The sequence below is a fragment of the Canis lupus genome, chromosome 6 (genome assembly GCF_048164855.1).
Source record: "Canis lupus baileyi chromosome 6, mCanLup2.hap1, whole genome shotgun sequence".
In the NCBI taxonomy this organism is placed as follows: domain Eukaryota; kingdom Metazoa; phylum Chordata; class Mammalia; order Carnivora; family Canidae; genus Canis; species Canis lupus.
The window spans coordinates 55,484,660-55,628,838 of NC_132843.1; the positions used below are offsets into that span (position 1 = coordinate 55,484,660).

Genomic DNA, 144,179 nt, shown 5'->3' on the forward strand with positions numbered 1-144,179 from the left:
TTATATGTACAATAAATTTTAAAAGATATACAGAGAGTTCTTGTATCAATCTCCACATCATTCTAAGAAACTAAAAACTCCTAATCAGGATGGTCTAAGAAATAGTTGAAATTCCTTTTTTTTTAAAGATTTTTGCTTATTTATTTATTCATGAGAGACAGAGAGAGAGAGGCAGAGACATAGGCAGAGGCAGGAGAAGCAGGCTCCATGCAGGGAGCCCGATGTGGGGCTCAATCCTGGGACTCCAGGATTACACCCTGAGCGGAAGGCAGATGCTCAACCACTGAGCCACCCAGGCATCCCAGAAATAGTTGAAATTCAAATTATGTTTTCCTTTTTCACTATTTGCAGATGACATGATACTATACAGAGAAAATCCCAAAGACTCCAAAAACTGCTGGAACTGATAAATGAATTCAGTAAAGTCGCAGGATACAAATTCAATGTACAGAAATCTATTGCATTCCTAAACACTAATAATGAAGCAGCAGAAAGTGAAATTAAGAAAACACAGCATATTTCAAAGATCTAGACTAAACAGTCCTAAAATTTGTATGGAATCACAAAAGACTCCAAAGAGCCAAATTTTGGAAAGGAAAACCAAAACAGGATATACCACAATTCCAGACTTCCAATTGTATTTTTACAAACTGTAATCAAACTGTATGGTACTGGCCCAAAAATAGACACATAGATCAATAGAACAGAATACAAAGCCTAGAAATAAACCCACAAACATATGGTCAACTAATCTTTGACAAAGAAGGAATGAATATACAATAGGAAAAAGTATCTTCAACACATGGTGTTAGGAAAACTGGACAGTATATGCAAAAGAGTAAAACTGGACTACTTTCTTACACCCTACACAAATTCAATATGGACTAAAGACCTAAATCTGAGACCTGAAATGATAAAAATCTAGAAGTAAGCACAGGCAGTAATTTCTCTGACACTGGCAGTAGCAGCATTTTTCTAGATATGTCTCCTGAGGTAAGGGACATAAAAGCAAAAATAAACTATTGGGATTACATCAAAATAAAAATCTTATGCACAGTGAAGAAAAGAATCAACAAAACTAAATGGCAACATACTAAATGGAAGAAGATATTTGCAAATGACATATCCAATAAAAGGTTAGTATCCAAAATATATAAAGAACTAATAAAACTCAACACCCAAAAAACAGATAATCCAATTTAAAAATGGGCAGAAGATACGAAAGATATTTCTCCAAAGAAAATGGACAGATAGCCTACAGACACATGAAAAGATATTCAACATCACTGATCATCAGGGAAAGCAAATCCAAACTACAATGAAATATCACCTCACACCTGTCAGAATGGTTAAAATAAAAAACACAAGAAACAACTGTTGGTGAGGATGTGGAGAAAGAGGAATCCTTGTGCACTGTTGATGAGAATGAAGACTGGTATGGCCACTGTGGAAATACTTGTTCATCAACGTTCAAGTCCTTAGCATTGTACTTAGTACGTAGAAGACATTCAATAATGTTTTCTAAATTAACAAGGGGAACAACGTGTACTTTTACTGTATTTTGAGATCATTTTACATAGGAAAGCCACAAACTTTCTTTATTTACTTAGGTTCCTAGTGTCAAAACCAAAAAATCTAGCCATGAGCCAGAATATTTAAATTTAATCATGTGAGATCAATGCTAAAAATGGAAAACCAAAAGATAAAATCTCATAGATTTCTGTATGAACACATGTCACAATTGTGTGTTGAATGGAGTAAATATGATGACCATTCTCCACTGGTGGAGCTGGTATGTAATAGTTTGTCAAATGGGGAGACCAAATAGAAAGGGAGAATGTCATATATGTCATCTTTGAAAGGACTGCCTAAGGAAATCTGGGAAATTTGGGTAATACTTAGTCCCAGGAATATTAAGACCCTCTTAGTTCAGTTATATTGATAGGTAGGTGAAATTCCTACCTCTTTGGTGACTTATGTGATACTGGGCAAGGTATAATTTAACAGCAATGCTCATTTATTATGGCTCTAAGATGACATTTGATGGTTTTAAATAGGAGGTGATGTGCCATTATGCATAATAGAATATTTATGTTCAGTGCAGATTCCAAACAGGAATTTGTACTGTTTTTTTGTTTGTTTGATTGGATTTGTTTTTTATAGATGGCTTGGGAAAGAGAAAAATATACAAGGCCATTCCAGAAAAAAGTGTGGGAACAGGATGAGAACTAAATACCTGACCTCATTCAGGGGAAGGGGAAGTTTTATAAAGGAGGCGATATTTAGGCTGAGGTACACATCTAAAGAGAGATTAGTCATATGAAAAAGCCTCAAAATGTACCATTTCCCTAACCTAATCAATTGCAATTCAGTAAATGTATTATATAATATGTATGTTATATATTCATATTTTTGAAAGAGCATATTATATATATATATAAATATGCATTACTTACGGTACAATGTATAAATACGTACTTAATATGTGTCCAAGCATGTCTATGTGGATTGTAGTCTTACAGCTTCTTGGGTACTTTACTTAATAATGGAGAAATCAGAAGAAATAAGGCAGGGTCTCTGATCTTAAGCAATGCCTTGCTGGTAATTGCTGATTTTTTTTTTTTTTTTTTTTTACATTTGATCATTCCAAACTTACACTGAAAATGTTTTAATTTCAAGATAAGTTTCACTTATTTTTTTATATGATTTTATGTAACTTTCCCAGAGTTACTAGCTAATTCAATTCAGATGAGAATTGGCAAAGTATTTAGAGTTGTTCAGGCCAAGGTACTCGTCTATCCAGTTTGATGACTCTAGCCATGAATATAGTAGGATGTTCCACCATAAAGAGGAAATCTCAGGGTGGTGTGCCAATGGAAAAAACACTGAATCACAAGCAACATTGTAAAATGTTGTTTTATGGAAAGGCGCCAATGAAAGGTAGCAGGCAGTTTCTATTTGCTAAATAAAGAACAAACAACTTTAAGGAGTTAGCTATGAATATTATACTAAGATAAGGCCCAAATTATTTCAGCGTTTTTATCACTCAACAAGCCTAAAGGAAATATTTTTGGCTGAAAATAAAAATATTCTCCTCCCCACACGTACACAGCCTCTTAGATCCTCTTCTGGTCCCTCATCCTGTGAATTCATAGATCATGTCAAACACCAGCCCCACTGATGGCAATATCACTGAATGCTGATTTCAAATGTAAACCATACAACAAGAGGACAGAAAATTATAGAGTGAAAACAAGGAAACATATATATATTAAAAATCAGGCACTGTGCTTAAAGTTTAAATTCTCACATGCATTGTTAGGTTTTTTTAATCCTCATGAAAACATTAGATAGGAGCCCATGTTAGTCACATTCTACAGATGAGAACACTGAGTTGAGAAATGTTTAACAATTTAACCAAAGCCACAAAACTACAAATTCAAATCCAGATTTGCTTAACTCTAACATATATTCGTTGTGTCTTGATACATAAAAATAAGTACCTGAATTTGGCTTTTGTAAGAGAACGGCTTTAAAATGAGAAAACAATGTCCAATATTAAGGATCCTAAAGTGCTCCACTTCTTTTACACCTTTTTGGGGGGGGGGGGCGGGGAGGGTTGATTTTTGGTTTTTGTCTTTGAGGTAGGTTCATGCCCTGCATGAAAACACAAATTCTGAGATCAAGACCTGAGCTGAGATCAAGAGTTGAATAGGCCTAACTGACTGAGTGATATAGGCACCCCTGCTCCACTTCTGAATATAATATCTACTAATATATCTTTTGAAGGGAAAGCTCTTAGTAAATAATAGTATATTTTTAAAACAGACATAATTTTTGCTCTGTTTTCAAATTCATATTCATATATATATATATAAATATTTTATTGGAGTTCAATTTGCCAACATATAGCATAACACCCAGTGCTCATCCTGTTAAGTGCCCCCCTCAGTGCCCGTCACCCAGTCACCCCAACCCTCCACCCACCTCCCCTTCCACTGCCCCTTGTTCGTTTCCCAGAGTTAGGAGTCTCTCATTTTTCCCACTCATTTTCTCTCCTTTCCCCTTTTGTCCTTTTCACTGTTTTTTATATTCCCCAAATGAATGAGACCATATGTTTGTCCTTCTCCGATTGACTTATTTCACTCAGCATAATACCCTCCTGATCCTTCCACGTCGAAGCAAATGGTGGGTATTTGTAGTTTCTAATGGCTGAGTAATATTCCATTGTATACGTAAACCACATTTTCTTTATCCATTCATCTTTCGATGGACACCGAGGCTCCTTCCACAGTTTAGCTATTGTGGACATTGCTGCTAGAAACATCGGGGTGCAGGTGTCCCGGCGTTTCACTGTATCTGTATCTTTGGGATAAACCCCCAGCAGTGCAATTGCTGGGTCGTAGGGCAGGTCTATTTTTAACTCTTTGAGGAACCTCCACACAGTTTTCCAGAGTGGCTGCACCAGTTCACATTCCCACCAACAGTGTAAGAGGGTTCCCCTTTCTCCGCATCCTCTCCAACATTTGTGGTTTCCTGCCTTGTTAATTTTCCCCATTCTCACTGGGGTGAGGTGGTATCTCATTGTGGTTTTGACTTGTATTTCCCTGATGGCAAGTGATGCAGAGCATTTTCTCATGCGCATGTTGGCCACGTCTGTGTCTTCCTCTGTGAAATTTCTGTTCATGTCTTTTGCCCATTTCACGATTAGATTGTTTTGTTTCTTTGCTGTTGAGTTTAATAAGTTCTTTATAGATCTTCAATACTAGCCCTTTGTCTGATACGTCGTTTGCAAATATCTTCTCCCATTCTGTAGGTTGTCTTTTAGTTTTGTTGACGGTTTCTTTTGCTGTGCGGAAGCTTTTTATCTTGATGAAGTCCCAATAGTTCATTTTTGCTTTTGTTTCCCTTGCCTTCAAAGATGTATCTTGCAAGAAGTTACTGTGGCCAAGTTCAAAAAGGGTGTTGCCTGTGTTCTCCTCTAGGATTTTGATGGATTCTTGTCTCACATTTAGATCTTTCATCCATTTTGAGTTTATCTTTGTGTATGGTGTAAGAGAGTGGTCTAGTTTTGTTTTGTTTTTTTTTCTAGTTTCATTCTTCTGCACGTGGCTGTCCAATTTTCCCAGCACCATTTATTGAAGAGACTGTTCTTTTTCCTGCTTTGTTGAATATTAGTTGACCATAGAGTTGAGGGCCCACTTCTGGATTCTCTATTCTGTTCCACTGATCTATGTGTCTGTTTTTGTGCCAGTACCACACTGTCTTGATGATCACAGCTTTGTAGCACAACCTGAAATCTGGCATTGTGATGCCCCCAGATATGGTTTTCTTTTATAATATTCCCCTGGCTATTCGGGGTCTTTTCTGATTCCACACAAATCTTAAGATGATTTGTTCCAACTCTCTGAAGAAAGTCCATGGTATTTTGACAGGGATTGTATTAAATGTATAAATTTCCCTGCGTAACATTGACATTTTCACAATATTAATTCTTCCAATCCATGAGCATGGAATATTTTTCCATCTCTTTGTGTCTTCCTCAATTTCTTTCAGAAGTGTTCTGTAGTTTTTAGGGTATAGATCCTTTATCTCTTTGGTTAGGTTATTTCCTAGGTATCTTATGCTTTTGGGTGCAATTGTAAATGGGATTGACTCCTTAATTTCTCTTTCCTCAGTGTCATTGTTAGTGTATAGAAATGCCACTGATTTCTGGGCATTTATTCTGTATCCTGCCATGTTGCTGAATTGCTGTATGAGTTCTAGCAATCTTGGGGTGGAGCCTTTTGGGCTTTCTATATACAGTATCATGTAATCTGCAGAGGGAGAGTTTGACTTCTTCTTTGCCAATTTGAATGCCTTTTATTTCTTTTTGTTGCCTGATTGCTGAGGCTAGGACTTCTATCCTTGTCATGTTCCTAATCTTAGGGGAAAGGCTCCCAGTGTTTCCCCATTGAGAATGATATTTGCTGTGGGACTTTCGTAGGTGGCTTTTAAGATACTGAGGAATGTTCCCTCTATCCCTACGCTCTGAAAAGTTTTGATCAGGAATAAATGCCATACTTTGTCAAATGCTTTTTCTGCATCTATTGAGAGGATCATATGGTTCTTGTTTTTTCTCTTGTTATGATCTAGCACATTGATTGCTCTATGAGTGTTAAACCAGCCTTGCATCCCGGGGATAAATCCCACTTGGTCATGGTGAATAATCTTCTTAATGTCCTGTTGGATCCTATTGGCTCGTATCTTGTTGAGAATTTTTGCATCTGTGTTCTTCAGGGATATTGGTCTATAATTCTCCTTTTTGGTGGGGTCTTTGGTTTTGGAATTAGGGTGATGCTGGCCTCATAGAACAAGTTTGGAAGTATTTCATCCCTTTCTATCTTTTGTAACAGCTTTGGTAGAATAAGCATTGTTTCTTCTTTAAGTGTTTGATAGAATTCCCCTCGGAGGCCATATGGCCCTGGACTTTTGTGTCTTGGGAGATTTTCCATGACTGCTTCAATTTCATCCCCGGTTATCAGCCTATTCAGGTTTTCTATTTCTTCCCGTTCCAGTTTTGGTAGTTTGTGGTTTTCCAGAAATGTGTCCATTTCTTCTAGATTGCCTAATTTATTGGCATATAGCTGCTCATAATATGTTTTTAAAGTCGTTTGTATTTCCTTGGTATTGGTTGTGATCTCTCCTTTTTCATTCATGATTTTGTTAATTAGTCTTTTCTCTTTTGTTTTTAATAAGGCTGGCAAATGATTTATCTATCTTATTAATTCTTTCAAAGAACCAACCCCTGGTTTTGTTGATCTTTTCTAGTTCTTCTGGTCTCTATTTCATTGAGTTCTGCTCGGATCTTTATTAACTCTCTTCTTCTGTTGGGTGTAGGTTTTATTTGCTGTTCTTCCTCCAGTTTCTTTAGGTGCAAGTTTAGCTTGTGTATTTGAGTTTTTTCCAGTTTTTTGAGGGATGCTTGTATTGCAATGTATTTCCCTCTCAGGACTGCTTTTGCTGTATCCCAAAGATTTTGAATGGTTGTATCTTCATTCTCATTAGTTTCCATGAATCTTTTTAATTCTTCTCTAATTTCCTGGTTGACTCTTTCATCTTTAGGTGGTCTTTAACCTCCACATGTTTGAATTTCTTCCAAATTTCTTCTTGTGACTAAGTTCTAGTTTCAAAGCATTATGGTCTGAAAATATGCAGGGGACAATCCCAATCTTTTGGTATTGGTTAAGACCTGATTTGTGACCCAGTATGTGGTCTATTCTGGAGAAAGTTCCATGTACACTTGAGAAGAATGTGTATTCAGTTGTGTTTGGATGTAAAGTTCTGTAAATATCTGTGAAATCCGTCTGGTCCAGTGTATCATTTAAAGCTCTTGTTTCTTTGGAGATATTGTGCTTAGAATATCTGTCATTTGCAGAAAGCGCCGTGTTGAAGTTTCCCAGTATAAGTGTATTATTATCTAAGTATGTCTTAACTTTGGTTATTAATTGATTGATATACTTGGCAGCTCCCACATTAGGGGCATAAATATTCATGATTGTTAAGGCCTCTTGTTGGATAGATCCTTTAAGTATGATTTGGTGTCCCTCTTCAACTCTTACTACAGTCTTTGGGATAAACTTTAATTAATCTGATATGAAGATTGCTACCCCTGCTTTCTTTTGAGGACCATTTGAATGGTAAATGGTTCTCCAACCTTTCATTTTCAGGCTGTAGGTGTCCTTAAGTCTAAAATGAGTCTCTTGTAGACAACAAATAGATGGGTCTTGCTTTTTTATCCAGTCTGAAATCCTGCATCTTTTGATGGGATCATTAAGCCCATTCATGTTCAGAGTTACTATTGAAAGATATGAATTTAGTTTCATCATAATACCTATTCAGTCCCTGTTTTTGTGGATTATTTCTTTGGACTTCCTCTTTCTTTTACAGAGTCCCCCTTAATATTTCTTGCAGAGCTGGTTTGGTGGTCACATATTCTTTCAGTTTCTGCCTATCTTGGAAGCTCTTTATCTCTCCTTCTATTCTGAATGAGAGCCTTGCTGGTAAAGTATTCTTGGCTGCATGTTCTTCTCATTTAGGACCCTGAGTATATCCTGCCAGCCCTTTCTGGCCTGCCAGGTCTCTGTGAAGAGGTCTGCTGTTAATCTAATATTTTTCCCCATATAAGTTAGGGATCTCTTGTCTCTTGCTGCTTTAAGGATTTTCTCTTTATCTTTGGAATGTTCAAGTTTCACAACTAAATGTCGAGGTGCTAAATGTTTTTTATTGATTTTAGGAGGGGAATCTCTATCTCCTGGATCTGAATGCCTGTTTCCCTCCCCAGTTAGGGAAGTTCTCAGCTATGATTTGTTCAAATACACTTTCTGGTCCTTTGTCCCTTGTGGTGCCCTCTGGAACCCCAATTAAATGTAGATTTTTCCCTTCCGAGGCTGTCATTTATTTCCCTTAACCTTTTAATTGTTTTTCTCTTTTTTCCTCAGCTTCCTACCTTGCCATCAACTTGTCCTCTATGTCACTCACTCTTTCTTCTACATCATTAACCCTCATCATTAGGACCTCCAGTTTGGATTGCATCTCATTTAATTGATTTAAAATTTTGGCCTGATTAGATATAAATTCTGCAGTCATGAAGTCTCTTGAATCCTTTATGCTTTTTTCCAGTCACCAGTAGCTTTATAATTGTGCTTCTGAATTGGCTTTCTGACATCGAATTGTAATCCAAATTCTGTAACTCTATGGGAGAGAGTACTGTTTCTGATTCTTTTGTGGTGAGTTCTTTCTAGTCATTTTGCTCAGTACACAGTGGCTAAAAATGAGTTGTACTGGAAAAAAGAAGAAAAAAAAAGAGAAAAAAAAAAGAACCCCCCCCCCCCCAAAAAGAAACAAAAACAAGGAGGGATATCCTCTGGTTCTATATATTGTAAATCCCTTGACTTCTCCTGCAGCTTTCCAGCGCTGCTCTGTTAGAACTTGCTCTTCCCCTGTCCTTCCAGCTGGTCTTCTCGGGGAGGGGCCTGCTGGCTGATTCTCAGGTGTGTGTACATGGGGGAGCTGCCCACCCCCTGCCAGGTGCCAGGCTCAGTGGGAGCTGTTTATCCTGTGAGGCCCCTGTTCCCTGGTGGCCCCGCTCCGACCCAGGCACAGGGTGACACAGGGAGGAACAACAAGACTGGAGGTGGCCAGGTCTCCAGCTCTGGAGTCAGCTCCCGCGGTAACTACTACAGCTCCCAATCCACACTGTCCTGGATGCTCTGGGGGCAGGGGACGCTCATCTGCACAGCTCGGGGGCACCCGGCAGCAGGAGCATCCTCTCTGTCCTGTGCCCTCCTCACTTCCGCCTGTGTTCCCCAGCACCCTGGGACCCAGGGCCTGCACCACTGGAATCACACTCCCAGGGCTGCGCAGCCCCTCCGTGCGGAGCCGCAGTCTGAGCTTCTCCCAAGGCCCTGCGGGGCACGGGCTCCAGCCCTTTTCCAGCTAGGCCCACCGTGTGTGGTGCGCTCTCCCCCGGCCGCACCCCCTCTGTTAGTGACCCTGGGAACCTGGAGGCTCCACTGCCCTTCCTGGGATCCCGCCTGAGTTCCCTGCCAGCGCCTTTCCCTCTGGGAAGAATCTGGTGTGGATTTTTAAAGTTCCTGCTTCTCTGGGGCTGGGCTTTCCTGTCCTGGAGGCTTTTGCTGCCCAGCCTTAGCCCGGCTCCTCACAGGGGCTCTTCCCCCACTTGATTCTTTTTTATTTATCTATTTTTTTCCATCTTCCTACCTTTGTTAGAAGCGCAGACTCTTCTCTCTGTAGCGTTCCAACTGTTCTCTCTTTAAATCTCAGGCCGAATTCACCGGTTTTCAGGATGATTTGAAAGTTATGTAGGTAAGTTGGTGGGGACAGGTGACTTGGGGACCCTACTCTTCTGCCATCTTGCCCCGCCCCCGCCCCATTACATATTCTTTCTTTTATTCCTACTTATCTCAAAATGACTCAGGTTTCCAGATGGAGCCAGATGTGAAATCAAATTTTAAATTAGGATAAAGATACTGTGATGGGAATGTCAAAACTATTTCCAATCACGTAATTTCCCCATGGTATTCAATTTTTCTTAGCAGAAAATGTCAACTGAAAAAAAAAATCCCTTTATATTCCAACACCATATGTATACAGCATATACATACTATACTATATAGCTATATAGTATATATAGCATGCATCTATTTTTAATTTTATCCTTCATTTATTTTAAAGAGGAGAGTAATAGGGCACCTAGATGGCTCAGCCAGTTAAGTCGCTGCCTTCAGCTCAGGTCATGATCCCAGGATCCTGGGATTAAGGTCCTGTGTTGGTCTCCCTGCTCAGCAGGGAGCCTGCTTCTCCCTCTGCCCTTCCCCCTGCTTGTGCTCTCTCTCACTGGCTCTCTCTTTCTCTCTAACACATAAATAAAAAATCTTTAAAGATTAAAAAATGTTGAGAGCAATGATAGTAAAATTTATGGGCAAACACAGAGTCAGTGGGAGTATTAATTATTTTTTAATATTTTATTTATTTATTCTTGAGAGACACACAGAGAAAATCAGAGACACAGGCAAAGGGAGAAGCATGAGGGATTCCATCCCAGGATCCTGGGACCACGACATGAGACAAAGGCAGACACTCAATTGCTGAGCCACCCAGGTGTCCCAGTGAGTATTAATTAAAAGAGAGATTTAGAACTAAGTAGAGTTATGGGAACCAAATATAGGGGTTAGTTGTGGAAGTTTCAATGTAGAAGAAAATAGAGGCCCCAGAAGGTTCACAGGGAAGACAGACAGTATAGTAATTGTAGCTAGGATGACAGATTATTTCAACAGCTGTTAGAGTCATTCATGAATGTCTGGAAGCACAAAGACTCATGAGAAAATTCTACTGACAGTAACAATATTGCAACAATCATGGCAACAATGACAGCTAATGTTTATTGATCACTTTCTGTCTTTTAAGTAGGAGTTGAGTAGCCCATAAAAAGGACTTGACCATGCAGATATGAAGTCATCCAATGGGCAAGGCTATTTTAAGTTCAAGATGAGAAATATGTAAACTCACCACCAGTTGTATTTCTATGAACATGTAAAGCATGTGGTTTGCCAGTGGATGGATGGACAAGAAAATTAAATGGCATGGATTTCTGAAATTAATGAGCCAAGGAAAGGGGAAATGGCTCTGACTCCATCATTTCTCTTTTCTAAGTCCAGCCTGCAATTTGTCCACCTCAATGTTGCATGGTGGCTTGGGGAGGTGGACGTGGGGAGGTCTTACTTTCCCAGCTAGTATTGCTCTGCTGTGTTATAAAATAGGAGAAGGAGCTTCAGGAAAGCACCTTGATAAGATATAAAGAGCCTAGCCAAGGGGCCAGGCATTCTAGATTCAGAGTCTGAAAACTCTAAAGCCCTTCATAAATTGAGATGTTTAGGATGCTTTCCTGTCTTTGCAGTTGGATTCACCAGGCCACTTCATACTTCTCTTTTTTTTTTTTTATTTTATTCTCTGTTACAAAGAGTTTTCTGTGTTTCCCTATGGAATCCCCCCCCCCCAGGCACATTCATATGTATACACCACACATGTAATTTTGTGATGGGAAATGAATAAATTATAAAGTAGCCAAATTTGTAAAGTGTTTATTTAGTTGCTATGTTTACATATCTAAGTGAAATGGCAGAGAATTTGGATATTTTTGAGTCTAATATGTGAGTGTACAGATGGGATCCTTAGGATATTCTTTTATCATCTTTATAAATCTAGAATATAAAGCTGAAAACAATTATTTTAACTCCCGCATTTTTCCAATAAAGGAACTGAGGACGCTACTTAAAACTCTTGGTGAGCTACTAGTATTTCTCTAAGTAATAAATACTTCCTTAGAAAGCGTTGCAGTGCCAGTTCTGGTACAAGATGATGATATAGGAGACTTCTAAACTCACTTCCTCCCATGGACACATCCAGTGCATAGCTACACATAAAGCAATTCCCTCTGAAAGAAATCTGGAAACTATCTGAGCAACTTCTACATATTGGGTGAATGAGGAAAAAAAAAAAAAAACATATTGAATCTGATAGGAAAGGCTGAGACACACTCTCATCATAAACCCCACCCCAATCATAGCACTATACAATTGGGAGAGAACCCCCAACTCTCACTTTCTCCGTGAGGAACGAAGGATTTGGACTCTACAACTAGCACCCCAAATTTGAATACTCCCATCTGAGGGGTGGTTCTTCAAAATACCTCACTTTGAAGCCAGTGGGGCTCTCTAGCTTCATCCATGTTGTTGCAAATGGCAAGGATCTTCAAAAAAGCACCTCGATAAGGTATAAAGAACCCAGCCAAGGAGTCAAACATTCCAGAATCTAGGTCTGAAGACTCTAAAGCCCTATGCAAATATGAGATGACCACAAGACCAATATGAAAAAAAAGACACAACTATTAATAGCCTCTAGATATTAAATGGACTAAATTCTCCAACCAAAATACATAGACTGGCTGAATAGATTAAAAAACAAGATTCTTTTCATATTGGTGAGCATGGGGAGAAATGCAGCTCTTCTGGAAAATAGTATGGAGATTTCTCAAAAAATATGATCCAGTAATTCCACTACTGAGTATTTACTCAAAGAATACAAAAACACTAATTCAAAACAATATATTCACATCTATGTTTTCTACAATAGCCAAATTATGGAAGCAGCCTAAGTGTCTATACATAGATGAATAGGTAAAGAAGATGTAGTATATGTACACAATGGAATATTACTCAGCCAAAAAGAAGAATGAAATCTTGCCATTTGCAACAACATAGATGGACCCAGAAACTATAATGTTAAGCAAAATAAAATAATCAGTTAGAGAAAGACAAGTACCACATGATTTTGCTTATATATGGAATTTAAGAAACAAATGAACAAAGAAAAAAATGAGACAAACAAAAAACAGACTCTTAGCTATAGAGAACAGATAGTTACCAGAGGGGAGATGGGTAGGGCATGGGTGAAATAGATGAAGAGGATTAAGAGTACACTTATCACTTGACATGATGAGCACTGGGTGTTATGCTATATGTTGACAAATCGAACTCCAATAAAAATATATACAAAAAAAGTACACTTATCATGATTAACACTAAATAATGTAATATCAATCATTCTCAAACTCCTTTAAAAAATACATGAAGAAAAAAAAAATACATGAAGAGAAAACACTTCCAAACTCATTTTAAATCCAGCATTACCCTGATACCAAAATTAGACAATAACACTACAAAAAAAGAGTAATTTTAGCCAATATTCCTGGTAATACAGATGAAAAAAAAACCCTCAAAAATATTAGCAAACCTAATTCACTGGTACATTAAAAGGATCACACACCATGATCACATAGGATTTATTCCTGGGATACAAGGATAGTTTGAAATCTATAAATCAATTAATATGATTTATCCCATTAACAAAATGAAGAATAAAATGATCATCTCAATTCATGCAGAAAAAGCATTTGACAAAATTCAACATTCTTTCATAATAAAAAAAAATACTCAACAAAACTGAGTCAGAGGCCTTTACCTCAACATGGTAAAAGCCGTACATTCCAAGCTCACAGATAACATTATATTCAATGGTAAAAAGCTTAAAGCTTTTCTTCTAAAATCATAAACAAGAAAAATATGTCCACTTTTATTACCTTTATTCAAGATAGTACTAGAAGTCTTAGCCAGAGCAATTAGGTACACATATATACACACATAAGTGGCATCCAAATTGGAAAGAAATAAGTAAAATTGTGTGTACTTGGAGATGACATGATATTTTATATAGAAAATACTAAAGACTCCATCAGAAAAACTCTTAGAACTAATAAGTGAGTTCAGTAAAGTTGCAGGATACAAAATCAATATGCAAAAATCAATTGTGTTTCTAAACACCAACAATGAACTATCAGAAAAGAAATTAAGAAAACAATCATATTTACAATTGCATCAAAAAGAATAAAACACTTAGGAATAATTTTAACCAAGGTGATGAAAGATCTGTATGCTGAAAAGCATAAGACATTGATGAAGAAAATTGAAGAAGACACAAATAAATGGAAAAATACCCCATGCTCATGGTTTGAAAGTATTAATATTGTTAAAATGTCCAAACTGCTCAAAGTAATCTACAGATTCAATAATTCCTATAAAAATTCCATGAATTTTTCACAGAAATTTTTTTTTAAATCCTAAAATTTGTATAGAACCACAAAAGACCACAAATAGCCTGAGCAATCTTAAGAAAGAACAACAAAGCTAGAGGCATCACATTTTCTGAACTAAAACTATATTTCAAAGCTTTAGCAATCACAGCAGTATGATATTGGCACAAAAACAGACACATAAAACCATGGAACACAATAGTGATCCCATAAATTTATAGCCACATGCAAAAATAAATAAAAAAAATAATAAAACCGGACCACTATCTTACACTATATGCAAAAATAAACTCAAAATGGATTAAAGTGGTGAATGTAAGACCTGAAGCTATAAAACTTTTAGAAGAAAGGATTAGAGGGTAAGCTATTTAACAACAATATTGGAAATGATTTTTTTTTGGATTTGACAACAAAAGAAAATGCAACAAAAGCAAAATAACAAGTGGAACTAAATCAAATAAAAAGCTCTGCACAGCAAAGGAAGCCATCAACACAATTAAAAGACAACTTATGGAATAGTAGAAAATATTTAAATCATATATCTGATATAATGTTAATACCCTAAATACATAAATTACACAGAACTCAATAGCAAAAATTCTGATTAAAGAATAGGCAGAGGAACCAAATAGACATTTTTCCAAAGAAGACTTACAAGTGGCCAACAGGTTCATGAAAAAGGTGCTGACATCACTATTCATCAAGGAAATGAAAATCAAAACCACAATGAGATTCACCTCAAACCTGTTAGAATGACTATCATCAAAAAGACAGAATGGTTCTTGATATGCTTCTTCTCCCTGTTCCCTCAGGGGAAAATCTTATTCCAAATAGGCTAATAGACTAATAAATGTCTTAGCTCATGGCAGAAGTCTGCTTTCTAGAAGTACCAATATCACAGAGGCCAGTATTACACAAACTCTTCAGTTTTTTCTCATCCTAATCTTCTCCTGACCAATTCTTACCATCCTCTAAAATTCCATGAAGCACTACTTTCCAGAGAAACCATCCCTTGACCTTTTCATTTTCCATCTGCTCTCAAACCTCATTATATTTATCCATTATAGCACTTACCATCCCACAGTATAATCATCTGCTTACTTATACATCTAGTGGTGATATTTTTTTCTAATCTTTTTATACCCAAAACTTACCTAAGGCCTGCTCCATGGATGATTCTCAATGAAAACTGGACGGAGGGAGGGATGGTTTGGTGAATGAATGGCTTTACTAACATTAGATTATCACACAGAAGCACCAGACCAGATTTAGCTCCTAAAGCTTGAGTTTATAAGTTCATTCCATTTCTCTCCCACTAGTCAGAATCAGCTATCACCAAAGCCAAGTCTATGCTGAAATTTTTGTTTCACATTGAAGTTCATGATTGTTTTCCCCCAAAGCATTGTAGCACTAATAATAAAAACTTTTTAAAATGTACAGGTGAGATCTGGTGGTCTCATAGCTGGCTAGATTGCTCCAGCCTTTCTCTTTTATGTGATTCTGACTGCTGAGGGCTTTGAGATGACACTGAAGAAAGCAAGCAGATCAGTGTTTGTGCTTATCCCATTGCCTAAACCCTGTAGTATAAATAGCATGACTCATTGGTCTTGTCTAAACTGGAGGCCCAATAGCACCCTGCCTGTGATTTGTAATTACCAGGATCTTACTGGACACCCTGTAGGCACTGAATGATTACTCTGTATGCTTGTTTCCTGATGTATATCAAACGAAGCTGTAATGTAAACCTTGCCACAAAACCACATCCTGTTAAAGGAGTAAATACAGTGAGTAGATTCTTACCAAGAGGGATAATCGTTATCAGCTCATCTAAAATGGTCTGCCCCCCGAGCAACTCTTGTTTGTTGTCAGTCTAGTTTTGTTCACTCTTTCACTTACTTTGGTGCATTGTACCTATCCCCATAATGGTATCTTCATCTGTATATCAAATTGCAAGGCCCTGAAGGGCTGGGACTGTGTTTGTCTCTATATCTATAGTACCTCACATAGTATGAGTGTTCAATAAACATGTATGGGAAGAGTAAATGAATAAATGAAAGAATATATTGATCCTTTTTAAGTCAAATGTTACATATAATTTGTATTATCTTTCCAAGTAGGAATGGGCTCACCCATCACTTTTCACGCATTTGTCCTATATTTTATAGTAGTCAAAAACATACATTGAAGAGGCTAAGTTCAGTCTCTGGCCTTGGATCAAAACAAAATTAACTGGTTCCTACTATTCAGACTCAATGTCTTGATCTTGTTAGGATCATTTCTTTGCTTGTTTCTTTCAATTGTGACTGATACGATATGTAAAGATAAATTTGCCATTTGGGTTTAGATAAGAAATCTGAAAATATTACATTATCCAAGTAGAAATTCCTAATGCCCTTAAGGTGCAAGATGGTATGCAAAAGGAATTTCAGAAAATAAAAATTGTTAAATGAAATTGATATTATGAAGAAAGGGGGACTTTTATTTTCAAATTTTTAGCCATAAAAACACCACGTGAAATAGGAGCAGTAAATGAGGGGTGACACATGATCAGAATACATACATTCTAAGAAATGGAGAAAGTCAAACGAAGACAACATTTTGACTGGAATTACTTTGGTTGAACAGTTTGCTGTTCAGCTATGCAAATATGTTTTCATGAAACCTTAATGTTTTAGCCCTTTGCTAAAGATTCTTTGGTGAAATATCATTCAAGTTTCACTTTTTTTGATACCCATGATGATTATTCTATGCAACTTCTCTGTTTAGAGAGCCTCATTTGTCTCCATTTCTGCATACCTATTGTTTCTACCTCCATCATTCTACAGTTCCAAGTCCAATTGCCTTGTCTCAGTCATTATTTTATTTGAACTTTTTGTACGTCTTAAAATTATTGATCAAACACCTCTTGAAAACTTTTCTCAGCTTAGTTTCTAGCCTACCATCCTCTTTTGGTTCTCTCTATGCCTTTTTTTGTCTTATATTCATGCATTTCTATGAATTATTTCTTGATTTCTCTTCCATAATATGTCTGTTAGAGTTCAGTCTTTAGTTCTCTTTTCAGATTACAAAATATCTCTGGAAAAGTGATGTCAGCAAAATGGTAAACTAGAAAACTCTAGCCCCCCATTTCTCTCTAGAAACACTAAGTAGTCAACAATACATTGACCAAAATAATTATGTGGGGGCCCTAGAAACTAGTCAAAGGAGCTAAAAACTTATATCCACACATAAACGTGTTCGCAGATACTTATAATAGTTTTATTCATAATTGCCAAAACTAGAAGTAACCAAGATATCCTTCAGTAGGTGAATGGACAAACTGTGGTACATCTAGACAACGGAATTTTATTCATTACTAAAAAGAAATGGATAAAACTTAAATGCATATTACTAAGCGAAAGAAGTCCATCTAAAAAGGCTACGTACTATATAATGTCAATAAAATGACATTCTGGAAAAGGCAAACTTATGGAATCAGTGGTTGCCAGGGGTACAGTGCAGAGGAAAGATAAATAGGTAGAGCACAGAGGGTTTTTAGGTCAGTGAAAATAAAGTATATTACAATGATGAATATATGCCATTATACATTTGTCCAAACCTATACAATGTACAAAACTAAGAGTAACTCTAAAATAAGCTATAAACTTTGAGTGACTACTGTGTCAGTGTAGATTCATCCTTTGTATAAATTAATTAATTAATTAATTAATTAATTGATTATTTCATTCTGGTGAGTGACATTGATAATGGGAGAAGTTGTGTTTGGGTGCAGGAGGCATATGGAAAATATCTGTACCTTCTTTTTAATTTCATTGTAAACCTAAAAATGTTATTTAAAAAGTTTTTTAAAGTATTTATTCTGTGGAGAAAAAAGAATAAAGTAAAGAGAGCCTAGGATACTTATGAAACACCAAGTGGATAAATACATGCATTATGGGAGAAGATGGGGGAAAGGGAAGTGGAGAAGAAGGAGGACAAATGAAGAAAGGGAAAGGGTCAGAGAGCTAATTTGAAGAAATAATGGTGCATAACTTCCTAAATTTGAGGAAGACATTGATATACAAATAAAAGAAGCTCAGTACAATCCTAGTAGGATAAACTCAGACCTATACCAAAACATGTTATAATAAAATTGTTGAAAGTAAAAGACAAAAAGAGAATATTGAAATCTGCAAGAGAAAAATAACTCATTTTACAATGGATCCTTAATAAGATTATCAGTGAGTTTCTCAGGACAAACATTGTATGACAAAAGGCACTGAGATGATAGTTAAAATACTGAAAAAAGCTGTCAACAAAGAATTTTGTATCTAGTGAAACTGTCCTTTAAAAAATAAGGAAGAAATTAAGTCATTCCTCGATAAGCGAAAACTGAGAGAGTTTATTACTACTACATCTTCCCTACATGAAATGCTAAAAGGAGTTCTTCAATTTGAAAGAGAAAGATTCTAGATAGTAAATTGAAACCATATGAAAAATAAAGTTGTCCCATAAAGATAAATACACGAACAAACATAAAAACCTGTTGTAATTTTATGTTTAAAATTTTATGTAATTTTATGTTTAAAATTATGTTGCAATTTTACCTCATAATCCCCACTTTTAATTCCCTTATAGAATTTAAAAAATAAAGCATTAAAAATAATTATAAATCTATGTTAATGGGTAGCACAATATATGAATATACTGTGTGACATCAATAACATAAAGTGGTAGGGCTATATGAGTAGAATTTTTGTATGTAATTGAAGTTAAGTTGTTTATCAGTTTTAAATTGTTATAACTTTAGAATGTGTTATGTGATCCCCATTAAAACCACAAAGAACATATCTATAGCATACACACAATGAAATGAGAAGGGAACCAAAATATGTTATTGCCAACTAAACACAAAGGAAGGCAGTAAGGGAGGAAATAAGGGACATATAAGCTATAAGACATACAGATTAACAGGTAACAAAATGGCAATAGTAAGTTCTCTTCTATCAGTAATTATTTTAATTATAATGGCTTAATTCCCTAATCAAAAGACATAGATTAGAAGAATGGTTATAGAAATAAGATCCAACTATATGCTGTGTACAGCAGACTCAATTTAAACCTAAGGACACACATAGGTTGAAAGTGAAAGAATGGAAAAATACATTCCATGCACATGGTCACCAAAAGAGAGCAGGGGTAGCTATATTAACATTAGACAAAATAGACTTTAAGTTAAAAACTGTTACAAGGGGCAAAGATGGGTAGTATGTAATAATAAAAAGGCTACTTCACCAAGAAGAATATTTATAAACATATTTGCACCAAACATCAGAGCTTCTGAATATATCAAGCAAACATTGACAGAATTAAATGGAGAAATAGACAGCTTAACAATAGGAGTACAAGACTTCAATGCCCCACTTTCATTAATGGCAGATCAACTAGATAGAAGATCAAAAAGGAAATAGAGGATTTGAACAACACTATAGACCAATTGGACCTAACAAACATACACAGAACAATTCCACCCAACAAAGGTATAATACATATTTCTCTCAAGCGCACATAAAGGAGATCATATATTAGGCCACAAAATGAGTCAGTAAATTTTAAAAGATTGAAATCATGTAAAATATTTTTTTGTAAAATATTTTTTGTAATCACAATGGAATGAAATTGGAAAGCAATAGCAGAAGGAAAACTAGAAAATTCACTGATCTGTGGAAATTAAACAATATATTCAAACAACCAATAAGCCAAAGAAGAAATCACAAGGGAAACTAGAAGATATCTTGAGAAAAAATAAAATGAGGTTACAACATGCAGAAAAAGCAGTCCTAAGGGAACACTTACCAGCTGTAAATAATTACATTAAAAAAGAAAAAAGATTCCCAAGTCAACCACTTAAATGTACACCTTAAAGAAATATAAAAAGAACAAATTAAGCCCAAAACTGATAATAATAATAATAATAATAATAATAATAATAATAATAATAATAAAATTAGAGCAGAGATTAGGCAAAATAAAGAATAAAAAGTAATAGAGAAAATCAGTGAAATCAAGAGTTGGTTTAGTTTTTAAAAAATCAACCAAATTGTCAAAACTTTATCTAAATTGACTAAGAAAAAAAACAGAGAAGATTCAAATAACTAAGATTAGAAATGAAAGAGGAAATATTACCAACTTTACAGAAATAAAAAGGACTATAAGAATACTCTGAATAACTGTACACAAATAAATTGAATAAACTAGATAAAATGGACAAATTTCTAGAAACACATAGCCTACAAAATTTAAATCATAAAAAAAGAGAAAATCTAAACAGACCTATAACTAGTAAGGAGATTGATTCAGTGATCACAAACCTTCCAAAAAAGAAAAGCTAAAGCCAAATGATTTTGCTTTAACAAATGACGTTGGGAACATTAAATATCAACATGCAAAAAAAGAAAAAAGGATTCCTACCTTATATTATATATGAAAATTAACTCAAAGAGGGCTGAAACTAAACATAAGAGCTAAAAATATAAAACTCTTAAAAGGGACGCCTGGGTGGCTCAGCAGTTGAACATCTGCCTTTGGCTCAGGGCGTGATCCTGGAGTCTGGGATCAAGTCCAATATAGGGCTCCCTGCAAGGAACCTACTTCTCCCTTTGCCTGTGTCTCTGCCTCTCTCTGTGTGTCTCTCATGAATAAATAAATAAAATCTAAACAAACAAACAAACAAAAAACCTTTTAAAAGAAAACACAAGGGAGAATAATCATGACATTGAATTTGGCAGTGATTTGTGGGTTTGACATCAAAAGCCCAAGGGAAGGAAAAAAATAGAAAAACTGAATTCATCAAAATTAAAAACTTGTGTATCAAAGGACACTATTCACAGAATTAAAAGTTAACTTCAGTATGGAAGAAAATATTTGCAAATCATATATCTGATAAAGGATTGATATCTACCATATGTAAGGAACTCCTACAGTTCAACAACAGAACAAAAAACCCAATTCAAAAACAAGCAAAGGACTTGTATACACATTTTTCTAAAGATATACAGATGGCCAATAAGCACATGAAAAGATGAGAAGTGCAAATCACAACCACAATGACACATGATGTTCTCTCCATTAAGATGGCTATTTAGCTTATTGATTTGTTTATAAAATAACAAGTGTTGGTGAGGATGTGGAGAAATTGGAACCATTCATAGCAGTATTATTCACAATATCCAAAAATATGGAAGCAACCCAAATATCCATTGACAAATGAATGGATAGACAAAATATGTATAATGAACTGTATATGTCCCCCCCCCCCCCCGCCAAAATTCATGTTGAACTCCAGTGAGGAGGCCTCTGAGGAAGTAATTAAGTCTAAATGAAGTTATAAGAGTGGAGCTGCTGATATGATAAGATTAGTATCCTTATAAAAGGAAAAAAAAACACCAGGGGTAAGCTCCTTCATATTGGTCCTGGCAATGACTTTTTGGATTTGATTCATAAACAAAGTGAACAAAAGCAAAATAATCAAGAATGATTACATCAAATTTAAAAGCTTCTACACAGAAAAAGAAACCCTTAACAAAATGAGAAGACAACCTATGGAATGGGGGGAAATATTTCCAAATCACATAACCAGTAAGGATTTAATATCCAAAACATACAAGGAATTCATACAACTCAATAACAAAAAACAAATTCCCAATTAAAAAATGGGCAAAGGGGGATCCCTGGTTGGCGCAGCAGTTTGGCGCCTGCCTTTGGCCCAGGGCGCGATTCCGGAGACCCGGGATCGAATCCCACGTCGGGCTCCCGGTGCATGGAGCCTGCTTCTCCCTCTGCCTGTGTCTCTGCCTCTCTCTCTCTCTGTGACTATCATAAATAAATAAAAAATTAGAAAAAAAAAAAAAGAACTAGAGGGTCCCCCCTTTAAAAAAAAAAAATGGGCAAAGGACCTGAATAGACATTTCTCCAAAGAAGACATACAATTGGCCAACAGGTATTGAAAAGGTGCTCAACGTTACTAACTATCAGGGAAGTGTAAATCAAAACCATAATGGCTATGTTAGAATGGCTATTATCAAAAAGACAAGAAATAGCAAATGCTGGCAAGGATGTAAAGAAAGCTTCCATCATCTTAGAGTGTATTCAGATACATAAACACACACATCTTCAAGAACAGAATGTTGGTAGAAATATGGATTTTAAAGGTCATTCTGGTGAAGACCCTAACATAAATGAGAAAGAGATCATTGGAAACTGGAGGAAAGATGATCCTCATCACAAAGCAACAAAGAACTTGCATGAATTGTGTTCTAGTGTTTTGTAGAAAGCAGCACTTGCAAGAGGTAAAATTGGATATTTAGCTGAGGAGATTTCCAAGCAAAGTACTGAAAGAGTGGCTTGGTTTCTTCTTACTGCTTATAGTAGAATACAGGAGAGAGACAAATAGAAGAAATTGTTGAGCAAAAGGAACCAGAACGTGAAGATTTGGAAAGTTCTCAGCCTGTCCACATTACAAAAAATGAGAAAGTTCTCTGAAGAGAAAATTTTCTGGAGTGTCTGAACTATCACTTCATACAATAATTATGGGACTAAATGAGCAGAAGCACTACCAGTTTTCACTGAAGGGGATAGAGTCAGGGTACAATGAAGGAAGGCTATCAGACTTCTTAGATTCCACAGGAAGGGACAGTAAATCTATATAGCTCTAAACAAGTGCTATTCTTTAAAAAAAAAAATTTTAAAAATTAAAAAAAAAAAAATGGAGGAGAGGGAAGAGAAGGAAGGGGAGGAGAAAAGGAGAAGAGGAAGAGGAATGACCCCAAAGGCTACTCAGAGATCATCAGAGCTGCCTCTTTGGTTTCAAAAGCTGGGGCCTGGGGCCACTGCCTTGTTTTCAACAGGCTAGGGCCTCTACCTACTCTGCCTAGAGCCATGGGGTAGAGCATGAGGTGCTCTTGCTGAGCCTAAAATTCATACAAAATTTCTAAGGAGCCTAAATAGCCAAAACAATCTTTCTGAAGATTCCAAATTCCAAAACATTACAAAACTACAGTAATCAAAACAGTATGAGTATACTAACATAAAAATAGACATGTAGACCACTAGAATAGAATAAAAGTCAGAAATAAACCTTCCCAAATATGGCCAAATAATCTTTGATTCAGATTCCAAGGCTATACAATAGATAAAGCATAGTCTCTTCAACCAGTGGTTTTGAAGAAACTGGATATTCACATGCAAAAGAATGAATATGGACTCTAACCTAACATCATATACAAAAAATTAACTCAAACTGGATCAAAGACTTAAACATAAGAGCTAAAACTATAAAACTCTTAGAAGAAAACCGTGGACAGAAGCTTCAAATATTGGATTTGGCAATGATTTCTTGGATACAAGCAAGCATACAAACTACAACATACATACAAACTGCATACAAACTACAGAAGAAAAAATAGACAAATTGGAATTTATAAAATTTAAAAAATATATATGAATCAAAGGACACTATCAACAGAGTGAAAAAGCAAGCAACAGATGGGAAGAAATATTTGCATATTATATATCTGATAAGGAGGAAAATTTATTGGTAGAAATAAAGAGCTGTGTCAGGATAACAGCCCTAGATAACTTTCTTAATAACTACCCTTAAGGTTTAGTACCTGCAAAGTTTATCCATTTATAAAACATAGGCCCTTAAACGACCTTCTGAAGGAGAGGAACTGTATTCTAGTTATATATGTAGCACCATTGCCTGGCATAATGTTTGGCCCATGATAGGCACTCAATCAGTGTGGAAAAAAGGAAGAGAAGGGAGGGAAGGAAAAAGAGAAGAAGGGAGGTCTGAAGGAATGAAATTTGTGGACTCTATCTCTAGAATCTATATTCTACGCAACCAGACTGGTTCAAATGCCTAACTATCATGGAATTAAGATTTGCCTTAAAGGGAGAGTCCACACATTTTCCTGGCGGACTATTCCAACCTTTTATAAGATTTATTGCCAGGGGGCATCCGGATGGCTCAGTGGTTGAGTGTATGCCTTTGGCTCAAGTAGCAGTCTCGGGGTCCTGGGATCAAGTCCCGCATCAGGCTCCCCACGGGGAGCCTGCTTCTCCCTCTGCCTATGTCTCTGCCTCTCTGTCTCTCTCATGAATAAATAAAATCTTAAAAAAAAAAAAAAAAGATTTATTACCAGGAAAATCTTCCTGTTGACTAATCCACATCCTTCGTGCTATGCATGTAATCCCCTTCTACCTTTCCATTTTTAAGTGAATGCTAAATAATTACATTTTTTTAAGATTTTATTTATTTATTCATGAGAGACAGAGAGAGAGAGAGAGAGGCAGAGACATAGGCAGAGAGAGAAGCAGCCTCCATGCAGGGAGCCCAATGCGGGGCTTGATTTCGAGACTCCAGGGTCACGTCCTGGGCAGAAGGCAGACGCATTACCTCTGAGCCACCCAGGCATCCCATAATGACTTTTCTAATATGCTCTCCTCCCATGTTTCAGAACTATATTAGGTTATTAGCACAGGTTAGCTCAAACCCTCACAGTAGTTCTGCAAAGTGACTATTTAGTTTATTCTTCAGATGGGAAAAGTGATTGGCCCAAGCCTTCAATATCAGGAAGGAGTAGAGTCAAGCTTTAACCTGTCTGTCTCCAAAGACTATGTTCATCTTCCATACAACCTGCCTATACATCTATCCATGCTTCCTTCATTGCTGACCAGCCTGTAATTATTTAGTTAACAAATGCTGATAGGAACTTACTGCATGCTAGGCACTAAGCGCTCTGCATGTATTGAATCCTCATAACAATCCTATGATTGTTAAGTATCATTACTGTTTATATCTTACAGATGAAGAAACTGAAACACAGAGAAATTAAGTTCTCATTTTACAGATAATAAGACTGAAACACAGAGAATTTAAGTGGTTTTTCCAGGCTATTAGTCTTTAGCAGGACCTAAATGCCAGTAATTTGGACTCAGAGTCTGTGCTTTGAGCCTCTACACTAAACTTCCTTTATTTTTAGTTTTAAAAAATAATTTATTAGTGAATTATTTTGCTAAAAGTTGCAACTCAAGAAATTGATAACAAAATAGAGATTATAACTTAAGGTTAATTTCCCTACTTGCTTTGAGTCTTTGACATATCTAAAACAATTTGTTCCATGACCAGAGACAATCTTGATTTTCTCAATAGTCATTTTGAAAAGATTTTTGTAATTATAGTATAAAACAGAGATGACAGTGTGCAGAGAGTCCATGTGAATTACTCTCTTATTCTAGAAGAGAGCTTTATAAAGGCATGACTAGGTTTTTAGGGGTGAACTTACTTCTCTCATCCTAACTCTGGTCAGTCAGTAGTAGTTTCTTGGAGGAGTACATTGAACAGCTTTCAAAAACCATGTTCTACTACAAATAAGTTCAAATAAAGATCAATCTTCAAATTATGCAGAAGACTATGAACAACTTTCTGGCTTCCTACAGGCTTTCTTCCTTTTTATACGAAGTGTCGTTCAGCTATAAATGCAACGATGCACTACTCTTTCCAGTCAGCAACCTACCATGAACAGATTTAAACTCAGCAAAGTAAGAATAAAACTCATGGTGGCCCATTTTCAAAAACTAAACTAACTTTTCTTTAGTTCTTACCAAAGGCTACAACACAGATTTTCATTTAACTCTCACAAATAATTTGATGAAAGGAGGATCCATTTTGCAAACCAAGGAAACAGGCTCACAGAGTTCAAATGGCTTTCCAAGAGTTTAAGTGGCTTCATGCAAGTAGCAAGAGGCAGAGCTGAGATTCAAACTCTGGTATGACTATGAACAAAAGCCATCCTATTTCCAGTATAGGAGACATTAGGATACCAAGCAAAAAGGATGGGCATTATTACATAAAGGACCAATTAGCTTATGATATTTTAGCAAAATACTTGGCTCTGAAGTCTCTGACAGCTATTACAAAAGGGAAGCAAATGTGGTAAGTGATAAAATTTTATTTTTTTAAAGCGCCAAATTACCTGCAGAAAAAAAAAGTAAAGTATTTTCTGGAAATGGTATATCTCCGTGAGTAGATAAGATCTGATAATATTACTTTTAGGTCTTATATAAAACCACATTAGAAAATATTATAATAGATTTTATTCTTCTTGTCCCTGAAAAACAATGAGTTAAGGAAACAAATATAGTATAGTCTTGTGATCATTTCTAGCTTTTATTCAAGGTTGGATTTATCAGCACAACTAGAAAATGAATGGATTATATCCATTTGAAGCCAGACTTTGAGCCAATTCACTATGGTATTATAGCTACCATCTTCTAGAGAACCCAACCAGCTGGGATCTATTTTTTCTTGAGAGGTGGGGAGTATAAGTATGGCTGCCCAAAACCACACGTTTTCTGATTGGCTTTCAAGTGTCTTTCCAGATGAAAAGTAGCTCAAATGGAAAATAAAAAAAAGAAGTAGATAATTTCCAAGCACTCACAAGCCTCAGCAAGTAAATTTCACATTAACTAAAGGAAGTGAAACCTTTTTTATTCCTGTTTTTAACTACAAAAGTATTTTCCCAACGTATTTTTCCTTTCTGAGTGGTTGACGGGTACCTAATTTCCAGAACTGTAGTAAGATTTGTTAAAGTCAGCTGATTCAAAGTGCTACTGAGTCCAAGTGGAAACTGCTCTATGGGACACAGAATCAAGCATTCATGAATTCTTAGCACCAGCTCTGGCAAATTGTGGCACCAGTCATCCTTTGCTGTATATAACCTGAGAGATATATGCCTTAGGACACACACCAGTGCCTAATTTCCATATTTATTAACAAATAATAAATTAGTTAAGTGTTCAATTGCCTGAGGGAATAAAAGGTTTCATCAACAGACCCTAGTGAGGAGTAAAAGAAAAAGAAAAGTCACCTTTTTCTAAATCATATATTATTGTTTTCCATGTAATGAGATGACATACCAAAAAAATAGTTGCTGCCGTATTTATCTGTACAGAGAACTCAGATTCAGATTTTCTGAAGTATTTATTAAGAGAGTAGTTTTCTTCACAAAGTAAAACAATGTGCTATCTGGAGAGAATGGACCTGCAATATTTTGGTAGTATTCAGAGGAGAGACACGTGCTGCCAGTAAAGAAATTCCACACTCAACAACAGCTTATAATCAAAATAGAGAAACAACTCATAGTAGCATCATTTCCAGACTACATCTCTGAGCTTTGACATGAAGGAGTTCTTTAAATACTCCTTTCCTTGGTTTCTCTGTCCTAGTTCCCATTTCTCTATTCCCCCCTTTAGTCTTTATGGTGGAGTCCTCTTTCCTGGTTGATTCCTAAAATATTGGTATTCATTGACATTTGGTCCATGGTCTTTTTCTCATGTGGCCACTCTAAGTAGGTATGTTATCCACTCCAAGAGCATTAATTACCACCATATCTGATGATAAATTCCAACTCTCTACCTCAAGAGATATCATTGGAGATCCAAATGTACATTTTTACCAGTCAAATCCATCTGGAAATCTTATCATTCAACATGTCCAAGATTTAATTCATCAGATGCCCTTTTAACTATTTCCTTCCTTTTGGATTGCCTATTGTGAATCCATCACTCTACCCATAATCCATCCAATTCTTTATGCCTCTTTTTTCCTCACTTCCTCCCCCTGCTTCATCCAAATCTTGAACAACTCTTGAATCTATCCCATTTTTCTCTGGATCCACAGCCAAATTACCACAACACTCTTGCTGTCCTCCAATTCACTCTTTACAATGCTGGCCCCATGATCTTTCAGAAAGAGGGAGAGAGAGAAAGAAAGAGAGAAGGAGTGAGAGAAAAGGAAATGATAGCAAACTGGAGCTAAGCGTTCCTTAGGCCTACAAAATCAGCAGATAGCCTTTTGAAACAATAACATCTAACATTTGGCTAAGTTATGCTTGCACTGAGATGTTCTGCAGACTCCATTTCCCATCAATTCCCAAGCCTTTAGTAAAATTCTGGTGCAGATATATTTTATAAATAGTCCTGAGGAAGGGGTTTGGGGCAAGGGGATTGTAGGGAGCAAAAGACACTATTTAATGCCAAAATTGAAACCAGTATATCAAAAGACAGTTATGTCCAGAATTAGGTTTAGAGTAAGGAAAATTCGCTGCAGTACTGACTGACCAAGAAAATATACATTTGTGGGATGCCTGGGTGGCTCAGCAGTTGAGCACCTGCCTTTGGCTCAGGGCATGATCCTGGAGTCCCAGGATCGAGTCCCACATCAGGCTCCCTGCATGTAGCCTGCTTCTCCCTCTGCCTGTGTCTCTGCCTCTCTCTTTCTCTCTCTCTCAAGAATAAATAAATGAAGTCTTTAAAAAATGAAAAAGAAAATATACATTTGCCTATTTCCTCTTACTCCCAAATATTTTTTTTTTGGATTTGCCTTTTACTGAATATAGAAAGTACCAGTAAGGCTGATTTAGAAGCAAAATAATGAGAGAAATGTGCAAAGCTATAGAATTGCCAACTCCCCTACTCACACGTCTCTCTTCTCTCATTTTCACCTAAACTCAGCAGAAGCAGGTCTGTTTTGCTCCACTCAGCAAGTTTCCATTTTACTTCTCTCTTCTCTCTGAATTCCAGCTTAAAAAAAAAAAAAAAAAAAAAAAAAAGGAAAGAAGAAAGAACAAAACTTGTCCTCATTTTCCCCTCAGTCCTGATTGCATTTCCTGCCAAAAGATGGTCCAGTCTTCCCAGACATTTTAATTGTAGGAAGTACACCAAATATCCTACAGTATCTGGGTTGGAAATTAAACCAGTCCCTCCAGTAATAGAAAGGTAACTGGAGAAAGCTGGAGAACTTGGAGTATTTGCATGACATTAGCACTTATCCTCACATACAACTATTGCCTATTTGTTATAAGCAAGTAAAAGGAGTGATTAAGTCTATGGTCTTGTGGACTCCAGAGTCATACTGCTGGTATTCCAACTCTGGTTGTGTGGCCCTGGGCAAGTTATTTAACCTCTATTCACCTTGACTTTATCATTATCTAAGCTGAGGATAATAGCACTTATCCCACTATCAAAGAGTTACTGTGAAATCTTTATTATATACATCATATGCTTTGCACAGTTCCTGGCAAATTTTGGGTTGACATCTACCTTGTGTGGTATCATACCCCTAACGCCTAGCATTGTGGTGAGCACATAGTAGGTGCTTTGTGGAAATGGATTAAGTTCATTAATAAATGAATAAATTGTATATCATTCCCTCTGACTAATATGTATTCTCCTACCTCTTCTCCTCACATGAGAAAATCCTTCCCCATCTTTTGTTTTGGGCTTCATATATATTACCACTAGTCCATGAAAAGCCCTCTTTCTCTCTCTCTTTTTTAAATTGCTGTCCCTATTCCAATCCCCTTTATCCCCACAAGGGCTCATTGTAATATGTACAAAATATGTGTGTGTGTGTGTGTGTGTGTGTGTGTCTATTTTTCAAAGGTTTATATATATAAAATTTGTATTTGCATATTTACAAAATATATGCATTATAAATATAATGAACACATTTATATAAATACACATATTTGAAAAATATAGTGTTGCTTCAAGTATGTTTATGTTTTCTGTTTGGGGTTTTTTTTGGTTTGTTTGTTCGGGGTTTTAGAGTGTGGAGGAGCAGAAGGAGAGGAAAAGAGAAAATCTTAAGCAGGTTCCATGCCCAGCTTGGAGCCCCAAGACCCTGAGATCATGACCTGAGCCAAAATCGAGAGTTGGTCCCTTAACAGACTGAGCTACTCAGGTGCCCCCAATTTTAAAAAAAATTTTAAATGGGCTCTATATTCAGTGTGGAACCGAACTCAGAGCTTGAACTCAGAACCCTGAGATCAAGACTTGAGCTGAAATTAAGAATCAGACCCTTAACTGATTGAGCCACCCTGGTCCCCCGTCAGGTATCTATGCATTTAAAATTTACTTACATAAATCTCCATCCAAATTTCTCTCTTCTACAATTAGGGTAAAGCATGCAGTATCTCCCAAGATAGACAAATTTGTAAGACTGTGGCAGAATGTCAAATTCCCAATTAGGAAGGCAAGAAGAGGTATTTTGTGAAGATGTTCAAAGGATATGGATGGTGCAGCCAAGCCACTATCCTAGGTTGGAGAGAGACCATAAAGCATAGCGGGATACTTTTTGAGAAGACTAAAGCTCTAAAAAACATGTGTGGATATATACTTAGACATAAAATGTTCTTTTGTTTTTACTTAAGTTCAATTTGCCAACATATAGTATAACACCCAGTGCTCATCCCATCAAGTGCCCCCCTCAGTGTCCATCACCCAGTTACCCCATCCCACAGCTCACCTCCCCTTCCACAACCCTTTGTTCATTTCCCAGAGTTACTAGTCTTTCATGATTTGTCTCCCTTTCTAATTTTTCCCACTCATTTCCCCTCCTTTCCCTTATAATCCCTTTCACTAAAACGTTCTACTCAAAGTGTTAAACACTGCTCTCAACTTCTCTGATATTCAGGGCTTGCAAACAGGAACTAAATAATACAAGAATCTACCTGGAGTAGACTCAGCACAGACAAATTGCTCCTTCCTTTTAAATAAAGCCTTGGAGATTCCACATTATTACTTCTTGTTTTTGTTTCACAAGAAAAAATTTGCAAGTCAGAAGGCCCTTTTACTCTTGAAGTAGAGTTTTGTAACACATATGCCTCTTTGGAATGTTCACATCAGCTCTAAAGATGTTGCTATGGGTATTATTTCATGGAATATTCTCATTTATAGACCAGGAGTCAGACCACACACACACAAACTAATATAAAACCTTGCTCTGCCCATTGCCTATGTTCCTCTCCTGCTGGAGCACCAAGCCTTCTGCCACAGCTTTCCATCCAAAATGAATTTTGAGGTTCCATATAATAGGATATCTCCCACTCAAACAGTTGGTAACAGACTTTAAGGCCACCAAGCCAATCTATAAGCCCCATGGTCTAAGGCTGGATTACCATAAACTCTAAATTATGTTCTATTAACTTTACCAATCCCTCTTAAAAGAATTATCAATCACTAATTTGGGATTTATAAAGTTTTGCCTTCAGATTCATTTCTCAGAATCTGAGGATATGAATCAATTAATGATGCTATAGGGCTCTGGACTTTTGGAAAAATAACCAACTCCACAAGAAATGTATAGAGGTGAATCCCAGAAAAGGGACCAAGGCTTTAGGCATTAAAAGAAAAACATGGGGGTCTTAAATACTTCAAATATACTGATGTAACTGAAAATTCCTGAAAAGAAGTATGACTAACAGATGGATCAGGCAAGACTATGACTCAAAGTACTGCTGTGTCTAAACAAGAGGACATTTTAGAATTAGGCTTCCTACACTGAAGGAAGCATGAAAAGGTTACATGAGAGTAGAAGGGTGGAGGGAAGAGGCTGCTCATAACTCCAGAAGGAGAGTCAGAGAAGGAGAGAAAACAAGATTTCTCAATAATAAGGCCACACTAGCTGTGTTGTATGACTCTGTGCATATGATAGCATCTTTGGGTATGATTTGGCCTGGAATCCTTTTGTGAAAAATTTTGCAGATACCATATTTCTTGCAATATAATGAGGGCAAAAAGCTATTTCTGATTAAGAATGGCAAATGGTCATGGCTTTAAAAAAAATACCTCCCCTTTTTTATTAACCACTCAGGTGAAGTCTGTGGAACATGACAAAGCTGGGAAAAGAAAGAGATATTAGTCCCTCTAGATTCAGAGAGTATGTGGGGAGAGAATCTGGTGTCCCTTAGCCTGACAAGGGAACAAAAATCCATGGAACAAAAAGACAGGGCAAGGAAGGACAACCCTACTTGCTCCTATCTTTTGTTTTGTTTTGTTTTGTTTTCTGAAGCACAAATTTTTCTCTGAAAGCCATGAGAAAGAGGCAAGAACTGAAATTTTCTGCAAACAAAGAAATGGTTTTATTTAGATCCAGAATTTCATTTCTAGTGTGATGCTTTCTTGGTGAATGAGCATTCTCTGGGCCAGTTTACCACAACACACATTTATCATCACTCTCTTATGTGGCAGGTGCTGGAAATACAACAGAAAATATGAGGACTTCATCTTTTTGAAGTCTGCAGTCTACTAGGAATGCTGTCTGATAAAAGTTGGTGAGTAAGACCAGTTTTGTGTTTCTCAGAACAATCCAAAATGTAATAGGTTCCTGGGGAGTTTTTTTCTCAAGGAACCCTCAGCTGGCTGTTGGGATTACTGCAATCCAACCCCAGGAATTACTTAACTATTCAGATAGTTTATTAGTTGAGGCTGTTGGGGGAGGGTGGGGAGGTTCTTTGTGTTTAGTTTAGTTTTGTTTTTGGCAATGCTATAGGTCTCTGCAATGCTATTAGTTCATAGTCCAAAAAGCAGAAGCAAATTCTAAATCAACTCAAATGTGGTGATGGCCTAACCTCATGAAATGCTTCTTTCTTGAACCTGTGACCTTTTGATTGCTTTATTATTATTGTCATTATTATTGTTACCATTCTTCTCATGAATGGAAATGAGTTGCCTCATTCTACAGGTGTGACTTTATCTTATCAAGTGACTGAGAGAAATGTAAACTCACACAGAAGCTAAAAACAAAATCTGAAGGAGTACCAAAGAGGTCTGTGGGTGTGAAAGTGAATCTATTGGAAGTTTGCTCATCCTGCTGCTTTCTTAGTTCTTCCTTCCCCAGAGTCTAAGGAGCTCTAAACTCAGGGAAAGGAACATCTACTGCTTCATTTTTAAGACTGCTATGTTCTCTAAGGCACTCTAGAAGTCCCCTCATTTGTCCACGGTTAGCCCACCAGTGTTTTTCCAGACTCATTTCAAATGCCCTCCCAAAAACTTTGTGGAAGAACCAGTCATTCCAGCATACCAGTTGTTCATACCATTACCATACCACTTGTCATGCTGAATTGGAATTGCTTATGTTCCTATCTCTTCTATTGAAGTGTGAGCACTTCTAGAGAAAAAGATTTATCTTATTCCCCTTCTTCCCTACAGAGCATAACAGAAGTTTGGTTCATTATGTGGAATAAATTAATAAATGAATAATAATGTTTTACTTAGGTTCAAGGAAGCATTCTGAAATCTGTCCAATCAAAATAATAAATGCTCATCTTGGAAAAAAAGGAAATAGTAAGAGAAATTAAGAAAAAGAAGCAGTTCAGCCCTACAGATGCATAGTTGACCAAATATACTGACCAGAGGTTTTTTTTGTTTTATTTATTTATTTTTTTCAAGGAGAATCTCATAAGGATCAGCTTTAAGAGAAAACACTTTACTACTTTATGGATAGTAAAGCCATTGCCTAGAATGAGTAGTTTAAGTTAGTAAAATACACAAAAAGTTGCCCTCCTTTCTTTTAGTAGTATAACAATAACACATTTCAACTAACTATGGGAATTTGAGACTTGAAATTTGAAATGTTTTAGATCAGGAAAAGTCCCTATCCTTCTCAGAAAGGGTAGTGGTAGAACCTTTCCTAAATCAGTTACTCTAATGCTGGACAGATGGACGAATGCTTACATCCTCTGAAGTCTCTACCACTTCTTCTACCACAAAATCTATTAAATTTAACTTGAATAAGAGAGGATGCATAGGCTGCATGGTTTAGGCCAGATGATTTTGTACATTACTTTCAGTCTAGGAGTCTGTTTTATCAAAGGACAGTTGCTTATGATATTTACAGCCTGGAATAGCTTTCATGATTGATTTAGGATTTTTTTAAAAGGGCAATGAGACAATTCGGCAAGGAAAAGGAAATAAAAGGCATCCATGCTGGAAAGAAAAAGTAAAGTGCTCTCTGTTGACAGATGAGATGATCTTCTATGTAGAAAATTCTAAAGATAGCACACACATGCACACACACACACACACACACACACACCTGTTAATGCTAACAAAGGAATTAAGGAAATTTCCAGGTTATAAAACCAACACACAAAAATCAATTGTATTTCTATGCACTAACAATGACTAATCCAAAAAGGAGGTAAACAGTTCCATTTAAGATAGTATCAAAATGAATAAAATAGTTACAGATGAATTTAAACAAGGAAGCAAAAGATTTGTGCATGAAAAGTTATAAAACTTACTGAAAGAATTTAAAGAATACATAAATAAATGGAAAAACATCCCACGTTTATGGATTGGAAGATTTAATTCTGCTAAGATGACAATACTACTTAAAGTGACCTATAGATTTAATCCAATCCCTATCAAAATCCCAATTTTTTTTTTTTGCAGAAATAGAAAAAACAATCTTAAAATGTATATGAAATCTCAAGGGACTCAGAATAGCTAAAACAATCTTGAAAATAAAGAGCAAAAGTGGAAGAACTCCCTTCTTGATCTCAAAACTTACTACAAAACATAGTCCTCAAAATTGTATGGTACTGGCATAAGGACAGAAATATAGACAAATGGAACAGAATAGAGAATCCAAAATAAGCTTGAATATATAGTCTTGATTTTTTTTTAATTTTTATTTATTTATGATAGTCACACAGAGAGAGAGAGAGAGAGAGAGAGGCAGAGACATAGGCAGAGGGAGAAGCAGGCTCCATGCACCAGGAGCCCGATGTGGGATTCGATCCCAGGTCTCCAGGATCGCGCCCTGGGCCAAAGGCAGGCGCCAAACCGCTGCGCCACCCAGGGATCCCCTATAGTCTTGATTTTTAACAAGGATGCCAAAATCATTCAATGGGGAAAGGACAGTCTTTTTAATGACTGGTGCTGGGAAAACTGGATATCCATGTGTAAAACAGTGAAATTGTATGCTTCCTTATACCATATACAAAAATTACCACAATTGGATCAAACACTTAAACCTAAGAAATAAGACTCTTAGAAGAAAACACAGGAAAAAATCTCATAACACTGCATTTGGCAATGATTTCTTGTATATGACACCAAAGGCCTAGACAAGAAAAGAGTAGATAAGTCAGACTTCATCAAAATTATAAACTGTTGTATATCAAAGGTTGCTGTCAACAGAATGAAGAGGTAACCCATGGAATAGGAGAAAATATTTGCAAAGCACATATCTAATAAGGGACTAATATCCAGAATATTTAAAGAGCTCCTACTACGTAACAACAAAAAACAAAGAATTGAAACATGAGCAAAAGACTTGAACAGACATTTCTCTAAAGAAGATATACAAATGGCCAATAAAACACACGAAAACATGTTCAACATCACTAGCCATAGGGAAACGAAAATCAAGACAACAATGAAATACCACTTGACACCTATTAAAATAACTATTATCCTAAAAAAAAAAGGAAAAAATAAAAAGTATTGGTAAAGATGTGGAGATATTGAAACATTTGTGCATTGCTGGTGGGGATATAAAATGATATAGCTACCATGGGAAACACGGTGGCATTTTTCTCAAAAAGCTAAACAGAATTACCGTATGTTTCAGCAATTTCACTCTTTGATATATGCTCAAAAGAGTTGAAAGCAGGTAGTCAAACAGGTACTTGTGTACCAGTTTTCATGGCAGCAGTATTCACATAAAACCAGAAAGTAGAAACCACCCAAGTGTTCATCAACAGATGAATGCATAAACAAAATGTGGTATATACATGCAATGGAATATTATCCAGCCTTAAAAAGGAATGAAAATCTAATATATGCTAAATATAATATATTGAAGATGATTTGTTTCTTTTAAAATTTGCTCTGACCTTAGTTCTATCCAGACATACTGGTGTGCCAAAATTCCTAGTAGTTTACTGTCACTTGAAATAAATTTTTTAAAGAGGGGATTTATAATTCCTTTATAATCTTCTAGTAGTTAAAAGAGGGAATTTACAATCCCTTATACTCAAATATCTCAGATGGTATCTTAATTTAGTATATATATCCCATATATTACCCTAGTTAATTGCATTGGACTTTTGTCAACTTGTACATAACTGCAAAGATTTGGAAAATTGAATCATCTAAAATATGTTCACAAATATTTTGCTGGTCACAACTTAATGTTTTCTTTCCAATCCTCACTTTTAATAAAACCATCACATCCTGTTTCTTAAAGATTCAATTCCAAAGTGGCTTTTGATTACACCAAAGACTAAAAATAGTTTGGTATGATTCACGATGTGTTTTTTTGTTGTTGTTGAGATTTTTCATTCATGTATTTATTCCACAATCAAAAAAATCATAATTTAAAGCCATAACATTTTGAAAAGATAAAGGAGACTTTGTGTCACAGTTGCATTAATAAAACACACTGGTCTAATGTGCAACACTAAACAGGTGTTGTCTGTTCCCGAGGTGGAATAAATACATAACAATTACACATAAAGTTTCACTAAAGATCTGAGATGATCTTGAAACCTTGAAACTCTCCAACGAACAGAGGCAGATTGCACGTAATTTTTCTTAACATTTTACCACAAGAAGGAAAAATTCTCAGGGTGTCGACTAGTGCAAACCCCTCTTTCATGCTCCTGGCCTTGGCTTCTCTCTTCCTCGGGAGCATCCAAATCCAGGAAAGCCTCTGTCCACCCTTCCCCCCCATATTCAAAAACACAACTGTGGGTCCCTAAGGACTTCAGCATAGACTGCTGCCAATAAGCCTAAATGTGCAACCTTCCTCTAGAACCTCCAGGGAAGTCAGGAGCCCAAGGAGCAGCAGCATTGCTTTACACAATAGTTTTAACTGTCCAATGAGCTCTGATGGACCATGTGTATTTCATAAACAAACCAAAATATTGCCTTAATATCTTTCTACTTTTCTAGAAAAATATTAAGTAAACCATTCAAGTAAAAAAGAAAAATATTTACAGAACAGTGAAAAATGAAAATTCAAAGGGTTTATGCCAGAAAGCAAATCAGTCCTCTGCAGCCTAAGTCATTTGTTTCTGCGCTGCAAAGCCAGGTAGAGAGCGATCAGACAGCAGATGGTCCCCCCACAATGTCAGTGCCATGGTGGTCCGGTAAAGCATTTGGTCAGGTAGGCCTCGTTTCAGGTGGATGGGCACACCATCAGACTTCTGGAAAAACTTCTGCAAAGTTCCAGAGGGAACTTTGTTTTTCCCAGCATAATCATATACAGTAAAATCAGAACTCCAGTTTGGTTGGTGTGGCAAATGTGGTAGGTGGTGCTTCTGGGGAAACCACAGGCCTTAATCCCTGCGGGCTATTATAGGCTTCGAAGCCCACGTTCCAATCAACTTCTGCGTGAAGCCGCTAAACCGGTGATACAGGAGGCGGGTGCCCGGGAACCCCGCAGCCGGGCCTGCACGACTGCCTCAGAGAAGGCGATTCACGAGGTTTGTCTATATATGCTGCTTCCCCTCCCTAACCCTGACTGCTGACCATCTTTTAGCATTTCTATGAGAATGTCGACACATAGAAAGATAGATCCCTATTTGACAAAATATTCTCATAATCTTAATGGAAAAAAGTTACTCTGTGATCAAATAAGTTGAGAAATAATTAATAGAATAGAGTTGGTATAAGAGTCTTTTTCTGATTTAGAGAGACAAATTCAGTTTTTTACCCTAAAATTTGAAATTAGAAATGGAATTTTTGTAGCTTCTCTACAAGGAAGCTTCCTTGTTTCTACTGTGTCAATTTTTTTAAAGATTTATTTATTTATTTATTTGTTTGTTTGTTTGTTTATTTATTTATTCATGAGAGACAGAGAGAGAGAGAGAGAGAGAGAGAGGCAGAGACACAGGCAGAGGGAGAAGCAGGCTCCATGCCCGGACCCCGACTCAATCCCGGGACTTCAGGATCACACCCTGGGCCAAAGGCAGGTGCTAAACCGCTGAGCCACCCAGGGATCCCCAAGTTTTTTTTTTTTTTAATCGTGAAAGAGTATTGGAGTTTGTCCAGTGCTTTTTTGTATTAATTGATCATATGCTTTGTTTTATTAATAGTATATTACTTTTATCGATTTTCACATGTTAATGTAACATTGCATTCCTGGGATAAATTTCTCTTGGTCACGGTGTATAATCCTTCTTATGTGTTGTTAGATTCATTTTGCTAGTATTTTTTTTTTTTTTAGGATTTTATTTATTTATCCATGAGAGATACAGAGAGAGAGAGAGAGAGGCAGAGAGAGAGAGAGAGAGAGAGAGAGGCAGAGAAGCAGGCTCCACACAGGGAGCCCGATATGGGACTCGATGCCAGGTCTCCAGGATCATGCCCTGGGCTAAAGGCGGTGCTAAACCGATGAGCCACCCGGGCTGCCCCGCATTTTGCTAGTATTTTTTGAAGATTTTTAGATTTACATCCATCAGAGATATTGGTCTGTCATTTTCTTTGTGATATCCTTGTCTGATTTTCAAAACAGGAAAATGCTGGCCTCATAGAATGATTGTAAAGTGTTTCTTTCTCTCTTCCCTCCCCTGCAGCCACTTCAAATAGTCTAGTCAGTATTAATTCTTTTTTAAATGTTTGGTGGAATTCACCAATGGAATCATCTGAACTTGGATTTTTATTTATGAAGTTTTTAAATTACTAATTCAGTCTCTTAATATGTATGGGTCTATTCAGATTTCTTATTTCTGCTTGAGGCTATTTTGATAGTTTGTGTCCTAGGAATTTGTCCATTTCACCTAAAGTTTTAAGACTTGTCATACAGTTTTTCATATTCCCTTATAATCGTCTCTAATATGCTAGTAAAGTCCCTCTTATATCCTTGTTAGTCTAGCAAATTGAGTATTCTCTCTTTTTATCTTGCTAGCATGGCTAAAGACTTCTCAATTTTGTTGTATTTTTCAAAAAACTAACTTTTAGATTTTTTTTCTATTATTTTTCTATTCTCTATTTCAGTTATTTCTACTCTAATCTTTGTTATTTTCTTCATTCTGTTTGCTTTCAGTTTGGTTTTTGCTTTTTTCTGAATTTATTAAGGTAAAAGTTTATCAATTTGAGATCTTTCTCTTTTTTAAATATAGGCACTTATTTGCACCTATAAATTTCTTTTTAGGAACTACTTTAGCTGCATTCCATAATTTAGTATACTTTCTTTTTTTATTTGAATACTTGTCATTGTATTTTCTAATTTCCCTCATGATTTCTTCTTTGATCCATTAGTTATAAATTTCTACATATTTGTGAATTTCCCAAATTTCCTTCTCATTCTTGATACCTAATATAATTCCAGTGGTGTCAAAGAAAATAACTGGTATAGGTGTGAGTCAATGAAATTTACTGATGCCTGTTTTACAGTTTAGCATATAATTTATCCTGACAAATTTTTATATGCACTGAAGAAAAATGTATATTCTGCTATTGTTGAGTGGAACATTTTGTAGATGTTAGATTTAGTTGATTAGTTTTGTTCTTCTAATTCTTTGTTGAATTTTTGGGATTGAACTCTTTTACTTTTTTTCTTTTTTTTTTTACTTTTTTGGGGGATTGAACTCTTACTTTCAACCTATTTGTGTCTTTGAATTTAAAGCATGTTTCTTGTACACAAAATATAAATGGATTGTATTATGTTTTCATATATTCTGCAAACCTATACCTTTTGATAGGAGTGTTTAATTCACTTATCTTTATTATAATTGCTGATAGATATGATTTATATATGGCATTTTGCTCTTGTTTTTAATATATGGCTTATGTCTTTTCGCTCCTTTGTTTTTCTGTTACTTTATTTTTTTGTGTTAAATACATATTTTCTACTGTACCCATTTGATTTCCTTGTTGTTTCTCTTATTATATTTTTTATTTTAATAGTTGTTGCCTTAGAGATTCAATTAGCATTTTAACTTAAAACAGTCTAGTTCGGGTTAATATTAACTTTATTCAATAGTATATAAAACCTTTGCTTTGATATACCTCTGCTCTCTCTCCCTTTTTAGTATTATTATTTTCATACAGATTATATATTTATACATTCCAAGTACAACAGTTTTATAGTTATTGCTTTATGCAGTTATCTTTTAAATCAGATAAAAGAATAAAAGAGAAACAAAAATATGTTTATACTGTCTTATATTTATCTACCTACTTACCTTTTCTAGTGCTCTTTATTTATTCATGTGGATTTGAGTTACCATCTGGTGTCTTTTCTTTTTAGCCTGACGGGCTTCTTTTAGTATTTCTTATTGGATAACTACGCTAATAACAAAGTGTCTCAGAATTTGTTTATCTGGGAATATCTTAATTTCCCCTTCATTTGTGAAGGATAGTTTTACTGGATATATCATTCTTGGCTGACAGTCTCTTTCTTTAGTATTTTGAATATGTCATCCCACTTCCTTCTGGCTTCTATGGTTTCTGATGAGTATCCTTTATATGTGATTAGTCACTTTTCTTCTTGCTTTCAAGATTCTATCTTTGTCTTTCAAATGTTTGTTTATGAAGTATCTTTGCGTAGATCTCTCTGAGTTTATCTTATAGTTTATGGAGGTTTTGGGATATGTTGATTTATTAATGCTTTTCATCAAATTTTGGAAGTTTGTGGTTATTATTTCTTCAAGTATTCTTTCTGCCCCATTCTCTTTTCTTTCCTTCTTAGACACTAATTTTTCATATGTTTATATGCTTGAGTGTGTTTGCAGGTCTCTGAGGTACCACTCTTTTTTTTTTTGTTCATTCTTTTTCTTTCTGTTTCTAAGGACTGGACAATCTTAATTGGCCTATCTTCAAACTCATTGATTCTTTCTTCTGCAAGCTCAATTATTTTAGCACCTCTAGTGAACTTTTTAATTTCAATTTTGTACTTTTCAACTCTAGAATGTCTGAGTTATTTTTTAAATTCCTTTTTATTGCTATTCTCCAATTGATAAGATATTATTGTCATACTTTCTTTTAATTATATTATTATCTTAATATTTTATAATAACTGATTTAAAGCCTTGTCTACTAAGTCCATGATTGGTTTTCCTTCAGGGGCATTTTCCCTTAGCTCTCCTTTATTCCTGTGTATGTGTCATATTTTCATTTTTTTGCATGTCTCATAATTTTTGTTGAAAGTGGATACTTTAGATACTATATTTTATATTATAATAACTACGGTATCAGATCCTCATCCCCTCCAAAGTTTGTTATTGTTGCTGATATTCTGTAATATGTGGCCACTGAGTTCTCTGATAGGTTTCTTTTTTTTAAGTTCTCATTTTTAATCTGGACTTCTAAGGGTCATCCTTGAACCAGTATTGTTTAGTGACAGCCAACAATCTTGCATAAGATTTTCCTAAAAGCTTTACTTGTATGTCACCTTTCGCCAATGGGATCTGTGTGTGAAGACATGTCTTCAAACCTCGAGCAATTTATTAAACAGTCTTAGCTTTCATTTCCTGCCTATGCAGGAACTCAATGTCAGCCAAACATGGACTGGAATGACTAGAGCCTTCTTTTTTTCCCAGGTCAAGTCTTGCATACACGCTGTCTTCTAGATCTCTAGCAATATATCAGGGCTTTTTAAAGTTCCCCAGTTCTAGTTGTGGAAGGGTCTCAGTGGAAACATCCAGATGCACATACCTGGGGATCCTGAAGGATGGTACTCAGGTGATTCTGAAGTTCTTTCCTTATTTCCCAAGGCCTGTCCTTGGTACTCAAACATGTGGCCAAATGTTTAGGTGTTGTTAGGAACAGTAGACTGGTTAAGACCCAGTATCTGGATGAAGTAGTTGCCACATTTAAAATATCATATAAATGCCATATACTGTGGATTCTAGCCACAGATGCTTACATGTCCTCCAAAAGGTTAAGTGAAGCCAGTTGTACCTGACAGGTCACCAATGCAAGAAATATATCTGAGTGGCTTTCCACTGAGAATGAGAATAAGGTTTTAGAGAATGCCGCATGCATTCCAATCACTTGTCTTAACTGTTGCCATGAGGTTACACTTGGCAAAGAGAGGGGGGCAGGAGTAGAGATGGGGAGATGAAATCTGAGAAGCATTTACCCAAAAGAGACTAAATCATTCAAAATACATTATTCAAACTGGAAGAGCCTGTGTTGCAAGAAATAGGGAATCTTTGTATAAGAAGAAACATGACTATGCTTTCATTGAGATAGAAGACTCCACTGCTTCTGTTTCCTGAGTCTTGAATGCCCTCCATCTCTACCCCTTTTCCACCTGACTGGCTACCTGTCCCTAATGAATTAACTTGAACATCTGTTTCTTATTCCCCAGTCTGAGTTGAAGACTGGTTCTCTGGCTCCCGCAGTACCTTACCCATCTCTATCTTCCTCCCACCAATACTGCATGTATTCACTTTTCTGTTTCTCCCACTGAACTGTGAGCTCCTGGATGCCTTTTGTCAGTGTTTAATCTAGTACCTGGGAAAAAGAAGTTATTCATTTCAGTATGTATGACTGAAGTATGTAGTACTGACTGTTAATTACTTTTTATTCTGTTTCTTAAATTTTACCACTTTGTACTTTTTATTCACTCGAATTATTGAGCACCTACCATAGATTTAGTACTAAATAAAATTCAGTCCTTAAAGCTGAAGAGCTTATAATTCTTTGGGGCAGATAAATGCAACTTCAAAATCCAATGTATTAAATACTTTAAGAAAAAAAGTTGTGGGATCAGAATAGACAAAACTCTAACTTTCATGTGGTATCAAGATAGATTTAATATAGAAGGATATGTTTTATTTGAACCTCAAAGAATAAGTTAAATTTCACAAAAAAATATGGATGTGGTGGAGAGAATCACTGAACAGTATGTGAATAGCAAGACAAGATTATTCAAGTTTACATGTTTATTTTTTTTTCAAGTTTACGTGTTTAACATTTATTATTCCATCCAAGACTTGAAAAGATGGAGATAGATTGACTAAAAGCCTCAACTATATTTACTAGGTGGAGTCTAGAAGATACTTGAATTATAACTTTATGTCATAATAACTATGGTATCAGATCCCCATCCCCTCCAAAGTCTGTTATTGTTACATATTCTGTAATATGTGGCCACTGAGTTTTCTGAGAGGTTTCTTTTTTGTTTTTTTAGTTCTCATTTTTATTTTTAATCTGGGTTTCTAAGGGTCATCCTTGAACTACTGAGTTTCAATGTCAAGGTAATTTCTAAATAAAAATGCAGACTTAATCATCGTATCATTCCATCATTAAGTGGGAAAGGATTTTCAGTGTAACCTCTTCCAATTACATTGGAATGAAATGTAACTTCATTTCATTTCATTTCATCCATTTCAGGGATGAAAATGTAAAATTCTTCCTGAAGTATCCATGTCAGGAGTTCATCCCGTAGTCTGGCCCATATTCTGGCCATGCTTTCTCTAGAGTGAAATGCTGAAGAGAGACATGTACTACTTGGGCCTAAATGCCATCTTTATCCAAAACCAGAGACATTAAAGTGCATGAAGATTAAATCAGATGCATATCTGGAATTCCTAACATTTATTATGGTGTGAAGAAGTGAATAATAAAGAAGGACATTGAGATTTTCAGTGTGTGAAACTCTTGAATATTCATGTACACTACCTCGAACAATATCTTGCTTCTCTCTCTCTCTCTCTCTCTCTCTCTCTCTCTCTTTGTGTAGATTATATTCTATTTCCCTTTCTCTGGCTGAGTAAATTTCTGCCTACTACTTGCTCTATTATGTTTGCCTTTCACTCAGTCACTAGTTACCCAAAAATAAACATTGAGTATCTATAATGAGATTTTAACTATAAAGGTAAAACATACACAATAATATAGAGAATACATAGCATACTACAGCATACATACAGAATCACAATGTCACACAGCTGAAACTAACATAACACTGTGTGTCAACTATACTCAAATAAAAAATTTTTAAAATAAAATAAGAAGAATAAGCATCAAAAAATTTTAAAGATCAGAGCGGGCACTTGATGGGATAAGCACTAGGTGTTATGCTATATGTTGGCAAATTGAATTTAAATTTAAAAATCTAAAAAATAAATAAAGATCAGAGAGAGAAAGAGGGGTATATGAGGTCAGAAGAAAGATAATCGGAAAGGACAAACATTATATGGCCTCATTCATCTGGGGAATACAAAAATTAATAAAAGGGAATAAAGGGAAAAGAGAGAAAATGAGTGAAAATATCAGTGAGGGTGACAAAATATGAGAGACACCTAACTCTGGGAAATGAACAAAGGGTAGTAGAAGGGGAAGTGAGCAGGGGGTTGGGGTGACTGGGTGATGGGCACTGAAGGGGGAGCACTGGGTGTTATGCTATATGTTGGCAAATTGAACTCCAATAAAATAAAAAAGTAAAAAAATAAAAAGAAGAAAGATAACAGAGATGAGGTGGAATGTGGGGATGGTGGCTTGAGCTAAGAATAGATGAAAAGATGGGGGGTGAGTGTTTACCTTTGAAGAGGAGACAAGAGGATGCAATTAAGGGAATGCAGAGGGCTTCTGATGAGCCAGCAAATTCTAGTTTTTTAATTTGATAATAAATATATGAATGTTCTTTTCACAATATCTTATTAAGCCATTCATTTGTTTTATGAAATTTTCTGTATGTGCTAAATTTTATAATAAAATAGTTTAGAAAAGAGATTGATGGGTGGGAAAAGGCTGAGTTAATTCAAAATAAGGTGTCCTTAAATCCTCTAACACTGGGAAGTCAAAGCTAAGTAAGACAAAATTGAGTTTCATGGCTATCCAGAGGCTCCCATTGTATACACCGGAAGGAGAGATGGTAACTGGAGATAAGTCTGGAAAGGTGAACCTAGACAAGATCACAAACACTGTACACATGTTGCTAAAGCACTTCACTTTCTTCCAATAAGTAATACAGAACCATAAAGGGCTTTAAGCATATTTATGTGATGAGATTTTCATTATAGAGAGATAACTCTGGTCATAATATAGAATATGGATTGGGGAAATGAGGTAAAACTGAGGGTACAATATCTGATAAAGACTTATATTGTTCTAACTGCTCAGTTACATGTTTTCCTTCCCTAGTAGTTTTGTGACCTGTTGTATCACAATCTTATATTGTCCAGAATAGTGTACACAATCCTTGTGAGTGAACACCAGCTGCTTTAATCCTTTTTGTTAGTGTAGAAAAAAAGAAACAGAAATATTAGTTGAATGAATGAATGGACTGCTGAATTATCTTAATGTCTTGATACTTTTAAAACCTGTTGAGAAAAAGAAAAAAAAATAAAAATAAAACCTGTTGAGTTATGCCCAAATTTATCAACATTATTTGGTTAGCTTCTAAATTTTGATATACTCTTAATTGCATTTATCCCATCTCTATCTCCTTCAATCCCTTTCACCATACCAGGAAAATTTAAAAAGCAATTTATAGAACATAAGACCCTATGAGTATATATGTATATAAAAATATAAGTGCAATATAAATAAAGGAGGACATCGCGCTAAGCTTTTCTTGTAGGCATCGTAGGGTTTTTGTTTACAAGGTCACAGAGTCACTGACCAGAACCTAGGCTTGAGAAAACATTGATAGGAAAGAAGAAGAGCAAAGAACCAGAAATCATGTTATTAGTGTCAGCAGTTCCTTAACTGTATAATGCTTGCATCATGTCTGTAGGGAAATATGAGAATATGAGTTATTTTTGAATTTTCTTTTCCATGTTCTGACAATAACCCTTCCCTTTTTTTTGTCTTAATGGTGTTTTTTTGTTTCTTTGTTTTCTTTTAAGTAAAATGCCCTAGCATTAATAGGAGGAAAGAAGTTCCAGAAAACATCAGTGATATTTTTTCTAGTTTTTTTTTCCAGTTTTTATAGGAATCTTGTGTGGCTCTGTACATATGTGTATAGGTGTTTTTGAGGTTGGAGTGAAAAAAAATGAGTGGAGTGCAGAGGACTTTATTCTTTTCTGCTAATTCTCAACATACCCGGATACAGGAAAACTTCAGGAAGGACCTAAGATAATACAGAATCAATACAAACTAAGGCCCATTTTGAAAAGCTATATAAGACCTCTTACCTTAAACCAGCAAGATAGTAAAGATCAGCCAGTGGTCTATTTGGAAATCTCTAACTACCTCAGACAGTAGACTTTAGGATGGAAACTTCACCAGGTATTACCCAGAAAGAAAAGAAGCCTATCTTATGGGGGAAACATCCTTCTAAGCAGATCTACTTCTAATATTCTCAGGTCTGGGTGTGGAAAAATAAATGAAGAGCCATGTACTATATTCTAAATATTGGAAAGTTCTAAGTCAAACTAAGAGGCTGTTAAATTAAATATGTTTTATCATCTTACATAGATTGTAATAGTTTGGAAGACCAAGTTCAAGTTCAGAATTTGTAGACTCTTCTCAGAGTTCTGTACTTGAATATGGTAGGATGAGAGAGCTAGTCCTCACACCCTCAGCCCAAAGCTTCCTCCCTATTTCCACCTCTGGCTGTGTTCCATAATACAATGAGCTATGAAGACATGCTTAGGCAATCCAGCCTACCCATCCAAGCTCTGTCAGTATCCCCTGGGCCTACCCTTGGGTCATCTTTTGGATGAGTTTTAGAAAAAGTGTGAGTTCATGGACCACAGCATAAGTTACTGGTGTCTGAGAAGAGAAGAGCCAGGGGAGACTGAAGGCCCAAAACAAACTGTACTTTAACTTAATTGAGAATAAGAATTCTTTCTCTGATTCAACCTTAGATTTCACACTTGACCAGCAGGGGAAAACAGGAAGAAATCTAGTAGAAGTGGTTGTTTTTAGTAAGGGTTTGCTGAGCTCATTAAAAGAGTTGAAAGAAATGGCACCTGGGTGGCTCAGTCAGTTCAACATCCATCTCTTGATTTTGGTGCAGGTCATGATTTCAAGGCTGTGATATTGGGCCCCGTGTTGGGCTCTGTGCTGAGTGTGGAACATGGTTAAGACATTCTCTCACTCTCTCCCTTTCCCTCTGCAGCTACCCCAAAGGGGGCGGGGGAGAATTGAGAGAACTTTGACAAAGAAGCAAAGAATATTGAATTTTGGTCCCAGATCTATCACTCACCAACAGGTCTACCCCCAAAATTTGTGGATCCATAGGTAGAGGACAAAGGGAGGTCCTACACTGTATACCTAGCTGTGTAAAAGTTAAAATCAAGTATCAAGCTGTTAAATAAAATATGTTCTGCCCTCTTACTTTGACAAATATGCCCTCATAATGATTTGAAAGGCTGTTACAAATTTGAAATTCTTGGCCTTTTCAAAGTTAGTATGGAAAATGATGGTGCCAAAAGTCTGCTCCTGACCTGACCCTCAACCCTACCCTTGGTTCCTCCTACATATTGAAGGATCTCACCTGAATGTGTGTCAACACCTTAACTTACACATCCAAACAATATTCAGAGCCATCCCCTCTCCCAACCTTTCCTATCCTTGAGGCAAACTGCTGCTCTGACCACTCTGAGGCCTAAGGATGTGCACACCACAAGCATGGTTCACTCTCTTGTGGATGGACATAGGGAAAAAACCCAAATAGGTAAGCCTAGAAGCAGGTAAATGAAGTAGTCCTCATACTCCAGGTAGGCATAACCACTTGGCTGTATAAATCCTCACCAATGAAGAGCACAGCCAAGGAAAGGCTAGCATGTGGTTCATGTGCTACAAGTACTACCTACACATGTACCTGGCTCCTGGGGACAAACTGCCCCTGGAGGCCATCATCAAGCATCTTTGAAAGCCACTGGGATTCAGGCTTCATGGCCTCCTCACCCTGAAGACTAGTCCAATGGGGGCAAGAAACTGGGAGCTAAAAAGCCTGACCAGTTCAGACTACCTGCTGAGGTCATAGCTGCCAGACACTGGGGAAATAGTTCTTCTAGGTCTCAGGGCCGGAGGTGTCTGAGGTTGATCCTGGACAAGAAGTTGTAGCTGTGGCATTTAATAACAAATAGTGAAGTTCTTTTTTTAAAAATTTCCCAGCTATGGTTAATAAAAAGCAAATTTTATGTTGGTGAAAGACTAGACAAATAGGTCAGTGGGGGGATCCCTGGGTGGCTCAGCAGTTTAGCCCCTGCCTTCGGCCCAGGTTGTGATCCTGGACTCCCGGGATCGAGTCCCGCATCAGTCTCTCTGCATGGAGCCTGCTTCTCTCTCTGTCTGTGTCTCTGCCTCTCTCTCTCTCTCTATGTCTCTCATGAATAACTAAATAAAAATATTTAAACAACAACAACAACAACAAACCAAATAGGCCAATGGAACAAAATAGAGAACTCAGGGATAGACCCACATGTCGACCAATCTTTGACAAAGGGACAAAGGCAATACAATAGAACAAAAATGGTCTTTTCAAAAAATGGTGCTGGAACAACTTGATACCTACATGTAAAAAAACAAAATTTAAACATAAACATTATATGTTTTACAAAAATTAACTCCAAATGTAAAAGACAAAAGTATAAACTTCCTAGAAGATAATATAGGAGAAAATCTGGATGACCTTGGGTTCAGTGATGACTTTTTATTTAAAAAAATTTTTTTAGATTTATTTATTATTTGAGAGGGAGAGAGACAGACTGTGTGGGTGGGGAGGAGCAGAGGGAGAGGGAGAAAAGAATCTCAAGTGGACTCACTGCTGAGCGAGGAGCCTGACACAGGGCTCAATCTCCCAGTCCTGATATCATGATCTGAGTTGAAACCAAGTTGGACACTTAAATGACTGAGCCACTACGATGCCCCATCATGATGATTTTTTAGATACCACAACAAAAGCATGATCCATGAAAGAATTGATAAACTGGATTTCATTCAAATTAAAATTTTCTGCTCTGCAAAAGACACTGTCAAGAGAATGAAAACACAAGTCACAGATTAGTAGAAAATAATTTGCAAAACGTATGTCCGATGAAGAACTGTGACCCAAAATATACAAAGAACTCTTAAAACTTAATGATAAGAAAACAAACAATCCAATTAAAAAATAGACCAAACAGCTTATCAAATAACTCACCAAAAAAGACATACAAATGACAAATAAGCATATGAAAAGATGTTCCACGTCATATGTCATCAGGGAAATACATATTAAAACATAATGACTTACCACTACACACCTACTAGAATGGCCAAAATCCAGAACACCAACATCAAATGCTGGTGAGAATGTGAAGTAAGGGGAACTCTCATTCATTGCTGGTGTTACGGCCACTTTGGAAAACAGTTTGATAGTTTCTTACAGAACTAAACATATTCTTACCATATAATCCAAAATTGTACTCTTTAGCATTTACTCACTGAAGCTTAAAACTTATATCCACACAAAAACCTACACATATAAGTTCATATCAGCTGTATTCATAATTTCCCAAACCACGAAGCAACTAAGATGTTCTTCAGTAGGGGAGTGGATAAACTGAGGGATATATCCAGACAATGGAATGTCATCCAGCACTAAAGAGATGAATGGGAGGAAGTGGGGCAGAAGGAGAGGGAGAGGGAGAATTCCAAGAAGGATCCATGCCCAGTGCAGAGCCCAACACAGGGCACAATCCCACGATCCTGACTTCATGATGACCCAAGCTGCAATCAAGAGTCGGACACTTAACCAACTAAGCCAGCCAGGTGCCCTTGAATTTTATTTTTAAAAAGATATTGCTGTAGTCTGATTTGTGTCCCCTCAAAATTCATATATTGAAATTTTCATCACTAATGTCATTGGTATTAGGAGGTGGGGTTTGGGGGAGATTATTAGGCCATGAGAGGAGAGCCCTCCTGAATGGAATTAATGCCCTTATAAACACATACACACACACAAAACAGAGAGCTCCCTCACCCCTTCCACCATGTGAAGACACAGTTAGAAGATGGCTATCTATGCTTCAGGAAGTCCTCACCAGACACCAAATCTGCCAGAACCTTGATTTTGAACTTCCCAGACTCCAGAACTCTGAGAAATTAATCTCTGTTGTTACAAACCAGCCTGTCTATGGTTTTCTGTTACAGCAGGCTGAACAGACTAAGACAGAAATCTAGGAAGAAAAAAACAAAAACCACAACACAGTTGGTGGTCAACCTACTCCCACCAGTTTCTGTAAAATACTTGTTAATCGTTTTTTATTTTATATAGCTTATCTCATGTAATTTACTTTATCCTCATTTCAGTGATGGGGCATGAAGAGGTTAAAGAATGTGGCAGAAAGCACACAGATAGATAGTACTTGGTGGGACCAGGACTGAACCCTTGTCTGATTTTCTAGAACACACTCTTTAAGCCCTGGGCCTCGCTATCTTCTGGACTTGAAAAACCTGCATCCTACCTAACCCAACAACTAGCCTTGCCATCTTGGGCTGATGTATTTAATCTTTCTGTATTCTTTTGTAAAATAGAGAAAATTATGTCACTTTCCTAGGACTGTTCTAGGGCTGGAGGATTCAAGCTATGAAAAGCACCTATGAAAACAGAATGCTAGGTATGCTGTAAGTGTTGCTTCCTCCTTTCCCTCTTTCCTTCCTTCCTTCTTTCTTTGGCTTGTTGGCTATTTTCTCTGACTACTTTCTTTTGACTCTGAATGTGCAATTCACAGTAATGATACTGATTTTCCTTTTGGCATACTTATTAGCCAAACACTTCCCTCTACCTGTCTTAAGTCTTCATTTCGACTGTGATCACTTTGTTGCTCATTTTGTTTTTGTAATAGGCCACCACAAGTCTTTTGTTCTATGGGGAAGAGAAGAAGACAGGGTGTAATTTACAAATTATGAGAGTAGGAGGCTCTCATAACCCTGTCATCACTCCTGGAAATGATCTTGTAAGGCACATACCCTTTCACTGAAGTCAGCAGTTCTGTTTTGACGCAGAGGGACAGAAAAGCCTCCTGAGGACGTCTGTTCTTCAGTTCCTGCACATACAAGTTAGGGGCTGGCACTTACTTGGTTTGGGCTGTCTTCTACTTTCTACAATTATGAGCCCCTTGAGAACTGCATCCTCTTGACTTTACAGGTGAATCACAAATACCGTATGTGAAATTAAGTTGCTGGCACAGATCTGGAGGATCAATCTCCTTTCCTGAGGAGAACAAGCTATTTTATTCTCTGCTTAATGTGGTCTAAAGCAAGATCGGTCTATAGAAGGAGAGAAAAAAAAAATCAACTTAAAATCAGAGGAGCTGAGTGATTGGGAACAGACTTCATCCCCAAAGCGGTGTCTCCATTCATTGGGTGGATTGGAGAAAGCAAAAGTCTGAGTTGCTTGCTCCTCCCACTGGACAGGGATGCCAATTTTTATCCTAACTGAAAGAAAATCCCCTCTGACTGTTCCGCCCACCAGAGATTCCTCCTGGGCGGGCCCAGGCTGTTTGCATCACTCCTGCTTGCACAGGACCGGTTGCATCACTGAGAAGCGGAAGCCCTGGAGGGATCTGTCTCTGCCAGTTTCTCTAAGTTGTTATTACTTTTAAAAGTGAAACCAAATATCTGCTTCCTCCATTTAGCACATTCCTGAGGAGCTGCAGCCACATGCTAGATTCGCCAGGCAAGGGAGGGAGCCCTGGGCTCAGAAGTAAAGGCCAGCTTCCTTCTTTTGTGATTCAGAGCCTAGTTACAGCTCAAACCTCTGCCAACTTGCCTTTAATTCCCCCCAACTGCCAGGTTTTTTAAGTCATCGAAGAGGTCCTGCCTTCCTAATACCCAAATAAGGAGATTCAGGTGGGGTCCTGCTCTCAGAGAGACTGAAGGGCTTGGAGTAGACTGGGCCTGGGGTTCAGTGCCAAGATGACCCTGGGACCCAAGGATTTGGAATAATGATTCTTTTTGAAATCATGCAAAATAGGCCCATGAGACACTGGCTGGTACCTAATTAAGGCAGCTTTGCAAGTACCAAGTTTATTCCCTTCCTTGTTTTTGAGCTCCTTGTTATGTAAAGCCTAAGAAGGTTTTTTTGAATAAAGAAAGGCTAGAGAGGAAAACCCAACATGTTCTCCTTTGTCTTTGGTGTACCTATAGGTTGAGGGGGATTCCAGTTTGAAGACCTGGCTATAAACATCCCATGGTATTCATCTTGTGCCCCAGCTCCTCGCCTCTACCTTTACCTACTTCTCTGACTTTGAATTTGCTGAACCAGGGGCACCCTTTTCAGCTGCTGTGTGGTGCTACGTCATGGGCTTCCTCTGTTCGCTGGCATCGTGCAGACTGCTCAGTCACTGCCTGCCCAGAAGTGGAAAGAGCTGAGCCAGCTTCTTATGAATGAAAAGGAAGGAATCATCATAGTCACACCCCACTGCTTTTCCCAAGCAGCTTCCCGGGTATTAACTTGTGCTAACAAATGAAGGGGAAATTTCTTAGGTATAAATTTCCACACCTCAACTCCAAACAGCACAAACTTGCTCCATCCTGAAGCCTAAAAGGAATGTTTTGCAGATAATCAGTGTGTTCTAACTTAATTCTTTAGATTCTTTCTTGCATTCCATTGCTGGCCTGGATTTGTACCCAAGAGGCAGTTTGCAGAAGGATAAATACTGAACAAGGCATATGTTTTTCCACTGAATCTTCCAAACATATTACCATTATAAAATTCAGACTATCAGATGTTTTCTAAAGCTCAGGACTCCATCTTAATTGCTGAGACTTAGCCTGGAAAAATGTTTTATAAATAAAAGCCTCAAAAAAAAAAAAAAAAAAAAGAAAGAAAGAAAAGACTTTCTTTAGGCACTTTTTTAAAGGACAAAGCTAGAAATAACTGGATGCCACCTGTCCTTCACAGTCACATGCTATTCCAAGCAGGCAAACTGAAGGGAGTGCTCTGGGTGGCATGCTCTAAATGGCACTTTCACTGGAGACCAGAAAGTCATTGCCTTATTTTTGTGTAATGTCTCACACACAACTCTTAAGGATAAGGAGGAGTTAGCCAGGTTAGCAATGTAACAAACCCCGGCTGGAACTGGAAATTCAATGGTGCCAAGACTCTCTTTCAGTCTTTTTCTGATTTATCTGCATGTGGACCTCATCCTCTCTCACTGCTGAGTAGTTTTCTACACATTTGGGTAAAACATGCTCACCAACTCTTGAGTTTGACCTCTTGCAACTTCTACCAGCTGAGATGGTATCTCTTCCTCAACCTTCAATTTTTTTCTCTCTCTTCTCAAGCCCAAAAGTCCTTTGGCAGATAGTTCATTGACTCAGTTTGGAAGACCCAGAGAATGGTTGAATCTGACCAGAGATTTGAAACAATGAGATATGTTCATGGAAAACCAAAATGTTTTGAATGGCTCAAGTGAGTAAGTCGCTAGTGGCCAAGATCATGAATGGTCTTCTAGAACGTATTTGAGTTTTACTTTGAAGATAATGAAGGAGTCATCGGCAGATTTTAAACAGAGTAGCAGCAGGATAAGAGTATATTTTAGTAAGCACACATTCACGTGGAAGACAAGACTTGCAAGGTATTGAGTCGGTGCAGCCATGCATCAACACCTGCGAACTACCGTGTCGTCTCCTTTCTGCACATCTGTGCCTCAGGTGAGATGCAGTGCCAGAGTGGCAATGACCTGGGCTCCACCTTTAGCCTTTAGCTAGACCAAGAGCCACAAGGCCTTGCCCCTTTTAATTGGATCAGCAGAATCTAGTGGAATACACTTAGTCCTGACCCAGGGTAAAGAGAGAATATTTGTGGGTCCTGATTCCAAAGAAGCTTTTTCACCACACTCTCTCTGCCCTGCTTGCCATAAGAGAATGCATCTGAGGGATTATGTTAATAGAAACAGCTTTCATTACTTTCTAGAGTCATTATGGCCCTCAAGAAAGAGGGGGGAAAGTTCATTTTAATTGCATGTTTGGGAACTACATTAGAAGTGTCTCTACTTAAGTGTAGGAGAGCAAAAAAATTTTCTTAAATCTCTTAGAGTTCCTAGCTGGGCCTGAAAATTAAACTGACAAAGACAGCACAAAAACAGATACATAAATAAACGGAACAGAAAAAAAAAAAAAGCCCAGAAATAAATTCTAATTATATGGTCAATTAATCTATGACAAAAGAGGCAAAAATATGCAATTGGAAAAAGTTTCTCCAGCAAATGGTACTGAAAAAAACTGGACGAATACAAGCAAAAGAATGAAACTGGATGACTTTTTACACTATACACAAAAATACACTCAAAATGGATGAAAGATCTGCATGTGGGACTTGCAACCATAAAAATCCCAGAAAAGAGCACAGGCAGAAATCAATGGAAAGAAAGAAAGCAATGATGAATCTTCAGAGGTCAAAAACCAAGAGAAAGTAGGCACCCAAAGAAGACAGGCAACATTTGGGTGCATAATGGCTGAAAAATTTCCAGAATTGCTAAAATTTTACTATCAGGTTCAGGACATCTCAAACAAGGTAAATGAAAGGAGACTTACACTCATTGTACTAAATATACTCATCTGCACTTGACATCAATTTCCACTCCCCTTCTATGGGTTTGGTTTGATTTGGATCCATTCAGTTCTGTTGTTCATTGGGAACGCTACAGACTACATTTCCTAGATTCCACAGCTGAGGTTCTGGATGTGATTTAGCTTCTGCTTGTACTCTCCTGTGCAACTTGGAAGACAAAAGGGAAGCAAGGCTGTCTCCCTGCTACAGCTCTGTCTGATATGAGTACAGTCCTAAGATATGACTGTTTCAAGATAACGGTGACAACTGCACTCAATGATGCAGAACCTGACAGGCACAAGCATGGCAATTCCACAGGTATTTGAGGCATTTAGGCTGCTGGACACAGCATTTCTCCATTGGGTCACCCACTCATAGAGCTTCCTGATTTCTAAACTGCAGCTGCATCGGTAAGTTCTGCACCCAGGAGTGAGGACAGACCCCGCCTACCTTCCCCCATGTTAAATGTCACTTGTTCCCTGTATTAAGTCTCAATCTCCTTCCTCCTAACCCTGAGGAAGCTAGCAGAGAAGAAATGAAAAATATATAGAAAATCATCACTCCCAAATGCTCTGTGTTCACTCTGAGGAGCAGCTGCCACTCCTCTGCCTCTGTCTCTGTCTCAGTATTAGATGGAACTCCTTATTCCAGGTGCCTGCCTGGAAGGGGAGGGTCCCTGAATGGCTGGAGGGAAGAAGCTTTGCTTCAGCCGCTGCCACCTCTGATTGCCTGGATCATCTGCTGCAATGCTGCACCTCTGACATCTGGCCCTCTGACAGGTTTCTGCTCTCTTTTTTCATAGAACTCTTGCAACAGTCCCTTCTATAGTGATTTTTCCTCCTTTTCATTTCCATTTGTTTTTTCCTTGATAAGTTGCAGCCTTATAAGAATAATGATAGCTCTTGGGATGTGTTAGTTCTGCTGTAACATTTTTTGCTTACCAATTTATTTTTTTCAGATTTTGTTTTTTTCATTTCCACCAATTTCCTTAGGACTTAGGCCTTTTCCTCCTACATAATCAAATTAAGTATTTTATTTGTTTATTGTCTCATTATTTTTAGCAGATAAAGCATTGAAGATAAGAATTGACCTCTGAGTATTTCTGTGACTTCATCCCAAAGGTTTTCTGTATTCTGAGGAGCTCTAATTTTGAATTTATCCAAGGTCTGTTATTAAGTCATTGGCTTATGTATTTTTTAGTGGTTATACTGGGGAGTTTTAAAACTTTTTTCATATGAATTTTGTCATTATTTATTTGAATTCTTGCAATAATAATAGTAATAACAATGAAGTATTACCGATAACTATTTCTTGTTGTATTGCAATGTGACCAGAGAACACAACCTGGAGAATTTCTTCTGTTGTTCATTTATTTGGATCCAAGAAAAGTGATTTTATTATTAGAAATTCCTGAACTTGTCTTACTGATATTCACTGATGTTCTCAAACAATGTGTGTAGGCACTAAAGCCAAACAAAGTGTGCAGATGTCTGAAGCCATGAGCCTCCCAGATGTCACTTGAGGTGTATTCACAGGATAAGATATCACAATCTAAAACTGCTTTGTAACAAATTGAAAGGAAACTCCCCCCTCAATAAGCCAAATTCCTAGCCTAATCTGCTCTCTTAATTTGAAAATTTCCCACATTTTCTTGTCAATCTGGTACATGCAGACATTTTTCCATTGAGTTAATGTAGTTTAGTTCCTCTTAAAAATATCATTACTCATTCTACTCCTGTGGCCACATCACTTTAGCAGACTGGTTGACACCATCATTTCTCTCTGACACATGCCATTCTGCAATTATTGGTTTGCAATGATAAATCTGCCACACAGGGAGCAAGTACCATTTTTGGTTTATTTTTGCATCTCTAGAGCCTAACTCACTATGTACTACATACATGCTTGCTGAGTTCAGTTAATCAAATTTTGAAAGCATTTTGTTTTTTAAAAAAACATGTACCTGTCCTTTATTTCTATAATAAGATGTTAGGAAGAGATGCTTGCCCCTTCATCTCACTCGTAGGAGTATGGCTTTCCATTAGGCTACTGAAAAAAAGCTTAATTTGTGATCACTGTGTGTTATAAAGGTTTGAGGTTTAATGTTCACCCAAAGATGGTTTCTGGGTGGTGCTGGATGGTGCTGAGTGGCTCAGTCAGTTAAAGCATCCAACTCTTAGCATCTGCGCTCAGTGTGGAGTCTCCTTCAGATTCTCTCTCCCTTTCCCTCTGTCCCCCAATCATGCTCTCACTCTCTCATGCATGTTCTCTCTCTCCCTCAAAAAGAAAATAATTACAATAAAATAAAATATTCATCCAAAGAACCTCAACTTGAATATGAGCTAACTGCTCTGGTGGTAAGGAAACAGAACATACTATTATATTGAGATTGGCCAACACTACTAGAGTTCGTCAAGGCAAAGATGTTGATGGGAACCAGGTGTGAGAGCTCACCTTGGGTGTTTGTCCTATACAGTCACCTAAAGAGGCAGTGGAACCCCAGCAGCAAAAACCTGGAAATGAATGCCTACAGAAAGCACAGAAACTACAGAAAGCTCAAGTGACCATCTAGATTAGAGAAGTACCTGCTCAGGATAAGGGAACTGAACTCTGAGAGACTTGAACCAACTTTCAAAGAGCCACAAAAGTGCTTCATGAAAGACTCTGCTTTAAACACTTGCCATATTTAAACTGACTTTATTCGGTTAGTTCAATTGATGCTTTTTCTATTCTTTTACATTCCCACACCAGCAAGGAAAGAAAGGATGAAAAGAGAGTTAGGAAAGAAGTTAACCATGCCCTTCTTTCCTACTAGAAGCTTCCAGGCTGAAAGAGGCTGATCCATAGGTAGGAGGAAATGAGCCATTGGATCACATTGGATCACATTTTGAGAGCTCCTAGATACTGTAATTACTGAACATATTACTGTGTTCCTTACTTAAAATGACCATATGTTCTGAATAGAAAAGTCCTGGGTCTACCAGAATCTTCAGAATAGGGAAAGCTTGCTTCTGAATAAACATTAAAGGGATGAAGGGAGACAATGGACCTGCACTCTGCTTATATCATGAGTTATATAAGGTCACTCTACTGCTTAGACTTCATGTGGTCCATCCCCAGTGACAGATACAGGGCAGTTCTAAAGCCAAGAGTTACAAAAGCTATAAAGAGCCAATATAATGTCAGCAGGTCTCCTAGTTCCAAAAAGAGAATTTACTCTGGCAACTTTAAGCAGAAAAGGAATTTGTTACAGGATATTAAATAGCCCAAGGGGATGGAGAAATAAACTTATGGTTGGGTTTCCAGAAACTCCTCTCAGAACCTCACTACAGAATGGTGCTTCTACATTGACTCTGACCTCAGAACCAAGCCACAGCCGTCTACGCATAGCATTTTCCTCACATAGCTCACTCTGAAGTTGCATGTCTACTTGATAGAATCTAGATGACCTGCCAGCATCATTCTACTCAATAAAGGTGGAAATCATAATAGAACAATCAAAGTATAGACTCTGTTCAAAAGACATTGGAGGGACACCTGGGTTACTCATCAGTTAAGCATCTGACTCTTGGTTTCAGCTCAGGTCATGATCTCAGGTTCCTGAGATTGAGCCCCACATTGGGCTCCATGCTCAGCGTAGAGTCTGCTTATTCCTCTCCCTCTGCTCCTCCCTTTCCACTCTCTCTCTCATAAATAAAGTTTTTTTAAAAAAAAGACCTTGGACAGCCATACATGACAACGTCTTTAACTCACAGCAAAAATACTTAGTATGCCCTTTATTCTGATTTCCCATCCTGTTCATTGCACCGTAGAGCTTTTTTCTTGGCTTTTTTCCAAAGCCTGGAGGAATGTCTAGGTTTCATAGCTCTTTTTGATTATAGGAGGCTTGTGCCTGTTTAGGATCCACAAAGTTGGATCCTAGTTGCTGCGCTAACTGCCTTAACAGTTTTATTTTTTCTGCTATTCAGTCTTAACACTCAGCTATGGACCATCGTGTCCATGCAAACTTCTCAGGGAACTACAACTCACGAGGACTTCTTTTTCGGACAATAGCAGTCCGTATCTGTCTCATTCATCTGCACTTGTAACATCTTTCACTGTGTTGTTATTTAACTATTATCTTGTTTGTAAAGGCGGCTAGAATGGAGTGAAGAGAACTCTCTCAAAAGTTACTTCTCTTAGACATTCATACATGAACATGACAAGCATTCAGAAACTATTTGTATAACTGTCACATTTAGAAGGCAGGACACCACTGGATAGTAAGCTTCTGAAAAACAATCCAAAGTCACGTGATCAAAGTTTTGCTACTTTTTCAGTGTGTACCCACCTTTCCCATGGCTTATAGGGAGCCTGCCCACACAAAGTATCTAACTCAGTGCTTATTTGCCATTCCCACGTTTCAGTGTCTCTGTCCACTTCAGTATCAATCCCAAAAGCATGGCTAGCTTCCAAATTATTTTTCACAATTCTCTAAAGAAAGCTTCTGTAATACCAGTGTGAGCTGTGAGGACATGTCATAAGCAAGCTATGTGACTTGTGACATATGCTGTAGGTCAGTGGCTCCTGAAGAGCTTCTGGGGCATAAGTGAACCTTCACAAACAACTTGGTCTGGACTAGCATCAAATGACTCCCTCCTATGAAAACCAATCTCTTCTTCCTCATAAGAATTTCTTTTTACACTGTTTTCTAAGAGGGAATAGTTCGGTTTGTTACCTTTGGTGCCTCTTTTTCATGGTATAGGCTTTCTTTAATGGTTTGGGCATTTTTGTACTGAGGATCCTGGTTTTAGGTCTGTCTATTCTGGTTACCTGCCTCTGGTCATTGTGAGAGGGGACAAGGGCATGAAGCTGGACCTTAGTCTTACTCTCTGCTTTCAGAACGTACATATACCACTGCCCACTGCATCACACAACAGCCAAATTACTTCAGATATACTGACTCAATTCATCACCATGATGAAGGCTCCAAGGTTCCTCCCACTTCTTGTATCTGTGGACTCTAGGCTTGGGAGCCACTCAATCACTTCTACCTCCACCATTATTTTTTCCTGCTTGTGATTTGGTTTATAATTTTGGAGGATTTATTTCCTTGTAGATTAGCTCTAGTGTGATTTTTATCCATTTGGTATCCTCAAAATCTCTCATTCACTGACATAGTAACTATCTAGGGTCTATCTGGCTAGTGTTTATTACAACTGATATCCCCTTAATAGTAGATTGTCATAACAGTTTATAATTTACAAAACTCTTATGATTATCTCATTTAACTCTCTATTAGTTTTAAAACTAATAGTCCCTTAATAGTATGTTGTCATAACAGTTTATAATTTACAAAACTCTTATGATTATCTCACAAAATTCTCACAATTTTGTCATGAAATATTACAAATAAAGAGAGAGCAATTTGAGAGTTTGGTGACTTGTGCAAAGTCACACAATCATAAATGAAGGAAATGAGATCCATGTACTCTATGCAATATAAGTAGGTCACAGGAAGCCCAGTTTTCCTGCAAAGTGTCAAAAGTTCCATTCACATCTTCTTCCCCCATTGGAACAACTGTCTTACCTGTAGGACTCACATTCCAACTCAATCCCTTTATTATGTTGACTAGAACTTTTGATAACGTTCATCTCCATGGTTAGTCATGGTCAATTTTTCACCAAGTTTTAAGCATTTTCAGTACTTACATTTTTAATACTTTAGTTACAAAGAACCCTTCTTTATCTTACTAATGTCAATCAATTTTAGCATCTACCTGGAACACTTAGCTTAACAAAAACAATGAAGTTAGCTCAGGCATGACAGAAGAGAATGTCCAGATCAATAAGCAATGTCTGCCATGAGGTGGAGGGGATGGTGACAGCTTTGAGACACTTAAACCTACAGTTCTCCACTTATTCTGCCTGCATTTCTCTTCACAATGACCTGTCTTTCCTGCTGGCTAAGTTTCCTTTAGTGGGTATGAGACTCAAGTATATTATTATATACTTACATCAAAATATTTCTAGTTTGTCAAGACTATCTATCTGTTCCACAGTGACTTTTAAAGGATTTGGCTGACTTTGACCGAATTTGCTACAGTTACAAAAAGAATCCAGATATGCAGCAAGTTTTATTTATATTTCAATCTATTTTGACATTGACCAGGAAGGTAGGAGTAGGTGACTATTGATAAAATTTTTCAATATGTGAGTAATTTCATTAGGTAATTTTTAAACAAACACAAACAAAAGTTGATATATAAGTCTCAGAATGCAGCGTCTCTGGTCCTTGGTCCCAAATCTTTAGAATTCCAGAACTCCATTTGAATACCTTAAAAGGAGAAAGTTCAGAAAGTACTCCTTTATTCGGTGATAGAACCTAAAGCCAAGGGAAACAAAGAACTGATTTTTTAAACTCTTGAAACTCAGCTACTTTCTTTGGTCAGTCTTTGAGGGTGGATGTTTTATTACTTGCCCAAATCATTGGAATTTTTGGAAATCCCAGGTAAGTCCTCTATTTTAAGTAACAATTTTATGTTATCTTACACTCACAGACTCATCCACGTAAATCACAAGCAGTATAATTCACTCCACCAATAAGTATCTCCAACCAGTTTTCAATCTCTCCCTAGACACAGACCCCAAGATAAACTAACTTCTGACAATTTATTTTTTCAGAAAGAGAACAAAGAACAAGAAAGTGTGAGTAATAATAAAAACTGGAAAATAAATTCAAACTTACGCAAAGAGTTGATGGTATCAGTACTGCATCTGGCACAAGGAGACATATTCCTCCAAACTCATTACTTAACCTCAAAAGAGCCAAACTGACTTCTTGGATTTTGTTTGGTTTAAATTACAGATGATGTTTTCTTTGAAAAAATATTCATTCTTGAATGAATTTTCCTCTAAACCATGGAGTGTGGAAAGGGAGGAGAACAAGGAAGAGGAAGAGTGAAGAGTACCTATTGATAATGGCAGATCATAGACAAAAGTGGAAATCTGCCATCTCTTCTTCCTCCTGTGGAACAGGAGTCTATGTCATGTAATATCAGAAAAACAAAAAGGACCACCCATCTCTTTCAGAGAAGCTACATTCAGAACTCCTTTTATAAGACAAAATAGCCTAGTTAGTAGCTCATTTGAATAAATTCATAATTTTTACTTTGGTGTGAATTTGTCCACTAATTTATTCATTTTCATTCACTTGTCACCGTACATTTATTAACTGGCTCTGAAATGCCTGAATTGCTGCTAGATGTTAGAGATAAAACTGTAGACATGACATAGCTATTGCTTTCACTGAACCTAAGTTCCAGTAAAAAGAGCATAGAAGCAATTTATCAATTACGGTGGATAAGAGTCAAGATAGAAAGTATAGGATTGAATGAATGAAAAGGAAGTCTTCCTGGAATAAATAATAATTAAGACTAGAGAGAAAACAAACATTAAACTAATTATAGAGAAGGGAAGGGAAGGGAAAGGAAGACAATATTTTATGTAGAATATAGCAACCAGTTTAAGGGATCAAAAGGAATTTATGTTTGAGATGTAGGTCTTTGAGGGTTGATGGCAAAAGTAGGTAGGCAAACTATATAGGGCTGAAGAGATAGGTAGACATCAGACCTTAAATTCACATATGTCATTTAGAAATTGTGTAAGGATGTAAGAGAAGTCACCAAACAGTGGTTTAAATACGACACAGGGTTATTTTTCTCTCATGTACAACAAATCCAGGAATAGGCAGTCCAAATTATCTCCATCATGGAGGAACCATCAAAGATCTCAGCTCATTCTTGCTTTCAGTTCTTCCATCTTTAGTGTGGGACTTCTCTCCTTCAGACCATTTTAAGGTCCCAAGATGGCCACTTCAGCTTCAGCCACTATTTCCTCCAGTCAAGGAGATGGAAGAAGATAAAAAGAACAACAGATTACATTCCTCCCTAGTCAGTTCCTTTTTGATGAAACTTTTCTAGATGCTACACTTGAAATTTTGGCTTCTATTCCATTGACTAGAACTTAGTCATACAACCGTTCCTATCTATATGCATGGAGTACTAGAACATATGGTTTCTTAGCTAAGCACAATTGCTCTCTTTAACAAAAGTAGGCTCTGTTAGTAAGGAAGAAAGAAAAAAAATATATTAAAGGCAAGTCATAATCTTTGCTTTACCACACCATTTTAACTCTACCCTAAAGACTATGAAGTCTTCCAAGAATCTCAAGTTAAGAAATGACATGGTCAAATTTGTATTTTCAAATGGATCACTTTAAAAAATATGTTTATTTATTTAAGAGAAGGAGAGAAAGAACATAAACGGGGAGCAGCAGAGGCAAGGGAGAAGTAAGCTCCCCACTGAGCTAGGAGCTCAATGTGGGGCTCTATCCCAGAACCCTGGGATTATGACCCAAGCCAAAGGCAGACTTTTAGCCAATGGAACCACCCAGGTACCCCTCAAAAGGACCTCTGAATGCAGGGTAGAGACATGATTGGAGGGGACATGATTATTGGCCAAGGAAACCTGTTAGGAAGATGCTAAATAAAACCAGGCAATAGGTGATGGTGGCCAAAAAGTGTGATTTGGTAAGGACAGAAGGTGAGACCAGAAGGAAACCTAGAGGATGAAGGAGTAAAGACAAGAATCTTGTTGGCATCAAAGACAAATCTCGTCCACTTACCATTGTATCTAATATGACTTATCTCCACGTAGCCTCATTCTTCTTGGCAAAGCAAGCCAACATTGCATTTAACTCAGCTCTTTGAGTTGTTACGCTACAACTGGGATAATCAGAGTGCTTATACCATGATTTTTAAAATATTACAAATTCATTCCTTTTTTCTATTTGAAATAGTTTTATGAATTTTAATCATAGCAAATGTGTTTTAATAGTAGTCATAAAATCAATATTGCCTGTGGAATCATGACAATGGTGATGATCGTGGTGTTGGTGGCAGTGCTGATGATATCTTTTCCCTTAAATATGGCTGCTTCTCTACTAGAATGTTAGTGTAGTCTCTAAAATTTTACCTGTCTCTAGCATTCTCAACTGATTCCTTGATGCTCTGAGGTTCTAAACTTGGCTTTGTGAGTGGTTCTATATATAATTAATTTCTTATTTTCTCCAATTATTTTAGTTAAGCAATCCTACTTACTGTAAAAGAAAAATCCCCAAACCTCAATGACATAAAATACAGGAAATTTCTTGCCTTGTAGATGAAATAGGTGTTTTCTGATTAAGACAAAAGAGGGAAAACTGGCTTTATTCCATGCAGTTGGTTGCAGATGCAGACTGCAGAAGGCTTCACAGTTTCCCTGCAGGAATTTTCTTGAAGGTGAGCCTTGATGATTATCAGACACTTAGTTCATTCCACACCATACACAACAGTTTTAGAATAGCAATTCTAATATATAACTAACATCAATACAATTAGTAAGAACAGCTTAAACATATTTTAATATATCTTCCTCATTCTCCCCTACCCATTTTAAAGTTATAATATACCTACATTGTCAGAGGATATAGTCATTATATACTATAATTTCTTCCTTTAAAGCCTTATTTTTATAAAAATCAGATGTTTTGTGATCACCACAAGTCCTTAGATCAATGTCTGTGTAGTTATTGTAGTTGTCTGGAGATCATTTTCTAATAAAATTTTTATGAAGGGCTCATGGAAACAATATTTTCTGAGTTCTTAAAAGTTGAAAATAATTTATCTGTGCCCACTATACTTGAATGTCAGTTTTGCTGGATATAAAATCCTTAGCTCATATTATTTTTTCTTTTGGATATTTTAAATGTTTTCTGTTTTCTTCTGGTTTAAAGTGTTTGTGGTAGGCTGCATAATGCTCCCTTCCCCAAAGATATTCATATCCTAATACCTGGAACCTGTGAATGTTACCTTATATGGCAAAAGGGATGGTGCAGATGTGATTAAGTTACAGATCCTCAGATAGGGACATTATCCTGGATTATCCAAATAAATCCTAAATGTAATCACAAGTATCCTTATGAGAGGAAGGCAGAGGAAGACTATAGAAAAGAAAGAAAACAATGTGAGTGTTGAAGCAAGGGGAGAAAAGGTGAGGTGATATGGGGCTATTAACCAAGGAATGAGAATAGCCTCTAGTAGCTGGCAAATAAATCGATTCTCCCTGAGAGCTTCCAGAAGGATCTAGCCCTTTTTATATTTTTATTTTAGCTCTGTAAGACTTTTTACAGACTTCTGGTCTCTCAAACTATAAGAATGAATTTCTGTTGTTTTAAGCCAATTAGTTTGTGGCAATTTGTTATAGCAGACAAAATAATAGTGTTAATAAGTCCGCTGATATTTTTGCCAAGACATTTATTGAATTCTTTACCATTTTTAAGTTCAGTAATTTTTTAAATTCAGTCATTCAGTGTCAATATTCCCAAGGTTAGGCATTATGCATTTTAATATGCGGTTTCAAATACTTTTTTTATTTCAGAAAGGTTCTTTTAATTATATTTTTGGCATTTCTTCTGTTTTCTGTATTAGCTTTCTTCTTCAAGAACTACTGTTATTTTACATGTTGGATCTTCTTTGCCTAGTCTCATTACTGTCACTTTCTCTTGAACACTGAACCCATTAAAACAAGCTGGAACACACATCTGTCTCTAGGCACCATTGAATTTGAGGACACTGGTGACCTGCAGGGGAAACTAGATCCCTTTAACACAGAGCTACATTATGCCTGGTTCAGGACTTGGAGAAGCTTAGAAGATCCGGAAGGAGCTATATTAGCTGTGGGTTCTAGTGTTGCCCCACAGCAACACAGTGAGCTGACAGATCCACAGCAATGACTGTGAGTTGCCACAGTACCTGGCACTGTACACCAGGCTTTGGAGTATAGAAATGGCTGCACCTTCATTTTCACCTTATAAATCACATGCAGACTTCTTGTAACTCTAGGGAGAAAAGAATTCTAGGAATTATGCTTCTATCTTAGCTTACTTGTACTAGTACAAACCCCACCACAATTCACTCCTTGGCCACATGACATCCTTTAATCATAATTTACTTCCAAATAAAGATGATATCAAAATGATACTTCCACACAATGATGCAGCTGTTACCTTGTACAACATGCTTGTTCTCCCTCAAATAAGATACAAAATTCATTCATCCATCTATGAATGATGTTCTTTGCTTTTCAGCTAAGTTACACCTTCTCTTTGATATTCTGTTACTTAAAATATAAGATGTAAAGTTAACTATCATTAACAGATGGCACAGGAATGGAGAATGGAAGGAAAACATTGGTTAATATATACATTAATATAGTCATATCAAAATAAGGAAGAAATATAACTATTATATTCCTCATTTCTGAAACTGGTCACGTGGCCATGGATGGTATTTTTAACTTCCTTTTCCCACTATTCACCCCCACTCATTGGCTCTCCCAACATTTCTGGTTTCAAACAGGTGGTTTCTTCCAATTTTCAGATCTTGAATTAAACATATTTCTCATGAATCTCTTCCCAATTTAAAGTGGATAGGCCTTTTTTTTCTCTTAATATTCTGATTTGTTCTTTTCTTGTTTTTGTTTGTTGTTTCTTCCTAACTCTCAAAACAACAATATTTTTAATGAATGAACAAATTAATTTCTCCCTTTATCTATGACCCACAACTTACCAATTAATCAGGTCTGATTAATTTTTTATTATTTATCAGATCCGTTTTTTCCTTTACAGTCATCAACTCTTAGTTTCTTACCTGATATCTTGGCTTCTAGCCTCTCCCAATTCCAGTAAATACCACACACTATATTCGATACTTAGTGGAAAGAAACTATTGCATATTTGTATTTATATTTCTAATACCTAGCACAGTGGGCACGTGGTAACACACAGTAGGAATTCAATACTTATCTGTGGATGAATGGTTAAAATTTATTCATTATATAAGGGATGTTATAAAAGAAATCTACTGATTCAACACTGGTCTCCTTATGAATTCAATACTCCAAGAATGAAAATTCATAGGCAAAATTATTTTGGACTTGCAAATGTCTGCTTTTTAAAAAAATAGCTGTGTATTGGACCTCTAATAAAAATGAAATTTGACTGTAAATGTAAGGAGAATTGCTTATTACTCACCTGAAAAAAAGTGCTTTTACATCAATTTTTAAGAGTCTAAAATAGTAGGAACATGATTAAAGGGACAGAAATAGTATTAATGAAAAATGTAAAAATAATGTGGCACACTTTCTCAGTGCCTTTCATTAATTAAATAGGTTTTTGAAGTACATATGGGTAATACATATCTGTTAGGGGCAGAATGGATGATAGACATGATAACAGCAAGTATGGGGGTTTAAGAGTAAAAGAAGATCAAGAATAACAGTTCATTTTCATTTCTAATGAGGAAGAAAGTATCACTAAATACCTAGTGGAATGCCTGGAATAGAGTAGGAGTAGAACAAATTTAGGTTGTCTGTTTGACTATTACTTGATTTATAATAGTGAAGAGATTTTTATGAATTGAAAGGTTCAAGTTGCCTTAAGGAATGATCATAGATTATAGAATATTACCTCTTAAAAGTCATTATGAGTTGAAGATATAGATTATCACATCCTAAAAATCTCTAAGGTGAAATATGTTCTTGGTAATAAATAGTGCACCCTAAATAAAAGTAGATAGCTGGACTAAAATGACCTTTTAGAGATTACTTCCTGCTTGTATTTCTACAATATCAAGTCTTCCTGCCGAAACTTTGTTATTGTTCTTCTTTTAACCTCAAACCTCAAAAGCCAAAGGTCAAGACAGCATAATCAGGAAGAAAATGAAAGGTCTTTTGTATACATCAGCAATAAATAGTGTATATGAAAGTAAAAGCATTTTCTAAGCTTTGATATGACTCCAAGAAACCCAAATGCTAAAATTCTGTTTCACCCCTTGCTCCCTCTGTTTACTCCCACAGATGGGTCCTAAAAAGATGAACAAAATCAATCCATTCTGTTAACCAAAATGATGGTCACAACCACGTTTAACTGTGCCCCATGCACAATAGCTTCAGATTTCTCAAGGACTATAGCAGAATGCTAGAATACTCTGGATGCTTAGCATTGTCTTCTTAAGTCAACTCCCAGCCTACTTCTGGATGGAATGCTACCTTAATTGTCCCCCAGTTACCAGTCAGAACTAAAAAGCCTAACATCTCATGCTTTCAAGATTGAATGAGCCGTCGACCAGCTTTTATTGGATGGGGGAGGGGAGTAGTGGTGGTAAAAAAAATTAATAGGCTTCATGTGTCAACCCTCCTAAGTAATAATTACTTTAAAATTTTACCAATATCCTTTTATGTCTTGGTCCCATGGATCATGGATTGAATCAGCCACCATGACTAAGTTACTAGGGATGTTAGGGAGAGATTCCAGGCCCCCCACACACTCCATGAATGAGGCTACTGCCAGGGAAAAAATGTAGTCAGATAGATAGATAGATAGATAGATAGATAGATAGATAGATAGACAGGTGATAGATAAAGGCAATTCCAAAGCACTGCCAAAAATTTGAGAAATGGGATATATTTAAGACACATACAAAGAAAGAAATATGTCAGAATGACTGAAATCCTCATCAGTTATTTTTTAGTGCTCATAGCATTTCAGGTTGATATCTTAAAATACTACATTTTAGAAAATATTTAAAAATAAAACCACCCAGTGTAGACTTTATTAAATATTGACTTTGAATTTAATAAGAAACTCTCTATGTCTTTTCCCAAAAGTATTAAAAGTGTGGTTCTTATAATGTTTCTTTTTCTCATTTTCTTCTGGTAAAAGTAATTTGAAGCTTTTGTAAGAAAGTAAGGTACTCATATGAATTAGGTCAAAATTAAAAGTGATGTTGACAAAAACTTAAACTTTTCCCAAACCATGATAAATTCTTCTTACTCAAAAACCTTCAATGTTTCCCTTTGTAGGACATGATCCAAAATTCTTAGCTTTGTCTTTATGCTTTCAGTATTTAATCCTCAAGCTACTCATTAATCCTATCTACAACCATGGCCAAACACAAATTCCTATCTTGGAAAAATTGAATGTCCTCAAATAAAAAAATGAGTGAATGAGAGCCATATCCATAGTGGTAGCTCCTTGTCCTCAGAAAACACCATGAGAATTCCTACACCTATGCCTTTGCACATACTGCTCTTCTTCGGCTATGTTCCCCTTCCCTCTTTTCCAGTGATCTCTCCATTCTAAGCCCTCATAATTCTTTTATTCATTTGGCACTTACTTTTTGCCTTGCGGAGTAAGTGACTTTTGCAAATTAATAATTATTAGGTATTGAGACCAACCATGTCTCAGACAATATACTAGATACTCTCGTGTTCACGATAACCCGGAGAGTGTATATTAATATCCCCACTTTACGGATAAGGAGAGTAAAGTTTAGGATATAATTACTACTAAGGACAGGGGACATAATACTCAAAGAGATCATCCCAGGTTTAGAAATGAAACAAGAGTTCCTGAGGAAAAGAACAGTGAATAGTAGAATTGTATTGAATACATCTTTTGAACTATGAGGAGGAGCTCTGAGGACTTGTAGTAAATGTCTTTTCAAAAGCAGAGATGGAGTTTGGCAGCTTGACTACCCCCTGGGCATAGTTCTAATGGCTAAAATTGAAGGCAGATTGGAAACCAGAATACTTGCTCCATCCTTCCCTCATCAGGGAATCAGCTGATCAGAGCAATGAAAGGAAGGGATGCCTTCCATGTGTGTATGACCCTTGATTTTGGCTCATGTCAGGATCTCAGGGTCATGAGTTTGAGCCTCACAATGGACTCTGAGCTTAGTGGGGAGTCTGCTTGAGATTCTTTCCCTCTGAACTCCGCCACCCCCTGCTTGCTCACCCTCTTTCTCTAAAAATAAAAAATAAGTCTTAAAAAAAAAGGGAAGGAAGACAGTATAAATAAAAACTCTAGCACTTTAACAAGTAGTAAATTTTGAAACCTTTTATTTTTTCCATGTAAATATCAATATTATTATTAGCTATATTATTAATATCAATATTAATACTTCCTGAGAGCCAGAATAAGCACTAACTACAAAATCATGGCTTAAAATAGGGGACCTGCCCAGTAAGCTTAAGAACAAATTATGATTTGGATAAAGATCAGACTCCCTTATGTTATCCTCTAAATAGAAAGTTACTAAGTAACAATTGGAACTGCTTTTGAAGGAACCATCCAGAAGGCTAAGGCAAGATGTTTATCTAAGAAAAAAATTCCACGCAGTATGAGAGAAAGCTATACATCTTGACTCAGAGCAACTGGCAACCAGCAACACAGACATTTATTATGTACATTCACAGCACTATGAGCATAAGATTCTAAAATCTCTTAACAAGAGAGGAAAGCAGGATTCAAAAATGGGAAATTACTTGCCTAAGGTCACTTAGCAAGTTACTGACTGAATCAAATTAGATTTTCAATTTTCTGACTTCTCATTCAGTTCTTTTTCTACAAAACTTTGTTGTGTCTGGAGAATGTTTAATTATCTTTCTGGAGGAATGACTTAAAAGGGACATGTATATTTTGATGGATGGAAGTGGGGGGTGGGAAGTGAAGCTGGTGCATAACAACAACAACAACAAAATCCCTGCATGGCCAAAAGAGGCAAGCATGGGAAGAGCAAACCATGTGTACCCAAAAGGAGTAGGCATCTGTGAAGAAGGATCATAACAACAAAAACAGACAACCCACAGAACAACTATGCATACATAGGCCTGGAATGTACATGTTCGGGAGAAGTATAATTAGAAATTCCAAAGTTTAAAAAGTAAATACATATTTTCTTAAATATTATCTATAGTCACAAACATTTACTTATTAGATATCACCCATTGAATAGCTTCAACTTTGCAGACCATAGTCAATAACAAAGAAATACACACACACACACACACACACACACACACACAATTTAAATCCTCTGAATGGTCAAGACAAATATCACAAAATATCTTGCTCAGAACAATTCATGTAAAGCATTTAGCCCAAAGCCTGGCCCAAAGCAGACCCTCCATTAATGTTTATCTATGATTATGATCATGATCATGATTATTATTATGTGAGTGCCTTGCCAGCCACTCAGAGCTTGTCACTCTTTTGCACAATTTCTCCTATTTAGCTTCTTTTCATGATGAATCTTTGTTTAGCTTCTTTCCATAAGAGATGAAAATAAAGGGGCAGGAATATAGTTGGAGATAAATAAACACTTAAGAGGAAGTGGAAACTGTGTTAAATACATAGAAAAAAAAATCCAAACGTAATTGAGACCATTTAGTGCAGGGGCAAACTATTTACCCCCTTTCTGGAGATCCTGAAGGTATCACTATACTGCAGCACAATACATCACTGTGATAACACAGAATTATCCATAAATAGTCTATGTTATGTTATGCACTCTATTTAGAATGGGAGGAAATCCATTTGCCGTTAAAAAATTTATCAAAAATTTGAGAATTTACAAATCATCTGGAAATTTGTCTACAGTGCCATAAGCCTGATGCATCAAGAGGGATATTTAAACTAAAAATAAAGGGATATTTTTTTCTCATTGGTATTGCTAATTATTGGTCATTCTAGTCTTTATCAGTATTAAATCATATGCAATATTACAGTGTTTCTAGACAGATGTCATTTTTCATATAATATAATAACTTCTCAGTGTCTCAACATAAAGTTGCATTCAAGAACAGAATTGCTTCATTTTTTAAACTAGCAATGTGGTATACATGTACAAGAAATAGGGCTGTGTGTGTATCTCAGCATTAAGTGAGAAAATGCACACATGTGCATGTGTTGCTTTGCCTAACGGTGGCAAAAACGTGTTTTCCTTCCCAGACTATTTAAATTCTTACTGACTTTTACCCTGAGATGTCTAGTTTTACTGCTCTCCTATGCGATAAAGATAACCCTCATGATAAATTATCTCACTTTCCCAACTTGGAAAAATCTCTCTCAGTTTTTCTAAAATGACTGATTAGATTTTTCACAGCATCACATCCCCAGAATGATTCTTTGAAGGGAAATTTCTGTTAAGAACATTAGAGGCTGGGAAAGCAAGCAAAGTAGTAAAGAAAAAAAGCCCAGAGCACAGAGTACTCCTTAGCTTGCTGTCTTCAAGTCCTGACAGCTATTTTCAAGATTTTCCTCCACCAAATGAGAGAGGTATTTAGGCACTATGCAAACAGCAACTAATTTCATCTTGGAGAGACAGCTTTGGCTGCCAAGGGTTAGTCCACACCACCTTTGGCAGATTCATAGCCCCTTCCTTGGTCCTCTTCATTTTGACAAAGCCAGATGTCAAATTTCCAGCAAATGGTAGTCAAGTGTCTTTTTCAAAAGAAAGGTTATTCTGACAATTTCCTGACTAATAGAAATAATGTGCTTTAAGGAAGAAGCACCTATTTTCTCATTTTTGTAGAGGTGTCTAGTAGGCTTGAGGCAACCATGAGGGATGAGGGATAGGTGACTTAGAAGACATGAGGATAAATAAAATTAATTGGTGTAAAATAAGTTTTAAATATCCCTGAGTTGGGGGATCTGCTTCTGGTCACATCCCGTGTGGCCATATGTGGGGGCTAGTTAGGACAACTTCTCCACTCCCAAGGAAGAATCAGAGTCCTGTCCAAGCCCAGTTCAGTGTTCATGCTGGTGCTTGGCTTAGGTGCAGCCCTCAGGTCCTCAGTAGGCACAGAAGCCACCAGGATTTTGATGAATGAGAATCAATTCCCCACCATTCACCTGGATGTCTTTGTAGGAGGTACTGTGAGTGGTCACATTAAAGTAGACTTTGTCCTTGAAAGCCAGATAGGCCACTCCAATGGAGTCAACAGATGTGACCTTGCTCAGAGAGAAGAGGGGTCCCCGACCCTTTCGGTAATAAAGGCTGAGGCTGAGCTCCTCAGAGAAGTAACCCTTCAGGGAGATGAGATAAAACCCATCACAGTTAATGATGATTGAGTTGTCTTGCACCTTCATAGTTTCATCCTTGCTTGGGGATGTGATGATGCAACCTTTCTCATTCTCACACCCTAAAGGAGACGAGGGCAAGAAGAAAAAAAAGTGATTCCTTAGGACGGCATTCGGCAACCTTCCAATATATCTAAAAATATGTGAAGAGAAAGGGATAGGGAGAGATTTAGAAAAGAATGAAAGAGAAAGTTGCATTTCTACATGAGGGTTGGAGTCTGCTTTACCTGTGGAATGGAAGAAGAGGCAAAGCCAATACTAGTGGCCAAGAGAGTTTCAGATGGGGTTGGGATTCAAAAACAGAAGTTTTAGCAATTTGCAGTTGTCACAACAGACCAGGGGCAGGAAATGGAACTTTGAGCTTTCCCTGATTTTTCAAAATCAGGAGGGATTGGTAACTTCAGTGCTTCCTTTCTTTTTTAATGGATAGATTAGGGCAAAGGATAGCAGGAGTGCCCCTTGCCAGGGTCACACCATACCACCTTCACACAAAGCAATTGCTTATTAATGCTTCCCTAGCCTCTCACCACCTGACCGTGAAATGCAAATTTTTCATATGCCCTGGACACTGGACTTCTCAACAGCATTTACTACTAGCCTTTGCCTTTAGCAAAGTCACATAAATTTAATAATGCTGTTATACACAGAATGTCTATGTGCTTGGTTCTGCTCAGTAAGATGCAGGTGGGAGAGCTCAAGAACACAGACCTGCTTCTCCATTTTACCTTCTTACTGCTAGTTTTTCTTGAAAAAATGCCTTGGGAAGAGTTGCTACTACAGGAGGAAAAAATTGAGGAATGGAGGAGGACACAGATTGATGTCTTTGGTAGCTTTGTGTAGGGCAATTGCAGGTGTAAGGCAAAAAGACTAAATTTCTTTTATTTCTGCCTCAGCCACAGTATCATTCTGAATGGCCAAGGAACCACATCTCAGATTCCCCACTCTGGCCCGTATCCCTTAGTGATAGGAAAGAACAGGTCCTCACTACTGGGTATAATTAAGTTAATTCTTACTTTGCACCAGACCCAGGGGAATTGAAAATGAGGGCCATTTATGGAAGGTACGATAAACTTCCTTTCAGGCTCAGAAGAATTTGATAAACAAATGAATATCCATATAGAAACTATTGGTGATCATCCTAATATTAATAATGTATCTGAATAACACTATCCTGGTAGTTAGAGGATCACCGTGCCTTCATATTTGGGACCCTCTCAACTCTCGTTAAGACAAAATCTTGTTCTATAACTGATTTAGTGGGAAATGATGTGTCATACAGTCAGACAGCCTTGTAGAAAAAAGTAAAGCCTTAGTTTTCTTAGCAAAAAAAAAAAAAAAGTGAGAATAATTCTTACTCAGGGTTCCTGGGAGTGTTAAGAAAGGGTTAAGAAAGTGATTAATACAGTGACAAGCACATATTTGGTAACTAACTACTCCCTTTTCTTCTTTATACACCTTCTTTGTACTTAATGAAAACAGCATGGAATTGCAGGATTTGCTTCCCAAATGGTAGGGAGTGATTCTGTTTTCTGGAAGAAATTAAGAAACAAGAACAAAGATTCTTTTAAAAACATGAATCAATTGAGCAATACTTACTGGTAAATTGTACTCTGATACTTTGAATTGGAGGATACTGAGGCGGCACCTGAAGGAGGAAAAAGGATATATTTTTAGGAAAAAAAACTGAGCAAATGAAATTGACAAGTCATATTTTATGAAGCAGAAATGCAGGAGTATAGGAGGAATAGCTTGACAAAAGACCTCATGTTTTCTATGAAGATTAGATCCAAACTTCTTAACCGCCTCCTTGATTTTCTGGAACATCTCCTAAGATAAGCTAAGAGTATTCTACTCTGTCATGCCAGCATCTAAGATCTGTCCTCACTTCTGCCAAACTCTTCCCGGCATATTGCTTTGGTTCTCTGAGCCCCACTTTCCATTTTGGATGACGGAGCATTTAATAGTGATCTTAAGAAATCCATTCAGTCACAGAGATCCCCTCATGAAGAAGGCTATAACCAATCAATCCATCATGGTCACAAACTCTCAGAATGAACTAGAGGTGAATCCTGGAAGCTTCCTGGCTGCTTGTTCTTTCACTGCAATGCAGGAGTAAGATTGTACCATTATCAGGTCATATGCTCAAGAGAAACTGGTCTAATCCTTCAGAGTTCTGTAGATTTGAGTGTATATATTTCTAACACTGTTTCTTTCTCTTTTGTTTAATGACTTCAAAAACCTACCTTGGATCAAGGAAGTACTCAACAGCAAGAGAGAAGTAAAACAATGAAGAAAGGAAGCCTGATAAAATATTGGTAGAAATTTGATGGGTAAAAGAACAAAGCAGTTCAATATGGAGCAAACTCCAAAATATATAAAGTGGGAAAAAAAACAACAAAGAGAAAAATCACGTATAAAGTATATTACCATTTAAAAAACATGCATGGGCATTGAATATATCTGAAGGAATACTCAGAAAACAGGTCAAAACGTTGCCTCTGGAAAATGGAATCCGAAGCCTGAGCCCAGAATTGGGGATACTTTCTTTTCATGGTTTACTTTTTCATATTTTATTTTATTTTATTTTTTTAAGATTTTATTTATTTATTCATGAGAGACACAGAGAGAGAGAGAGAGAGAGACATTGAGAGAGAGAGGCAGAGACACAGGCAGAGGGAGAAGCAGGCTCTATGCAGGGAGCCCCACGTGGGACTCGATCCCAGGGGTCCAGGATCACACCCCGGGCTGCAGGCAACACTAAACCACTGCGCCACCAGGGCTGCCCTACTTTTTCATATTTTAAAAATTTCTTACCATATGCTCATGTTACCCATTAAAAAAGGAATTTAGAATCAAAAACCAAAACAAAAAGCACCACCGATTGCTCCTGCCAAGAACAAAATTTTTCTCACAGGTTATTTTTAGTGAGACATCCTGATCAAAGATTTGGAGAAGGATTTATTTTCATACCCTGGGGTGTGGAATCCCTGCTTCCTACTCTCCTGGCACACTCAGCTGCAGTCAAGTGGATTCCACTGGGGACTGCCCACACAGATGAGGAATCCCCTACTTCTCTTCTAAGTCAAATCACTAGCCTTACCAATCTGAAAAGAACAGGCAGCAGAGGAAGGAAGAGTCTTTTGGCCTGACAGTGGGTAGACCTCAGAGGCAATATTACCTCAGTGGTGAGTACATGGTAGAGGTGTTGACTTGGATGACTTGAGAGTCTTTGGTTCTCTCCCCTATATGAACTGTTTGTGAGGGCTGAATTAGTGTCCTTTGTGCTTAAGGAAGAGGGCCTCAGAGGGCATGTTACACTATCACTATAATCCCCTAGGTGAATAAATGCCCCCACTGCTCTCCATTCGGTTGGTGCCAGCATGAGTGGCCATGTTATTAAAATCACAAAAAGCCTGTGCAGTAGCATAAACAGCATAGGGCTCAGCACATGGCCACCTTCGTTTTAATGTCATGTTCAACATCAGGCAGGTTCAACATCATCTTGGGCAAGTTTCATAACTTCCCTAGAAATCAGTTTAATCATCTTTAAAAATTACCAGAAAATCAAGATGCCTGGGTGCCTCAGTGGTTGAGCATCTGCCTTTGGCTCAGGTTGTGATCTCAGGGTCCTGGGATTGAGTCCTGTATTAGGTTCCCTGTGGGGGAGACTGCTTCTCCCTCTGCCTATGTTTCTGCCTCTCTCTGTGTATCTCTCATGAAGAAATAAATAAAATCTAAAAAATAATTACTAGAAGATCACAGGCATCCCTTCCAGCATTAACTGTCCAAGATTTGGGTTTTAAAAGTTGGAATTTTAAGTCCATTTTAATAAAAGAGAAAAACACAAAGCCTCTTTATCCAAAGTTCCATCTCACTCTCAAATCTAAAAGCTCTCATGATTTAATTTGACTGACTGCAGAATCTCTAAAAGTTCTGTACAAATCAAAGAAATTTCTGAATGTTTTCAGGTACTCTGGTGAAGTAGGGGTGGTAGTAACCAAGAGGACATTCTCTGAGACTGCAGTGCTGAGAGGCAGCAAAGAAAGCAACATATGACTTTCTCTCTAGGGCCGATCTAACAGAACTCCAGACTTAGGCTTCCTGTTCCTACTCCTAAAGAGTGCTCAGTATTAGACTTTTACATATTCTCAGAAGTCTCTTACTAGCATCAATACCATCAAATCCACACAATGTTGTGAAATAAAATAAGATATTCCTTCCTTTTTCTTGCTTCCTGCCCTTGCATAACTTTTCCCTTCATCCTCCATATTTGATTACTTCATGCTCACTACCCCACCCCACACACACTACCACAGTGTCCAATTCAAGACCTTCCATAGCTTGGCTCCAACCTCCCGGTCAAGTTTTATTGCCACATATATCCTGTCTGTGTCTTATGCTAGCTAACTGTTTTCTCTAATCTTTTTGCCCTTGACTAATGCTTGGAAGACAAGACAGAGATCATAGACTTGGGAGTCAGATTCAGTTCAAACTATGACTTGTGCAGCTTGAAAACATTGTATATTATTTATTTTTTTAATATACAAAACAGTACTATGTAAGATCTTTTTTTAAAATTCAAATTAGTTAACATATAGTGTAGTATTGATTTCAGTAGAATTTAGTGATTCATCACTTACATATAATACCCAGTTGCTTATCCCAGTAAGCACCCTCCTTAATGCCCATCACCCACTTAATCCATCCTCCTACCTAGCTTCCCTCCAGTAACCCTCAGTTTGTTCCCTATAATTAAGAGTCTCTTATGGTTTGCCTCCCTCTCTGTCTTTATCTTATTTTATTTTTCCTTCCCTTCCCCCATGTCCATCTGTTTGGTTTCTTAAATTCCACATATGACTAAAATCAGATGATATTTGTCTTTCTCTCACTGACTTATTTCACTTAGTATAATACCCTCTGGTTCCATCCACATTGTTGCAAATGGCAAGATTCATTCATTTTGATGGCTGAGTAATATTCCATATATATATATATGTATATATATATACATATATATATATATCACATCTTTATTCATTGGTTGATGGACATTTGGACTCTTCCCATAATTTGGCTATACTGTTGATAGTGCTGCTATAAACATTGGGGTGCATGTGCCCCTTTGAATCAGCATTTTTTTATCCTGTAGGTAAATACCTAGTAGTGCAATTGCTGGGTCATAGAGTAGTTCTATTTTTAACTTTTTGAGGAACCTCCCTATTGTTTTCCAGAGTGGCTGTACCAGTTTGCATTCCCACCATCTGTGGAAAAGAATTCCTCTTTCTCTGCATCCTCCCCAACATCTGTTGTTTTCTGAGTTGTTCATTTTTAGCCATTCTGACAGGTGTGGGGTGATAAATCATCATGGTTTTGATTTTATTTGCGTGATGATAAGTAATGTTGAGCATTTTTTAATGTATCTGTTGGCCATTTGTATGTCTTTGGAGAAATGTCTGTTCATGTCTTCTACCCATTTCTTGACTGGATTATTTATTTTTGGGGTGTTGATTTTGATGAGTTCTTTATAGATTCTGGATACTAGCTTTTTATCCAATATGCCATTTGCAAATATCTTCTCCCATTCCATAGGTTGCCTTTTAGTTTTGTAGATTGTTTCCTTCACTGTACAGAAGATTTTATCCTAATGAAGTACCAATAGTTCATTTTTGCCTTTGTTTCCCTTGCCTTTGGAGACATGTCTAGTAAGAAGTTGCTGTGGTTGAGGTCAAAGAGGTTGCTGCCTGTTTTCTCCTCTAGATTTTGATGCTTTCCTGTCTTACATTTAGGTCTTCCATCCATTTTGAATTTATTTTTATGTATGGTGTAACAGAGTGGTCCTGTTTCATTCTTGTTTATGTCACTGTCCAGTTTACCCAACACCATTTGTTGAAGATCCTTTTTTCCATTGGATATTTTTCACACTTTGTCTAAGATTAGTTGACCTTTTAGTTGTGGGTCCATTTCTGGGTTCTATATTCTTTTCCATTGATCTATGTATCTGTTTTTGTGTCAGTGCCATACTGTCTTGATGATTACAGTTTTCTAATACAACTTGAAGTCTAAAATTGTGATGCCTCCTGCTTTGGTTTTCTTTTTCAACATTACTTTGGATATTTGGGATCTTTTCTTGTTCCATACAAATTTTAGAATTGTTTATTATAGCTCTGTGAAAAATGCTGGTGTTATTTTGATAAAGTTTGCATTGAATGTGTAGATTGTTTTGGGCAATATAGACATTTTAACAATATTTGTTCTTCCAACCCAAGAGCATGGAATGTTTTTCCATTTCTTTGTGTTTTCCTCAATTTATTTCATAAGTGTCCTATTGTTTTCAGTATACAGATGTTTTATCTCCTTGGTTAGGTTCATTCCTATCATCCCTAGGTATCTTACAATTTTTGATGCAATTGAAAATGGGATGGGTTCCTTGATTTCTCTTTCTATTGCTTCATTATTGGTGTATAGAAATGCAACAGATTTCTGTGCATTGATTTTATATTCTGCAATTTTGCTGAATTCCTGTATCAGTTGTAGCAATTTTTTTGATGGAGTCTTTTAGGTTTTCTACATAGAGTATCATGTCATCTGTGAAGAGTGAAAGTTTGACTTTCTTCTTGCTGATTTGGATATCTTTTAGTTCTTTTTGTTGTCTGACTGCTGAAGCTAGGATTTCTAGTACTACATTGAACAACAGTGGTGAGAGCAAACATCCTTATCATCTTCCTGACCTTAGGAGAAAAGCTCTTGGTTTTTCCTCATTGAGGGTGATATTAACTGTGGGTCTTTTGTATATATTTATGATGTTGAGGTATGTTCCTTCTATTCCTTCTTTCTTGAGGGTTTTTATCAAGAAAGCATTCTGTATTCTGTCTAATGCTTTTTCTGCATTTATTGAGAGGATTATATGGTTTGTATCCTTTCTTTTATTAATGTGGTGTATCATGTTGATTGATTTGTGGATATTGAACCATCTCTACAGTCCAGGAATAAATCCCACTTGATAACAGTAAATAATCCTTTTAACGTACTGTTGGATTTAACTAGCTAGTATCTTGAGAACTTTTGCATCCATGTTCATCAGAAATATTGATCTGTAATTCTCCATTTTTAGTAGGGTCTTTTCTGATTCTGGAATCAAGGTAAAACTGTCCTCATAAATGAGTTTGGAAGATTTCCTTCCACTTTTGTTTTTGGAACAGCTTTAGAATAATAGGTAAGAATTCTTCTTTAAATAGGTAGAAGTCCCCTGGGAAGCCATCTAGCTCTGGACTCTTGTTTGTCTAGGAAGATTTCCAATTACTTATTCAATTTATTGGTTAATGGTCTGTTCACATATTCTATCTTCCTGTCTCAGTTTTGTTAGTTTATATGTTTCTAGGAATTTTTATATTTCTTCCAGATTGCCCAATTTGTTGGCATATAATTGCTCATAATATTCTCTTATAATTGTCTTTTTTTCTTTGGTGTTGTTATGATCTCTCCTCTTTCATTAATGATTTTATTTACTTGGGTCCTTTCTCTTTTCTTTTTGAGAAGTCTGGCTGGGGGTTATCAATTTTGTTAATTCTTTCAAAGAACAAACTCCTACTTTTGTTGATCTGTTCTACAGTTTTTAAGTTTTCCATATCATTTATTTCTACTCTAATCTTAATTATTTCCCTTCTTCTGCTGGTTTTAGGCTTTATTTGCTGTTCTTTTTCCAGCTCCTTTTCGTGTAAGGGTAGGTTGTATATTTGAGACTTTTCTTCCTTCTTGTGGAAGGTCTGTATTGGTATATACTTCCCTTTTAGGACTGCCTTTGCTGCATCCCAAAGGTTTGGCCTGTCATATTTTCAATTTCATTTGCTTCCTTTTATTTTTTTATTTCTTCTTTAATTTCCTGGTTAACCCATTCATTCTTTGTAGGATGTTCTTTAACCTCCATGTATTGGTGGTCTTTCCAATTTTTCCTTGCAGTTGACCTCAAGTTTCAGTGTTGTGGTCTGAAAATATGCATGGAATGATCTCAATTTTTTTGTAATGGTTGAAGCTTGATTTGTGACCTGGTATGTGATCTATTCTGGACAATGTTCCATATGCACTTGAAAAGAATGTGTTTCTGCTGCTTTAGGATGAAATGCTCTAAATATATCTGTTAAGTCCATCTGATCCACTGTGTCATTCAAAGCCATTGTTTCTTTGTTGATATTCTGCTTAGATAATCTGTCTATTACAGTGAATAGGGTGTTAAAGTCCCCTATTATTGTATTATTTTCAATGAGTTACTTTAAGCTTGTTATTAATTGATTTACATATTTAGCTGCTCCCAAGTGGGGTCATAAATATTTACAGTTGTTAGATCTCCTTTTTAGATAAATCCTTCTATTGTAATACAATACCCTTCTTCATCTCTCATTACAGTCTTTGTTTTAAAATCTAGTTTGTCTAAGTATTGCTACTCTAGCTTTCTTTTGACGTGGTAGATGGTTCTCTACCACCACCCCCACTTTCAATCTTGAGGCATCTTTGGGTATAAAATGAGTCTCTTGTAAGCAGAGTATTGATGGGTCTTTTTTTATCCTTCTGATACCCTATGTCTTTTGATTAGAGCAGATGGTCTGAACAGACTCAATTTTACATTCAGAGTAATTATTGATATGAATTTAGTGCCACTGTATTACCTGTAAAGTCATTATTCATATAGATTGTCTCTGTTCCTTTCCAGTTTTTGGTCTCTCTTTTCCATGCAAAGGGTCCTCTTTTAATAAAAAGAAAATAAAGGTAAAGAACCTATTCCTATTTCCACCAGAACTGAAGCTGATGCTTTGGAGCACTCTATAACCGGAAGACTTGGTACACGTGGGGGTGGGTGAGGGTCTTCTGAGGGAGAAACTTGCTGTGCTGGCTCACAGTCAGACCTGCTTTAATAAAGATGCCGTTATGAGGCACAGGGGAATGGAGTTTGATATGACTCCAGCCCCCGCCAGTAGAGGTGATATTTCATGTTAAAGTCCAACCATGCTGGAGGGTGGTGGGGGGTGGAAAATGGCATCACTCCACTCTCTCATCCCCAGGGAGGGGAACTAATGGCCACTGTTCAGGAGGTCCTAACAGAAAAGTGAGCAATCTCCTTTTCTCTGTCTGTCCTTGGTTTTCATCAGATCTTTACTTTCAACCATCTGTGCCTGACCATTAGCATGCCCTATTCCTCAGTTCTCCTGTGTTTTATCTCTGGCCAGCACCCGGGATTCAAAAAAAGAAATCTTAAAGTACGTGGCAGTGTGTGGACTCACTCCCCTCCTCTGGAGGAGAGCCTCCAAGAGCTGTACCCAGCACCTTTATGTCCCAGAAAAAACAATCTAGAAATATTACATACTGTTGCTGAGCATTAGTTTTCATCTCTATGAAAATAAGGCATAATATTACTATTGGGATATTCCAGACGACTGTGAAGGTTAAGTAAGATAGCATGTGAACACACCCAGCAGTTAGCCAGGCAAGCATTTGAAAAATACTTGCTTCTTTTGTTCTCTTTGCCGAGAGTGTCCCTCTATCTGTGTCTACTCATCATAAAATCACCACCTTCAAGACCTAAATCAAATCTCTGATTTTTGGCTTCTGCACTCCCATAGCAAGTATTTAAAGTCACTTTATTCACATGGATGTTTATAGCAGTTTTGTTCATTATTGCCAAAACTTGGAAGCAGCTAAGATGCTCTTCAGTAAGTGAATGGATAAACAAACTGTGATACATCTAGCCATTAAACTATCACTCAGTGCCAAAAAGAAATGAAGCTATCAAGCCATGAAAAAAGATGGAAGAATCTTAATTGCATATTACTAAGTGATACAATATGAAGAGGCTACATACTATATGATTCTAAATATGTAACTCTGAAAAAGACAAAACCACAGAGATAGCTGAAGATCAGCGATTACCAGGAGTTAGGGAGGAGGGAGAGTTGAATAGGTAGAGTACAAAAGTTTTAGAGTAGTGAGACTATTCTTCATGATACTGTAATGATGGGTACATGCCACTATTCAGTTGTTAAAACTCATAAAATGTACAACACCAAGAATGGATCCTAATGTAAAAAAATAAAAACAAAAACACTCTATTGACTTCCATTCTACCACCATTGGATATAAGTCTCACCTGCTCTACAAGACTATTTAGGTGTGTGACCCTGGTAAATGATATACTACTTTGATGATTTTCAGTTTTTTCATCTGTAAAATGGAAATAGTAAAATTTATATCTTAAGAGGGTTGTTGTGAAGATTTAATGAGATAATGTTTTGTGAATTTTCAGCATTTGGCCTGGAACAGTGTATTTGACAAATGTCAACTATTATTTTTGGATGCACATGGGAAGACAAGATCCATATCATGTTCTTAATTTATTCTGTGCAACATTACTCAATCTTCATATATGACTACAGAATGAGGGAACTAACAAAATAATGAATAAGACTACCAAAGTCCCTGAAATATTCACTCTCTGGCTCTCTGTAGCCCAAGGAAGCAGTACAAAAGGATCTGGGCTTCATGAGAAAGATTATCAGAAAACAACCAGGAAATATTTATTTTACCCACATGCAAATAAACATGGTTTTTTTTAGTATCAAGAAAACCAAAATCCTCAGATCCTCTCCAAGTACTCAAAGAAAAGGGAAAATATAAAAGGTCCCAAAGAGTTTCCATATAAGAACAAGCTATAGAATAAAGTTTCTTCAATCTGGGTAGTCTGAAGAACCCACATAATTCTCAAAGGTAAAATGCAAAATCCTGTAGGTCAAGCACATCAGAAAAAGTATAGTCCTGATTGAAGGAAGTGGTTTCAAAAGCATGAGTATAAAAGAAATCATTTCTTTGATGCGAACAAGAAATGTTTTTCCTACTGAATTATTCGATAATTGATTGAATAATATGATGGTCATATTATTTGGTGGTTGAAAACAGCATCAACAATTACTGTGTATCTGTTGTACGGCAAGCATTAGATTCAACTCTGGGAAGACAAAGAAATAGGACAGATGATTCTATTTTGACAAACTTATATGCCAGTTGAGGAAATAAAACCCTCCCTCTACATAAAAACTTTGTTGTAAATGTCAGTAGACAGTGTATGCCATAAGGTTCCAGAGAACAGAAAAAATGACTGCAGGCTTTGGCAGATCAAGGAAGAAAGACTTGGACAGAGGCCTTGAAAGAGAGAAAGGAGTCAGATAAGTAAAAGACATTCTGTGGAAGAAAGGTCTAGAAATGAGACCATTCTTGGTATTCACGAAAAAGAATAAAAATTCATTAAGAACTTACAACATGCCATGCACTAAGTTATTCTTTCTCAGATTCATTACCTAATTTGCTGCTCAAAATAATCCTAGTAAGTGTGAATAATGATTACCCATGTTTTGCAGATAGGAAAATGAGAATCAGTGCTGTTAAGAACTTGCTCACGAATAAACAGGTATTAACTTGAGTTTGGCTGAACTCCAAGTTCCTGATAATACCCCTTCTCTTATCCTATATTATCTTAAGAGGGGGGAAAAAGACCTATGAAAACATTTGTCTGATGGTCCAAGATTAATTTGAATTATTTCCGTCAATACTGATCAGGATTAACATATTAGGTTTTAGATAGTTGTCAAAATGTTCAGCTATATCTCAAAATATCCTAAAGCTCTCCAGGAAGAAAAAGCTCTTCAGCCAACTCTACAAGGTTGTCTGTGTAGTACAGTTTGGCAAAACTTTTAGCTGGGCTCTGGTTGGGTACAATTGTCCTGGCAAGGAGCAGCAGGCCCATGAACAAGTACAAAGTAGGCAGCAAGAAGGTGCTACAATGAAGAGTCAGAATTAGGTCCTTTCCTGGCCTCTCTTAGGATCTCGGGCACTAATCTGTCCAAGAACATGGATGGGAAATATCTGATGTCTAGTGTTTACCTAGCAGTCTGTACCATGTCCTCAAAAAGGTGAGGCTTATTTCAAGAGGTCATCTTTGGAGAGTGTGAGTTTCTAATTCTGACTCATTGGGATGTGCCATGAGCCTGCCAACTGTATGCTCATTTGGCATCTGTCCTAGAGAAGGGCATCTGTGGCAGGAAGGAATGACATTCATCAAATATGAAAGCAAAAAGTGGGCTCTTCATTCACTGTGTGGGCCTTGCCCTTCCTCACTTGATTTCAGCCCACAGTGTCAAGATCCTACATGGGAGTAAGCTGGGTTGTGAATCAGTGTTGGATGGTGGGGAAACAGATCTGTGTTGGAGACTCCCCAGTTCACCATGCTACCTTCACTGGGATGTGAACCACTCCTTCCCCCCGCCTTGGGCTTCGTGTCAATAGGGGAGAGATGAGAGATCATGAAAGCACAACCTCACAAGCTGTCAGGATATGTTTCAAGGGGCCTCTGAAAAGAAAGATGGAATTTTTCATCCTTAACTCAGAACAGTAGGCTGGGAAAGTAGACTCTCATTCTGGGACACTTAATGTGTACTCAGTGGAAACAGCCTCTTTGCAAAGGGCCTACCTGTGATCAGGGAAGTTCACAAGCCCACTCAGAGAAAAAAAAAAATGGGAAGAATGGGCAAAACCTGGTTATTTGGCCCCGGGGGAGGGGGGGGGGGTCTCTTCTATTCAGAAAACCTCATCCCAAAAGGTACATTTCTTACAGATGTATATGTGTGGCTTTGAAAACCTCTTTGAATAGTCATTTGTGATTTAATGAACACAAATCAAAGCCATTTTAATTGTCATCCAAACTTTCTCTTTCTCCATTCCCACCCTTCACCATGGCTGCCACCACCTTTTTGCTGTAATCTCTCTCTTAATGTTTATTCTCCTATCTACTACACAGCCCATGTGGTATCCTAAATGCAGCCTGCTCTCTCTAACCACTTCCACTCTTCCTACCAAATTTACTTAGTAATGGATATTCCTCAGAAAAGATACTGGCCCTCTCCTCTCTATCTCAGAGAATAAGAACTGTGGTTTCATTGTCCTGAATGCTTAGTAACTAACAGATTCCTAAAAGGAAACTAAATGAAGGAACAAAAGCATCCATATGACATGAGCACACCCTTCAAAATTATATGATTGACCTAATGCAACCAATTATTTATATCCTCCAGGGAAGGGTTTTCTTACATCTGGGTTTCCCTTTCCACATTAACTGTCCTCAAAGTACCCTGACAGAGGAATCTGCCAAATCATTTTCAAGAATTCCTTTTCTCATTTCAGTGATTTAGTTAAGTCTCCATCATAATATCCTCATAGCAGCTTAGTGTCTAAGCAACTGGAAGGGTCAGTTTACAATATACCCACTGCATTATCACACATTTTACAATGCCTCAAACATAATGGCATAGTAAATAAATGTTTGCTGAGCTAAGGCGAAACTTAGCCCCTTAGATTGTGCCCAGATCTTAGCTAGTGGCTCCATAATCACATATCTGACACTGGCTCTAGCCAACACAATACATTACTCAAGGCTTTTTGAAATTGCCTTGTTCATCCTTGAGTACAAAGAGAATAGCAAAATTATTACAATCGATATCTTTCTATTTGAAGTCACTCATTCCCCATCTCACTTGCTATACAAAAAGGAAGGACTATTGATTTGGGAGGGCAACTCAGTAGGGCAAACAAGGTACTGGTGTAGGAATAGGAACACCTAGGTCTGGTCTTAAGCCAGAACAAGTCCTTTCCCTTCCTCAGTTTCTAATTTCTTCATCTTGATGTCTAACTTCAGTTAAGTTGGTGGAATATGCAGTATGGAATAAGAAGTTCTTATTCACACTGTGGTGTAAGCAATGCCTATAAACTCTTCCATGTCAGAGATTAGGCAAATCACAACATTCAAAAGAGAAATCTCAAGAGATTGATATGAAGAACTTTTGAACAGAGATCTTTTCAACACAATAAATCCTCTACTGTAATAAAAGCAGCAAGCCTCCTCCCCAAATGGCTCCCTCAAAAATATCTCTAGTGTTGTCTGTGCAGTGAAGCTCTTAGTCTCATTTGCATAAACCTAAATAATCCTCAACCTGTACTCTGGGCCTAAGTAATCCTTGACCTGTATTCTGATGGGTACTGAGATTGATGATGGGTAAAAAGCATCAGTAGGATGATGATGGTGGTGACAATGACACTGAAATTTTAAAGTAAAGCCTTCCTAAGGTGTAAAAGATAGATGAGAGACAGAGAGAGAGAGAGGCATAAGCATGGACATAGGGATAGATGTAGATAGTGGAATATTATGCAGCCATAAAAAAGGATGAGATCTTGCCATTTGCAACAACATGGATGAACTTAGAGGGTATTATGCTAAGTGAAATAAGTCAGAGAAAGACAAATACCATATAATTTTACTCATAAGTAGAATATAAAAAAACAAAACAAATGAATAAAAAAAGACAGAGTCAGATCTACAAATACAGAGAACAAATTGATGGATGTGGGAGGATAGAAAAAAATGAGTGAAGGATTGTGGGAAGCACAGGCTTCTAGTTACAAAATGAATAAGTCATGGGAATAAAAAGCATATCACAGGTAATATGGTCAATGATACTGTAATAGTAATATATGGGGATAGGCAGTAAGCATAGCAAATTGAATCACTATGTTGGACACCTGAAACTAATGTAACATTGTATGTCAACTCTAGTCAAATTAAAAAAAAAAAAAGGCTAACTGAAGCATTTCTGATAATGAATGGAAGAGAAACAAAGCACCTAATGTAAAAGTATGCTTGCTTTAAAATCCCAGTCAAGAAACTAGGTATTGAAGCTTTCTGTGAAACTTCTTACTGAAATTTCTTACTATACCCTACTTGGTTATCCATTACTTCTCACACAGTGTGTTATTGCTTCTTTAACTGTCTTGTTTCCCCACTCGGTTGGAAACTCTGGGAGGGCAAGGGAGAGCATATGCTGCCCACTGCTTCTCAGTGTCTGACAGGTAACCGGTACTCCATAGATATTATTTTATTTTTTATATGATTTTATTTATTTATTTGAGAGTAAGAAAGAGAAAGAGAGAGAGAGAGAGCACAAGTGGGGGGTAGGGGCACAGACAGGTAGGGAAAAGCAGGCTTTCCATTGAGCAGGGACTCCAGGATCATGACCTGAGTCAAATGCAGACACTTGACCAACTGAGTCACCCAGGCACCCCTCCGTAGATATTGTTAAACAAGTAAGTGAATACAAGTAAGTTTGTAGTGTGTTAAATAAGTGCCACCCTGCCCCATTCATGTCTACCTCAAACCTCAGAAAGTGACTTCATTTGGGTCTTTACAGATGTAATTAGTTGAGTTAACATGAGACAAACTAGATTAGGGTGGGAGCTAAATCTGATATGACTGGTGTCCTTAAAGCAAGAAGAGAGGACACAATGATATACATAGGGAGATGATCAGGCAAAGATGGAGGCAGAGCTTGGAGTAATGCAACTATGAGCCAAGGAACTGGCTGGAGGCCACCAAAAGCCAGAAAAAGGACAGGAATAATTTTTCTCTAGAGCCTTCAGAGGGATCTATCCTCCAGAACTGTGAGAGAACAAATTTCTGTTGTTTTAAAACACGTAGTTTTAGGTAATTTATTATGGCAGCCCTAAATAGCTAATACATAGTTGAATAGCCATTTCCAAAGAGTGGGCAAATCATGGTATCACATTAAAGTAAGTCTTTGAATCAGAGTGTGATGGAATGAGAAAGGCCCAGGGAGATTATGTAGTCTAATCTCCTTATTATTTACAACAAATAAAAATAAAAGAGAGAAAATAGGCTCAGAGAAAAGAAATAATGAGATAGTGCTCAATTTGAGGTCCTTTCTTGTCTATAAATATACAACACATAATAATCCATCTTATAAAAATAATCTATAAGGTATTATGCAACTATTAATTCATTGATTAACATTCATTATGTCATCAATATTTGCATAAGTAGATTTAACTCTCTTCTGAAAAAGAATATTCCTCCTCAATACCAGGTCATAAATCTTTCCTTCAATTTTTCTTCATAAACAACTAATGTCAAAAATGGAAATAAATTTTATAACAGCCATACAAAATTTTTAAAGCTTAGGGTCATAGAGTCAAGGCCAAGGGTAACAGAAAAAGACAGGACTAGAATTTAGACCCAGTCTTAATTTCTAACCCTGACTTTTCTACATAAACCTAGGTAAGTCTCTCATGCCTCAAATTTCAGTTGCGAAACTGAACAAATCTCCATCTAATTTCCTCTAAAGTTGTAGTGAATTACAAAGGACAAAAGTAGGGAAAAGATCTGCAAAAAGGAGGGGCTGTTATTGCAAGTAACAGCAGGAGTAATACCCCTCAATTGTCCCCCCCCAAAAGAGCTTAGAGTTCCTAGTCTTCCTCATACCAGATGCAGGGCGAGGTTAAGAACTCTCAGGGTGTTGGAAGCTAAAAACATTAAGCACCCAACACACAAGTAATTCAAAATATATTTTGTATTCCTAAACTGTAAAATGTGTGTTTTACAACTTATTTCATAACCCAACAGGTTTTTTATCTGCCCTTTTGATGGTTTTGCTGCTGACTTGTAATGTTGTCATTTACATCCAGATCTTTGATGGTTTCTGTGGTTCTCTAGGCCCATGCCTTAGCTATAGCTATAGGGAAGCCCAGCCCTGGACCCTCACTTCCCCAACAGTTTGGGAATGAAGGTTTTCCATCCATAAGTGCTTATTACATAGTGTTGGTAGAATTAAAGTTGAATCTACTTGTCCATTTTTCTGTCAGAGTATGTTCTTAAGTAGCATTTACATGTTATCAAAGTTATACAAATTTAACCAAATTAATAACCCACCTAAGGCACATTTAAGAATGAAAGTCCTGATGAATGGAAAAATAATTTTTCATTATGCTAGTCAGATCCCCAATGTTTCCAGTATTGTGAACGAGACAACATGCCTTTTCTAGCCATAATTTTCTACCTGATTTGGCAACCAAGTCATTGGAGAATTGGATGAAATATATCAAACTTGAATAGGAGAAAAGGGGATGGGACAGGCCGTGTTCTAAATACATCATTTTAGATCTCTGAACCACTTTCAGACACTAACACCTTATACCTTCATAATTCTCCTCTTCACTCCTCCTTTCCTCTCCAATGCAGTCATGAGCTCTTACTTAGAAATTTATGTTCAAAAATGCTAGGATTATTACAAGGGTTTTTTATTTGTTTTTAATCCTAAAAATTTCAGGAACAATGTCAAGCTTCATGAAGTTAAGGTTAACGTTAACTATGATATGCTTTCTGAGGTTGAGTTACAGTGTGGGTGTCCACATGTATACATGCCACAAAGTAAACATTTTAATTAACAGTTAGTGGTCCTATGCCTATGAAAGCATGTTCATGAATAATAATAATCTCAGCATTTACAAAGCTCTGTGACACAACATTCACTCCTCACAGAAACCAAATTCCAGTTTTGGAAATGATTAAATGGATACCCTGGGAATTTCACAGAATTTACCCAAGGTCACAAAGTTAGAAGGCTGGATCAGGAACCAGTCATCTGATTCCTACACACTGTTGCCTACACCCCAACAGCTCCTCCAGAAGGTTGAGACGTTGTTTTATAATTTCATGTAAGGAAATGTTTTAATTCCTTTGCTTGAAAAGTTAAGGATATCAAAAGTATGGTGGCTAGAAACAAAACACATAAGCTATAAGATGTCAGGACTACAAGTTTCACCTGTGATAGAGGGATAAGCTTTCCACTGTGTATTTCTGTTGTTGCCTTAAACTCACTAAGTATAACATAAAAATAACATTGTACATGGCTCCTCTAACCTAGCTATCGCCAAAAGATTAACATTCATTTTCCCATGAATAAAGAATCCCTGAAAAGGGTGGAAAACTGCAGTTTCTCTGAGAGTAAAGGGCACAAACGTAATTGCTATTAAAGGAAATAGAATTGGAAGGGCAGGGTGGTCAGCCCTGGGCAAGGCTGGTTCTACTCTATGCTAGTAGCTGAGGTCAAGGGAAAGGAACTGGGAGGTTATACTCCTGGGTCTATACCAAGAGCCCTTCTACTCACTTCCCAAATCTCCTGTGTGTATGCATGTGTTGTTGTTGTTGTTTTTTTTTTTTTCTGTATCTGTATACGTATATGGCATTTTCCCACATGTTTTCCATCCAAATTACTCTGTCCTATTTTGAGTACGTGGGTCAGAACATGTATCTAAATTTTTCACTTAGAAGATATTACTACTTGTAAAGAGTAAACAATATTAGGCCCCCCGACAGTGTTCATCCTCTTACAAATGGATCAGCACTTGGCTTCCTGAGAAAAGTTTTCTAATCTTAATTCCTCAGGAAAACAGTAGGCTCTCTTTAAAACAAAAACAAACAACAAACAAAACAAAACAATAAATCTGAGAATGGTTAGTTTTACTGTGGTGCCCCCTAGTGCTGTAAGAGATTTGATTCACTTTCTGTATTTGCCAATACGTAGACCACACATGAGAGAAGCAAAATTTAGAGAGGCAACAATTTTAGTAATTTATCCTGTATTTTCTTTTGTATGGAATGGAGTAAAGTGTCCTCCCTTACCATGAGTCACAAGACCCTTTGTGATCTGCCCCCGCCTAGATTTTAAGCTTCATCTTCTGCCACTTTCCCGTGAACAAACTTCAACCACTCTGAACAAATTGCGGTTCTACTAAGGAACCCTTCTGACCCTGTCCAACATCACCATCTCTCTCATCCACTTAAAGAATTTCCACTCCTCCTTCTAATATCGGCTGAGGCATTCATCACCTACTCCCCCAGTTTCTACCATCTCTGAGTTTGGGGGGTTTATCTGTAAATAGACTATGTCTAACACCTGCTCAAAAATCCAAAGATTGTATATGGGTTTTTTGTTTGTGTGTTTGTTTGTTTAAGATCTTATTTATTTATTTATTTATGAGAGACACAGAGAGAGGCAGAGACATAGGCAGAGGGAGAAGCAGGCTCTATGCAGGGAGCGCAATGTGGGACTCGATCGCAGGACTCCAGGATCAAGCCCTGAGCCAAAGGCAGACACTCAACCACTGAGCCACACAGGCATCCCAGATTTTTTTTATTGTTTATTATTTTTATTATTACTTTCCCTGAAAACCTGAAAACACATAATGACAAGTTCAGTTCAACACTTTAGATGTTTCTCTTTAATTCTCACAGAATTGCTTACTGCAGAAATGCAAACTCAGATGTATTAGAAATCGCTTATTTGCAGGTCTGTCATTAAAAAAAAGAAATTCTAAGAAGTGTGTTAGATTATATGGGGATGCATTTAAATTGAGCTAATCTGCGACAAGATGCTTTCAGGCAAAAAAGCCTCTTTCACCTCTTTTTCCTCCTGATTGATACAAATAAAAGTCCAAGTTATAGCCTGAAACTTCATCAGGAAACTGAATTCTAATTCTGGGCATCATTGGTACAGAACAGATCACTCAGTTTCTAAGTACCTCCACTTATGTTCTTCCCAGCAGTAAAAATGGTAAGAATGTAAATCTTTCACCATGGGATTTGCTGAAGAATTATCACTAAAAGCCCCTCATTCACATATATAAAGTGCTACGGTAAAGGTGGTGCAAATCTTGGGAGAGCCTTGGCCTCCAAAGCCCTGAAACACATGGATGCAATTTATGAAAGCTTCACAGTTATAGGTCAGGTCCTTTCTACCATTGTTCCCAGCTGAAACCACAGGTACAACTGGGAGCCTCATACTTTAAGTGGAAGTCCCAATAAATATCCAAACAATGTGTATTGGTTTTGGTGACAGAAACACTCAATTTTATAACTTGTATCATGGATATTCTTCTAGGGTATCCAGTTCTTTCCCCTTTCTAAATAAGGCATGTAGCTAACACAGAATAGGTTATATAAATATATGACATATAAATAACTACAGGGATGCCTGGGTGGCTCAGGGGTTTAGCACCTGCCTTCAGCCCAGGTTGTGATCCTGGAATCCCAAGATTGAGTCCCACATTGGGCTCCCTGCATAGAGCCTGCTTCTCCCTCTGCCTGTGTCTCTACCTCTGTGTGTGTGTGTGTGTGTGTGTGTGTGTGTGTGTGTGTGTGTCTCTCTGTCTCTCATGAATAAATAAATAAAATCTTTAAAAATAAATAAATAATAAATAAATAAATACAGATTACAAATATATGTGTAAATTTTATTTCCTCCAGTCCCTTCTTAAGAAGTAGGAAATTCATATGCTTAGACATAAAAATCTGTTTACTTATATTTTGTATTTCTCAAATCCTCATACCCATTCTACAAATATATATAAACTACATACTCACAGGATATTGAGCTAGACGAGATCTTTCTGATCATGTGATCCAACTGCCTTGTGTTAAAATGAGTAAATCAAGGCCAAAGAGGGAAGTTACAGGAGTGGGTAAGATCTATCTTTTTTTCTAATATCTCAAAAACTAAAGCTTCTGCTTTTTACATAAGTAAATACAACTTAACAGAGTTGTAAGAAACAGAAGTTTACTAAATAAACTTGATTGAAGGGAAAGCCCACTGTCAAATGAGGTTTAATAGTTATATCTATATTTTTTACAGAGGCATGCATGTAGGCAGTTATTTTATAAAGCTAAAAGTTAAATCTAGGAAATAAGGAAAAGTCATGATTATTCTCCAAATATGTTTTCCAACAATAAAAGAGATCCAGTTTAACTGGACAAATGATCAGCATTTCAGCTCAATTTCACCCCTCAGACATGTATCACTGGAATATTATTTTTCTAAAAGTAGAAGTTTGATTTACATCACCACTGCCTCCATCCTTCAATCAAAATTCCAAACAATCTTATCAATGAGTTTAGAAGGCCACCAGTCTATGTCCCTTTTTTCAACAACTATACTACACCCTTGTCTCTTTCTGTCTCTCTCTCTCTCTCTCTCACACACACACACACACACACAGAGCCACCATCACCATTTGATCAAATTCCAGGGAGAACACACATGAGCCACCTATGCTCTCCTTCCCCCTAATAAACTACATGAGATTAAATGTAAGGACCCACTGTGCTGCTCTGGGTCCTACAACAGTACAAGAAATTGTATTAGCTAAGACAGTCTAGCTAAGAAATAAGAAAAACAATAAAGGTGATATAAAGTGAAGAATTTCAAATATCTGTGCCAAAAAAATTCTGTGCTCCAAGTATATGAGAGCACATTTCTTAACCAAACAGCTCTACCATATCTCCTATGTCTTTGCTTCCATTTCTGTGCCAGGATCAAAGAAACCTATTCTCTCCCAGAGATCAGCTCACTGAATTCTAGAATCCTGGAAACCCGCACTTAGCTTTCCCTCCAGGCTCTGTCACAGAGTCACTGGGTGACTTGCCAGAAAGGATTCCTCTCTTTCTCAATATCTCCTAGGTATTGACAGTCCCTGGGCAGCCCCGCCACCAGTTGGCTATATATCTGTTTCACCTTTTCCTCGCTCCTGCTCAGAGCCCTAGTACAATTGTTAAGCCCTGACTGGGGCCATCTGTCCTGTCTTTCTATCCCCCCATAGTGTATGGAAATACGTAACACTGTGGTTGTTTGAAAAAGCACTCTCAGGGCTCCTGTACCTGGTGAATGCACTCAGCTGTTCTATTTTTGGTCATTCTCTTTGTTTTCTTCTCAGAAAAGCCTGATTCCGGTCTGTCTTAGGCATCCTGCCATGGACACGTTACTCCTCCCCCACCCCTCCCCCCTAATCTCCTACTCTAATTTCATCGAAGGGGCTCTGCATAGAGAAGGAAACATGTGACAGGACAAAGAGAGGACTGGCCCATTGTGCTCATCGGCCTGCAGACTTGATATGACACCAGCTATACTTCTGGAATTTAGGAACATGAGCCCTTTCTGCGGTACAATGATCACAACCACACTCCCACCAGCCTCTGTGCACCAAAAACCCCTACTTCCTGTAGACAAAGACAAGCCCAGGCATTGGTTAGGACTCTGCTTATCTTATCCTGGTCTAATTTGAGGTACCCAGTCTCTGACATGGCCATCAGAAATTAAAGTTCCTCTTGTCTCACCTTTACCAGGGAGAGACTTTTCTAACCTAAAACCACCTGCCAAGGAAACAAGAATTATCAGACTAGCCCCACCGAGGGAACATGGGAAAACTATACGTTTATTTTCTTTTCGGTGGAATCTCCTGCAGTCAAGAACATCCTTAATGACCTAGTAGTGTTTGTAGATATAACAAGTTAAATAAGAAAAAATAATATAGAAGGAACCAGAACAACGAGAAGGAAAAAGGGAAAGAATATCTTCATTAAGTGGGGGAAATATTTAGAAAGATGGTCACCCACTACATAATGCGTTGGACAGAGTAGGGAAAGACAAAGTGATGTCTGTAAGTTGTGACTAGTAGAGAAAGACTGGAAAACAATCTCTGATTAAGTTGTTGTGGTAAATATTTGGCCACATGTGAGTACATGTGAACACAGACCTCTCAGCCTTTAAAATACACAGGTGAGCTAAATAAAGGACTATTGGTACCTTCAGCATTCTTCAAAAAGCAAATCGCCTGTGGGGTTTATGAATACAGTGGCAAAGTGGAATTGGTCCCTTTCTTATTTCCTCTTTATATAAATTCCCTGATCAGATGCTCACTAGCAGAATGAGTAAAGCAAGTGTGTATCAGTGACTCCAAGCTTCAAAGCGAGAGTTCATAAAGGAATACCAGGATTCTTGCATTGCAAAGAAAAGAAGAATCCAGAAGCAGTGCCTTTGCCCTACCTACCTCTACTGTGCCTCACCACCACCACTACTGAAAGGAAGGAAGGAAAGGAGAGACAGGAGGGTGTTTGACCACACTTTACAATCACTGAGGGACAGGTGAGGGGCAATGAACAGTTTTGGCATCAGATTATTTCCAAGTGACTGGAGCTGCTGGAGCTGCCATCAGCATGAGCTGGAGGAAACAAAGTGCCTACTGGAGCATCCGTCTTACCTGAGAAGCATAGAAGTGCAGGCAGATGTAGGTGAAACACAGGAGCAGACCCAGCCCCTGAATTATGGCTGCCACCAGCAATACCTTGTTCTTCTGGAATCTTCGCCCTGGTGTGTTTCCCACATTCTGGTCCAGGGGTTGGACCCCTTCCATCTTCACAGTTTAGATGTAAGGGAGATGAAAACTGTGGCAAAGGGGAGCAAGCCTGAGGGAGACTGACCTCTTCTCCACAAAGGAGGAGATGGAGGGAAAACAATCAATCGTAAATACACAGAGGTCCCAGGAGCTGAGATAAGAGGCAATTGAAAGAGCAGAACGCACTCTCTCAGTTTTAACACTGCAGCTTCTTCAGGCAGGCGGGGGAACTTCTTTGTGACTAATCTGAATTTCCCCTTTACTTTCTTTCTTTTTTTTTTCTCTGGGCTAACAGGGAGTTGTTTTTGTGGCATTCCAGTTCTGATTTGAGTGACTGTGAAATGACAGTCATACAAGTGTGCTAATTTCTTAATTTCTCATTGCACCAGTAACCAAATTGTGGGTCACTTGATAGAGATAAAAATCATCATCCGTTGATGTGGGAGTTCTGCTATCCCTTCCCTGAGGTGTCTTAAATCATAGAAGAGATTTGAGGGAAATGTTGGACTTAATTTCTCATCTGTGTTTTATTGGGTAACTAAGCTTTGAACCATTATACAAACAGACATACATTTATACACATACATTATATACATCTATGTAAAAGCACACACAGACCATTCTCGAAAGCGAGAAAGGAAGAAAATAGGATGGTGGATCATGTAGCAATAAAGAGAGAAGATCCTCTAGTTTTAGTACATTACATTATAATAAATAGTATCTTGAGCATCCACTATCATCAGACACTGTGCTCAGCAGCTTTACAATCTTTTTCTCATTTGATCTCTTGAGGCAAGTTTAGGAGACATTTAAATAATTCATTTTAAACATAACAGAAAAGAAGCAGAAGAGTATCCTTCCTTTTTCCCCTTCCTTCCACTTTTCATTTTTCCCCTTACCTAATTTTTACAGGAATGAAGAAATCAATAGCTTCAAATAGATTGAGGTCAGGGTGGGACTTAGAACTTGGAAAGTAAGAGTAGTCTACCAAAAGATGGACACTACTTACTCTTTAGCACTGAAATAAATGGTAAAATGAAATACATGATGAAACGATTTATAATGTCAAGTCCAGATGGACAAATATTTACTGGACACATAGTAAACCCAGTGCTGTACTGGAGGACATGGAGATAGATGTTGGGGAGGGGAAGTTTAAGGCAGAACTCTGTTTCTTCTGGGGGCAGTAGATCTCTCTAAGCTCCCCATGAGCCATTCAACAGATGTTTAAAGAAAGAAGGGAGGAGGGATTATTTTGATATCAACAATATGAGATGCTATAACAACTTAATTTTACAGGAAGTAGATATGAGGTATATTCCAAAGAGAAACAGTTGGTGGAAAATGGAAAATACTTTTATTATTATGGCATAAACCAAGGAAAGTATGAATTAATACCCTCATTATAATCATTATGCCTGGCACTTGGAGAACACTTTGGTCTTTGGAAATTCAAGTTTTTGTCTGAAAGATAAGGTAACACTTTGTCATAGACTCCAAGCCAAAATTAAAAAGCAAATTCCATTGAAACTTATCTCTAGCTAGTTAATCCTATGAGTAAAGTTTGTGTAACATTCAGGGTGTGGAGGGAAAAAAATGAATGAAAAATCAGTGTGTAGAGCCCAATGCTTGTGTAATAGTTGATAGTCATAAATACATGTTAAAATTGGTAATGATTTACCCTTTTATTTTCAAAGCCTGACTAGAAAAGTCAAAACCTAAAATACTATCAGAAACAATAAAGACTAGCTGGAAAAGATCTTGGGAAAGCTATTAATGCTGAAATCATAGAAAATACTTTTAAATGACTGCCAAAAGGATGGATCTAACATATGTACTTATGCCTTTGAGCCACATCTCTTCTCATTATTGATGTCATAGTTTCTATGAAGAAAAACTACAATTACTGTTTTTTGTTACAGACAATGAGAACTATACAACAGAATAAATTTCCATTTTTGTGTCATCCCAAGAGAGCACGGAGTTGACCACTGCAATGGTAGGCCTGCACAACTTTGGCATACCTCCCACCTCCCTGTCATAGTCTCCAAGCACCATATTTTGCTTACTTGTGATTTTTTGTTGAAGTTCGAGTGATGGCATACAATGAATGATTTCTTTTTTTTATTGAACTCATTCTCACAGCTCCTTCACATTCTTTGTGGGAAGCAGAGGAATATACCCAGAAAAAATAAATATAAATTAGCCTGGAAGTTCCAGGCAAGACCTTCTGACAGACCATATCAGCATCTCAAAGTTGGTCTGGCATTTGGAACAAGTGAAACCACCATCTGAGACATCACTGATGGCATTCTATCTCAAGAAGCTGGACAGTCCTCCATCTTCAAGCTGATGTTTTCAACGAGGTCAAGTATATTACCTGAATCTCTGTGCCATTTTGTAAAGCTTCTTACGGAGATCACACACACAGACATACCAGAGCAAACCAGCTTTGGAAGGAAGACTCAGACTTCACTCTAAGCAATTATCTTCCCATAGATCTTTGACCTCTAAATGAATAGCTATTTCGCTATTTCAGAGAAGTACGGAAAATAAAAGGCTTTGACAACTGACAGAATACCTCACGCTTAGAAAGCAGCAAAAACTTACCAAAAAAAACTTTTTTGGTGTGTGTGGGTTATCTGTTTTGTATTGTTCTGTTTTGGTTTGTTGGTTTGGTTCAGGGAGGGGGTGGTAAAATCTGGCTTTTCATTGTTTTCTAAGTCATCTGTCCATTCAACAAGCACAGGCCTGATGCCGGCATACTGCTGCTAGGGAAATGACGTAAACAAAACACGTTCTTCTTAGTCCTCAAAGAGATCATAGACAGGAAGGAAGGACAATCACAGGTGAGAAAGGAAGAGCAGTAATAGCCGGGGCAGGGAATGAGGGAAACGCACACAACCAGGTCAAGCTGCTTGTGCGTTGCCATTGTGGGCTCTGTGACTGGAGAGGAGGACTGTGAAGGAGAGTGGCCAGGGAAGAGGCTGAGAAGCTAGCAGAAATGGACTTTTGTTCCAAGAAATTTGGACCTGTGCCAGCTGAGGAGAAGAGTGTGGTCTGAACCCATGTCTGCCCTGAGCTGTCCGTGTCCTCCATCCTTGACTGGGAGGCTTCACCCTACAGAAAGGGCAGTCTTTATCTTCCCACAGGGTGTGTGTGGCTTCCCAAGCCCCATGTGGACGAAGAGCCACATCCACCCAGATAAAAGCCCCCTTCTTTAATTCATAAATTCAGAGAGGGCCCCTTGTTCTAATTTACAAAAAGACAGCAGTATGAGCTGGGGTGGTCTCAGGAGTTTGCACTTATTTAAGTGAGAATTAATGTTTTAAACTGAAGCAGAGAAGAGAAGATATTTACAGTGGCTATTAACTCACCAAATGTTTTGAGGGCCTATTCTATGCCAACCTCTGAGCATACAAAGGGAGTCATAACTAAGTTCTCTCCTAGGACAGGTGACAGATTAAGATAGTTGGTGATGGAAACAAAAGCATTTCAAATGTCAAAAGCCTGACTTGCCATCTGCCTTCTCAACCTGCTCTTGATCCTAATGTCCTCATCCTGGTTAAGGTTTCAGCGATCCAGGATCTCTAAACCCCAGAATCAGCTTTGACTCTTCCTTGACCCCATTCAGTAAAGCTTTGTAGGGCTATTCCTGCAACATGGCTCATACTTTCCTCCACTTTGCCTTTCTTACTGTTTCTGATCCAAGTCCTTACTAGTCCTCACTTGAACTCCTGAATGAAACTTCCAGCTTCTCTGCCTACTTCCAATCTCTTTGATCTCCAGTGTATTCTGCTTCAGCGGGCTCTTTAAACCCAATGATGACCAAAATCCTGTCATGGGGTCCCCCATCTCAGAGGATGCAGCTGAAATTCATTAGCTTGATATTTGAGTCACTCTGTAATGGGACCTCAGGTTTCCCATTTCCACTCCAAACCTATCTCCCTCTGTTTCCTGATGATTTCTGATAGTTGCTGTATGTCAAATATCCTTACCCTCCATCTCTGACAATAAAGGTCTACACACTACGTACACATTTTCCCTGAAGGGCTGACTGTCTTATGAGACAATGAGCTTGCAGTGTTCCAAAAAAAAGCTAAACAAACCCTGAGTAATCTTGTTCCGGGAACACTAGTACCAAGTCGGGGAGTCTGTATGAACAGTAGTTCCGGAAGTCTAGTTGATCATCAGAATCATGAGAATAGTTCTTGAAAAATTCAGATTCCCGATCCCTTCACTCTCGAAATACTGATTTGAGAAGTTTGGAATAATGCCTTATGAATCTGTATTTCTAAAACTTTCAATAAGAGCCAGATTTGTGAATCTCCCCAGACAACCACTTAAAGTCTCTTTCACTATTACATTTCTATGATAAGGAGACTTCCCTGGGCCTCCCAGAAGAATACAGTTGTTTCCATCACTGTGTCAAGATTTTTTTTATCATGGGCTCTCTTGTCTAATAACAATTTAAATCTATTTCAGGCTCCTCCATGATGTTGCATGATCCTAAGGATAAGAGTCTTGTATTGCACTAACTCTCAGGGCTAAATCCTCTTCTATGAAGATTTACCAAACGAAATAGAATTTGCTTGCAGTAGATCTGAAGTGTGCTATTTTCAGGATCAAAAAGAATGACAGTCTAAACAAAACTGAAAATGGCACTATTAAATACAGAAGTTTCCTGATAGTGGACTTTGGTCTTAGATGTGAAAGATTAGCAAACCTGAAATGTGTACTTTTCATCGAAACCGGATGTACACCATTATTTCAAATGCAAATGTGAACTCTTCTAGTGATATTTCATTTGGGTTTCAGATTTATTAGACCCTCATTTTGTCAACCCCTTTTCTTCTGATGCTGATTTTCCCCTTCATTCTTCAAATTTGCCACGTTTCCTTTATCTTGAGTTGAACATTGGCAGTTATCTTAAAGCATAATGATAGATTCTAAAACTTAATGGCACAAAAACAGCCACAGAAAATTTTCTCTCTGTGGAAATATGCCCAGGAAGTAATTCACCATTATGAACAGAAAACCTCTAGACACAACATTACTTTTTAAGTTGTGTATGTAAAACATGTGGCACTGACAAGAATATATAAAAGTTTATAAGATCTTTTGATAACAATGTAGGCAGCTTTCTTTTTTAAAAAATCAACTTTACTGAAATATAACTATAGACAAAAAAACCACTTTAGCTCTTTAAAGTGAAAAATTAGATGTCTTGAGTACAGATACTCATAAAACCACTGTCATATACAGAATCTTTATTTACACCCAAAAGATAATTTTTCTTTCAAAAATAATCATTCCAAAAGCAAATCCAGATTACATAAGATATTCCGTCCTCGTTCCAACATATATTTAATTGGATATAAATTGGAATTCAGATAAACCAGCGATTCCCAAAGAGGGCGATTGGGCTCCCCCAGGAGTCGTTTTTTTGGTCACATCTGGAGATATTTTTGGTTGTCTGGATTTGGGGTAGGTGTTACAGGTTATCTGCTGGATAGAGCACAAGGATGCTGCTAAACATCCCACAAAGTGTAGAAAAGCCCTCACTACAACAAAAAATTCACGGTTTAAAATGTCAATAGTGCTGAGGTTGACAAATCCATTTCCATAATTGAGCATGAATGAAGCAATACAGTACTCACTCTCTAAATATTGCATTTGCTTACTGTCCTGCCTGAAACTCCTCTCCATTGCCCAGCAACTAATCTATGAGGAGAGTACTATTTTTCTACCCATTTTATAATTGAGAGAACAGGCTTAGTGAGATGAACTAACTTGTCCAAGGTCACACAGTAACCTATGATATGGGATTTGAATCCAGATCCTTTTATTCTGAAGCCTGTTCTTAAGTTCTATGTGATACTCCTTATTTTTTAAAAGATTTATTTATTATTAGAGAGAGCAGAGGGGAGGGGCAGCGGGAAAAGAAGAGAGAAACTCAAGCAGACACTGCACTAAGCACAGAGCCTGATGTAGGACTCAATCTCACAAACCAAGCCAAAACCAAGAGTTGGATTTTTAACCAACTGTGCCACCCAACTGTGCCACCCAGGCACTTCAATACTATTCATTTTTAAAATGAAAATACAAGCTCTGTGTCTGGCCCAGGCACCTAGTAAGCAATCAGTATATCTAAGCAGATGTTAACATTACCAAATTCACATAGCCACTAATTCAGTAACAAAATAACTTATCAACTGGATCTGATTTTTTCCCAAATCATTGGTGAATAGAATACATGCTTATGTTTCTTGTACGTCTTCTGTGTGCCAGGAACAAATCCTCCCTTCATTCAGTCCTTCTGGGAACACTGTGAATAGTTATTACTAACCACATCTTTAAGATGAGGAACCAGAATCTCAGAGTAACTTAACCACACAGTGTTGGGATTTAAACCAAGATCATCTGGGTTTGTTTAACCATACCAAATCTTTCATAGCTGATGGTATAGCCTGAAAGCTTGTGTCTCCCCACAATTAGCTGTTGAAGTCCTAACCCCCATATGATGGTATTTGGAGGGTAATTAGATCATGAAGGTTGGAGCCCTGTCTGGAGGATAAGTGCCTTTATAAGAAGCACTAGAGAGCTTGCTTTCTCTGTCTTTCTCCCTGCCAAGTGAAGGGTACAGTGAGAAGTCAGCCACAAGACAGGAAGAGAGATCTCATCAGAACCTGACCATGTTGATTCCTTGATCATGGCCTTTTGGCCTCTAAACTGTGAAACAATAAATTTCCATTGTTTAAGCACCCAGTCTGTAGCATTCTATTATGTCAGCCCGAACGGACTGAGACAGCTGGAAATTATACAAATTATACCAAGGGAGCATTGTTTTTCAAACTTTCTCTTGTTTCTACCTTCAGATACATGCACTCTATGATAACAAGGGTTTTATCCTGTCACCTTCAGTGTACTTCTAGGAAACTCTTCTCTTGAATGTACTTCTCATTTGGAGCTAGAGTAAAAGAATCTATAGAAAACACTGAGCAACGTGTCTAGACAGGGTAGGCCTTCAACAAATGTTGTAGTATGATTTTTCTTTAAATCTGTAAGGGTATTTTAGTGTTTATTCTTTCACTGACATATAAGTTCATTACACTTCTTAAAGCTTAGGTTTGATTAGCAGTCTCTCTCTTTTTGAAGATAGTTTTCCCTTACCTTCCTTACCCTCAATACCACAGTATGGTTTGTTCACTCATTTCCACCTCCCACTACTATAATAAGTCCTAGGGGTATGTCCTTCCTGCAAAAATCACACACACACAAAAAAAACCCTGTAACTTTATGCAAGTTGGTTTAGGGAATTCCTCAAGGCCTCTCCTTCCTACTTTCTGCTGTGTTCCTTGGTGCTTTCTGCAGTTCCTACTCCTTTCCTTCCTATATGACCTCAAACTTCTCAACTTCTCTTGGTTAAACTTGGATCCTAGATGTCAACTTCCTGTTTCATCACTGACCCAAAAGTCTCAAAGGATGCTCTGCTAGGAATTCCTCAGGCTCCAGTTTCCCCAAATCACTCTGATCCAATGTGGTGTACCACAGCATCTTCCCTCTGCACTAGGCTCAGTCTGGGGAAGCTAGATTAGGCTCTTCTTTTAGCACCAATTACAGTCTACCCAGATTCTGCATAAATGTGCCTGTCACCCCATGGGGAAGAGGGTACAGACACTAGCCAATGTCATATGCCTCTGGTCCCCCCAGCATCAGTCCATGGCTATGCTCAGTATAGGGACTAAATTCAATTCGATTGAGGGCTATAGCTTATTCTAATTTGGGGGGGGGGGGAATTCTACTATTCTATCTTTCTACCCTTCTTGCTCCATGATTCCTCGCCATTCTTTGATCCCACTTTGCTTTTATTCTTGAGAGTCCAGGCAAAAGTCAAAAGACCTATATGCAAATAAAAGCTTTGTTACTTCCTATTGGACAAGTTATTTAATGTCCCAGCCTTCATTTAGTCACCTATGCTCAATCGGTAGATGATAGATGATAGATAGATAGATAGATAGATAGATAGATAGATAGATAGATAGATAGATAATAACCTTGTAATTAGGATATGCAGCTGTCATTAATAAAAAGGAGAAAACACTACAGTATGAAGAGATTTACAAATAACTAAAATAAAGTCGTATCAGAATTAAGAGACAACTTGAAATGGGGTTGCTTTCTTCTCCTTATAGAAATTCTGTTTCCTTAACAAAAAAGGACAAAAAAAGTACAGTGCTGAAAGACAGAGAGAAACTTTGATACATGGTAGCATTCAATAATTGTTAGTTGTCATTATTAGTTATCATTATTGTAACTTAAAACTGACCATAGTAAGGGTATTAACATCATCGAAATTGGCAAATACTACAAATTGGGGCTTTTTTTTTTTCCAGAAAGAACTGTTTTACCAGCATACCACTAGACTAGTGCCACATATTGAAATGATAATATTTTGGATCTATGAGGTTAAATACAACCTTATTACAACTAATTTCACCTGTTTTTATCTGCTTTTTTTATGTGGCCACTAAAAATTTTTAGATTACATTGTGATATTTCACAACTAGAGAGTGTTGGGCTAGACAGATCTTAATCCATGTGGTAGCCTGACCCTATCACATTCCACAGTATGATCCCAAGTATTTCTGGGCATTCCAGAGAGAGCTCAGATGCCCCACAAATCAGTCCAGATTGATGCTTTTCATCTTTGTCAGCAGTTCTCTCTTTGAACCATTGTTCCTCCTGAATATTCAGGCCCTTTGCATGGTCTAATCACCTTGACATTCCAAACTGATCTCTGTAGATCCCTGTTCCTATTAGCTGTTGGTGAGGTCCCCTCCATAGGTACTACAAATGTCTACTGACAGCACCCAAGAATCCAGTATATTTATCTCAAGTGCCCTTGCCACTTTATGTCAGTTTTCAGGTGGCAAGAGAAGGGCCAGCTCAATGCCCATTGATGAAAACATTCTAAAGCTCTTTATACACAGTAGCTCCCTCTTCCCTGATACTCTCAATCTCCCTCTTTCTAGTTACTAAGATCTCATCTTCTGTTCTTGGCCCAGATATGGGGAACAAAATTCCCCTAAAACACAAAAAAAAACTACCTTTGATGCTTCCTAGCTCTCCCCACCTCTAACCTTTACATTATATTAAAGCTCTTTCATAATGTGTAAAATGTGGGATTCTGTTATTGCATGGTTAGTAAAAAAATATTTTTCATTGGTCTTTTAGTTACTTCTTAAGGAAAAAAAAGGGAGAAAGTTTTATTTGTTTTCTTTTTCTATTTGCATGGGAGATGAATTAATACTAACAACTTAAAAAAGCAGTAAGACACAATAATCCTGGCAAGATGTGAAGTACCTTGACTACTAGGGTTGTGGCAGTAAAGATTTTGACATGATCAGATTTGGAATGTATTTTGGAGGTCAAGCAATAAGACTTGCTGGATTAAATATGGCAAGCAAAGGAACTCAAGAAAACAAAGATGATTTCTGGACAACATAACAGAGTCATTATGTAGTGGTGCCATTGGCTGAGTTAAGAGGAAGACTGCAGGGATCCCTGGGTGGCACAGTGGTTTAGCTCCTGCCTTTGGCCCAGGGCACGATCCTGGAGACCCAGGATGGAGTCCCATGTCGGGCTCCCTGCATGGAGCCTGCTTCTCCCTCTGCCTGTGTCTCTGCCTCTCTCTCTCTCTCTATCTCTCTCTGTGACTATCATAAATTTAAAAAAAAATTTAAAAAAAAAGAGGAAGACTGCAGAGAAGTAGATTGGAGAGACAGTTGCAAATCAAGAGATCTGTTTTGGACAGCTCCTCACTTAAACACCACAGAGATGCTTCAGATGACTCCAAGAATCGTTTTATTCTTCCCACTTTACAGATGAGAAAACTAAAACACAAAGAGGTTATGTAACAAGGCTAAGGTCATTTGGCTGACTCACTCTATGTGATATTTTCTTTTACACAACAGTGTAGAGGTTAAGATGGCTGAATCCTAACCCCACAACCACTTTTTGCTAGTTGTGTGACCCTTTGCCAAGGCCCTTAAGTTCTCTAAGCCTTGATTTTTGTCCTCTTGAAATTGGAAAGTTTTCTGCTCAAAGTTTGAGTAAGAGCAAAGTGCAGCAAGATAGGCAATTTGCATGACATAACATATAATAAATGTTTGGTAAGTGTTAGCTAACGTTATAGTTGGTCATTTCAAAACTAGGAATATTATAGCATTATGATCCTGGAGTATTCATACTAAAAGAACCCATCTAGGAGGTATATGTTCTCCCTCCAATTGGCCTTCAGTTTTGTTTCTCATTGTTAAGACTGCATCCAGAATGAGAACCCAAATGCCTATGCTGGATATTCTCTGACATCTAAAAATTAGGGTTGGGGAGAAGCAAGTAAGACTTGAAATAAATCCTGTTTGAGTAAAGGAAACATCAGAGGCAAAAGACAAGATATAAAAACTCCACTGAAAGGGTCTGAAATGACCAAAGAGAAAAAGTCCCAGCCTTAATCAGGGAAAGTTAGTTGTCTCAGTGAAAAAAAAAAAAAAAAAAAGAAAAGAAAAGAAAAAAACCACACACGATATAATCAGGCAGTAAAAATCTTGATCCTGGAAAGCCAAAAGTGAAGAGTAATCAAGAGCATTTCCCCCACGCCGACCTTACAGGAAGAACTGATCCAAAATTAGCAAACTTGAGAGATTTAGCTTAAATGCCTGGAAAATTCCTCTCCTGAGCCCACCGAGGTGCAGCAGCCTCCTCCACCATCCTGTTGTACACCTTAACATCAGAATGCCTTTGTGATATTGCCCCTTCTCCTGCATGGCACTCCATCTGGTAAGAAAATATAGCAGTGCAAAATTAGTGTCAACCGAAGTGGGCAAGGGGCTAGGGAAAAGGTGACTCTTCTGAGCAGTCACCAAATGATGCCTTTTCAATACTTTTAAAGGTAAAATGGGGATATGATCATTAACCCTGGTATGAAAAGCCGTCAGAGAAAGCAAGGCAAAGCAAGACCACAGAGAGACAAAGTAGAAATGGCCAGAGTGTCAAGCCTTTTCTCAGAAGTGTAGGGCCTATTCCACGCTAAATTCAGTCCCTTGCCAGGCAGGCTCTTTCCAGGTTGGATCCTAGCCACAAATCTGGGATGGAGTCTCTAGTTCCTGCAGTCTGGGGAGTCAGTCTAGTATAAGGATTAAGAGCAGGGGTCTTTGGAGACAGGCTACCTGAGTCTTAATTCCCGCTTGCTTCAACCTTTTCAGTAATAATGGAAGAATTACTGAAGCAATTGGGCAAATTAACCTTATTAAGCCTTGGTTTCCTTATTCATAAATGTGGTAAGGAATATAATGATTGTATAACAAAGATGGGAAAGAGTATTATAACTTAACAGGGTCGCTATGAGATGTCAGAGAGATAATGCTCCTAAAGCACCTGGAACATGGTTTTCAGTAAGCATTTAGACTTATTTTATCTGTATCTGGAGTTCCATTCTGATTAGATGAGGATTTCTCAGGGAATGAGACTTTTCAGAGGGGAAAAAACTGTCAGGAATTTCTTTCTTTTCAGTCCATTTCTTTGCTTGCCCACATTCTAGAAAATGGGCACCCAATAAGTTCCAAAAATAAATTGCTACAGAAAATAGTGGGGAAACTATTGCATAAAGTCCCAACAATAAAAAAATTGAGATAGGAAGACTAGACCAAGGTGGATTTCAGAAGTTCACTGGAAGGGATGAATCAGTGAGGAGGGCTAAGAAAGGCCAACTTTCACATGCTTATGGAGGTTAGGGGCATTTCTAATGTCATTCCAATGTTGAGTTGTGATTTCCTCCTGTACATTATTTTGATCCCCCTTCTTCCTATTCTCAAACATATTGTAGACAACCAGACAACCAGAAAAACTGTGTTGCCTGGAAACAAACAGGAAAGGGCAGGAGGAAACTCTATTGTATGTCTGTCTTATCTCAGTAAGAGCTCCAGTGGAAAGAAGACACAATGGCAGAAAATAGAGAGCTGGCCAGGTAATCCTGGGGAGATACACATAAGGGGGTTGCCTGGGGAGATGCCTTTCAGCTCTGCAGCCACTCTGGAGGGATATGCCCCAGCCCAAAGGCCCCAGGTGATTTCCCCTTCAGAAAAGGCAGCCTGTGATTATGGCTAGAATGCAGGACGGGAGGGCAGAAAGCCGGAGGTAGTACTAGGGTGATTAATTTTCAAACTAGGACACTTTGTGAGCGAAAGGGAAGACTATTCAAGACTACTCAAAATAATATTGTGTCAACAATACATGCTAACACTATCCAGACAAGCCAAGAAGTGACCACCCTTATCTGTGTCCATTGTCGTAGTCTATGCACAAACACGAAACTGGATGAGTGGAAGACTCATGCTAAGGAACAAAGAAAGAAAGGCAGATAAGTGATGGGGGAGGAAGTAAACATCTTTAAAAGCACTGTGACCTACCAGGCCTATGTGGAGCACCTCATGTTCATGATCTCATTTATTCCCGGTAGCATGGGAATTCTAGAAAGTGATGTAGCTGGTGTGTGAACTCAGGACTGTCTGAAGCTACACTTCATCTTTTTCTGCCCCATACTACCACCCTGGTCCCAGCACTCATCACCACAGTGATAGGTCATAATGATGACCACTGCTCTTATTGAGTATCTGAAAACTCCAGGGGTTCTTTATATATAGTTGCTCATTACAGTCATCAAAAACCTGCAAGGCAATGAGGAGACAGAGGTTCAAAGAGGTAACTTCCTCAACTCACACACCAGTAAGTATTGGAGTCAGAATTCAAACTCAGGTCTGCTGGCTACAGAGCTAGTAGGACTACAGAAAGAGTAACACAGAGATGCCGGGGTGGCTCAACAGTTGAGTGTCTGCCTTCGGCCCAAGGCGTGATCCTGGAGTCCCGAGATCCACATCAGGCTCCCTGCATGGAACCTGCTTCTCCCTCTGCCCGGGTCTCTGCCTCTCTCTCTGTGTGTCTCTCATGAATAAATAAATAAAATCTTTAAAAAAATAGAAAGATTAACACAATTAAACACGGTGAATACAATTAAATACAGGAAAGGGCTTGCAGCTGTGCAGCATAAGTAGCTGGGGAGAGAGCTTAGCCATGAAGCAAACTTTCCCACTTAAACCTCGGCTCCAGCTAGACCTGTCCTCCCTGTCCCAAGACCCTTTGCTCACCATGCTCTTTGCAGCCTTTTTTCAATTAATTGGCCACACTGTTCCTTCATCTTATAATCATCTGCCCTTCCTCTCTATCTATAAAACTAGCCTTCTTCAGAGTTGTGCTTTACTTCCGCCACTGTGCATTATTAGTACAGTTCTGCTTCCTGTCTGTTCTGGCTGTCATTTTTTTTTTTTTTTTTTTAACAAGGAGACTCTAGATGACTTTCAGAGCCATGGTTCTTTCTCCCTTTGAAATTCCACAGCAACTAGGAGGCTACAGTCATGTGGTAAGCGATGGGCCAAATACCACTGGATTGAATGTTTACAGAAATCTTTACCCCTGATCCCAATGTTGAAAGAAGAGACCCCAGGAGAAACAGAAGTCACTCTTTCTTATACATATACATCTCTAAAAAATTCATTGAAAATGAAAAATAATAAATAACCCCCAGATTTCCATTTACTCATTAACTCTTTTCCTCCTCACTTTGAGCCAGTCTTTTAAACTGACTTCTCTTTCTCTAACATGTGTGCATGCATGACCTCTTCTTTTTTTTTTTTTAAGATTTTATTTATTCACAATAGATACAGAGGGAGAGGAAGCGACATAGGAAGAAGGAGAAGCAGGCTCCGTGTGCGAAGCCTAATGCAAAACTCAATCCCAGGTGCTGGGCCAAGGCAGACGCTCAACCACTGAGCCACACAGGCACCCCTTGACCTCATTCTTGAGCCAGAATTTTTAGCAATGTGCCAAAATTCACTAGTAAAGGGAGAAGGCTGTAGTGTTTCTCAGCGCCATGTATGTGTTTGAAGTAGTTTCTTAAGGGAGGCCTAGACAGATGATGGCTGTCCCAGCAAATGCCAGGTTAGACAGAACCCAAATAATTTCTGGGTGCTGGGATTTAGGTGCAACCAGAATGAAAAGAGGAACTATTGAAGTGAAATTAAATTGCCACTGTTTGGACCAAAATACATGGAGGTTAAAAATAGGAACAGAGAAATTAGGTTTGTTTCAATCCTTAAACACAGAGATCATGGATCAAGAATGATATCAACTATAGATGTAGAAGAGAAATAAGAGTTTTCTAGTCATTTTGCTAGAAAATAAAGACAAAACAAAAATTATTAAGAACTGAGTCTAATAAGCTTTTGCTTATTTATTTTTAAAATAAGTTCATTTTATCTGACTTACAAAATATGAATAATAATGATATGGTGGTTTTTAAGTTAAAAAAATGAATCAAGTATTGATTTGGATGGGCATAATTTATCAGACCTAATTGTCATACATCACCATACAGATAGTATAACACAACTTCATCTTTTTTTCAGAACATGATCACAGAGTTGATTTTACAAAGGGACAGATTACTAGCAGTCCCACAAATCTATTCTCCTGTTATGCTAGGCCCTTTGCCATCCAGGCAGAGACTGTTTCTCAGCTTCATTAGCAATTGTGGCCATGAGATTTAGTTCTCGCCAATGAAACATGAGGGGAAGTGATATAGACATATATCACTTGCTTAAAAGGAAATTGCTTGTTCTAGACTTCCTCTTTTCCCTTTCTTTTAACTGAAACATGGATATGCCACATGATTTACCTCTGACTATACAGGTAAGCAATCACTCCCTATAATAACACAGAGCAATAAGATACAAGAAGTGTGCACCCCAACTGACCTTATAGGTAGAGCTAGACTGTTATATGAGAGAGACATAAATTTCTATCTCAAGTCACTGTATTTTGAGCTAGACTGTTATATGAGAGAGACATAAATTTCTATCTCAAGTCACTGTATTTTGGAATCCCTTTTTCAGTATCTTAGGCTTTTCTATAATCAATACAATTAAAGAGAGATCCATCCTGTTTTCTCAAGGGCTCTTTTAATCTTTGTGAATCAAAATCATTCTCTTTTGAATCATCTGATCATGCTACCATCTTTGTTGATCCCCTCTTCTTCAGTTAACTGATCTGAACCTGCCCAGAGCCTCCTTTCTCAAAAGTTTTATGTATGATTCTCCAATTTTACTTTCCCAGACTCCTTAATATCTTGACTCTCTTGCAAGATTTGCAGTTTTATTCATCACTCAATTTACTTTGCATTTGAATGTTCACAACCATAGACTTAGAAAAGATGGATAAGGGTATTTATGTGGGGACTAATTTCATTATTAGCCAACTCATTAGTAATTATTTTATGTTGTAAAAGCTTTTCTTTCTCTTTACAACCTACCTGCAGGGCCTTGGATAATGCTACTTAAGTGCCAAATAATCATACCTGAGATTTTCAAAAAGTGTTCAGGAAAAGGAGAATTTGTTGCCTATTATTTTAGTGGTTAGCCTGAACTTTTTCCCATGCATACTAAACAAACTCAAAGTTTCATATTTTTACCCTCCTCTTAAGCACTACACAGATCTTAAATGTTTTGACTTTAATCAATGTAACTCCCTGACTTTAATGCTGTAGCTCTCTGGTATTTTGATTCTGTTCTGTTTTGATTTGTTCTACCATGTAGGTATTATCCCTGTTATTATTTTATACAGTCAATGTCTGTTCTTAATTTAACCACATATGTAATCACATAATTGCTCACCATTTCTTTTTGCAGCTCAGACTTTCCATTCATGTCCAAACCCCAGAGAGGACTGACTTGTGGTTATAAATTCTCAGGGGAGATTTTTCTTCCTCTCCTCAAACTAAAGTCAAACCAGACAAGTTTCCTTGTTGTCCCATTCTATGGGAAATATTTGAGTTTAACCTTAAACTAAGACCATAACTCTCTAGTATCCCAGCTTTGTGAGTTTCTTATGAGATGTCCACGTTAGTCCAACTTTAAGCTTTATCCCTTGCTTGTTTCCTAAGTCCTGTGCACCCATTGAAACAAAACATCAAGGTCATCAAGATTTATTAGATAACCCCAAATGAAATCTGCTTGGATGTGCATTTGCCCTCAAGGTTCCCACTTTCACTGAGTTTTCAACCTCTGTGGATGTCTTCCTTTCTTGCTGGCTCAGAGATGCATTTTTTAAAAATATTCTTTATATTCTTTCCTTTTTTTGTTGTTGTTGTTTTCAACTGGAAGATAATTCAGGATATCTAATCCCCTTGCTGCTAGAGTGAAATTCCTCATTTTAAATAATTTACATTTTCCTAAATAGGAACTTTTCCACTGTATAATGATAATTATTATTATAGCTAATATTCACTGGACATTACTATAAGCTGTGTACTGTTAATTGTCTTTCATTTATATTAAGTCATCTAATCCTCACAATACCACTAGAGAATCACACCCAGGTAATCTGACTCCAGAGCCCATATCTGTTTATAGGGCATGGATAATAAAGGAGAGTTCTATTTCATATGTATAAGAATAAAAATATACAGATCTTTCCTAATTAATGAAACCAGTGAAAATTCCACAGAAATGCCAGGACTTGCTTTTCTAGTGCTAGGAATCAGTCACACAGATGTTGGTGATGGGCTCTGTGCTCAAGAGACTCACACCTGTTGTACAGATGGGGTTATAGGTACAACATAATGCCGGAATAGTAAAAAGTTTCATAATATATGCCATATCCTTTATAGAGTGACTGTAGTGGACCTGGCCTTGAGAGGGCCAGGCCTTTAGGCTGTCATTAACCGCAATGAGAAAGAGGGTTCTAAGTGATTCTCAGTGTCTGCCATGGCCCAGGATATGGAAGCACCATCTCTGGAATACTCCTGAACTGAGAACATGGAACAGGATAAAAGCTAGTTGTTGAGTCAGATCTTCCTGCCACCTACCCTGGCCAACTGAGCCAAACTTCCCCAAGCTGCCAAGTTCTGTCTTAGATCTTCTCTCCTCTTCCTAAATGGTAGAAAGTAAAAAGCCTCACCAAGGTAGGTCTGTGGTTGTCCACTCTTCACAATCTCTTTCTCTGGGCTATGTTCTACCTAACTTTACTAAGTGCAGCTTAGTAAAGTTGGCTCATGTCTTTAGAATTTAGAAAAAGGTAAGATGAATAGAATAAAAAATGGGCATAGGAAGGATCTGGGTTGTTTTTTTCTTTTTTTTAATCTATCTATCTATCTATCTATCTATTTATTTATTTATTTTTTATTGGAGTTCAATTTGCCAACATATAGCATAACACACAGTGCTCATCCCATCAAGTGCCCCCATCAGTGGGTTGGTTTTTTTTAAAGATTTTATGTATTTATTTGTTTGTTTGTTTATTTTAGAGAAAGACAGAGCAAGTAGAGATAGAGAGAAAAAGGGAGAGAATTTCAAGCAGACTCTGCTGAGCACAGAGCCCACCCAGGGCTCAATCTCATGACCCTGAGATTGTGACCTGAGCCAAAACCAAGAGTTGGTCACTTAACCAGCTGAGCCACCAAGACACCCCAGAAGAGGTCTGTTCTAAGTGGGGAAAGGAGGGTAGAGAGACTGTCTTAATTTTTCTGAGCTTTCTAAATCCAGAAATGCTGGGAGGCACTTTTAGTGGCGACAGGTCTAAGTTCTAGAATCATTCTGCTGCAGTTTGAATCAGCTGTATCACATGATATTTGAATTTGGGCAAGTTATTTAATATCTCTTAGCCTTAGTTTCATCATCCATGAAATCGGGATAATAATTATACCCATATCATAGAGTATATAGAGACCAGCAATTCTCAGATTTGTTTTTAGATTTTATTTATTTATTCATGAGAGAGAGAGAGAGAGAGAAGCAGAGACACAGGCAGAGGGAGAAGCAGGCTCCATGCAGGGAACCCGATGCAGGACCTGATCCCGGGACTCCAGGATCATGCCTTGGGCCGAAGGCAGGCACTAAACCACTGAGCCACCCAGGGATCCCCTCAATTCTTCTTAACTCAGAACCTATTTATACCCTTAAAAATTATTGAGGATCCTTAAGAGCTTTTATTTACATATGCTATATCTATCAATATTTAACTACAGCAAAAATTAAAACTGAGAATATTTTTAATATTTATTCATTTAAAAATTAACCCTATTGCATGTTAACACCAATAAAAAAATTTTATAGGAAAAATGTATTTTCAAAAAATTAATGAGAACAATTTACTTTTTTAAAAAATATCTATCTTAATGAAAAGCAACTGGATTCACATTACCTGTTGCATTCAATCTGCTGTGATACACTGTTTTGGTAGATGTATATGAAGAAAACCTAATCAACTACAAATGTGTAGTTGGAAAAGAGAGGAGTGTTTTTATATTCTTTTCAGAATATTGTGGATATCATCATTTAATTACATACCAGAACTTAACAAGTGGTAGTTTCTTAAAAGTTAGTTGCATGTAAATAAAAATTATGTCAATGAATTTATGCTGAAACTTTAAGATACATTGGAATGTCTTGCATTTTGAAAGAATCTTTTACCATCCATAAATTTGTAACATAATTCATTGATCATTTAAATACTGGCTCACGGAATTACATAGATATTCCTAACACTGACCCATTAAATTATTCAACAGCCAGGAAAAAAAATTGCATTCATTCATATCACAGCTGTGGTCATCAGAAGAGTCTTTAAGTATTTGTAAGCAATCACTCTCAAAGTGGTATGCAAGTTTTCCAAAATTTACTTTAACTTGAAAGCTTGGATTTTATCATTGGCAAAAAATATTGCCAAATATTTTTCTTGAAGTAACAGGCTCATTTCTGCCAAATACTCAAATCCTAAAAATCAAAAAAACTGTTTCTCAGTCTGTTTCTTCTCCAGTAAAAATTCTGTTTCATGAAAAAAAAGCTACTGAACTCCTAATTCAATTATACAATATACTACCATATTTTAGTATGTAGCACAAGGTCCTACTACACTTTCCATGTCATCATTCAAAATATTAAAAAGATGGATACTGAAAGAGTCACAATTCAATAAAATTCATTTTTGCTGCCTCAACGGACATTCTTGTGTGAAACTGACTTTTTTGTTTTCAGTGAGTGCTTAAAGAATGTGGTGACTATTACAGAGTGGCACCATTGCCTTAACTGATACAAAAGTGACAGCAGTTTTATCCACCATCAGTGCAAACGCCAGGCATTGTGTGAAAGTGAAAAAGGCAAACTTGTGACAGTATTGTCATGAAATAGTTTTGACCTCACAGACTACTTAAGGCACCCCAGGATCTACAGATGGCACTTGAAAACTACTACTGTAAGACCAGGTATCAGCAAACTTTTTCTGTAAAGGGCCAGGTAGTAATATTTTCAACTTTGCAAGCCATCCTGTCCTTGCTGCACCTACTCAACTTTGCCAGTGCACCACAGAAGTAGCCATAGGCAGTAAATAACAAATAAACATGATTATGTTCCTATAAAACTTTTTATAAAAACAACAGACAACAGTTGGCTGAAGGCCATAGTTTGCTAACCCTTGGTATAGACCAAATGAGATCATGAATATTCCACCACTGGGTATTTAGCCCCAAAACATGAAAACACTAATTCAAAAAGATATATACCCCCTGATGTTTATTGCAGCATTATTTACCATAGACAAGATATGGAAGCACCCCAAGTGTCCACATAGATGAACAGACAAAGGAGTTGTGAGATATATATGTATAAAAATATATACACATATATGTGTATGTACATATGCCTGTGTATGTATATATATATATATATATATACACACACACACGCAATGGAATATTAGCCATTAAAGAATTAAATCTTGCCGTTTGCAACAACATGGATGGATCTAGAGAGTATAATGCTAAGTGAAGTAAGTAAATCAGAGAAAGGCAAATACTACATGATTTCACTCATATGTGGAATTTAAGAAACAAAACAAGTGAACAAAGAAAAAAAGAGATAAAAAACATACTCTTTTTTAAAAAGATTTTATTTATTTACTCATGAGAGACACACACAGAGAGAGAGAGGCAGAGACACAGGCAGAGGGAGAAGCAGGCTCCATGCAGGGAGCCCGACATGGGACTCCATCCTGGGTCTCCAGGATCATGCCCTGGACTGAAGGCAGCGCTAAACCGCTGAGCCACCCAGGCTCCCCAACAATAGACTCTTAACTATAAAGAACAAACTAGTGGTTACCAGAGGAGAGGTGGGTTGGGAGATGGGTGAAACAGGTCAATGAGATTAAGAGTATACTTATAGCCATCAAAAAGAATGAAATCGTATCATTTACCTCAACATGGATGGAACTGGAGGACATTATACTGAGTGAAATAAGTCAATCAGAGAAAGATAATTACGTATGGTTTCACTCATATGTAGAATATATGACACAGCACAGAGGATCATAGGGGAAGGGAGGGAAAACTGAATGGGAAGAAATCAGAGAGGGAGACAAACTAAGAGAGACTCTTAGCTATAGGAAACAAACTGAGGGTTGCTGGAAGGGAGGTGAGTAGGGGATGGGGAAACTGGGTCATGTGATGAGCATTGGATGTTATATGCAATTGATGAATAACTGAACTTTACACCTGAAACTAATGATGGTACCATATATTGGATAATTGAATTTAGGTAAAAGGAAAAAAAGAGTATACTTATTGTGATGAACACTTGAGTAATGTATAAAATTGTTAAATCATTATATTGTACACCACAAACTAATTTAAAACAGTATGTTAATTATACTTGAATTTTAAAAAGCACTTAGCACAATGCATGGTTTTTGGTTTAATTATAATAATTGCTCAGCCAATAGTAGCTATGATAAGTTTTCATAACTCTCCACCACAAACACACACATATGTTCATATACATATATACCACAGCAAGACTGATAAGCCTTAATAATACTGCCTTCTGTTTCTGCCTTTTATTATACATTGAATAATCAAGTTAACCCAACTGTTTTCTGAAATGATAGAGTCACATAGGTAAAGAAGTAAACAATAAAGAGGTATTAATAGAAGTTAAGCAGAAGGGTATTAGGAGTTTTAGGCACACGCAAATGAACTTCACAACAAGACATGGTTTATTGGACAACTATAGATCCATCTGTGCGAAATTCTGGGTCCTGGTTCCAGATCTGTCCTTAACTAGTTTTTAACTTTAACTTCTCTGGGCCTCAATCTCCACATATTCAAAATGCAAGACATTAAGTTAGATAGTATTTCAATTTCCTATTGCTACAATAACACAAGGTTATTGTAGCGATAGGTAAACCAGCCACCAAATATCAGTGGTACATAATGTTGGTATTTATTTAGCTCATGAATTTGTGTGTCAGCTGGAGGTTGGCTGCCTGAAAGTTTCCTTGGGTAGGTAATTCTACATCATGTGTCCCTCATTCTCTTTCTGAAACCCACAGAGGAGTCTTGGCATTTTCGTCTCATTGCAATGATAGAGGTGCAAGGAGGCAAAACAGACTTAGGCAAGACCCCTTAGGCACCAGGCTTGAAAATGATATATCATCAGCCTCATTCTATTGGCCAAAGCAAGTCATATGGCTAAAACAAAGTTGAAGAGTGGGGAAATACACCTCTACTTTTTCAAAGGGTAGAATTTCACAATCATATGTCGAAGAATGTGGTTATAGGGAAGAATTGGGGCCATTGATGCAATATACTACAACTTGTACTTAAGATTACCACCTCTGATAAAAATTATAGCATTTTTTAAATTGAAAGTCTTGCCTATGCAGTTTTTCAAGAAATTAAGATCTTTGTTTATGATTTCTTCAAATTAGCTTGGGCCAATAAAAGGAAAGAAAGATGGACAGAGAAGGGTAGTAAGAAAACTATGGGAATGGGAAGGAATGTCATGGGAGAGGTGAAGAAAGAATTAAGGGGGGATGTGAAAGGAGGGAGATGTGAGAGAGGAGGGCAAAGTAAGGGCATGATGGGGCATGTGAGAGGGAAGCCACTAATGACTAAGCCTCATCAAAATTTAACCTGAACCAGCAAAGTTATTAGGAGCCCGTTAGAAACAAATTTAGCTCATTTTTTAGGAACTAAGTTTTTAAAACGTATCTATTCTGATTCTACCCAGAATAAGCTAGATGGAAACTGTGATTGTCTAATGTATACTTCATTTTCAATATTTCTGTAAAGCTAATTTAGCACAAAGCATGTCTAATTATTTGAAAGCTTTAAAGCTTTTATTGTAGACAAATCAAATATCATAGAGGATTGCCTATTTCTAAAAAAAGGAAAGTGAGATCTTAAATCATACTTTATTATTGAACTTCTTTTCTACCACAGTTTCAGAATGTGTTCATAGCTTTATTGCATCATTTCACATCATTTACTGATTTCCGACTGCCAATATCTGATTTGATACTAAGCTTGATCTTATTTCCAGCATTATATTCTGTTATTTCCATTTTGCATGTGTTTCCTTTATTCTTATATGACTTCTTTCAATTACTTTATACAATATGATTTTAGGTCTACAAACAAAGCAAATTTTGAAGAGGTCACCTAATTCAATAACAGAAAAAATAATCTCCTAATCTTCATTGTTATTAAGGTGCTTATTATGATGAAAGTTAAGAACATGTTTATAACTAAAGAGTTAGAAAGCTGGAATCAGCCAAGAATCTGAAACCAAAATGATTAACATTTTCCATCTGCAGAGTCTCTAAACTCTGAAACTAGTTTGAACCAATTCACATTTAGAGGAAAGTGAAGTGTAGGAGGCAGGAGCACAAATCAAGTCTCAAGCATGTAGGTTCCAGAGCCAGCTCTGCTACTAGTTACCTGGCAAGTAACCTAACTTCCCTGTGCCAATAGTGTCTTAGTCACAACAGAAGGAAATGAGAAAACCAAAGATTCCAAGATTTTCTCTCCCAGAGCCCATGTCTTACAAAATGTTCTTGTCGATTTTCATGTTTCTTCCTATTGTCAGATAACCCACCGAAAGCACTGAGATTTTTGAGTGTTGCATTTTTTTGTTTTTTGTTTTGTCCTTTGATCATCAGATATCAAGGTAATTATCTCTCAGTGGTATAGATCCTTAGGTATCCATTAGGTAAACATTATAAGGAAATGATTTTTCACTAGGGAAAGAAAAAAATAAGAAGTCCTGAATACATTTGAGGTGACACTGCTAGGTATGTTGCATTATGTCATCTAATCTTCACTGCAATCCTTTGAGTGAGATTTAATAACCTTTGTTTAATAGGAAAAAGAGACTGAGGCTTGGAGAAAATTACTAAATTGCCCAAGGTCACTAATTCACTCATTTAGTCATCTATTTAATAAATATTTATTGAGTGTGTGCTCTATGGCAGATATTATTTTGGTGGAGGAACAGACAATAAAAGAAAACAAACAAAAAATCAAACAAACAAGTAATATTTATGTATTATAAAAACTATGAATAAAACTAAACAGGGTAGGAAGCAATGGGGATAAACAGATACCTACATGATATAAAAAAGAGATCCAGTCAATGATATGGAGAGAAGAAACAGCAAGTAGAGCATTTTTGAGTCAGAAACATGGCCATTAAGTAGTGGAACTAGGATTTAAAATCAGGTCTATCTCACATGCAAAGTTTGTGTCCTTCTATTATGCTCAGAAAATAGAGGTGCACTTAATTTATCTCTATGGAATAGGCTGTGAGGATAAAAAATCTCAAAATATCTTCAGAAAATAAAATTATACTCCATCTTTACTGAAAACAGCAATCTAGGAAAAGTGGCTTTAAGGGTGTCTGATTAAAAGTGAAGAAAGCTTTTCCAGATTGGACTATAGAGGAAGCCTGTAGAAGGACCTTTTATTGAACAGAATTTCTAGGTATAATTTATGAGACATGGATGAACGAGAATTTGTTCCAGCCCTTGGGACTTTGAGAGTCAAAACTGACCAGCAAAAGCCATCTTTTTGAGAAACGTTATTATTGAAAAGAATACAGAATGAATACAAAAGTAGGGATGAGATTGTACTTATTTCTTTGACTAGAACAGGGCTAGTAGAGGGCTTCAATACTCTTGCTTGCTTTTTAACTTTTATAGTCAGAGAATCATATCATTTCATGTCCAGAAAGAACTTTTTCCTGTGATATACATCATTGGAATTCACCCACATCCATCAACTCTACCACCACCCCTCCACAAAGGGCTATTCAGAGGCTTAACTTTGATCAGTAATTTCAGAACCAATCTGCTGAAATCTGATGCATATTACAGACTTACTTTGGGCCATATGCAGCCCTACCAGGCAGTCCCCAGGTACAAAGGCCAAACATTGATTATCTCCCTCCCAGTAAGTTGCCTTTCCTGAATGTGTACAGCTATCTCCATCCTATGTCCCTCTTCCAACCCAGGGCCTGGCCACAGAGCTTTCTATGTTGATCCTTCTTCTGCATGCTTTCATCCATGTACCTTGCTCTCTAATAATTATTCCATCCTTCCTGAAAATGAATGATTTGTCTCATACCCACATTCTGTTTCCCAGATCACCCACATATTCTCTTCTGCTCAAGAGCAGCTTCCACCCCCCAAGAACTTGTAACTCAACTGTTTTCCCTGATTAGGGAGGCCAGCAGATTTTTACTAAGTCTCATGTGATCCTGAAATAAGAGCCGGGAGTAAGGGGGAAAGGAAGAATGAGATGGATAACTTCAGGCCTCCTCTACTGTAGCAGTGTCTACCTCCTTGGGTTAAGAGGCAAAGAACAATCATCCATTGCCTGTTAGTACTTCGAAGCCCTTTTAAAGGAAACAAGATTTACATAAAATGCAGAGTAGGGATCCCTGGGTGGCGCAGTGGTTTGGCGCCTGCCTTTGGCCCAGGGCGCGATCCTGGAGACCCGGGATCGAATCCCACGTCGGGCTCCCGGTGCATGGAGCCTGCTTCTCCCTCTGCCTGTGTCTCTGCGCCTCTCTCTCTCTCTGTGACTATCATAAATAAATAAAAATTAAAAAATAAAAATAAAAAAAAATAAAATGCAGAGTAGTTCCTTGGGACTTGTAGGTGCTGTTGATACATTTATTTTTTCTACTGAAGAGCCATTCCTTTCCTACATAATTTAAGCTCAAAGTAGGCAAATTAAAAGCCATGTTGATTCAATCTCTGGCTAAATGTCTATCCTCCACTTTTTATTTGTATTTGAGTCACCTTTAAGTGTTCCTACCAAGTGTTTCAGTCTCAGCTTCAACAAAGGCTCATCACCTACCTGGAGAATAATTCCATCCATGGATTACTTTGTAAGAAATGCCTTCCTTATGTACCTTCAAATCCAGCTTCTGGTCATTAGTTTCTTCATATTTCTAGGTTGGATGCCTAGAAATTTCCAGCCACATGTACCTCCTGAAGTTCTCTCTATACAGCAGCAGATATTTCCCAAAAGAGGGCATACGGCAGGCTGTGGTGGTGAAACAGGAGGCAGAAAAGCTGGAAAGAAAAACATTAAGAAATATCTGCAAGCAAAGACAGTATCACATGATTTTTGACCATATTATATATAATCTAATTTTGTAAACTATATTATATATAATCTAATTTTGTAACTATGGAAGGACAAAGTGGCAAATAGTGGGGTCCAACGCACCCAAGTTCCAAACCTAGTTTTGCTTTTAACTACCATATGACCTACGTCAACACAGGCTATCTCTGAGGACCTCAGTTTTCTCATCTGAAAATGCAGGGGAGGTGTTTGGGGAAAAGAAATGTGCTAGATGATCTCCAAGACCTCATAGGAGTATGGCACAGAATAATGGCTTTGTCATCAGTCAGATGCACAATTCTGTCACTTTGTGTGTGACACTGTGTGTCCACTGAAAACATTTCAAGTCTCCCTGAGCTTGTCATTTTTCTCTCCAATGAAGGCAATGATCACTACATCACTGGACTATTGCATAATTAAATGATGTCTCCAATATCAATTCTTGGCACTCAGGAAATGCAATATCCTCTTCTTTCCTTCATCAGTGATCCATTCCTGGAAACTAATTCCTGACCAAATTTGCTCAGTAGTCAAATATGCCCTCATGGGTAGCCAAACAGAGATAAGCTGACCCAAAAGATCTAGCTGTTGACACCCAAAATTAACAGCATTAACTTCAAAGGAAAGGGGGGAGGAAATAAACCAGTGTGGGAGGGCAGTTAAGAGAATATCCCTTAAAGTTTCTTGGCACTTGAATTGTCCACAGGCCTAGAGCAGAGGAGCTTTCCTGGGGTCCTAAGGATTTCTGAGAATCATTCTCAGCATCCAGTAGAAAAGGACTCATAGTTCTTGCAGCAAAAGGCATCTTCTTTACCTCTGTGGATTTTTATTAATTTTTTCTAACTTCTGAGAGATCAGAGAATTAAAAGTTTGTCATATCGCTGTAAGTTGGTACATAATATTCTCTCTAATATTTTCCAACCATAAGATATGAGAATCCAATCCAATAGGCTAACAAAGAAACACCTGGAGACAATCAGATCCAGGGACATTTCTAATTATAATAATGTGACCAAGGTCAAACTAAGAGAATCAGTAAAACAAGAAATAAAAGGAGAATATTTAGAGGTTTGGGGGAGATCATAACAGTACCAAACTAGAGTAGTCTACCCTGCCTTATTCCACAGGAAATATGTTCCAAGACCCCCAGTGCCTGAAATTGCAGATAGTACCAAATCCTATATTTACTATGACTTTTCCCTATACATACATACCTACAGTAAAATTTAATCTATAAATTAGGCACAATAATAAATTAATAACAATAAGTAATAATAAAATCAAACAAATATAAAAATATACTGTGATTTCTTAAAAATATTTATTTGAGAGAGAGAGAAAGAGAGAGAGAGAGAAAGCAGGGGGAGGGGCAGAGGGAGAAAGAATCCTGAAGCAGACTCTCTACTGAGTGCAGGGCTCAGTCCCAGGACCCTGAGACCATGACATGAACTGAAATCAAGTTAGCTACTTAACCGACTGAGCCACCCAGGCGCCCCTGTAATTTTTTTTGAAAGAAAGAATCTCCCTTAGATTTGGTTTTTGTCCGCTCACTTTTCCAGGAGATCAAAGGGCCAGGCAAGTTCAGGGCATAGGAAACTTAGTTCTACTCTCCTTTTCTTGACTAGAATCATTTGTCTACCCCAAGTCTTGCAACAGATACGTCATCTGATATTTATGCAAAGCTGATATTTTCTGCCACACTTTCCCCTAACTTCATCCTCACAAGGATCCTGCAGGGTACACAGAGCAGGTCCATTTCACAGAGGTATCTGTGACCTACCAAAGATTATTCAACCAGCTTGTGATAAAGATGAAAGAAAAGTGCACATCTCTTGTCTTGCATTCCAAATTCCTGTCTACTAGCCCAGGGTGCCTTCTTATCTATTTGTCCTCACTGGGAGTCCAAAGTGCCTACAAAGAGAATGGGCTCAGGGGTTGGAAATGCACTCTCCACAAGCCAGGGTTCCATAATCTTCACCCAATACACATTCTCCCCCTTCCTCCCTTCCTTTTATCCTCTCTCCCCCTTTCCTTCATCCCTTCCTCCTTACCTTCCTCCCTCCTTCCTTCCTCCCTTTCTTCCTCCTTCCTATTTCTTTGGAATCAGGTACACAGAACCAAGTTAATCATAGCTCCCATTTGTGGTATACTATTATTATCAGTTAGAGTTGGGTCCCTTCATTTGTGGTATCTTAATCTATTATTTTTTTCATCTTTGTCCCCCATTCATAATTCCATTTCCTTCCCCTGTTCTATAGCCAGACACTCTCTTTCTAATCCATTTTTTTCACACAATTACTTAAAGATATATGTATTTTTAAAGCATATGGCATGTTTTGTGTTTGGTTTAATTTAAATAAAAAGGATTGCATAAGTGTCATCCTGTTTCTTGGGTTAGTTTTTATTCAATATTCTGTTTTTTAGACCTAACAGTATTGCTAAATGTAAATCTAAACTATTGTGTTTGGCTAATGCTGAGAATCTGATCTTCACATCACATTTTATTTGTCCACTGCCTTGAAAATCAATGGTCATGTAGTTTGCTTCCAATTCTTTGCTACCATACATACCACTTGGGTGAGCACCCTCATAAACATCTCTTGAGGATTTTATCTCTGGGTTATATGCCTGGAAGCAACAGTGCTAGTCATAGGTATGGGCATGCTTAATTTCACTATTATATGTCAGATTGTGATCTGGAGTTAGCTACACCAGTTTATAATGCTCACAACAAACAGTTCATGAGGTTTCTCCCACATCTTTACCAGCCTTTGATATTATCTGACTTTCCATTTTTTGCCAGATGATGAGCATAAAGAAGTATTGTTATTTTAACTTGCATTTCCTTGATTATTGGTGAGAATTGGTATCTCTTTAAATATTTATTAACCACCAGGATTTTCCTTTCTGTCAATTACCTAGCCTCATCTTTATCTATTTTTTCTATTAAATTTTCTGTCTTCTTGATTTGTAGTTCTTTTTATATTCTGGATATCAATCTAAGTTCAGATCTTACTATTACATATTTCCTATTTCTACAAAAGTCAAAACAAAATGCTTTCATGAGAAAATAAGATGGAATGCAACCTTGTCTTGCCAAGAACCTCTTCCCCCTCAACACATTCCAGCGTCTATTAATTTGGTGTCTGAAAGGTCATGACGCACCCAAAGAAGCTAGTGAGCTGCATGTGAAACCAATTTTGTGTTCTATCCTCTGCCACATTTCAGCAGTGTTACTGGAACCCCCTAGAAAAATCCCAGGGATACATAATAGCATCATATATTGACCTTTTCTCCCTTTCCAATGAGGAAGACTAGACCTATGATTCTTATTAAAGGACCTGAAGCATTCACGTATCTCTTTTTCGTTCATAGACCAAATATTTTGCAACAAGAAAAGCTAACATGCTCTGATCACTTCCTATTTATACCATTGATGAAGGAGGAGTTTCCCACTCTAAGTAGACAAAATGACAGAACCTGACACTGGACAGATGAGATTGGCAGCAGTGTTTTAGTCACATATACTCACAGCCCAGGAGAGAGCATATACCACATGCCACACAGGGCCACATGGGGATAGCACTCAGGAGCAGAGTGAACCAGCAGAGACTACGGGAGGCAGGTTTTGGAATAATGAGAGAGCGGGATGATCCCTGGTTCCTGTGGGAGAATATGATTTGCTTGTTTGAAAAATTGTATGAACTGGCAGGAAGGTAAAGCCCATTAGGTTGAGGACTAGGTAAGTTGCGGCAGATCTGGCTGATATGGGAACTAACCAGTTAGGAACCTTCCCACTAGGTTGGAGGCATATCTGGCAAGAGCAGGAAAACTCATGGTGAGGCTTCCGGGGTCCTTTGAGGCTCAAAGATGTCAAAGCAGCATTTAACATTTTAAGTCGTAAAATATGTAATGCTTACAGTTTTACCATTAGAGGTCCTTTTTCTCTACTAATTATGCTTGCTTGATTTTAAATTTAAGAAAGGAAAAAAACATGGCCCTCATGGTCAAAAATGAGATAAGACTTTGGATGGCACTACAGACCACTATGCTTTCCCTGGGGCAAAAATGAAAGTGTTCAAATAGTCTTTCTCTTTTTAGAATAATTTGGTTATGCTGACAGAAGTCTGCTTACTAGTCACAATTACTTCTGCTTTGTAATTCACACTTTAGACACCAAGAAACTCAGCCAGGCCTGAGACCCTGCACCATTCAGATATTTTGAGACTCTCATGTTTAAGTGGGCAGAAGAAACAAAGATTATAGCTGAGCATTGCTTGACAATGAATTTTACAAGAAATAGAGAATAGAATTCCTTTGGCTTATATTAGTGTCCTTGTTTCATTTTGATTAAAAGATCTAGAGTAGGCTAGAAAGGGAATTATCCTGTAGTAGGCAGAATAATGACCTGAAAATAATATCTAACATGGCAAAGGAATTCTGCAGTTGTGATTTAATCAAGGACTTTGAGAGATTATAACGAAATATCCAAGTGAACCCAGTTTAATCATATGAGTTCTGAGAAGCATAGGAACTTTCCACAAAGAGGGATGTGACTATGGAAGAAAAGTTAGAGAGGCATAATATTGCTGGCCTTGAAGATGGAGGAAGAGATTCATGAGCCGATGAAGGGAGGCTGCCTCTAGAAGCTGGAAAAGGCAAAGAAGTGGATTCTTTCCTAGAACTCAAGAAATACAGTCCTGCTGATACCTTGATTTTATAGCCTAGTGAGATCCATATCAGACTTCTGACATACAGCATTATAAAATAATGAAATTGTGTTGTTTTAAGTCATTAAGTTTGTGACCAGCAATAGAAAACTAATACATATTTCTAATTTTGGCAAGTCTGAAAATAAAAGACATGTAGCCATCCCCAAAACAGAACATGAAAAGTCAAAGATAAAAATCTTTCCATTTCCTTATGACTTCCCCTTTTATATCATCACTCTCCTGTCTGCCCTCTCCCACCACATTCTCACATCTCACTTATCAGCTCACAGTGGTGGCATCTCCATCTCTTCTCTCCTTTGATCCCATGTTCTAGGACACACACAGACCTGCCCATGCTTTCCATGTCCAGGTCTTCACCATTCCACTCATTTGTGGTAAGGCTATCTTACAGTCCTCTCTTTTATGTCTCTGCTTTTAGGTTTATCCCCTTCTATTCCACAACAGTTTTAATCATCTCTCTCTCTCTCTCTCTCTCTCTCTCTCTCTCTCTCTCTCTCCCTCCCTCCTTGGAATAGACAGGGCAAAATTTGTCTTGATAAATCATTGCAAGTTTTCCAGAACTGGAAGTGGTCATTCGTCATTTCAAAATTATGTCTGTGCACTAATCTTTTTATAGATCCTGTTGAAGCCACTCTTTCTTCCACTGATCATACAAGTGTTTACATATTAAGGAGGAAATATTAAACATTTAAAACATAAAGTTCAAACTATAAAAACGATGTATTTGGCAGAATAAAATTAAGCCTGTCATTTCAGGACTTGTAATACTACAATTAGATAAAAACATTTTAAATGAAGTGGATTAGGACAGCTGGGTGGCTCAGTGGTTTAGCGTCTGCCTTCGGCTCAAGATATGATCCTGGAGTCCCAGAATCAAGTACCATATCGGCCTCCCTGCATGGAACCTGCCTCTCCTTCTGCCTATGTCTCTGCCTCTCTCTGTCTCTCATAAATAAAATTTAAAACTCTTAAAAAAATCAAATGAAGTGGATTATTTGTTATGTCTTAGGGCCGAGTCTCATATCTGGTGTTACATGGTAGGAAGGAGGGGTGGTATCGGCTAGACAGTGCAACAGTTGATAAGTCTAGCTAATCCCATTGAAGCACGAACTTTGAAATAGAGACAACTATGAAAACACAAGCTTAGAAATCAATAAAAGTCTTGAAAGCACATGCAATTTTCCATAAGGGTCAAAGTGACCCCACCTGCACAGGTGGCATTTGGATATATATACGCATGTTTGTTACTTTGTTGATACGCATGCGCTATCTTTCTGCAGGTGTGTCTATATCACGTGTGTGTATGTGTAAGTACTACATGCTTATAAAATGTATTACTTCTTAGTTCTGTTCCTGCCTAACTGGATTTTTTTCTTGCCTGTACTATTTTAGAAGGGCATCTGATATAGTAAGATAAAACTAGCATGATCATATTTTATCTGTATGATGATGGGTTATATTAGAATAGTAGTTCAAATTCTGAAGAGTTCTCAATTCCCGCAGAGGAGGGGAAGAGGAAACAAGAGGGTCCCACTCCACTTCAATCAAAATAGCTTTGCTTTTAACTTTCTATTTAGCTTTGACATGATGCTTCATTTAAAAAGCAAAAACAGAAACAGAGATTAGCTTTCCTTTAAAAAGTTTTGAAGTCACTGAACGAGGTGATGAATAAAGCTTCTCATCTATAGTGTTGATGATTTTTATTATTTATTATTTTGCATAGTATCTCATTTCTCATAGAGATAATCTTTGCTTTTGGAAAGATTATTCTGGATTTACTTGCTCTCCTCATCATTCATAATGTTTAATTTATTACAAACAAAATAGCAAATTCTTTTTTTAATCTTAATTCCAGAACAATTAACATTTAGTGTTACATTAGTTTCAGGTATACAATATAGTGATTCAACACTTCCATGCATCACCTGGTGTTCATCACAAATGCGTTCCTTAATCCCCATCACCTAGTTCACCCATCCCAACCCTCCCTTCTGGTAACAATTAGTTTGTTCTTTACAATTAGGAGTCTGTTTCTTGGTTTGTCTCTCTCTCTCTTTTTTTTTTCCTTTGATCCTTTGTTTTGTTTCTTAAATTCTACATATGAGTGAAATCATACAGTATGTGTCTTTCTCTGCCTGAATTATTTTGCTTAGTATTATACTGTCTAGCTCCATCACGTTGTTGCAAATGGCAAGATTTCATTCTTTTTTAGAGTTGACTAATATTCCATTATATATATATATATATATATATATATATATATATATATATATATATATTATACCACATCTTCTTTATCCATTCATCAATCAGTGGACACTTGGGCTGCTTTCATAGTTTGGCTATTATAAATAATGTTGCAATAAACATAGGTGTGCATGTATCCCCTTGATTTAGTGTTTTTTTATTTTTGGGTAAATACCCAGGAGTGCAATTAATTACTGGATCAAAGGGCAATTCTTTTTTTAACTCCCTGAGGAACCTCCATACTATTCTCTGGAGTGGCTGCCCCAGTTTGCAATCCTACCAACAGTAAAAGAGGACTCCTGCTTTTCCACATCTTTGCCAACACCTGTTGTTTCTTGTGTTGTTGATTTTCTTGTGTGTTGATTGTGCTGTTCATTCTGATAGGTGTGAGGTGATATTCATTGTGCTTGTTATTTGCATTTCTCTGATGATAAGTGATGTTGCCCATCTTTTCATGTGTTTTTTTTTTTTTTTTTTTTTTGGCCATCTATTTTCTTTGGAGAAATGTCTGCTCATGTCTTCTGCCCATTTTTTAATTGGATTATTTGTTTTTTGGGGGTGTTGAGTTGTACAACTTCCTTGTATATTTTGGATACTAAATCTTTTTTTTTAATTTTTATTTATTTATGATAGTTACAGAGAGAGAGAGAGGCAGAGACACAGGCAGAGAGAGGGAGAAGCAGGCTCCATGCACCGGGAGCCCGACGTGGGATTCGATCCCGGGTCTCCAGGATCGCGCCCTGGGCCAAAGGCAGGCGCCAAACCGCTGCGCCACCCAGGGATCCCTTGGATACTAATTCTTTATCAGATATTTCATTTGTAAATATCTTCTCCCATTCAGTAGGTTGCCTGTTAGTTCTCTACTGTGTAGAAGCTTTTTTTTTTTTTTTAAGATTTTATTTATTTATGAGAGACAGAGAGAGGGAAAGACACAGGCAGAGCAAGAAGCAGGCTCCTTGCGGGGAGCCTGATGCAGGATGCAAGACTCAGGATTTGACCTAGAACCTCGGGATCAGGGCCTGAGCCAAAGGCAGACGCCCAACCACCAAGCCACCCAGGCATCCTTGTGTAGAAGCTTTTTATTTTGATGCAGTCCTAATAAAAATAAAAGTTCATTTTTGCTTTTATTTCTCTTGCCTAAGGAGACATACCTAGAAAAATATTGCTATCCCAATGTCAGAGAAATTACTATCTGTGCTCTCTTCTAGGATGTTTATGGTTTCCTGTCTCTCATTTAGGTCTTTAATCCATTTTATTTTTGTGTATGGTATAAGACAGTAGTCCAGTTTTCCCAATATGTTTTGTTGAAGACACTGTCTTTTTCCCATTGGATATTTTTTCCTGCTTTGTCAAAGACCAATTGACCATACAATTGTGAATTTATTTCTGGGTTTTCTATTCTATTCCACAGATTTATGTGCAAAGTGACAAATTTTTAACAAGATTTTCTTAAGAAAAGTTGAACATAAATTGAATCTAATTGCCACTATGATAAAGTATGTGTAAATAATAATAATTAATAAAACATCCTTGCAACCTCTATTCCCTTCTGCCCCACCCCAGCCCCCAACACATATACCACCACCATCTATGAGTGTTAGTTTTTGGGTGTTCTGTCCTCCAAACATCTTTTCTCTCTTTTCAAACATTCCAAAGTGTAAGAAAAGAATGTGGTAAAATTGGGAGTAGTTCCACTTTCTGAAAGTGCCAGATCTTGATTTCTATTCCCTTTTTCCTATTTCTATAGAGCCTCCTTATAGCCTCCTTTTTCTAGGGAACCTGGTACCTTAAATGTTATCATCTTCTCTTATTTTCTACCAAACCAGGTCTCAGAAAAAGATGGGTGAGCTCCTTCAAGGTTTACATTGACATTGAAACCACATGTCTCCTCCCTTCTAGGCAAGCATACCTTTCAAAGAAGCTCCTGACCAATTAGCACCATCTGTATGAGTAGCCTTTGGAGGTTGGGAGTTCCTTGTCACTGAGCATTTTTGCCACTGGTTCTGGATAACTCTTAACATGAAAATGAAAAGTAGGAGTTAAAATGTAAGATGGTGAGGTAGACTGGATATTGTTTGAGATTCCTTCCAAACCTATGATTCAATGGCTCTATGGTAAAACAGAATATAGGGTATGTTTTGCAGGAGAAGCAAGGGAAAGGATGCAGCTGAGGTTTTAGTGATATTTTAAACATATTAATAGGAAAAAATTGCAAATTCTGAGGGAAACTTGGCCTACCAAGATTTTCACTTGAGAGCATTGGACAGAAGGGAACAAAACTAGAACTTTAGCCACCTGACAATAGGAACCATTAACTTCATTTTTTCTTTATTTCAGTTTTATCTGTAGCTAAGCCAAGGTTTCAGGTACCTCTGATACCATTTGGAATTTTTTGCTTTTTTGTTTTATAAAACCAATAAGAAAAACGAAAGTAGAAATGCTATATATATGTTTTTCGGTGACTTAGGAAAGTACAAGACTATACAATACTTGTCCCTACTTAAGTATTTCATTAAGTTAATTAATTAAATAGCTATTTATTTTGCCCCTACTATGTGCTAAGCCCTGTGATATGAATCTATGATTTCTGAATCATAGATTTATGAATAAGTGGATATGGTCCTTGCCATCTCTAAGCTCACAGGCTAGCAGACAAGACAGACTATTAAACAAGAGCTTATGGGATCCCTGGGTGGCGCAGCGGTTTGGCGCCTGCCTTTGGCCCAGGGCGCGATCCTGGAGACCCGGGATCGAATCCCACGTCGGGCTCCCGGTGCATGGAGCCTGGTTCTCCATCTGCCTGTGTCTCTGCCTCTCTCTCTCTCTCACTGTGTGCCTATCATAAATAAAAAAAATAAAAAATAAATAAATAAATAAACAAGAGCTTATGATAAAATGAATAAGCATTTTTGTTAGAGAAGTTCAAGAAACATATAACATCCATACCTTGCTTAGTATAGAAGAATTAAAAGTTTCCTGAAGAAAAGAATATTTAAATTGATGTCAGAATATTGAGTAGGAGTTGAGGCACATTGACTGCATGCCTTGTTCCTTATTTAGATAGAGAGAACATCATGTAAAAGGCCTAGATGGGAGATAGCATATGACCTTCTAAACAAGCAAAAACAAGAGCATCTGGGTGGCTTAGTCAGTTAATAATCTGCCTTTAGCTCAGGTCATGTCTTGGGGTCCTGGAATCGAGCCCAGCATCAGGCTCCCTGCTCAATGGAGAGTCTACTTCTCCCTCTCTCTGTGTGCTCTCTCCCTCTCAAATAAATTTAATTTTTTTCAATTAAAAAATAAAGAAGCAAAAACAAATTCATCATGGTTGTAGTCCAAGTGGTCAGAGACAGACAGGAGAAGTAGGTAGAGGCCAGTAGGTAGAGGCCAGTAAGAGGTAGAGGCCAGGTAGAGGCCACATTAGAAAATTGGGAGCTTATGCTATTAGCAGTGGAAAGCTATTAGAGGATATTTAAGTAAGAACATGACATAACAATTGGAGTTTTAGAAGAATCACTTTGACAACAACATGAATAAAAGATAAGAAAGTAGCAAATGAAGAAAAGAAGACAAGAAGGGTAGATGCAGTGGGTTGGGATAAGAGTGAATCATCTTTTAGGAAGTAGAGGTGACAAGATTTGATTAATTAAATTAGGATAAGGGATAAGGAGGAAACCATAATGAAGGATAGCTTTCCAGGTTGAACAACTGTGTGCATGATAGGGCCATTCTTCAAGGCAGGAAACACTGGAGGGGCTTGACACATATTTGTAGGGGCTGGAAGATGGTAAGTTTAGTTTTAGACATATCAAAATTGATACATTCTAAAGCAGTAAGAGGTCTTACGAGCACTGAAAGTTGATCTAGATATCAAGAAAAGGGTTCTTGTTGGTCTCTGAGGATATCCCTTACATTATTAAAATGCAAAGTTGAGAGAAATATCCAAAGATAAAATTGTCCATTCAATTTTTCCAAAATAACATACCAAGAGAAGCTATACTCTTGATGCCTTTGAATGGATTGTATATCTTGTTCCTTGTGATATCACTCTTGTAGCAATGCCACATCCTTCCTGCATACCAAAGGGTGGGAGGACACAAGAAAAGGGCAAAGCTCAGCTGGGTTTTAAAGTCAGTGGGAGGACTTGGGCAGAGCACTTGTGACTGCTGGGAAGTAGCCTGTCTACCCACTCAATTTCACAATACAGCCCCTCCCCTGAAGTCAAGGCTTGTGCACCTGGACACCAAAGCTTCCTGCCCTTAGCAATAATACCAATAGTACCAATACTTAGTGCTGAATATTTAAGCCTTAGTAGAAAGAAGATAATAATAGTACCTGCTTCACAGATTTTGGAGGGGTAAGACAATTCATAATTAATAATTATGGCAAGCACAGTGCTTGACACATCCTAAGTACTCAATAAATGTTGGGTGGTGGTGGCAGTGATGGTGGTGGTGGTCATACTAATGACTCATAGGCATTATATGATCTTGAAATTCCTAAATCATCAAATCATCGAATTCTTTCATATTTAAAAAAAAGTTGGTGCAGAGTATCCTTAATTGTATTCTAATCATTTATAATTTGATAATCCATATATGGCAACACCCTGTTCATCAATAGAGCTGATAAGCCATTTAGTATCTAACTACTCTATGTATCTGGCATCTATAGGCTAAATTGAGATCATTATCTCAATTTGCTCAATATTTTGTATTTCTTGTCTTATAAAAACCTTTAAAGGATCTAACTAATTTTGTTCATTTTAGCACATTAATAAAACTTAAATGATTAAGTTTAATTTAACTGATCATCTTGAAACAGTCAACATTAGAAGGAATATGCTCATATTAAAATGTTAATGGATTACACTGAAAGTTAATATAAAGATATAGGTTAAGAGGTAGAAATTTTTGTCTTATATATATAAAACTTCCATCCATAGGGTCTTATTTACTTCAGTATCTCAACAAAAATTTCAATAAATATTTTTTGAAGAATGGAAGAAAGAAAAGTAGATTGAGATCTGAAGCTTTTAAGATCAAATGTCATTTGAAAGACTAAACTCATTAGAGATACCACCAGACAGAATTATTTCATAACATACTATGAATAGTATATTCCTAAAATAGTATATTCCTATAATAGTATATTCCTAAAATATACTATTTTAGGCTTCTTAGCCTAAAATTACGCATGGATGATCCAGCAGCATCCGTATCACCAGGTAACTTTTTAGAAATGCAAATTATGAGGTTCTGCCCTAAGACTCACTGAATCAGAAACTCTGGGGTGGAGGAGTGAGGGGTGCTAAGCATTCTATTTTAACAAGCTCAGTTTTGGAAACCATTGAGGGGGAAAGCACAAACTGGGTCCACAGACTTTGTAAAGCTGCTGGGTGTTTAAAATGGCAAATACTAAGTAGATGTACAAATCTTGGTCAAAATACAAGCAGATTTGTTCCAGAATTCTACAGTCAGCTGGCACACTTCACTTCACACCATGTAAGTCAACTGCAGATTCCATATAGGCATCTGAGTTTCCACTTATGGTTAACTGCCCAACAGAGATTGGAACAAGAATTTTGTTATAGAACTAAGTGGGAATAAAATTAGTTAACCTATGAATTCCTTGAGGGCAAAGACACATGTTGTTCATTATTGGATCCCCACTTTCCACAAAAGTGCCTGTCATGTAGAAGGTACTCAATACCTAATTGTAGAATGAATGGGTATTACACATGTGGGAAAACCTGACCCACGTGGACCTCAACATGGTCCAAATGGGAAGTTGATGATAAACACCTGGGCTTGAGTCACAGTTCCAGTCCTTGCAACTCTGTGACCTTGCACTAATTTCTCAATCTCTCTAAGCTTTGTTACCCTTAAACGACAAAGATAATGATAAACTCTATCCCATAGAGTTATTCTGATGATTAAAAGAGAAAAAAAGGGGGCACCTGGGTGGCTCAGTGGTTGAGCATCTGCCTTCAGCTCAGGGCATGATCCCTGTGTCCTGGGATCAAGTCCTGCATCACGCTCTCCACAGGGAGCCTGCCTCTCCCTCTGCCTATGTCTCTGCGTTTCTCTGAGTGTTTCTCATGAAAAAATAAATAAAATCCTTAAAAAATAAAAATAAAGTAAAAGAGAAAAATAGAAAGAGAGAGTACATAGCAGAAAAAATATATAAAATACATACTGTATTTCAGTAGTACTACTTTGGAGGACTCAAGATGATTAGGGATAAGGCCCCTGTCTTATCCAATTTACATTATAAGGATTTAAGCCTATTCCATATGGAAACCTGTTTTCCCTGAAAAGAAGCATAGAAACTTTTTTTTTTGAAACTTTTTTTTATTGTAGTCCTTCCCAGAAGGTAGAAAATTACAACTAGAGAATAGGATAAATGCCCTATTATTGTATGACTCTTGAATTTCAGGCAGGTTTCAGTTGGCTAAGAAGGTCAGAGGTTTTGTTTATAGTGACATCTCTGCTAAAGTACAGATTCGGCCACCTTTTGTGATATTTCCAGTCCTTAGCTCTGTTGATAGGATAGAAACATAAGAAAGGATAGAGGGAGGGATGGAGGAAGGAAGATAGAAAAGAAATAAAAAGCTCTCTGGAATCCTATCTTAAGGGATGATATAAATACAATTGTTAATAAACATGTTGGAGGAATGCTGGCCTAAGATCCTAATAGCCTAATTATGTATCTCTTGATATACCTTAATACAATCTTCATACAAATCTGATCAGAGATTTGAAGCTTAGATTGTTGAAATTATTGAAATACAAAATCATTCATTGAAATTAAATGTAGTAATTACATAAGAAGCCCTTCCAGCATGGAACTTTCCATTTTTCTCCTCCTTTGGGATAATTATTATGTAATACTTAGCACTAAATGGTTAAATACATACTGCACCCATGCCCTGGGTCTAGGTTGAAAGAAAGATTATTTGTTTTGCACAGAAAACATTCAACTTCTGTATTTCTATGTACTGCGAGATGGCCTGGACTCCAATCAGGAAGCATCTCTTCCCACCAGGGTAGGTTTCATGCTCCATCACTGTGAGCAGACCAGCAACTAACACAGAGAACGCAGCAACTCAGGTACCAGAAGGAGCCTCAATCAGAGCAAGACCAAGAGAGATTTCTCCAGTTTAACAAGGGACCGCAGCAGGCATTTCATAGCACATTTTGGTAGTTGCAAGCTTTCACTGGAATTTTGATAGAAGTTTTACTTAAAATGTATTCTAAAAGTGAAGATGAGATGATTTCCAGCTCAATTCCAGTAGGATAAGTTTCAGAACTTCCTAGGAATTATTCATGCCCTTCTTTCATGGCCTTAATCATGGGCAACTTTAAGACTCCCATCCCCTGCACTTCTGCACTTCTTCACATTTGGAAATATGTCTAAGTCTTTTCTCTCAAATCTACTCACTTCGTCTTGCCAGTTATTTCTTTCTTTTTTTTTTTTTTTTTTTTTTACCAACACTTCAGTTTAATGTCTTGCTGTTTCCTTCCTCATTTTGGACCTGATATTTCCTATCTCCTCTCACAGCCAGATTTTCCTCAGTGCTCAGCTATTAGACCTTTTTATTTTTTTAATTGAAGTCCTACATGTATATAACCAGTCATATCCATTCCAATCACAAAAGTTCAGCTCAGAGATTTCCACTTTTCCAAGAGAGATGTCAAGAGCAAGGATCCTGAAACATGAATAAACAAATTCACTTAGAATGGAATAAGAAGGGCAAATGCCAAAGATGGTCAACAGAAGCCAGAAGAATAGGGATCCATAGCACACCAGTAACTGCCCTTCACCACACTGGCAAAGGGTTCTCAAAGGATACTTAGGAATATTAGTATTCAGAAAATTAAAGTTGAGCCTTGGAGAAGGGGAATGATAAGGAGGACATGGTCCCTGCAACTTGGCCTTACTAGCACAAACATAAATTGAGGCAAAAACATCAGGACCTTGCAATTGCTTCCCATCTGATTCTTGTCTGGTAAGAGCTGACCTATAGGTAAAAGGAATGAAGCCAAGATAAATCAGCCTCTGGTTTTGCCCTAGACTTGTCCTAGGCAGACAAATAGACAAGCTCCTTTGGCATTATGGAGTTTTCCTGCTTCAGCTGAATCAAGTACATAAACTAAAGTAAGGTGAGTTTCCTCAAAAGCTTCCAAATTACTTTGTCTTTTTAGTCATGGCTAAACATTAGTTGTAGGAGAAGATGGATGCAGTAGCAAACAAATCAGTATGTAGTCATCAGTTCTATCTTCCCAGCTGTCTTGAAAGGCATCCCAGAATGATAGTTACAAAACTGAAGACACGGAGGTTTTAGGTCTTATACTGAGTTTAGAGTTATGTTTGGATGACTGTCTGCACAAGACCCTAATCTCTTCAATGTTCTATTAAAGAATTAAGTCCTAAGTGGAGCAATTTTTAAAAATGAATGTAATGCAAAGGCAACTCTAAAACAAAGTATGATGAGTGCAGGAAAATCATTAACATTCAAATTTCTTATGGGAGGCCATATGCCTGGATATTGATTTCTACCTTATTTCTCACAAACAAGATCCGGGATCCTGGAGGAGTAGGAATTACTGGATCAAGAATTATGGGCAAACTAGAATATCTTGGGTTTATTAAATGCAATTTAGAACATCTTTTGACCCCCCCCAAAAAAGAACATCTTTTGAACAGAGGTTGAAAGAAGTATTCAAGAAGAAAATAAGAAAATAAGACTGATAAAGTTAAAATATAAAGATCAAAAGAGGAACTGTAAGCAACAAAATAGAAACCACAGAAAATGGAAACATGAAACATAAAAGAAGAAAAACATGGGGCTCAGAAAGAAGAAAGTACGTTTGATAAGCATATCTTTGCCCTATACGCTGGTTCTGAAATTTGGCTGCACATTAGGATCATTTGAGAATTTTTTAAAGGTCTAATGCCTAGGTCCCACCTCTAGAAATTCTGATTAACTGGTCTGAGGAGGAGTTGGGAAAGGAGGTAACACTTGATTTCTCCTTTTCAAGCAACTCATGTGTTCATGTCTGACTGAAGTTGCTAATTATGATCAGTTGGACCTTGATACTCACGTCCATACCAGAATGCTTGTAACAAGGATTTTAAAAATGCACATAAAATGACAGTGTGTCTTCATGCTTTTTTTTTTTTAGCCCATGTGAGATATATAGATATAGATATATAGATAGATGATAGATAGATGATTAGATATAGATATAGATATAGATATAGATATAGATATATCTGGCTTTTTTTTCAATTTGTTGATTCTTTAATGCTCCTCAAATTCTTTTTTTTAAGAGTTTATTTATTTATTCATGAAAGACACAGAAAGAGAGGCAGAGACATAGGCAGAGGGAGAAGCAGGCTCTCTGTGGGGAGCCCGATGCAGGTGGGACTCCATCCCATGACACCGGGATCACGCCCTGAGCCAAAGGCAGACCTTCAACCATTGAGCCACCCAGGCGCCCCCAATGCTCCTCAAATTCTTGAGCAGATTTTGGCAGTATGATTGATGTGGGAAATTTTTATATGAGAAAAAAAAAATCAGTTCATAATATAAAACCTACTTTACAGGAATGTTATTGATAACCTCTAGGGGGAGCTCAAGGCTCCTTCTCCCCACCTCCCTTCTTTTGCCACCCCCTGGAGAATTGCTTGGGTTTAAGTTTAGGATTTTACTGTTTTTTTGATATGAGATGGCACCATATTGCCAAGTTAATACTGTTATAATGTTATAATGTGGATGTGGATTCTCTTCTTTGGAAAGTGAGGGGGAAAGAGAGTAAGATATGCTTTTGGGTTTTTCTGGAGGAGAAAAAGAATTTCTTCTGTTGGCTAAATAGGCACAGATTAGCAGAGCAAAAAGGAGTCCTTTGTGGGTTCCATTGAAACTTCTTGGAGTTCTACACTAGGCTTAGCACCTAACCTAATATTTCTTTGCTTTGTCTTGCTTCACCTTCATCATCTGTCAGCTTTTATCTGCCCAGCCCCCCATCTCCATCCTCACAAAGAGGGGGCAGGGTTGGTGCAGGTAGGGTTCACATAGTGTCCTAAAAAAATATCATTTTAGTAACATCACTATTCTTATTTGGGTATTATTTTTTAAAAAGAAGACATTGGGAAGAGAGGATAGTTGTTGAAATTCAGCCTCGAAAAAGATAAGGGAAGTTAAGTCAAAAAATATCAAGGCTGAACTTCTTAGTTTAAATAATAGAAAAATAACAGTGCCTGACTTTGCCTCGATTGTCTATCAGCATATCTATGAAGACACAAACAGAAAAATACTAGCATAATATTTAATAAAATATTTTACCAGATGCTGAGCAAAACTGCTATAAACCACTATCTTAGTTTGCTTGGGCTGCTATAACAAAATACCATAGACTGCGTGTCTTAAACAACAGAAATTTGTTCTCACCGTTGTAGAGGCTGAAGAGTTCATGATCAGGATGCTGGCCAATACAGTTCCTGGTAAGAGCCCTCTTCCAGGATTGCAAACAGCAACCTTCTCCCTGTGTCCTCACATGTCAGAGAGAGAGAACACTGTGTGTCTCTTCCTCTTCTTATAAGGGAGCTAATCCCATCAAAATGGGCCTCACACCCATGATTCTTCAAAACCTAACTGTCTCCCAAAGGCCCCATCTTGAAATACCACCACATTGGGAGTTAGAGCTATACGAATTTTAGGGGAAGACAATTCTGTCCATAGCAACCACAGAAGAGAGAGACAGTCAAATTGAGAAACTTCCATAACTAAATCCTGACCTTGGAAACAAGAGTAAAACCTGGATAGAATGAAAACAGAATGAGGCTTCCATCTCTTACTGCATTACCCTGTCATCCTACCCTAGAAGCATGACTTACAACAACAATCAAAAATAAATACTTTCCTTCCTTCCTCAAGGAAGACCCTATGAAGTGGATGGCCAGGCCATTCCTCTTGCTCCATTTTTAGCCATATACTTACCTGTAAAGATCATTCAAGTGTTGAAATGCATCCCTTACTCTTGAGTTCATAGACCTTCAAAGAATTCTGATACATTTCAAATGTAGATTCCAAATATAATATCAGGTAACATTGCAGCTTTTGGTAGGTGAGGCAGAAAGGTTAAAATTATCTTCTTGGAAGGACACCTGGGTGGCTCAGTGGTTAAGCATCTGTCTTAGGCTCAGGGTGTGATCCTGGAGTCTGGGGATTGAGTCCCACATAGAGCTCCCTGCATAGAGCCTTCTTCTCCCTCTGCCTGTGTCTCTGTCTCTCTCTCTCTCTCTCTCTCTCTCTCTGTCTCTCATGAATAAATTTTTAAAAATTATCTTCTTGGAGTCTGTTCTTTAGATCACTTCTCTGCTTTGAATTCATTGGCTGTGTGACTGATGTGATTATTTGAGCCCAGATCTTCCTCTGCCCTGGAGAAAGCACTAACACTTCTACTTTGCACACCTGAGAAAGAATCTCTTCTCTATCTCCCAAAAGTATTAATCCAATCTAATTGCACCTCTGCACTAATGACCCCACTTCAACTTCAGTATAAGTAAATTCACAAAACTCCAAATGCTGCGTGGTAGAGATTCTGTTAATCTAGTCCTTCATTGTTGACTTTCATTTTCAGCATAATTAAGGTTTTAGACATACAGCATCTACATTGAGAGGAATATCTTTAAATAATACTTTATTAATCTTCTTAACTAGAATTAATTTGATGTCTGGAGGAGCATTGCAATGACTTCTGACACAAACTACCTGGAGTTGGACCAAACTTCACAGGTGAAAGGCATGGTAACTCACAAGACTGGCCTCATTTCAGACAGCAGCTGCAAGTGCAGAGGTCCCCAGGTCACCCTCACTTCTGATCGACTATCTACAAATTTGGGTATTCCCATTATCCATTCAAGTTCAATAAGTAACTAGAACAATTCAAAGGACTCAAAAAAGCCACTATATTTTCTATTAAAGTAATATTTTAGCAAAAGGATACAAATAATAAAGTTTGGGAGGGTTCCAAATTTAAATCTTCCATTGTGCTCTCCATATAGAGTCAAGATGCATTACCCTCTTCACACATCAATAGAATACTCAATAACAGAACAATGCCAACTAGGGAAGCACACTCAAGCTTTGGTGTCCAAAATTTTATGGAGATTTCATTACATAGACATCATTGTTGGAATCATCTGCTGAACTCAATTTCTAGCCCCACCCTCCCTCTCTAGCGATCTAACTAATATCACTGTGGCTCCAAGCACCAACCCTCTAATCACATGGTTGGTCTTTCAGGCATAGTCAGCCTCCCATCTTGAGTCATGTCATTAACACAGACTAGCAGTGGCCAACCTTGTGTCAGCCTGTTAAACCATGAGGGCTGACCATAAATCCACTCTATCACTCAGGAAATTCCAAGCATTTGAGACTATGTCCCAGGAACCAGAGACAAAGATCAGCCCAATTTTTTATTATACAGGCCACCCCCTGGCCTTTGGCCATGGTTCTTTTTATATACCTAACATTTGGGGAAGCCAATGGATGGTAGGTACAGGAGGCTTTTGACTCAATGTACCAGCACTTTTGACCACCAATATCAGTATTATCTCATCAATAATGCAGTGTTACACCATGAGTATGATACATATAACCTGAAGAATAAGGATAAAAAGATATTGGCATATTATTGGAGTCCCACTAAGTAGTTATGTAACTGAACTAAAGTGAATTCACTCCCTGGTGAGTCACAGATAGGGTTCTCACACAAAGTAAACTTTATGTGAAGCAAATAAGGAGATCACAGGGAATAACTTCCAAAGCCATGACTCCCCAAGCAAAGGTGAATGGGTTCCTTTAATTTAGGGTTAGGGTGAATATTTAGGGAAGCTTTGTCATCATATGTAGAGGTTGGCATGAGGCAGGGTATGTGCCTTAAGGAAATGTGCCTCTATACATTATATGTTATGTAAATGAGGCTTGTGCTCATTTTAGTGTTATAGTATTATAATGAGGTAAAAGTAGATGTCGGTCATTCTAGAAGTCACTTATGGTCCATCTGCATAGGTGTGACTCAGGAGTTTAGCTCAAATGGGTCTGTGTAGTCTTGGCCAGTGGGAGGTCTTATCAAGGCATTGCTATCATTTGAGGGGTGGTTTCAGTTTCCATTTGCCTGAGTTAAGAGATAAGCTGAAATGAAGAGCTTAAGGAAAAATGTTGAACAGGTGGGCACCAAAGGTCAAGTCTTGGGGTCTAGCTGGTAACAATTAGCAATTAGTCCATTTATCATCATATCATATAACCAAAATGTCTCTCTGGACAAGGTTCAGGTTTGCTGGCTTCCATGTTATCACCTCATTTTCAAAAAATAGAAGTAACCGCAGAAAAATAAGGCATCACCGTTTTAGACATCTGGTATAATCAAGCTAAAAAACAATATAATCCCTTGCTCTGAGCCTCTTTCCAAGTGTTAATGTAATACATTGGAATTCCCTTATTGTGTAACCCATTCATTCATTTTCCCTTGACTATTATCTCTCCTTCTCTCCATTTATACACTAAATGTTTGACATTTATAAGGGATGTTAGGTTTAGCTATTAGGCTAGTCTAGATTGTGAGATACATTCATTTAGCAAACGCCTCCCCCTCAGTCTACTCCCATCCATATAAGGTAGGATTATATAAGTAAGGAATGAATAGTCTGTTTCTACCACTAAGTAGTACAGCTGCATTAACGGTCAATGTCAGTTTTGCCAGATGTAGTTAAGGTACAGACCACCCCATCAAGACCTTAGGAATTAATTCTAAACCAAAAGCTTAAATCAGTTTCATGATTACAAACCACCCGTTTCCAATGCTTGCAATGAATCCCTCATCCTAGAACCACTGCATGAGTGGGAAAAGATAAGTTGAAATGATATGGGGAAAAAAGAAAAAATGTAGTCATTGCCATACCATGATCCTCTCTCACCTCGTTTTCCCAATATACCAGGAAAGCAGAGGAATTTATGTAGTGGGAACCCTCCATTGGTCCCCTTCATCTGGAATGTGAACACACACTTATGAAGGTATGTAAGCCAGCCCTTCATGTCTGTATCTCTTCCCAATGGTTTTAGACAACCAATGTTCCAGCTACCCATTCCAATTCTCTTTTAAACTGCTAATCTGAAGAAGATATCTCTCAACCCATGGTTGGTCAATACAGACTGTGAAATGTGTTCCTTAGTTGAAGAATTGTGACTCAGTGACCCAAATGGTTGCACAATTTTCTGTTCTGATCCTATTGTAGTACTTTTAGCATTTACATGTACCATCAGGTAGACAAAGCCTACTCCAGAGTATCTATTCCTGTCTGGACACATTTGTAGCCTTCTGGGGCTATTAGCATCAGTCCAACTTGCCAGCTATGAGCACAGCCTTGCCCCAGGAAATCTGCCCCATAGCCATCTGGAATCTCTGCCTCTGTCTTTGGCCAACAGAACAGTTCCAATGGAGAAAACAGTGTCCAGAAGAGTTCCATAATAAAATGTAATAGTTTATATAGCAACATGCTGCTAGAGGATTGTAAGGACGTGCTTATGAGCAGGGAGCCTCTTCCCCCAGAGCTATCTCTGAAAACACCTTAAAAACTGCCAGACCTATCACCACTTGGCTAGTACCCTCTAAAAAGCTATCAATTAACCAACAAATAACTGTTTGGTTTATGGATGACAGTTCCAGAGCAAATGACCAGCATTTTGTTTGAAAAGTCACTAGTCTGGTCAAAGGAGGTAAAAACAAATCAGTATAGTGGGCTGAACTGCACTCTGTTTGACCGTGTTTGGGATTTTACTGTCTCTTGGGCAGTGATCAATGGCATGGCTATATGGTTAGGCAGAAGAGCAGTGGTCAAGTTGGCTATAAAGGGGTGCTCATTTGGGGCAGGGTCCTATGGAAAATGTTGTGGTAATTTGGAGTGTGTATTAAAGTAAGATATGTCAGGGCTTCTGGGTGGCCCAGTCAGCTAAGCAGCCAACTCTTGATTTCAGCTCAGGTTGTGATCTCAGTGTCTGGAGACTGAGCCATGAGTCATCTGGCTCCTCAGTCAGTGGGGAGTCTGTTGGAGTCTCTCCTTCTCCTTCTGCCCCTCCCCTTGCTCACATTCTCTCTAAATATATATATATATGTATATATATATATACATATATATATATAAATTAAATAAAAATTTAAAAATCATTAATAAAAGTAGGATATGTCAATACCCATTAGAATAACCACCTTCCAGGATTGGAAGGTGATTGGAATCAATGAGTAGGTTTTCTGGTGCACTCACTTAAGGTGGCCATCTGAATCTGTAACATGAGTGGACCTGGGGCAACCGCAGCAATGCAGAGATTGGCTGAATCTAGACATATTACTCTTGCACCTTTTGAATCACAAAACATTAATAACATCTGTTATGAGGTAGTAAGTAGTGTTACTCCCATTTCCAGTCCTTGATTCCTGGACTGTGAAACTTGGCTATGGGAGAAAGAGCACCATATAGGACACTGATTCATAACATATATAGTCTTCTGGAGAACTTTTCTCCAATCTGACAAGGCACTGTCATCTGGCTAGCACTGTTACTGGCTCTTTGAAAAGTCATTCTACTATTCCTTCAAGCTAGTTGCTTCAGGATGATGGGAAACATGATAAAACTAGCAAATTTCATGAGCATGAACCTATTACCACACTTCGTTTGATGTGAAATAGTCCTTTGATCATAATTAATGCTATGGGGAATACCATGATGGAATATTTTCCTTTATGAGTTTTAAATTTAGTGTTATGCTTAGGAAAGTCTTCACCATTCCAAGATTACATAAATATTTTTAATTATTTTATTCTGGTATTTCCATGGTTTCATATTTTTGCATTAAATAATTATATTTTTAATTATTCTAGAATCTTCTAATTATTTATGAATGGAATGAAGTAGAGATTAAAATCCATTTTCCCTCTAATGATTAATTAGTTGTCTCAACAATCTCCA

At 37.5% G+C, this 144,179-nt stretch overlaps 1 protein-coding gene, 1 long non-coding RNA gene and 1 pseudogene across 2 annotated transcripts; 1 reads left to right on the forward strand and 2 right to left on the reverse strand.

The window, feature by feature from the left end:
- Positions 1–36,829: 36,829 nt before the first annotated feature.
- Positions 36,830–41,783, reverse strand: LOC140636060 (cytochrome c oxidase subunit 7A2-like, mitochondrial pseudogene; annotated as a pseudogene).
- A 13,332-nt stretch (positions 41,784–55,115) lies between these two features.
- On the forward strand, positions 55,116–61,605 carry LOC140634735 (uncharacterized). The gene is made up of 3 exons (XR_012032120.1): positions 55,116–55,267; positions 55,550–55,652; positions 61,152–61,605. It is a non-coding gene; the product is annotated as an uncharacterized lncRNA (long non-coding RNA).
- Positions 61,606–69,506: 7,901 nt separating this feature from the next.
- TNFSF4 (TNF superfamily member 4) lies at positions 69,507–95,781 on the reverse strand. The gene is made up of 3 exons (XM_072828485.1): positions 95,460–95,781; positions 74,085–74,133; positions 69,507–72,550 (listed from the first exon to the last, which is right to left on the reverse strand). The coding sequence occupies exons 1-3, from the start codon at positions 95,610–95,612 to the stop codon at positions 72,201–72,203; spliced, it is 552 nt and encodes a 183-aa protein (XP_072684586.1). The 5' UTR covers positions 95,613–95,781; the 3' UTR covers positions 69,507–72,200.
- Between the last annotated feature and the right edge of the window lie 48,398 nt (positions 95,782–144,179).

Excerpts from the sequence above, each read along its gene's own strand:
- TNFSF4 (XM_072828485.1), bottom strand. The coding sequence starts at position 95,612 with ATGGAAGGGGTCCAACCCCTGGACCAGAATGTGGGAAACACACCAGGG. Across the intron at positions 74,134-95,459 it reads TGCACTTCTATGCTTCTCAG|GTGCCGCCTCAGTATCCTCC; the intron begins GTAAGACGGATG and ends TTCCTCCTTCAG. Across the intron at positions 72,551-74,084 it reads TATCAGAGTACAATTTACCA|GGTGTGAGAATGAGAAAGGT; the intron begins GTAAGTATTGCT and ends CGTCTCCTTTAG.